This window comes from Garra rufa, chromosome 11 (genome assembly GCF_049309525.1).
Source record: "Garra rufa chromosome 11, GarRuf1.0, whole genome shotgun sequence".
In the NCBI taxonomy this organism is placed as follows: Eukaryota; Metazoa; Chordata; class Actinopteri; order Cypriniformes; family Cyprinidae; genus Garra; species Garra rufa.
This window is the reverse complement of record NC_133371.1, coordinates 6,857,305-7,001,483: the sequence shown is the minus strand read 5'-3', so window position 1 is coordinate 7,001,483 and position 144,179 is coordinate 6,857,305. Positions and strand designations below refer to the sequence as shown.

Sequence of the window (144,179 nt, the reverse complement as noted above, 5' to 3'; positions counted from 1 at the left end):
CAGATTATTATTTTTTTGGGGATAGAAACATTTCATAAGAACTAAACACATCTTACCTCTATATATTTCTTATTACAAAAGTACATTAATTTTCACTTGCATTGCTGTAATGGAAAAATAATGTGTTTATGCATCATGGTGTCATTTCCTCAATCTAAACACAGCTTTGTCAATTAATTTTGAGCAAATACTGTGTAAAATGGGTGTTGATTAGAGATTAACCGATATATCGCTTTACCGATATTGTGTCCGATATTTAAGCATTTTACCATAATCGGTTATCGGTTTTGTATTACTTTGTTTCCTTTGTATTTTGTCATAACTTTCACTTGCATTGCTGTAATGTAAAAATAATGTGTTTATGCATCATGGAATTATTTGCAAACTTCAATTGGTTTACGCTGAATAATTTTCTTCTTTTTTTGTGTTAAATATGACCTGGCCATGATTCACCCGTCTAGACGGTAACAGTCTGCCTCTAATGAATGTGTTTTGAATATAAACAATATACTAGTTTATCACAGATTTCCAGCATGTTTACTAGCAGTACGGGATGGTATACTAGTGTCATTTCCTAAATCTAAACACAGCTAAATATTGTGTAAAATGGGTGTTGATTAGAGATTGTATATTATATTATATTAGATTATATCGCTTTACCGATATTGTTCCCGATATTTAAGTATTTTACCATAATCGGTTATCGGTTTTGTAATATTGGATTCACTGATAAACCTTAAATTATATTAAAATATGACCATATAGCCATTATTTCGCTAAGACACATATAAATAAATACAAATCTATGAAATTATTTATTATCTCAGCAAGCGATCGCAGTTTCAGTCTAGTTGTGTAAATGCATAGATAAATAGCATTTTGTCAGAATCTAGAATGACAAAAACATTAGTAATTCTGATATAACATACCAGTTGAGAAATGCAATAAAATACAATGTTTTGTTTGTTATATTCCAGTATTCCAGAGAGTATTCAGTGAATTAACATTATCCAGTGAAATTTTATTTATTCTTTATAAAAAACAGCTTATAAACCCACTAAAACTGTAGTTTAAAATGTTGATACGACTCCCTATTTTTTCCATTTGAAAACATTACACATTCTACATTTATTTAGCTTGTTAGTGTTGCAGCTGATGCTTTTTATGAATAAAATGTTTTTACAGTTGTAATATGAAGATTCAATTTAACATGAAACACTGCTATTTTTAACACTTTTGAAGGTGACGTAAAAGGAGGAAAAATCAAAGTGAAGTATGGACTTCACCTAAGTGTAATCTGTGTTCTGAAGGATCTTTAGGCACGCTTTTGCTTTTTTTGGGAGAGTAAATTAATATCGGTTCTGCATATCGGTTATCGGGCACATAAACATGCAAATAATCAATATCGTATCGGTTCTAAAAAAATAAATAAATCAATATCGGTCGATCACTAGTGTTGATGCTCTTTCTTCTTGAGCATTCATACAAACCTTTATCTATAACAACCGTTTGGGATAACAGTCTTAATGAGGATGTGCGTGTTTTATTTTCCGATCAGGTCTGGCGTGTTTAAATTGTCTTTTAAACGCCCCAATCATCAAATGATTCATGGCAAATTGCAGCATACTTGACTCCAATGAAACATTTTTATATGAATCTGTCATCTTCACCTAAGCGTAATCGCTGTTCTAAAGGATCTTTAGGCACGTTTTTGCATTTTTTTTGGGAGTGCCCCTTTCTTTCACCGCTTCGGATCGTTTCATATTTGTTGGGATATGTTTGAAAAAAGGGTGCTGATTTATGTGTAGGTCTACATATAATCTTTCTACTGTATTATGCAAAAGCTGCACGCCAATATTACACTAATTCAACCACTAATTAGCATGTAGAAATTGATTTCTGCTCTAATGCCGTTTAATTGAAATAACATTACAAACAAAACCACATCAAAATAAAAGGCACAGCACATATCCTGCTAGCTTCAATCAGGATTAAATTAAGAGAAAGCAGAGCACATACTTCAGTTCATTTCAGCAGCTGTTTAATAACAGAGCTGTGACTGAAAGGAAAAGTGTTTGTAATATTAATGTTTCATGAACATTTACCTTCTTTGTTGCTTTCCTTGTTGTGTTTTTTCAGCCATTCAATGTTCTTTCTGATCGCCTCCAGATAACTCTCAGACTTCCCAGGATGACCTGACAGACAGATATGTATTATTATTAGTATTACAATTATTGGGCTCCAGCATCTATCTCCATGATCCTACAGCACAATTAATTGGAGAATGGACAGATGGATTATTATACTATATTTTAGTTTCCACACATTTCTACATATTATTTCTTCTTCTTAATAAATAGAATCATGGATAAATGGATTTGTTATTTGTTTAAATATACTTCTATATATTTTTCTTCTTATTATATTTTAAATTTATTATTTTTGTTTAAATAATAATAATTATTATTACATAGATATATAGATGGATTATTTTTACTTTAATGAGAATAAACATTTCTATATATTTTTATTTTTTATTGTTAATGTATTTTAAAATATATTTTAAATATAATTTTTTATATATTTAATAAATAGTATTAATAAATAGATTGACAATATGGATAGATTATTATGTTAATAGTTTGCTTTTACTAACATTTATTTATGTATATTTTTATATATTCATGTATATTATTAATATTTTTATTTATTTTAAAATATATATTTATTATTACTCTTATTATTAGTAGTACTATTTAATTTAAAAAATCTTGTAAGAGTAAATTTTATGGGTCTGACTTCCAGTCTCATCCATCTCCAGCTATTTTTATCTGTTCAAAACAGTTTGTTTTGCAGCTTGATTTAGCAAATTGCTGTGTTTTACCATATTATTTTAATGTATTATCTTAATTATGAGCACACTGGTTTGAAATGCAAACAGTTTTACCATTTACTGACCGTTGTTGTTCTTCTCCTTATTTCCCTACAGTGGATAATGAACCGGAAGTCTTGCACATTCACAGAAAAAGGCATACTTCCACAAGGTAAGGTGAATAATATATATACATTATGTTTATACATCATCTGCCATGTTCATTTTGTTGTACGAGAATAAAAAGCTGGATTATTAGTGGTTTTAATGAGCATCTTTCAGTCATCAAACAAAGCTGTGCACAGTCAATTTCGTCATTATGAGCGTTTCTTTAGTAACAAATAATTTCCGTAAGTGCCTAAGTTCTGAGCTGTCATCTCATAATTGTGGCAATTCAAACATGAAAGCAGCATTAATGTTCAACGGGTGTGTTCTAAATGCTTCTTGGGTAATAAACGTTGGTGATTATCACAGCTTTTAACAATAATGTACAGTACATTTAAAAAAAAAATCAATAAAAGTCTCCCTGAACAGGGCCTCATAACTGTATTCATTACAGTTAGCCGACTGTGAGCGTGTTACAGCGATGCCCTCAATCCGCCGGCCTGCTGCAGAGTCTCCCGGGTTAGTGTTCAATTCTTCATACAGGCTTTGAGAGTCCTGTTAAACCGCTCTATTACACTAGCTTTCATATCATCCCAAACCAGAAACACGTGAGGGTGACACAGGATCCTTGTGCATACTCACTGATCTCTGCAGCAGTCTGGACATCTTTGGTTGAGTCTTTCAGAGACTCATACTCCTTCTGCATTTTGGCAGCTTCCATTTTGGTGTTGTCATCATCATCCAATGCTTTTCCTGGAACGAGTGTGTGATGAAGGAGAAAAAACGGTACAGTGATGCCAAAGTCTTCCTGAGCAGAATCTGCAGTGATGACTTGCAGTTTGCAGTGTTATGATATGCTTTACCTGTAGGGGGCGTAATGCTGAGAGGAACCAGAGATTTGCCCAGCTTGTTCTTGGTCTGCAGGGCAATCATTGCATCCAGATTTTCTGTGTGAAAAAACATATTTATAAATACAGTGATGTGTTGTAAGCATTACAAACATTTTGGAGACCATATTTAACACTTTGCAGTAAAGCTGCAAAACGATTAGTCACAATGAATCAATTCAAAATAAACGTTTATGCTTACATGTTATATGTGTGTGTGTACTGTGGATATTTATAATTTGTATATATAAATACACACGCATTGAAAAATATTTGTGTCTTGTATGTAAACACTTGTATATAATTTATATTATATACAGTATATTATATATACACGAAAGTGTGTGTATTTATATATGGGTCAAAGATGTAAAACAAGTTGTTTGTTGCCCCTCCCCCCCAAAAAAAAATTACAAATCTGTTTAATTTCATTGCATTTTTGTTTTTGTTTTTCTGAGCAAAAAATAAATATCATACATTTTTCCTAATTTACAGAAGACACCCACTAAAATGTCATTCAGTGTAATAATCTTGTCAGGCATATTTACAACGAAAATAAATGTATTACATATTAAAAGATTAATTTCTTTCATGCCAAATACTAATTAGTTGTAATTCTTCATTTTTAAAATTTGCCACTATCCTAGGTTTTGCCTATTTATCAGTAAGATTTATTTACTCATTTAAAACACAATAAAATTTAATATGCTCACTTATTCATTTATATATTGTAATATGCGCAAGTCAGAATAAGCATGTTGTTTGAATTTTTACATAAATATTGTGTCACACTGAGTGACAATATAACATTAATTCAACTATGTTTGAAATTAATATTAACATTACATAAGATTAATAAATGTTTTTGCCATTGTTAGTTCATATTATCTAATGTTAACACATGAAACCTTAATGTAAAGTGTTGCTATTTTTCATAGCTGTATAATATTAATTTACAATATTTAGCCTTTTCAGATCAGTCTGTGGCTGTAATGGACTGATAAAAATGCATATTTAGCCACAGTAGGCAATGATTAATAAAACAGAGCACAATTTTATTCTACACAAATACTATCAGCGTAACAGACGAATAAAGACAAACTTTAGGTTGGCTTGAGAAAGCCTAGCTTGAAAGTTTAAGCTGTAGTAAGCATGATTCTAACATTTTTCTAGCATGTTTAGTATGTTTTTAGCATGATTACCTAGTTACTAACTGTTATGACCCTGTTTTCCCCCTTCTCTGATTCTTGGTGGCAGTATAACTTCTATGTGTGACATTGCTGCCAATTGAAATACTATGGGCAGAGAGTATAAAAGAAGTGGCTGATTGTTTCCACGTCACTCCTTCTGGTGGAACTTTGGCTCAAGTCTTTTGCACAACTCTCTTTTGTCGTTTATTCGTTTTTCAATATTCTTTACCCCATTGGAATTTTTTGTGTTTATTTCAATCCCTAGACATTTGTGTTTTTGTTTCTGTAATCAATAACGTTTTCCTAATAAATCATTTTTGCAATTTAAATATTCTTCTGTATGTGTGATCCTCTTTATGTTACGGTCGGGAACGAGCTGGCCGTGACATAACATGTTGCTAGCATGATTAACATGTTACTAGCATGATTAGAAAGTTACTTGCATGATTCTAGTTGTTAGGCTTGGCTAGATAGTTAAATAGATGATAAATATGAGATAGAACGGAAATTTGAATGGATTAGAAACAGTACATAGAAGGGAAGGCTTCTAGCTTAAAAGCTCTAGGTGGAGTAGTGTTCAGAAATTTAGTCTAAGAAGAATAATAATAAAAAGCTTAAGTAGCAGATCAGTAGGTTGGCTTTCTCAAACCAACCTAATCATAAAAACTGAGTAAATATTAACTAAATAGCGTAAAAAATGACAATGCAAAATAAGAAAAATTCTGGGAATTTATTTTTCTAGTGAATTTCTAGTAATGTCTATTTCATCAGATTCTGAGGTCATTTTAACTGGTCAGAATGATCTGTGGCAACAGAGTTTTATCCAGCACTCTGTATGCAGATGTGGATGTAGGCTGTACTCATTAAGCGTTGTGCACACACTTTTGTGTCTTGGAGCTGTTTGCCGACGACAAACACACATATTAGTGCAGAATGATAAGAGCCTCATCTCATGTTTAAACCACAGCAGATCAATAACCGGCCGTATCCTGGCAACACACCCTGACACTCCATTTGATCTTTAGAGCGCTGTCATCATGTGGCGCAGGTTGCCAGAGTAACCCCATTATTACGCAATGGAGAATTCCAGATTGTTATCTGTGTTCTATCATAACGACCGCGACCATCTCGTTAGAGAATTAATTACATGGAATGAAAGACAGAGAGAACAAAGAGAAAACACTGGATGAATGAAACAGGATGCTGTTTGCTTGAGCAGATGTCTTGAACATATATGGGCATCAGACGGACATGGCTTTAAATTTATTAGTGACAAAATGTTAAAATGTTTTAAAATCATTGCAATCACAAATTCATTCAAATAAAATGCTGTGAACAATGTCCTACTTTTTTGTGAAAATCTTTTTTTTTTTTTTTACTAAACACCTGCAATCCAGTTTTTTTATTTTAAAGCATTTTTGTGTCTAATTAGTAGCATTGGGCTTGTTACTTTAAAGTAATTAGTAATAGTTACTAGTTACTTCTCACAAATAGTAAATGAGTTAGTAACTGAGTTACATCATTATAAAAGAAACTAATTACAAGGGTGAGTAAATTTTGTGTTACTTTTCAAATATGTCAAATAACTTGGATGTCTCCAATATCGAATAAGTTAAATGGGCACTAAATAGAATAAATTATTATTGTAAAACATTGTACACTAATCTACACTTTTTAAAATAATTTTTCTTTTTTCTTTCAAATTCAATAAATTATTGTAAAAATGATTTGTTGAGTCAGCTTAACATAATTTGTTACTTGGCTGCCTTAAAATTTTAAATTGAGTCAACTCAAAGTTTAGTCAACTTAAAATATTAAGTTGCACTATTTGACGACTTAGATATTTTAGTTGATTCCGCTTAAAATTTTAAGGCAGCTGGGTAACATACCCAGCTCTTAAGTTTAACAAACCAAATTTAACATTGTGCTTCTAAGTAAATGTTTGCTGAGTGGTCCTGATGGTTGGAAACTATAGCAAACAATATACATGAGTGAACACTTCACCTTTACATCATGTCATAAATGGCTCACGTAACAAACACACACCACTGCCCCACTACGTTTTTAAACAGAGTGACATCTGTGCTGTTGTAAGATTTGTGAGAATGTTTTCATATAGAAGTTTTACATTAGAAGCATATAAAAGTACAACTGCTCTCTCTCTCTCTCTATCTGTCTCTTTTTCAGGCTGGACAGAACTTTATTTCAGGAAGCAAATGCACACAAAAGCCTTCAGTCACACAAAGGGTATCTTAGGGATTGCCCACGCACACATACATCATGTCCTTCTAACAAGCATAACAAACTACCAGTTACAAGTATTCATCTCTGTCTTCACTAAAAGAGAAAACCCCATCTGTGACACAATAACAGTCACTCAGAGCATATTTGAAGCAGACAAAATGTTCTCTGGTTTCTGTCAGAGAGACAGCTTATGTGACACATTGTGCTGCTTAGGACGCAAAACTGAGGGGACAAACTCAAAAAAAAAAAATGAACAGAGAAATCTCATGCTAAAAGGCTTTCAGGGGTAAAAAAAGTATTTTTGCTCACACACACACAGATCAACATAAAATGTTTTTACCCTGATTTGATCCAACAAAGGTTAAATTAGAGACTAAACCTGTTATTATATGGCTATTTCTAATTAATGTGTTAGAATTTTCATTAGTTTCTGCTTAACGAAAAAAACTAGGTCTGTATTATAATAAATAAAAATATGATAAGAAATGCTATTTAGCATCAAGACACCAGAAGGCTTCAATATTAATGATCGACCAATATTGATTTTTTTTTAAACGATAACGATAGCAATTATTTGCATGTTTATGTGCCCGATAACCGATATTTCTTTATAAGTCCTTTCCAGTCTTTTATGTTAAATTTAATCTTCATATTACAACAACAACAAAAAAACATTTTATTTATAAAAAGCATCAGCTGCAACACTAACAAACAAATAAATGTAGAATGTCTAATGTTTTCAAATGGAGAAAATAAGGATTCATGTCAACATTTTAAACTACCGTTTCAGTAGGTTTATAAACGGTTTAATATAAAGAGTGAAGAATAATAATAATAATTGACTGGATAATGTTAATTAATTCATTGAATAATAATTTCTGAAATGTTGGAATATAACAAACAAAATGTCATATTTTATTGCATTTCTAAACTGGTCAGAATTACTAATGTTTTTGTCATTCTAGATTCTGACAAAGTACTGTTTATCTATGCATTTACACAGAACTATACTCAAACTGTGATTGCTCACAGATAATAAATAATTAATTTCCATAGAGTTATATTTATTTACATGTGTATTAGCGAAATAATGGTTATATAGTAAATGTTAATTTAATTTAGTGTGTTTTAAACGAGTAATTCTTGTTAAAAGTCACTTGCGGTGAAAAGCAATATGAACGTGACTTCACAAGACTAATAGAGATAGAATTAAATTTAGCGCTTTTATTTCCAACACACGCTTATCCGTGGCTGTACTGTTTAATTCATGCTAAGTTACGTCTTGGGACAAGACTTGAGGGATTATTTTAGCCGAATCCGACTTCATGAGACTAATGATGAGCATATAGACAGAGAGAATTAAATTCTGCTCACTCATGGCTGTATATTATTTAATTCAAGCTAATGTATGTCTTTATTGTGGCAGAACTTGACAGAATATTTTGTGGCTATTTCTTAGAGCCAAGCTGCATAAACTAGCTACATATCAGACATTCATATAACACCAATATGTGCATTAATGGCTGTTATGTTAAATAAAGTTTACTAATTACAGCAAAGCAAGTTCTTTACCTATGCACACCATTGTTGTTGTCTCGTCTTCACTCAGATGTGCAGCAATGGCGATTTTATCGGTGAATCCGATATTACAAAACCGATATCAATAACCGATATCGATATTCAATATTTAAATAAAAAATGGCCCAGCCTTACTCATTGTCAAAAATAATGTGAACCAATGACTTTGCTCTTACCCAGGTAAGACACTCCTTCTTCAGGTGTGATGGTTCCATATTTGACCATCATCTTCACAAAGTCGATCAGTGTCTTCATGATAGTTATCAGGGTTTCTCTCTCCTCCTTATCTTGCTCTGTAAAGTGAGAGCAGAAGGATGTGAAAGATTAAGCGATGAAACCAGGCTTTAATCTGGATTAAAGTGGTGTTTGCTGCAGAAGAGGAAATGTGTTTAACAGATGGTGATGTTTCTATAGACCTTATAGCTGCTGATTTACTGAATGAGCTGTGTCGTGTTGTGGGACAGCGTTATTTACTTGGCATTCAATGGGACTGTCACAAAGATGAGGGGATGAACTCAGAAAAAATGAACCGAGAAATCTCATGCTTAATATGGAGGCTTTAAAAAAGGCTTTCAGGTAAAAAAAAAAAGCCTTGTTGGTGTTTTTGCTCACACGCAGATCAACGTGAAATATTTTCACTCTGATTTAAATTACTGACTAACCCTGTTATTACATGGCTATTTCCTGTAAATGTGAGACACCACTATTAGTGATCATACTGGTGACAATATTGATTTTTTTAAATCATTATTTGATTATTTTTGTGCCCGATAACCGATATGCAGAACCGATATTTATTTACTGTTATAAAGTGAAGTCCATACTTCACTTTGATTTTTCCTCCTTTAAGTCGTCTTAAAAAAAGTGTTGGAAATTAGCAGTCTTTAATGTTAAATTTAATCTTTTTGGTTTTAATCAAAAATATCTTAAACTGTGTTCCAAAGACAAACAAAGCTTTTTTATGGGTTTGGAATGACATGGGGGTAAGTGATTAATGACAAAATTATTTTTTTCAGTAAAGTGAAGTGAAGCATTTCTGAACAGTTAATTTAAGTAACATAAATTAATTTAATTTGTGGTGAAATGTGTGTCATATTGTTAAATATATTTGTAATTACACATTTATAAAGATGATGAAGATCATTATTATTTCAGTGCACTTAAAATGACACACAATTGGGGAATACAAAAAGCGATTCATCCTAAGGAGGCAGATCGACAAAGGAAGTGCCCAAATAGCTTGTATCAGGCATTGTTAGATGAGTACAGGCTAGAAAGGGAAGATCAAGAAAGAAAGAAGAACAACATTTTTTTTTTTTTAATTGAGTCAAATAGTGTCGAAAGAAGAATTAAAGATAATTTATTACCCCTTGTCATCCACGATGTTTATGTATTTCGTTCTTCAGGAGTAAATAGTTTGTTAAGGAAAACATTCTAGGAATTTTCTCCATATAGTGGACTTCTATGGTGCCCCTGAGTTTGAACTTCCAAAATGCAGTTTAAATGCAGCTTTAAAGGACTCTAAATGATCCCAGCTGAGGAAGAAGGGTCTTATCTCTCTTATCTTATCATTTTAACCTCAAACGCTCGTCTTGCTCTGCCTGAACTCCTTTTTCCTGTTCGAGACATTTAAGGAATGTCAAAAAACTCCCATCTTATTTTCTCCCTCAACTTAAAAAATCATTTCAAAATCATCCTACATCGCTGCAGAAGTACCGACCCAGTGTTTACAAAGTGAACATGCAAAGAAGGTCAAACACCTTAACAAAAAAGGTAAAACACTGATGTAGGATGATTGAGATGGGAGTTTTTCGACTTACCCAAACTGGAAAAAACAGAGTTCAGGCAGAGGAAGGTGACGTTAGAAAGTATATAAATTGTATTTTTTCATTTTTTTACAAAATAGCCGATCATTTCGCTAGATAAGACCCTTCTTCCTCAGCTGGGATCGTTTAGAGCCATTTGAAGCTGCATTTAAACTGCATTTTGGAAGTTCAAACTCGGGGCACCATAGAGGTCCACTATATGGAGAACACTCCTGAAACATTTTCCTGTAAAAACATAATTTCTTTATGACTGAAGTGAGTGACAGAGTGTGTTGTATCTTGCTATATTCTGTCATGTTTTGTAATTTTTTATGTTGTGTTGTACTGTGTTGTGTCATCTACCTGAGTCGAGGCTCTTGAGGAGTCTGTAGAAGTTGGGGAAGAACTGAAGGTCCTGCAGTCCGTCTTCAGGGTTCAGTTCGTTTCTGTCATTGCCGTCGCTCACAGCGTCCCACGAGTCTTCAGCCCTCACTGTGTCATCTTTGCTCTCCTCCTCCTGTTCTTCATCAGCATTAGCATTATCACCACCATCATTATCATCTTCATCACCACCTTCATCCTCCTCATCATATCGTCGGCTGGGCCTGTCTTCCTCATCCTGAAGAGAAGAATCCAAGCAAATATTTGTGGGAAATCATCACAAACATGCATCTGGTAGAAACAGTCAGACACTCGTACCATATTGTTCTGAGTATCTTTCGGTGCATTAACAGAGTAGTCCATACTGAGGTCTCCAATCATGTTATCTTTGGCGTTTTTGGTGATCAGATCCTGCAGGGCTTCGGCAACCTCATACTCCAGCGTCTCCGCCTGACTGTCTGTGATCTGAAGGCCAGACAAAAGCACACAACACCTGCTAGAACAATCCATTCACAATGGGATTATTGTATGACAATCTATTTTCCATGCTATCTATGCTGGTTAAACTGGAATATGTTTCCCTAGAGGAATTAATACATTATGTATGATGTTTATTGTATGGCTCATCAAAGCGGTAGCTATCCGAATCACTGCGCACACCACACTTTGAATCTCTTACCAGACCCAGCTTGAGCAGTTTAGACACAATCCTGTCAAACACTCCTCGGTCGTCTTCTTCATAGATTTTGTTGGCGATTTTCTGGACGATATCGTGAGCTGTCAGAGGTGTCCCGTCCAGCTGCCGAAAACTTTCAGGATCATCTGAAACAGAACACATGAAATACTTCACATCACTTCAGTAACACAAATTTATCAAAACTAACTTATGCTTATAATAAACAGAATATTATCATCTGTTTGATGTGGACACGTTATTGTTCTGTTTTCTTACGTAACTCTACTGTATCCTCTATTTTGTTTCAGAAAATAAATCCGTTCAAAATAAATCAATATTTCATGTCCATTTATTTATATACTGCTATGGACACAACTTGACCATCTGGGCCTCAATGTATTTTATATATATATCACAAAAGTGATTTTATGTCCATAGAAAGCACATTAAATGTAAGTAAAGTGTACTTTAAGGTTTCAAATAAGTTTTTGGAGAATAAAATGTCACAATTTGGCTTGAAATAATGTTACATTGTCATTTAGTATAACACAATATTTATGTGAAAATTTAATGTTCAAAAATTCAATGTTTATTCTGACTTGTGCATATTAAAATATATAAAAGAATAAGAATATTAAATTTTACTGTGTTTTAAATTACTAAATTCTTACTGACAAATGGGCAAAACCTCGGATAGTGGCAAATTTTTAAAAATTTAAAATTAACTAATTAGTATTTGTGGTGAAATTAATTTGTCTTTTAATATGTCATAAATGGTTTTTTGTTGTAAATATACCTGACAAGATTACACCAGATTACATTTTAGTGGGTGTCTTCTGTAAATTAGGGAAAAATGTATGACATAAATTTTTTGCTCAGAAAAACAAAAACAAAAATACAATTAAATTAAACAGAAAACTTTTTTATTTCTGAAAAAACAATTTAAAGCAGCATAACACTTATTGTTTTTATGCTTAAACCTTTTTTGGTCTTTGACCCATATACTGTTATGGACATAAATATATATAATTTATTCAAATTAATTTAACTCTGAGTCTATTTATTTTTGGGTCACACTTGGTGGTGAACCTTTAACCTTGGTGGTCAAAAGTGACAGAAGCTTTGAAACGTAAAAAACAAAAACAAAAAAAAAAAACTTTTTTTTAATTTTTTGACCTTTTAATCATGTCCAGGATGATTCACATACACTCTTAAAAATAAAGGTGCTTTAAAAGGTTCTTCACAGCGATGCCACAGAAGAACCATTTTTGGTTCCACAAAGAACCATTCAGTCAAAGGTTCTTCAAAGAACCATCTCTTTCTTACCTTTTCATAATCTGAAGAACCTTCTTTCGCCACAAAGAAACTTTTGTGAAACAGAAAGGTTCTTCAGATGTTAAAGGCTCTTTATGGGACCATTTAGACAAAAAAAGGCTCTTCTATAGCACTGTGAAGCACCTTTATTTTTAAGAGTGTAGCTAATGCGACAAAATTTACCAAGTGTCATCCCATTACGATAAAGCAAAAAACAAGCAAATTTCAAAAGGTAACGTTTTTCATTTTTCCCATAAATTAATTGCTGATAAACAGCAGATAAGTTTATTTACCAGTGCGCCGTATTTGAAACTTTAAAATGACTTTATCAGAAGCCTACAAGCTCAAAACTCAAAAAACAAGTAGGAGGAGAAGGTGTGAAACAGATCTGAAAGCCGGAGCTGAAACCTGCCAGCAATTCTTGTCTGTCTGTTGTATTTTCTGAAATCACACCAAAACACCTCCCACTCTGTTATCTGCCATTATCTACCACAGAGATCGACTTACACTGCCTTAACCGCTTCCAGTAAACTCACCATCTGCCTGAAACATGACACCGATCAAACGTCTGACGCTCGCTCGGACAGAAACACAGTCGGAGGTCTTTGGTGGTCTGAGTGCCTTTATTTCACGACAGGGTCATAACTTCGGTGAGGTAATAAATAGGAACAGATATTTTTATTCCTAACATCATGAGAGCTAATAAGAGTGAATGTAATTGTGACTATGCAAAGAGATTGTTATTGAAGAAAGACAACCTATATCTGACCCTGGAACCCTATATGCATTAGCAGTCATTATGCAAATACTTTAGGTTAACCAATCATAAAAGAGGGCATTTGAATAAAATCTACCAAAACGGCATATTTAATTGTAATACCATGTGCCCACCAAAGCATTTTTTTTTTCCTGAGGCTAGAGTATATTTTCAAGCGTTTCCAAGCACTGTGTAAAAAGCATTTTAGTCAGGCGTCCAATCACAGTGGAGAAGGGGCGGGGCAAATGCCATTCTGACCAATGGTCAAACATTCTGCTTGTACTATGACTGAACAACAATGGAGGAAATGTTAAAGGAGTAGTTCACTTCAAGAACAAAAATGTACAGATAATGTACTCACCCCCTTGTCTTCCAAGATGTTCATGTCTTTCTTTCTTCATTCGTAAAGAAATTATGTTCCATTATGTTTCCTCTCCATATAGTGGACTTCAATGGTGCCCCCGAGTTTGAACTTTCAAAATGCAGTTTAAATGCAGCTTTAAATGACTCTAAACGATCCCAGCCGAGGAAGAAGGGTCTTATCTAGTGTAATGATTGGTTATTTTCTAAACAAATTGACAATTTATATAATTTTTAACCTCAAATGCTCATCTTGTCTGAGTGATCCGGGTCAATGCAGTTAGGGTATGTAGAAAAACTACCATCTCATTTTCTTCTTCAGCTTCAAAATCATTCTACATTACTTTTTTACATTTTTGGGTAGAGGCCGTTTGATCTTCTTTGTATGTTCACTTTGTAAACACTGGGTCGGTACTTCTGCAGCGATGTAGGGTGATTTTGAAGTTGACATGGGAGTTTTTCGACATTCCCTAACTGTCATGAACCGGAAAAAACAAGAGTTCACGCAGACCTATACAAAATGAGCATTTGAGGTTAAAAGTATAAAAATTTTACTTTTTTTTAAACTGATCAATCGTTTCACTAGATAAGACCCTTCTTCCTCGGCTGGGATCATTTAGAGTCGTTTGAAGCTGCATTTAAACTGCTTTTTGGAAGTTCAAACACAGGGCACCATAGAAGTCCACTATATGGAGAGAAACCCTGAAATGTTTACCTCAAGAAACAATTTCTTATCGACTGAAGAAAGAAAGACATGAACATCTTGGATGACAAGGGGGTGAATGCATTATCTGTAAATTATTGTTCTGGAAGTGAACTACTCTGTTAATACCAATGTTTTGTGCTTTTCACGATACAAATCGTTGCAAAGCAGCTTTACAGAAAAGTTTCTACATTATATTTAGGAGTAGTTTATCAGTGGTAACGCAGTCACGCAAATCACGCAGATAACGCTGAACACTGTTAACTGCAATGGTTATATGTGTTGAGATCAAACATACAGAAATAAATACATAAAAATATTTCCAAAAAACGCACTGTCAATGGCATTTTCAGCTGGCTTTGGTGGACACTGCCTTAGTGTCACAAAGTAGAAAATGAATATGAAAAAAAAATAAATACGTCACAGATGTTTTTGTTAGTTTGAGTAACATCGTAGGGTGGTCAAAAAATGTTAAAAGGAATTATGACAATGACATGACCTCTTTTTGAGTCATTGTGCTATTATTGGGTTAGAAGGGTTTCTAATGGGTGTATGTTTAGTCTGACTGCCCTGTTGTAGGAGACTGTGGGGTTTAATGCTCTAAAACACTGCGTACAGAAGCCCATGAAGGGATAATCCTCTGCCTCTCTCTCTCTCTCTCTCTCTCTCTCTGTCTCTTTATCTCTACAAAATACCTCCTGACTGACCTATGGTGTCTGCCACCTGTTCCTGTATTTAGGATCGCACACAGTCACAGCGATGGATTAGCACCTTCAAAGTAGGAAGTAATTTGGCTTTTGACAGGTCACGACTAAAATATTGTTCAATGATCTTTTGCTTTTCACATTTAGAATCCATAATGTCTGTTTCAATGTCTTGAAATAGTTAAGAGTATGAGACCAACGCTCAACTCAACATGTAATAATAACACACGGCATACATACACTCCTAAGAAAATAAAGGTGCTTCCAGATGCTATAGAAGAGCCTTTTTTGTTTAAATGGTTCTATAAAAAAACCTTTAACATCTGAAGAACCTTTCTGTTTCACAAAAGGTTACTTTTAATTGACCATAAAATATCTGAGTTACTTTTCCTCCCATTTATTGACTAAAAGCTCTCCTGTCCCCATGTTGAGAGAAATTGTGAGTAAGATGTCACTTTAGTTCTAGAATAAATGTGAACATGCATTAATTCATCTCACTCACTAAAAAAACAGATACAGTATTCCTCAAAATGAATAATAACAGTAAAATTAAATGCAAATTTTATATGTTTAAAATATTTTAAATAATACAAATATCCTTTATGTATTTAATCCCATTTTATTAACCGATGTCTTTGCTGCCGACCTTCAATGATCACATTCATCCATAGTAATAAGCAAAAATTACTCAAGATAATCTAACATTTGTTTTCCTTTTTTTACTGCTGTAGAGTTGACATTTGTTCTTCTGCGGTCTACTGTACAGACGTCAATTTACTTTTCTCTAAGCCTGAGGCTTTTGCTGTGAAAAGGCTTTTACATTTGACAAAAATTGAATTTTTTATATTACAAATAAAACAAGCAAACCCTGGTCAGATTTAAAAAGTAACGCAAAAGTAACGTAACGCATTACTTTCCATAAAAAGTAACATAATTAGTTACTTTTTTAGGGAGTAACTCAATATTGTAATGCATTACTTTTAAAAGTAACTTTCCCCAACAGTGTTCTTCAGATTATAAAAAGGTAAGAAAGAGATGGTTCTTTAAAGAACCTTTGGCTGAATGGCTCTTTGTGGAACCAAAAATGGTTCTTCTATGGCACTGCTATGAAGAAGCAACTTTATTTTTAGGAATGTACTAAATGATAAGTGAAACTGCATGCAATTATAAATGGACGTCAAAATGGGTATAAACAAAACACAGCTGCTAAAATGGCAATGGTGTTCCATGCAGTGTGCTCTTTGGCAAATTTTGTAGGTCACCCAAGCATCCATGCATACAGAAAATGTATGTGCAAACAGCACTATCTAGTACACTCTTCTAAACAAGCATGGTAATTGCAATTTTTACCTTGGTATTTGTAGTCCATCCCATTCTTCGTAGAGTCGTAGTCATCAGCCAGTCTTCTGTTTTTGGTCGAGTCGGCCTCATCAGTACCGAGACGCTCATCCAGAGAATCTGAGATGGGAGTCTCGTTGTTTGACTCTTTGGACTTCTCAGCCAGAGATTTAAGGAAAGTGATGTCATCGTCCTCTGAGTTGGACTCTGCCTCAGCTGGAGCCGTCGGCTTGGGTTCTGCGTGGATGAACAGCAAACACTCGTCAGCTATCCATCAATGTGAAGCACTATGCATGCATTAGATTATATCTCACCTGTCTTCCTGATGCTGTCAGCTTCTGCAATCTGTCGGGGAAAAAAATACAAAAATACAAAAACGTCATCTATTTGTTGCCAAAGCGGTACAAAAGTGGTCACTGGGGTGGTACCCTTTCAAAATGTACACATTCGTACCTTATTTACTCCTAAAGGTTGCATATAAGTGCCTCAAACACTGGAAAAATGCTTTTCTTACTTATTTTTTGTCTTGTTTCTGGCCAAAATATCTACAAATTTTTAAATCAAAAAGGTTTTCAAAGACAATTAAAAAAAAATAGTTTTCAGAAAAAAAAAACAAGTCAAAATGAAGTGAGTTTTTGCTTAGAACAAGCTAAATAATCTGCCAGTGGGGTAAAACAAAAAATCTTATTTCAAACGGAAAACAAGATTATTTTTCTCACTCCATTGGCAGATTATTTTGCTCGTTTCAAGCAAAAATGCACTTACTTTTGGATTGTTTTTTCTGAAAGCAAGACCATTTTTACTCATCTAGAACATCCTTCTTGATTTAAGAATTTGTAGATATTTTGTCTGGAAACAAGACAAAAAAATCTAAGAAAAGCATTTTTTGCATTGAAGATTTAAGTACCCTTCGAAAAGGCACTGGCCCAGTGACAGCTGGGTCTGTTTTCTAGTACACTTTTCCAGTATAAAGTATATTAATCTGTCTTTTACAGAACATGGAGAGTAAAAATAATTTAATCTTTCTGAAATCGCACCTGCTGTTCTAATGGCTTCTCCTCGGTCAGCTCTCGGTTGTACATGCTCTTATCTGAATCAGGAAAGAAACACACACACACACACACACACACACACACACACACACACACACACACACACACACACACACACACACACACACACACACACACACACTCAATAAAGACAAATATCAATCATTGCTGACTTTAAAGGGACGCTTCACCCAAAAACTGAATTTATGAAACATGCAGTTTGGAACTACACTCTTAAAAATAAAGGTGTTTCACGATGCCATAGAAGAACATTTTTGTCTAAATGGTTGCATAAAGAACCTTTAACATCTGAAGAACCTTCCTGTTTCACAAAAGGTTCTTTGTGATGAAAGAAGGTTCTTCAGATTATAAAAAGGTAAGAATGAGATGGTTCTTTAATGAACCTTTGACTGAATGCTTCTTCTATGGCATCGCTGTGAAGAACCTTTTGAAGCACCTTTATTTTTAAGAGTAAATGCCTTACAGAATTTATGTTTTCCTGGGTGAACCATCCCTTCAGTGCATGCACATTACTAAATAAAAAAAAAAAACAGCATGATCAGGAAGACGATGAGATGAGAAAATCTGCAGGATCACTACAGTATCATGTATCAGAATGTTACATTGTAACTATAAAGTAAAGGCATGATTGCAACATTAAAGAGTTTTGAAAACAAAATGATTTTGAAAAAAATGATTCAGTGGTTGCAATCAATTTATTTTAGCTGTTTCAATAAAAAAGTAGAACTTTTGTTTATTTAAATGTAGCTAAAACAAATTGATTGCAAGCACTTACACTCTTAAAAATAAAGGTTCTTTAAATGTTTTTCACAGCGATGCCATAGAAGAACCATTTTTTGTTCCACAAAGAACCATTCAGTCAAAGGTTCTTTAAAGAATCATCTCTTTCTTACTTTTTTTATAATCTAAAGAACCTTCTTTCACCACAAAAACCTTTTGTGAAACAGAAAGGTTCTTCAGATGTTAAAGGTTCTTTATGTCATCGTGAAGCAACTTTATTTTTAAGAGTGTAAATTCAATATGATGAATCGACTATGATTCTGAATTAATCATGAAAAATAAAAATAGATATTAATATGCAGATTCTTCACTCTGTCTGTGGTTGTTGAGATCTTTGATGCATTCAGTTGCAGTCCAAACAGTCTAAGAGAAGCTGCCACCGAATAATCGGATTACAGGGCAAAAGATTAAAGGCCTTTGAAAACACAGAGTCTAAAGCTTCCTATACAATAAATGAAAACAACAACTAAACAAACCATCCAGTTCATTAACCGTCTTCCCACATTTACACGAAGTGGTCTATCAATGTGTTTTTTTTAGAGGCTAATATCTAGAGCATGGTGGATAAAATAATCCATACACTGCAAAAAATGCTTTTCTCACTTAGATTTTCTTGCTTAGTCTTGTTTCCAGTTATCAAGAAGGATTTTCTAGACAAGTAAAAACTATTGTCTTATTTTCAGAGGTAACAAGTCAAAATTAAGTGAGTTTTTGCTAAATAATCTGCCAAAGGGGAAAGAAAAAATATCTTATTTCAAACAGAAAACAAGATTATTTTTCTCACCCCATTGGTAGATTATTTTGCTGCTTTTAAGCGAAAAATCACTTAATTTTGACTTTTTTTTTTTTTTTTTTTTTCTGAAAACAAGACCATTTTTACTCACTTGATTTAAGAATCTTTAGATATTTTGTCTGGAAGCAAGACCAAAATTCTAAGTAAGAAAAGCATGTTTTGCAGTGTATTAACACAAAAACAATGTATTTATTGAAATGAAAGAAAATTCCATTTGAGAATTTCCAGACATGTGGACAAAACAGCATAAATAATTGATTAATAGTCAGGTACATCGTCTAAATTAAATATTTCATATTTTGTCATATATGGGACTGATGTATTGGACTATTTAGGCTTTAACTCACCGTCAGGTCCGGCAGGTGTGGGAAACGCGCTGATCTGCGATATTACAGCAAGGACAAGCACAAACCCAACGCGTTTTGACGCCATCCTTCAGCTCGTGTCCAAACTGTCGTCTACTTTCGAGATTGTTTTCTCTTTTTGTCTCTCTGTGGAGATGAGCGCGCCGCTGGTCTGGTTTGGTTTGGTGGAGCGCGCTGCTGTTGGCCGGATGCCGTGCGCGCTCTCAGCGCCTCTCCTCTGTACGCGCAAAGGCTTTAGTTCTGCGGGAGCTGTTGAGTCCCTGCAGTGCTGAAACCAGGTCGCTGGCTATAATTAACAGCGGATAAGCTGATGGGAGCTCCTCGTGTATAACGGGCCCTGACTCCAGCAGCTCATGGATGGAGGAGGAGGAGGACGGCACGGTCACATCCGCCCATGTGCGTCAGTCTGGAGCACCTGCGTCACGCGCATCTCGCGTTCATTCATGCTGCGGGGCAGTAAACCAGCGATGAGCGCAATGTAGAGCTGATAAGAGACGAGAGCGCTCGGAAAATAGCCAATTCATGACAGTGCAGATTGAAATGCAAACCTGTCTTGCTAATTCACTCTCTTGTTTTGAGATGCACATGTGTTGGGTGGGATGGATAGATAGATAGACAGATGCATGGATAGATAAAAGACTATTAGACTCAATATATGTTTTATAGACGGTAAAACCACATGCAAATGGTTATGTTTTTATAGGCAAGCTGGGGCTAGTCGTCACACTTTTTAATCCAGTTTATTTTGAATGTTAGTTTCTGTATAGACACAATAAGAAGTTATTGAAAATATGTTGCCAAGGGGAAAAAAGACCTGACCTTTTATGACATTTATGATCAAAAATGTCTCCATGGGAAGTATAGGCCTATAATAGACACTTTATAGGCGTTTTGGCAAAAAGTAAGCAATTCTGAAACACAAAATCAATAATGAATATGCAAAAGTGTACACATATTTTCAACTTAAGAACAAAACATTCTATAGGATAGGACAAAAACACCCTGGACCTGCAAAACAGTTTATAGTTTATTAGGCTCTGTTGTTTACCAAAAGCTATTATAAATTGGATGAGAATAAAAAGTTTTGAACGACAGAATTGATGGAAATTATTCTATTCAAGGAGGTTAAATTAATAGAGACCAGTAATGAACCTTGTGACAATGAACCCATGTAACACAATAGGAGCAACATTGTAAAAAGAGACACATTTCATTTTCTATTTGGCAAAAAATAAACAATTATGAAACACAAAGTCAAAAATGAATCTGCAAAAGTGTACACATATATTCAATTTAAGTACAAAAGTACAAAACATTCTAAATATTAGGTTAACCCCACATTTTTAAACTTAGACATGAAGGTGCACATCTAAATTGACATTGTTATATCTCATGAACACTTTGGAATACAGATCTATGTTTGGATTCTTTTTTTTTTTTAAGAAAACAATCTGCAGATTGCTGCAGAAGTGGAATCTTTTCAAAATATTACAGTATGTGTTGTACAATTTTCTTAAATATAAAATAAACATTTGACAAAATATTTGTAAATACAAATATATATATATATATACATACAGTGCCTTGCAAAAGTATTCACACCCCTTCATTTTTCCTCACATTTTATTTTGTTGCAGCATTAAGTTAAACTGCTTTAAATTATTTTTCCCCACATTACATTACACTCCATACACCATAATAATGACAAATCAAAAACCAGATTTGCAAATTTTACTAATTTAGTAAAAATAAAACAAATAAAAAAAAGTGATAGCATTGATTTACATTGTTAGTAAAGATTTATATTTTGAATTACTTCTTGTTCATCAAAGATAATTCTAATAATAAATCAGATTATTAGAATGATTTCTGAAGGATCATGTGACACTGAAGACTGCAGTAACAGCTGATGAAAATTAATGCATATTAAAATAAAAACCATTATTTTATATAGTAATAACATTTTGCAGAATTATTGTTTTTTCCCCCAGTATTTTGATAAGAGACTTCTTTAAAAAAACATTTCAGCTGATCTCAAACTATTGAACAGCAGCGTATACCTATTAAAGAAGTTGATGTATATTCTTATATAGCTTTATGATGAAAATCTAAAGATGTATCAAATTATCGCAGTTGTTATTATTTGACATGACTTAACTTTTTATTATTTATTTTCTGTGGAAAGTGTCTTTTGCTTTCGAACAAAAATAAACCAAAGACACTTTTTGTTTTCTTTTGCACATTTGTAATTTTTACTTAAGCTGATCAATGCATGACCTTTCAGTGTGCATGAGTTGATATGCTTCTGTTTGTGTGTATGTTCGTAGCAGACAGCTTTGTGTCTGTGAAAGTGGGACAGAGGTCAGTCGGCTCTTGTCTGTGAGTCTGAACACAACAGGCTCTTTGTTGAGAATCTTCATTAGCGCTGCTCCACATGTTCTGCGCTGCATCAGTCTCTGTGACTCTCCTGCATCAGTTTCCACATCATTAGGAAGATCAGGCTTTTCTTGGTGAATTCATGCAGCTTCAAATCTTTACAAGCAGCAAGTTGAGAATGCAATGAGGCAGCACCGATCAAACAAAAGACAAAACAATTAAGGTTACTCACAGAAATGTCAACACAATAGCTTTGCATTTAAATATTCTATATTTACTGAAAAGAGACACCTTGTGTAAAAACTAATTTCACAAAGAAATGTCAGGTAACACACTGAATTAAAAATGAAATAATATTTTCTTGTAAAATGTACTCCGATTCTTTGATTTATTTAAATCTTTTTTTAGAAAACGTAAAATAGACTGAAAATTAAAATAAATCATTTTAACAAATATTTAAAAAAAAAAGCAATTCAATTGACAGGAACATCAAGGGATTTTTTTTTAAATGTTTATTATTAGTGTCCAGTAGAGGTCACTGATGTCCTTTTTCTCTAGCATTATTCAAAGAATTTTATTTATTTATTTATTTTTGCATCTATGAATCCATGTTGTAATATTATCTGCAAGTGCTATGGAGGACGAGAAATTACTTAAGTATAAATAAATAAATAAATAAGTAAATAAATAAATAAATAAGTAAATATAGAAATACATAAATAAGTGAATTACTTAATAAACAAAGAATTAAATGCTGAAATAAATAAATTAATATAGAAATGCATAAATGAATGAATGTATGAATAAATAATTAAATACTGAAATAAATAAATGCAGATATGCATAAATAAATAAATAAATAATTTTGCAAAAAGTGTAATTTTTAATTGTGCAATTTTTGTACCATTTGCGTTATATTACATTTATTTCTACATTTATTTATGTATTGCTACATTTATTTATTTTTACATTTATTTTAGAAATATAGAAATTCATGAATAAATAAATGTATAAAAAAATTAAATTCTGAAATAGTTAAATGCAGATATGCAAAAAAATTGTCGAAATATAATTTTTAATTGTGCTATTTTTGTACATTTATTTATGTATTTCTACATGTATTTACTTTTACATTAATTTATGCATTTCCACATTTATTTTAAAAATACATAAATCAATAAATAAATGTAGAAATACATTAATTAATTAATAAACAAATAAATAATTAAATGCTGAAATAAACACATAAATAAATAAATATAGAAATGCATACATAAATAAATGAATAAATAAATAATTAAATAAATGCTGAAATAAATAAATGCAGATATGCATAAAAATAAATTGTTTGTCAAAAGTGTCACTTTAATTGTGCAATTTTTGTACCATTTGTGTTATATTACATTTATTTCTACATTTATTTATGTATTTCTACATTTATTTATTTTTTACATTAGTTTATGTATTTCCACATTTATTTTAGAAATACATAAGTAAATAAATAAATGTAAAAGTACATAAATTAATTAATAAACAAATAAATAATTAAATGCTGAAATAAATAAATATAGAAATGCATGAATAAATAAATGTATAAATAAATAATTAAATGCTGAAATAAATAAATGCAGATATGCATAAAAAATAAATTGTTTGTCAAAAGTGTCATTTTTAATTGTGCAATTTTTGTACCATTAGTTATACATTTGTCTCTACATTTATTTACGTATTTCTACATTTATTTATTTTTACATTAGTTTACGTATGTCAACATGTATTTAATAAATAAATAAATAATGTAGAAATACATAAATTAGTACACAAATAAATAATTAAATGCTGAAATAAATAAATATAGAAATGCATAGATAAATAAATGTATAAATAAATAATTAAATGCTGAAATTTTTTTTTAGTCAAAAGTGTCATTTTTAATTGTGATATTTTTGTACATTTCTGTTATACTACATTTATTTATGCATTTTTACATTTATTTATATCTGTATATGTATGTTAATAAGGTAGAAAGTCCTAACCTCTTTCAACGCAGGTATTCTACTAGTACACTGATATTTGTATACTTACTACATGAAGTACGCTTGAAAAAATATACTTGAACCTTACCGAAGTATACTTAATAAAATAAACTTGAAGTATACAGTAAGCAAACATTAAAAATGCGTCTTTCCAGAAGCTGAAACACAACATAGGTTGTACAAATTGAATATCCAGGATTAGAAGAAAGGACTACTAAATTAAACAGTTAGCCTAACGTTACTTCAACATAATTTTACCATCGTAGAATTTTTAGAATATTTAGTTGTTTTTCATCATCATGTCATCTTACTGACCGTTAGCGTGAAAAGACTCTTATTTTGAAATATCGTCTTTATGCCTTCAGACGGAAGTGTCTTGGCTTTTATTCTGTTATTAGAGTAAAGTTCACGGACGGTTTTCTGACCTGTCAAATAAATATTGAGTCTCCTCGTTTGAGTTGATCAACATGTTTGCAATAAAGGCAGTAAGGAGTTTTTCTCCTGTGACAAAAAATGTTTATTTGCGGAGCAAACAGGCGTTTAGCGTGACTATGTCAAGGTAAGAGTCATTTGTGCTGTTTTCTTTCATATTTCATAATTCACATAAATAGTTTTGCACTTTCACTTTTTTTTTTTATCTCTCTGACGCATGAATTAACAATTCACAAAGGGAAAAACTATATATTTTCACTTAGAAACATGGCTTCTATTTTTATTGCTAATCATAATAATAAAACTGGCAGGTGTTGTTACCAAAACCAACTTAAATAGGTCGACCAAATAACAGGTTAAGCTAAATTTGTTCCTGTTAATCTTTTACAGTAAAGGATCTAATAATGTCAAATCCCTTTCCCTCTAAATTATGTATTTTCAACAGAATATCGTTTTCAATATTGGCAATTTAATCAGAAATGTTCAATTTACATGATCAGCTATATAACGTTACATACAGTTATTTCATGGTGTTTTGGTTGTAACGGTTTAACGGTTTTTTTTTCGAATCTGAAAGCTTGAAAGCTGAATAAATAAGCTTAAATAAATAAGCTCCCCTGTTATATGGTTTGTTAGGATAGGACAATATTTGGTTGAGATACAACTATTTGACCATCTGCAATCTGAGGGTGTAAAAAAAAAAAAAAAAAAAAAATATATATATATATATATATATATATATATATATATAGAGAGAGAGAGAGAGAGAGAGAGAGAGAAAATCACCTTTAAAGTTGTTCAAATGAGGTTCTTAGCAATGCATATTACTAATCAAAAATTAAGTTTTAATATTTTTACGTTAGTTAATTTACAAAATATCTTATATCTTAAATGTCCTAATGATTTTTTGCATAAAAGTAAAATTGATCATTTTGACCCATGCAATGTGTTTTTGACTATTGCTACAAATGACTGAAAGACATTTGCTCCAGGGTCACACTTAATATGTTCATTTTCAAATGACACTGGATTTTCTTACATGTTTTTAAAGTGAGTGTTTTTCAGAATGAAAATATTTTTTTTGAAATATTACGCAAACAAAAAAGTACAATAGTATTAAGCTTTTCTGTTTTAGTGGTTTTCTTTCGTGGTATATTGGAGTACCACTGTTTGTGAATATGGTTGAATATATTATGAAACGAGGAGGATATGTATTAATGGTAATAATGTATTTATAATATTTAAAGAATTATAGCAAAGACTGTTTTAATGTGTTAAAGGAGTAGTTCACTTCCAGAACAAAAATGTACAGATAATGTACTCACCCCTTTGTCATCCAAAATGTTCATGTCTTTCTTTCTTCAGTCGTAAAGAATTTTTTTTTTTTTTGAGGAGAACATTTGAGGATTTTCCTCCATATAGTGGACTTCTATGGTGCCCCCGAGTTTGAACTTTTAAAATACAGTTTAAATGCAGCTTCAAAGGGCTCTAAGAGGAAGAAGGTTCTTATCTAGCAAAACAAACAGTTATTTGCATAAAATAATACAATTTAAATAATTTTTAACCTTAAACGCTCATCTTGTCTTGCTCTCCATGAACTATGTTGTATTCTGGGTTAAGACAGTTGTCTAAAAAGTGCCATCGTATTTTCTCCCTCAACTTCAAAAATCATTTCAAAATCGTCCTACAAAATACCAACTCAGTGTTTGCAAAGTGAACTTGCAAAGAAGATCAAACACCATTAACGAAAAAGGTAATATAGCGATGTAGGATGATTTTGAAGTAGAGAAAGAGCATGAGATGGGAGTTTTTCGACATAACCTAACTGTCTGAAACTGGAAAAAAAAACAGTTCAGGAAGAGCAAGACAAGACAAGCATTTGACAATAAAAAGTATATATATTGTTTTATGAAAATAACTGATCGTTTCGCTAGACAAGACTCTTCTTCCTCGGCTGGGATCGTTTAGAGTCCTTTAAAGCTGCATTTAAACTGCATTTTGGAAGTTCAAACTCAGGGGCACCATAGAAGTCCACTATATGGAGAGAAATCCTGAAATTTCTTCCTCAAAAAACATAATTTCTTCACGACTGAAGAAAGAAAGTAATGAACTACTTGGATGACAAGGAGGTGAGAACATTATCTGTACTTTTTTGTTCTAGAAGTGAACTTCTCCTTTAATTTAATTCCCAGAATGCAGCACGCAGAGGTCAAGGATGGGGAAGCGGCAGCACCTTTCCGACCTGAGACGCCCATGGCCAAGACACTGATGGACATCGGCACCAGACGGATCTTCTCAGAGGAACATGACCTGTTTCGTCAAAATGTGCGGCGGTTCTTTCAGGAGGAAGTTGTTCCGTATCACGCTCAGTAAGTCAGCAGGGTCGGTCATTCCCAGTTATGTAATAGCTAATGTGGTCTCACATATATACACATGTGCTTATAGGTGGGAGAAGGCTGGTGAGGTCAGCAGAGAGCTTTGGGAAAAGGCAGGAGAGCATGGATTACTTGGAGTATATACACCTGAGGAGCATGGAGGAATCGGAGGAGACCTCCTGTCTGCTGCTATAGTGTGGGAGGAGCAGTGAGTAGCCACGCCCCCATCTGTCTGTCTCAGTAGCTCCTCCCTTTTCTGTCTGATTCAAATCTTGACCCAACAAATTAGCCTTTTCCACAAAACTCTGAAGTTACGTCAATGCAGTGTAAAGTTAGATCTGCTACAGGTCTGTGCCTATGCCCTTGTCTCAAATAATGCTGCTTACCTTTTCTTTTTTGTCTGTTTTCCAAATTGTTGACTCCTCAAGATAATATGCTCAACAAAGCACTGGCTGGTTTCTGTTCTCCAACTCTGGTATATTTGAGCATATTTACTCAGTCATTTCCCTCAATTCACTACATCATAATAAATTATGACAGCATTTGACAGCATTTATATCCAAATGTACATTTTCCCAAGAATAAATTAAACAATTCTGAGTTCGGTTAATGCATAAACTCAAACATCTCAAACAACAATGTAATCCCGATCTAATTGGAATAAAGCCATTAATCAGAGTCATCTTTTGTTTAGTATTATATTATTTTATTATGTATATCCCTGGGCACATTATACAACATACTTTTACATCGTCATGTTAATAGTGCAAAGGAGAGCAAGTAGAAAATACAGTAACATTTTAATAATAATAATAATCACAAAAAAAATTCACATGACGAGGCGTAATGCACAGCCAGCACCAAGGTTAATTTCGTAAACGAAAACTAAAACTAAGACGAAAACGACTGATCAGAAAACTAAATATATCAAAATAAATGGAAAACTAAAACGAAATGAAACTAACAACTTTTATTGAAAAACGAACTGAAATAAAATAATAATGATCAAAAATAAATAATTTTTGTAATCATTGCATTCTCGCCCCATGGCAGAAAAATAATAAAGACAGTGACCTGAACAGCACCCGCATTAAATCTAGGCTACTGCATCAGTTTTAGGCAAAATTATAATTTTTTTTATTGTACAACAAGCAATCGAACCAATATACTAGTGTTGATTAATCGTTAAAAGGTCAGGATACAAACACCAACATGCAATCTCATTTCTAATTGACAATGATTCCCCATGTCTATTAAACCTTTGAAAAAGTCCTCAAATGTGTATTTGCACCGCCGCTGACACAGAGAGAGCAGTCACCGTGTTTAGGTAAGAAATAGCTTCACAAACAGTCTTTTCAAACACTCAGTCATTCATATTATCACAGCAATACTGGATTAAAGGTCATAGTTTGGATATGAACATTGATGTCAATGGTAGAGATCAAAACAGAGCATGTCATCTTTTGAAAGTATTTGGCACTTCAAATAACGTTTGTGTCACATTGTATTGTTTCACCACTAAATGGACACAAGTAACTGTTAAAAAATGCATTTGTCAGTGAATAGAGATACATTCAAAAACGCTGATTCATCCAGCAATGCTTTTATGAGTGAGTCATTTATTCATTCAAACCACTTTTTCATAAATTTAATATTAAAAATTGGTGTATTGAATATATTATATTTTAAATACAAATATTTTGTATTAAATGTTTAAACATTCATTCAAATGAATTAAACACTTTTAAATAGACTGCAGCAATTCATATTTTGTCTTACGTTATTTTGCTTAGTTTAGAATTGTGAGGAAATCATGATCTAAAACTAAAACTGAAACTATGTAAAAACAAAATAGAAATGTGTTCACAAAATAAAAACTAAACTAAAACTAACAAAACTGTTAATGAAGCTAATAAAAACGAAACTAAAATGTATTGCAAATTTGAAAACTATATTAAAATAAAACTAATTTAAAAAAGCAAAACTATAATAACGTTGGCCAGCACCAAATGGACAGAACGGCAAAGCTCAAAAATGTATTGAATTATAAGTGCCAACATTCAGAATTAAATAAACATAGTAGTTGTGATGAGCCGAAGCTGACACAAAGTTTCTGAAAAAATGTTTGCTCTTTGTAGAATAAAACACCGGTATATATCATATAGTTTCATAGTATCTATTTTGTCACCTGAAAAACTGTTACCCTGCAAGCGCCAATCCGGAAACAAGAAACACTGAAGTGTGAAAAAGACTAATTGGCTTTCCTTTCTAAATCATGAGTGTGAAATCCAATTCTGTCTTCTGCTGGCTGCATCAGTTCAAATTTAGGATTGAATTGGAATTATTCACATCCTTGATTGTGTAGGATTTAGTTTTTTCCTTTGTGTGTGTGTGTGTGTGTGTGTGTGTGTGTGTGTTGTAAAGTAGCTGGTGTTCTGTCTCTGTTTGTGTTGTAGAATGTACTCTAACTGCACTGGTCCTGGCTTCTCTCTGCACTCTGAGATTGTAATGCCTTATATCAGTCACTATGGCTCTAAGGCTCAGATCGAGAAATATATTCCACAGATGACTGCTGGAAAATGCATCGGAGCCATCGCTATGACAGAACCTGGAGCCGGCAGGTGGGTTTCAGTGCAAGCATGACATTAATCATAAATTGTACAAAAAACTATAAAAGAAAATGAAAATATACAAAGGGTGCATCACATTTTGATGCTTGTGGAGTCATATTGTGATGCATTCATTCGTTCCCTGTGTCGTCCTGGTTCACATCTTCAATTTTCTCTCTGAAGTGATCTTCAAGGAGTGAAGACGTTTGCAAAAAAAGATGGAACTGACTGGATTCTTAATGGAAGCAAGGTATGAACAATGGCTGCTCGATTATGGCAGAAATCATAGTCACGATTATTTTGGTCAATATTGTAATCACGATTATTTAACACCATTATGACTGGGTCCGGAACTTTATATGAGTGATTAATTTAAAGATAACACTGCCAAAAATGCTTTTCTTACTTAGATTTTTTTGTCTTGTTTCCAGTCAAAACATCTAAAAATTCTTAAATCCAGAAGAATTTTCTAGACAAGTAAAAACTATTTTCTTGTTTTCAGAAAAAAGAAGTCAAAATTAAGCATGTTTTTGCTTGAAACAAGCAAAATAACCTGCCAATGGGGTAAGAAAAATAATCTTAGTTCAAGCAGACAACTAGATTATTTTTCTTACCCCATTGGCAGATTATTTAGCTTGTTTCAAGCAAAAACTCACTTAATTTTAATTTATCTTTTCTGAAAACAAGACGATATTTTTTTCCTTGTATAGAAAATCCTTCCTGATTTAAGAATTTTTAGATGTTTTGACTGGAAACAAGACAAAAATTTAGTAAAAGTTTGAAAAGCATTTTTTGCAGTGTAGCAATACAATAGAATTTTTTTTTTTTTTTTTTTTTTAAATTGAATGTAATTAATTGATGTAAAATTAAACGGCATGGTCTTCACTGTAAGAATTAAACATGGTTTGTTTCTTATAAAAACTACAAAAGTCCTCCGTCAAGAGCAGTGAGTGATATTGTCTTTGTCTTTTGTTGTTTGATGAACATTAAGCACAGAGACGGCAGAAGGAATATTACTCGTGGCTGCTTTAAGAGCCGCACGGATCCAATATACTGTTACACACAGATTTTAATTCTCAACTGTTTATGTTCATTTCAGACATAAGTTGAAGGTTTACACGAATAATCACTAAACGCCACATTTTGACATATATTTGCATGTATTTGACATTCAGGTACGCATTTTAATCTAACCGTTGAGTTTACTGGTCCGTATTCTGCTTTGTCTCTGAACACATACACAGAACAGCGCAAATTCTCTTTTGTGCTTCTAAAAACACCACATCACAAAAAAATGTATAAATCAAGCATGTCCCATTTTATGCAAGTCACGTTATATGATTTTACTGATGTGAAATCGTGTGTGAAATTGGGCTTTTATAGAATACATACATTTTGTGTGAATCTTCAGCCGATTATACCATTAAAAAAAAAGGTGCTTCACGATGCCATAGAAGAACCTTTTTTGTTTAAATGGTTCCATTAAGAACCTTAAACATCTGAAGAACCTTTCTGTTTCACAAATGGTTCTTTGTGGTGAAAGAAGGTCTCTTCAGATTATAAAAAGGTAGGAAAGAGCTGGTTTGACTGAATGGTACTTTGTGGAACCAAAAATGGTTCTTCTATGGCATTTTTTAAGAGTGTAGTTAGATTTTCCATCAAGTTTTGTTAAAGCACTGTCTTCCTCTTCTGTCTTTCAGGTGTTCATCACTAACGGCTGGATGAGCGATGTGGTGATTGTCGTTGCTGTGACTAACCGTGAAGCAAAGACAGCAGCTCATGGAATCAGTCTGTTCCTGGTTGACAACGGCACTAAGGGCTTCCAAAAGGGCCGCAAACTGGAGAAGCTCGGACTCAAAGCTCAGGTCCTCCTTAAAACTTTCAACATACAGAACCTCTGTTTAAGAAGACTTTACTTAAAATGTATTGAAACACGTAAAAATTAAATTTACATTATAGTTTAATATAGATTAATCAAGAGGTCTACCCTTACCAAAAAGAAGTATACTTCAAATTTATTTTATTAAGTATACTTAAGTAAAGCTCAAGTATATTTTAAAGGATACCTTATGTAGCAAGTATACAATTACCAGTGTACTAGTAGTATATTTTTTAAGTGTACTATTTCAATACTCCTTGGGACTAAATTGTATACGTTTAAAGTATAGTTTAAGTATAACAGTAGTAAACGTTGAGTACACAACTAGTTTACATCTATGTTTTCAGTTTGTACTGCAAGTATACTAAAAGTGAACTTATAGGTATACTGATAGTTTACTAATTAAATACTTTTATACATTTTTAGTACACTATGAAGTATAGTCTCAGTAAACTACTAGTTTAGTAGATTTATACTGCAAGTATACTCATAGGTTTTCTTTAAGTGAACTTTACATCATACTTTAAGTATACTACTATGTCCCTATTTAGGTATTAATTTGTATATATTTTGTTATATGAATATCTGAACATACAAAACATCAAAAGAAAGAACAGGGTATCTGATTTTTAAACAAAAACATTTCATGCTTTCTTTTTTTATAAACACTTGAAAGTGGGTAAGTTTTTTAAACAAAAAAATAAATAAACAACATTTTGAACAAAAAGACTATTGATGATAATCCAAACGTAGATGGAGTTGATCAACAGCCCAAAGCTTGACAGTCATTATTTCCTCTTCATGGGTGGACATTTTATTCCATAACGTTACACAGTTTTCCATATCTATGGTTTTGATGCTGTTTTATGTCTGATGATTGTGTTAGATTACATGTGGAAGCATCTGTTGTTTCGGTTTCTTCTTCACTTGTGTTTTGGAAATTCTGTTCAGAAGATGTTCAATAGATCTCCTCGAGTATAACAATGAAAACACAGATTCTCAGAGCACAAGTAGAGCTCAAATATATTTAGACTTTTTCTAAATATGAGTCAATTATACTTAAATATCATTTTAAGTATATTTCTGGGAAGTATATAAGTAGACCGATATTATACTTTACTGTTTTTTCAGTTTAAAAGAAGTATACTAATAGCATACTTATAAAGAATAAACTTTTTTTTTCGTGAGTGTAATTATAAATGTATTGGGTCTTTGTTTTCTGTGCAGGATACAGCTGAACTGTTCTTTGAGGATGTGCGTTTGCCCGCTGAAGCTTTGTTGGGTCAGGCCAATAAAGGATTTTATTATCTGATGAACGAGCTGCCGCAGGTATAAGACTAACAGCAGACATCTGCTGCTGTCTTTACTGATAATACTACAACAGATTTAATAGCTTCTCTTTGTTTGTTTGAGATAACTTTACTGCTGTCTTCAGTACCTCCTTGTAATGAGTAATAAAGTTTTTTTAGAAGGATTCACAGAGCGTAAATGAGTATTATTTGTATTATTGAGTTAATCTCCCCATCTTTCTAACAACCTGCCGTAGGACCCATTCAATTCCCCCTCACATATTTGCACTGTGAAGATCTTTTGTACATGGATTGCATTGTCTGTTAAAGATATCAGAATATGAAGGGATTAGGATTCTGGGAATTTGAAAAGCTTTACAAATAGTCTGACACCCCATTATAATGAACTATAATAGGAATAGAGAGAGATTTCAGTTTGTTTCTTTCGTTCTGTGTTATTCTGCAGGAGCGCCTTCTTATAGCAGTCATGGGTCTCGCCAGCTGTGAGTTCATGTTTGAAGAGACAAGAAACTACGTGATGCAGCGGAAGGCGTTCGGGAAGACCATCGCTGACCTGCAGGTAAATATAAAGGAGTCAAGTTAAATCTTTTATTTATTTGATATTGAAGGTAAGTGAGCAAACATTTCTAACACAGTATTCCTTGTATACGGCTGCACAATTAATCGAATTTCTAATCACAGTCACGATTACATAGTTGTTTAAAGCCACGATTGCAAAATTTATTATTCTGCATGCTTAAAGGAGTAGTTCACTTAGAACAAAAATTTAAAGATAATGTCATCCAAGATGTTCATGTCTTTCTTTCTTCAGTCGATGACAAATTATGTTTCTTGAGGAAAACATTTGAGGATTTCTCTCCATATTTTGCCCCGAGTTTGAACTTCCAAAATGCAGATTAAACGCTGCTTCAAAGGGCTATAAACGATCCCAGCCGAGGAAGAAGTCTTATCTAGCGAAACAATTGGAAACGTCTAGGTTACGAAGGTAACCCTCGTTCCCCGAAGGAGGGAACGGAGACGTTACATTGGGATCTCGCTTGAGAGACCGATCACCTCTGAGCCTTATTAAAAAGGCCAATTGAAAATTGGCGAGTGGACGTGCGCGCCGGCCACGCCCCCGTACATACGGGTATATAAGATGGCTGCGCGCACCACTCAGTCAGGCTTTTGCTGAAGAGCCGGGAGAGCCCAGCGTCAGCGCGACGCCAGGGGCGTGGCAGGGGAATGTAACGTCTCCGTTCCCTCCTTCGGGGAACGAGGGTTACCTTCGTAACCTAGACGTTACCCCTTCAGTCGAATCACTTCGACGTTACATTGGGAACTAGACCCATGGAAAAGGCCACGACCCTGACGCCGCGTTACGCACAACGCCACGTGCCGGCAGGTCTTCCCAGACGTGTCCGCAGGCGGTCATTGAACGTAACCTTCCCAACGCCCCGAGGCCCCCTTTTTATAAGGGGGCCTGCAGGGATGCCAGATGTACTGAAGCATGGGTTGGGGGGGGGGAGCACATGCAATTTGTGCATGTGGAAATGAGAATAATTCAATATATCCATAAGATTTCTTAGGGATACACGAGGGAAACAGCGGTCTCCTCCGCTGGAAAATATTGAAAAGTATAGCCACAACCTGCGGGGCGAAGGAGACCCAGGCAGGATCACAGCCAAGGACTACTCCGCATCTAGCCCTGACTGCGGGGCATGGAGGACCCCAGGTTCACCGGAGGGAACATTCTGGGAGATAGCGCACGGATCCACGTGGGAATGGCGCAGCAAGCCGACACCAGCCGTCCCCCCGCTCGCCTGAAGTCTTATGTTAAGACACGGGAGGAACGGCCTCTGCGCGGAGGTTGAAGAACCTAGCGAAGGTATTAGGTGTCGCCCAGCCCGCAGCTCTATAGATATCTGCTAGTGAGGCGCCATGAGCCAACGCATAGGATGAAGCAGCACTCTTAATGGAGTGGGCATGAACACCTAAGGGGCATGGCTCTCCCAGATATAGATAAGAGAGGGAGAGGCATCTACCACCCAATGAGCCACCTCAGTTTGGGGACAGCATTCCCTTTCTGCTGAACCCCAAGCAGATAAGCTGCTAGGTGCGTGAAGTGCCGAGCGAATTCATTTTCACATAGACACAACATCGCAAGGCTGGGTCTGCCTCCTCCAGGGCAGAGCTTGCAGGTTCACCACCTGACCGCGGAAAAGCGTGGTGGGGAACCTTGGGCACAATAGCCGGGCCGGGGTCTCAGGTAGTAACGTGAGAGTCGCCGGGCCCGAACTTCTTGACACACTTTGCTGGCAAGGAAAGCTTGTAGGTCTCCAACCCTCTTAATAGGAGCCGGGGCAGTCAGGAGCGCTGTCTTAATGACAGGACTCGACTGAGGCCCACTGAGCACCTCTGGGGAACCTTTGCTCGTTCAATGGGAGCCAGGGCAGTCAGGAGCGTTTTTCTCGCTCGACTGAGGCCCGAGGCTCCAAGGGAGCGCCCCGCGGCCTGAGAAGGCGACGGGGAAGCTTCCCTACAGAGAAGTTTGTAGGTCTCCTTACCCTCTTGATGGAGGCCAGGGCAATCAGGAGCGCTGTCTAAATGACAGGAATTCTAGCTCGACTGAGGCCAGGGGCTCAAATGAAGCGCCCCGCGGGCCCGAAGGGCGACGGGGGGGTCCCAAGAGGGTATGAGGCGCGGTCTGGCACCTCTGAGGGACCTCACGACCAGTGGGTGCTTACCTATTTTGCTTCATCTACTGCATGTGATATGCGGCTAAGCGGCGGCATATATTCCGAGAGTCGAGGGGACAGCCTGCGCTCCAACTCTCCTGCAGGAAAGGAAGCACTACTGCAATCGTGTATCTCTGTGCCTCTCAGCGAGAGGAATGCCAGCGATAGACCTCATCTCAGTGCGTGAGCCAGCCTTTGCCAAGGGAGCCCAGTACCGAGTGATAGTTTGTATCACGGCCTGTGGAAGGCCGGAGAGATCTAAGGTGTCAAGCCGTGCCCTTACAGGGAGGGACTGCCGCGAGGGGAAGGTTACTAAGACCTAAGTCCGGGTGGGCCGTCCTTGCAGCGCAACCTCCAGACTTACTCCTCGTCCTCCCTGGACTCGCACAGAGTCTGTGCAAGGAGGCTCACTGGGGAAGGGCGTACTTGGGCCCCGGAGGTCAGCTATGTGCCAGAGTTACTCTGGCAATGGGAGGAATCGGGAGGGCGAGCGGATGTGGCTGGGCCTGCCGATATAACTCCAACTAGCTGCGTCACGGGGTGGAGTCGCCATTCTGCAGGTGGGTGGACTGCCGTGGGAACCGGGGGGCTGCACGGTTGAGTTTCCCTGCTTTAAATGAATGGCAAGTAGCAAAATCTGCCACGTTGGACTCCATGGGAGCAGATGGGAGGAGCTGTAAGCCTCTGTTGTACATGGCAACCCAACCCGTGGTAAGCCACGGGCTGACTTGTCGGCAATACTGCGGGAAAACGCCAGTCCGGAGAGAGCCGAGATGCCATGCCCATCATAGGACTCGATCGTGCTGCAGCGGTCTCACATGAAACAGCTTAACGGCAAGCGGCTAGAGCTGACATGTGCCCCAGGAGCCTCTGATTTGAGGGGACCGCTGAATAGTTCCTGATTAGCTCAGAGACTACAGCACCAACTGCGCGCTCTTGGTAGCAAGGCGGGCCGTCTTGTGGACCGAGTCGGGCTCCCGACCGAGGAAAGGGATTCCCTCGGTTGGCCTGAAGGACCAGATGGCGGGGGTGCCGAGGCACCAGGTCCCTGTATTCGCACAACGGAACTCACGAGTGGGCTGGTAAGCACCAGTCGAAGAGACGGTTGAAGACGCGAGTACCTGTCTGCCGAAGAGGGGACAGGGGAGCTCCTATGGCCTAAAGAAGGCAGGAAGGAGAGGGACTAGCCAAGTGGAAGCACCTCGCGCTGAGCGCTCGACCCCCGGGGCAGACCGCCGGAGGGGTGTGCACCGGGGAAAGATCGAGACGCGACAGCGGGTGCCCTTCAGGCAGATGGCTGCAACCCAGCCCTGGAGACGGAAACATACTTGTATGTGCGTCGTCGTGAGCATGTGTGCCGACAGCCTAAGAAGGGATCGGAACAGAGCTCCATCCAGGGCGGATGTTAACCCACCACTCTAACTGGACACGTGAAGTCAGGACTCTTATCAAACCCCGACCTCGTCCCGGCCGGAGAGACAGGCTGGATCGCGTCCTTCGCCAGTAGGAACGCGACCTCCGCAGGCAGAACAGAGGCACGCCTGTTTCCGAATAAAGAATGTAAGGGGTACCTGTGAGTCTGGGCGGACGCCTGGAGCCGGGCCGTACCGTCCGTATCAACCAGTGTAGTGGTATCAAGGGAACGTTGACCGGCGTGACCGTGGTGGGGCAGCCTGGGGAAAGACAGGGAAGGAGACAAAACCCAGAAGGATAAACGTCCTGGAGAAGTGTCTAACTGCGCTAAGCAGTGCTTACCTACTTCCCTGGTTCCCGCGCTGGCGACATCCGGTCCCGAGTCTGGTTCCGAGGAGTGGAAGTGCTGCTCAGGAAGGAAACTCGGGGCCGGGGCCCCAGAGGTGAGAAAGCTGGGTCTTTCTGTGATTTCAAATGACCGGCTAAGTCCCGCTTCCAGCGGGAGTGCCGACAGAGTAGCTCTCTCCACCTCCGGGGGTGCTCGCATCAGGGACGCTTCGAAGCTCGCCTGCGAGGGTCTTCCGTCGCAGGACCCTGAGAGGCGAGCGGCGTCCCTCTCCCACGGGCGGCTCGACGTCGGCCGCGAGCCTGGATCGTGTGGCTCAGCAGGGGACGGAGCTGCGGGGGGACGCCCTCGGCGACGGGCAGGCGGAGGCGGGGGCCCAGGCGGCGGAATGGTAACTTCGCGGCGGGGCAGGATATGTTGGACGGCCTCCGTCTGCCTCTGGACCGTTGGAGCGCCAGAGGAGACGCCCAGCCCGAACGACGGGGAGGCGTACTGCTCTGGCAACTCGATGGGGTATGCTGATGGGCGGAGGATCGCAGGCTTTTGGGGGCCGGCGATACGTTCGACGCCGCTGAGCAAAAACCCTTCACGGTGTCGCCGAATAGGCCGCTCTGGGGAATGGGAGAGTCGAGAAAGCGAACTTTGTCGGCCTCTGCCATCCGGGCCAGAGTCAGCCAAGGTGGCGTTCCTGGACCACGCAGGTGGACATCACCTGACCAAGGGGACACGCCGCGACCTAGTGGCCCGAAGGGCGAAGTCAGTGGCGGCGCGGAGTTCTTCAAGTACCCCCTGGTCAGGACCACTCTCGTGCAGGCCTTAAGGTGCCTGCACCTGGCACTTTTGCAGTGTTGCAATGGCCTGCAGGGCGGGGCAGCGTGTCGGGGGGCGCAGAAAAGGCCCAGCCGATGAGGGCGGAAGAAATTTCACATGCCCTAAAAGGGAGACGCGGAGGGCCCCACCAGGCGGCCGCGCCCGCGGGCAAAGGTGCACCGCGATGGCGCGCCCGACCTGGGGGACCGCCACGTACCCCTTGGCTGCCCCGCCATGGAGAGTGGCGAGGGGAGAGGAGCTGGAGTGCGCTTCAAATTAATAGGGCGCCATCGATTTTGTCAGCTCCTCATGCACATCCGGTCAGAACGGGACCGGGGGGGAGCGCGGCGCTGCCGCCGGTGCCCCCCCCAGGAACCAGTCGTCCAGCCTAGAAGGATCGGCCGGAGGCCCCTGAGGAACCCTCAAACCGATCCCCCCCGGCTGCCCGGAAAAGCATAGCCGACAGTTCGACATCAACCTCCGGGGGGGCAGCGACCACGGGTGGGCGCCGCGCCGTGGGAAGAGATGTGTCACCGTCTGACTCTCCCTCTGATGCTGTGACAGACATCTCATCCTCTGCAGGAGCACCGAAGGAGACGCTCAGCCCGCCAGGCGGGGAAGCGTCTGCTGCGGAAACTCAACGGGACCGCGCTGAGATAGAGAGGTCCGCAGGGCTTTTTGAGCCGGCGGAACGCTGTCTATCGTAAATTGAATGTCCCCCCCCGCGCCCCACCGCGGTGGCCGAAGAGCATAGGCGGCTCAACGGCTGACCACGGGAGGGAGGCGGGGGGAGCCAGCTCGCGAACGAGCGGCAGGACTTCAGCGTGGTCATGGTCATGCTTTCACCGCATGGACCATTCATGAGCACCACCCCAGCGTGCTCAAAGCCTAAACACGTGAGGCAGCGCTCATGTCCGTTCGCTGAGGAGAGGAAACTACCACATCCAGAGACGCACGGCCGAAAAGACATCCTGAAAAGGACGTCTAAAACGGCCGCTAGAAATTGCTCTTTTGTGATCCCGGTTTGCCCAGGGAGGGGCCGCGGGGCAATGCACTCGCCGGGGCTGCTCGCTGGAATGCAAAAAGGCTTTATATGGCCGTGAAAACGGCCGCCCGCGGGACCGCGCTGACGGCTGCCAAACAATGCTCTTTCTGTGAAACACTCTTTTAGTTATGGCAGCGCAGCAGCAGGAGGGAGCATGAACTCTGAAGAACTCTTCTCGGCTGTTTAGAGGCTCGACACATCGGCTCTGAAAGCAAAAGTCTGACTGAGTGGTGCGCGCAGCCATCTTATATACCCGTATGTACGGGGGCGTGGCCGGCGCGCACGTCCACTCGCCAATTTTCAATTGGCCTTTTTAATAAGGCTCAGAGGTGATCGGTCTCTCAAGCGAGATCCCAATGTAACGTCGAAGTGATTCGACTGAAGGGGTAACAATTATTTTCTAAAAATATTTACAATGTATGATGCAGCCATTACCCAGAAACCCCAGTAAACAAAACAGCTTTCAGTTTCTGAAAAGTTTTAAAATCATTTAAAACGTCATTCAGATTTGTGTATTTGCTCTGGTGTTCATCACAGCGACAAATACTTCAATATTTAGACTTAATAAGCTAAACACATAACATAAACCTCCATTGAAAAATTCTTCTAAACATTTATTAATCTTAGGTCATTCCAGTATTTAATAACAAATTGCTAAAATCAAAATTTGCAACTGTGTTATTGAATGAGCTAAGAGTTGTATTTTTTTAACAATGATTAATAACTTATGTAGCTTTTGCTCATTGTAAATATTTATTAATTAACTAATGCCGAGAACACACTACACGATTTTCATGCCGATTATGAATGGAATTTGGTCTTGATCACAGATCGTGCCTAGTCGGGCATAGTCTGTTCCAGTCGGGCTCAGTCGCTGTTTATAGTCGTCACAAAAAATCGCATAGTGTGTGGTGTCTAAAGATAATAATCTTAGAATTCAAGAGCCAGTCGTTTTCACTAAGATTTTTTTAAACATGTTTAATATTTGCGACTGACACCAGCGATTTTATGCAGCTATGCGGTGGAGATGCGTTCACTGTCAAACATAATTCTGCATTAATTAGGTAATTTTGTCCAAAAAAATGTTCTTGATTACAAGAAAAATACAGATTGGTCTTGATGTGATTTATTTCGCCTTTCTTTTAATTCATAACTTAAGGCTACACAGATTTAAATAGTTTCGTTTTCAAAAGGGGAGCGCATAACACTTTTTGAATTTCATGGTTTGTATAGCCTAGTCTGCGAGGGGATCGGAGTACAATTTTTGTCCACATTGTTTTCACACTTGTCTAGTACAAATATGTGGCTTTGTTTCATATTTACAGTGAATATGTTTTTCGTTATTTACCTCAAAAGAAAGGTAGTGAAATGTGACAACATGCCCCGTAGGTGGGGTACATTATAACACGACCATATGGCTTAAAATGCTATCTGATCGAATGAAAAACATTTACACAACAAACTAAAATATTTTGTCAATAAAATGCATGCATTCACTTTTTCAAATAAAGTAATGACGTTTAAAAATAATAATAATAAAAAGAATCCAATTTTGGAGTTTGACAATGAACACATTGCCACATGGTTAGAACGGCCCTGATCGCAACACAGCTGTACAGTAGTTCAAAACAATGTGGACACACATTGTCCACACACAGCTCGCAAAGAACACGACACACATAAACAACACACATAAACGAGCCAAAATGCTTTACATTTCTCAATAAAATCCATGAAAGTCAATAGTGTAAATTGCATCGAATATCATAGTTTAATAACACAGTGTTACAACGTTCTCTGCACCACTGGAATATAATACAGGTTACTGTCTTGCTGGTTTGAGAACCATTAATAAACTTTCTAACTGATAAACAACAGATTGGAGAATAAAATATAATAGCCTATTTGTCTCATTTTAAATGAATACCAAAAGCTGAAATGAAAAAATTATTTCAGCCAGAAATGTACGTTTACTATGGTAAACAAAATATTCTGCGATATCTTCAAAAGGCTTTTGCATTTTGGCGCACTTTTTTCTCTGCATAGTGTTGCTACGCCAACTAGTAAATACTGAAAATTTGGTTATGCTTGCATGTGTGGAAATATTTAAACCACGCGTTACAACTAACCCCGCGTTCGTTTGTGCCCCGCGCTCTGATTCTCAGTGATTCTCCTATTTTAAAGAAGAATGATTTTATTTCGATCTGCAGTGTAAGAAAAGTCAAGAAAAAAGATTAGCCTATTGCCCTAAATATATATAAACTACAGGCTTAATCCTATTTTTTTCTTAACTTTTAACTTCTTCTAAAACAATATTAAATCAACTTTAAAGGCTAGGTTAACGAATTTTCTTCATAATAAATATACAAACAAAACGAATAGCTTACACTTCAAATCGAAGTTTTTATATATAATTTCATAAATCACGAATATGACGAAGTACAATTATTCTATATAAATTAATTGTATAGCTATAACAGTTGTATCAAATGGATAAGAAAATTATAGTGCCTTGAATTTATTAAGTAGGCTAATATTTAATTTCGTTCGTTTCATTCTCTGTAAATGTAAAGAAAAAAAATACCATTTTACCTGGAACCAATTCGTTTCTAATCCCTGATTTTAGACAAGCATGCATGATATCATTTATATATTATTGCTTGAATAAACCTTTTAAAAGTAGTGCTAGAAATGTTATAATTAAGGAAATTAAACAGACCTAGGCATTTGAAAAGACATATTATAATAAAAATGCGTTACAACGTTTCAATAGGTAAAACGGGTGTCAAATAAAGTACCGCAGTGTTGTATTTTGGTGCGGCTGAGGGAGCGCGGGTAGATGCTGCGGTTGGAGTAGCCTACACTGTATTTTTTATTTTAATTTTTTTGGGTTTGGCAGAATTTGTCCAGTCGTGACTCACCAATCGTTAAGTGTGTTGTGGAGTGGAGTGACTCAGTCATTAGGTTTGTGCTCCTTTCCGATTGTCAAAGACTAAAATCGGTTCCAGTCGGTGGAAACAATCGTTAAGTGTGTTCAGGTCAGTCTTAGAATGCTTCTGCTAGTCGTGTAGTGTGTCCCTAGCATAAGAGATCTTACTGTAAAGTGATACCTACTGGTGTTTATAATTCTTTTGCACTGTAATCTGTGTTAAGTTTTTTTAACTTTATACATTTTTTGTCTATTGCTTTATTGTATTTAAATGTTCAGTTATTTTTGTCATAAGAAAATAGTACCATGTTTTTGCAAGTAAATTTCAATATCGTGATAATACTGTATAACGTGATAAAAGCATTATCAATTAATCGCAACATGAAAATTGATACCGCCATATCCCTATGCATATTGCATTTTTACTTTTTTATTTAAAAAACAAACAAACCAATTTATCATTGACATTTGTGACAATGAGAAAAACAATAAAAGTATTTCAGGAAGAGTGTTTTCAGCTCGTTTTTTTATTTTTATATAAAGTTATGGCATGCAGTTGCTTCAAACAATGGTATACAACTCTTTAAAACATAAATCAATGTAAATTGTGATAATCGTAATTAATAATTGCAATTACAATTTCATTGACAATTATGATTTTTTTTTTATAATCGTGCAGCCCTATTGGTAATTATTATAATTTTACATTCTATTGGGAAAGTAAATAAAAACTACAGAAAATTATGTTCTTTTGACCATTTTCAAAGATAATTAAAAAGTAAATGATCAGTTTGAATGATCAGGGAACAACCTACACATCAACTTCAGAGGGAATAGCAGCAAACACATAAACAACAAAAGATTTGGTGAACTCTGACACATTTCACTCTTATCGTTAGTTCTTCTGGAGGATCAGTATCTGTCCTACTTCTGCTTTATTACCTTGTTTTGTGACCGGTTGGACCACGTTTCTAAACACTATCCTGGCATTGTTGGCATGTAAATGGTTATGGTTTTTGATGAAACCTAGGAATTTCAAAACAAGCAACAGCTTGCTTTCAATTTAGAAAATCAGAAAATTTGATTTCTCATGGCATGACCCCTTTAAAAAACCTTTTCAGTTGTATTAAGTTTCTCTGTCAGATCCTCACTATTAGTTTCCTCATTTGTTTAGTGTGCTTTTAACCTCACGTAAGGTCATGGCCACACACTCAATATGTAATTGTATCCCTCTATTCTTCCTGCGGTTTGAGACTGATGCTCAGAGTAATTGAATAAGCTCCATGACACTGTTCATTTGTACATACAGATGAGTAGAATCAGTGAGGTCCAAATCAGGTTTGTATCAATGACTCCTCCTCATTATCAGGACTATAACTGATCATCTTTCTGTCTTTCAGGTGGTGCAGCACAAACTGGCTGAGTTGAAGACAGACATCTGTGTAGGTCGAGCTTTTGTTGACAGCTGCCTTCAGCTCCACAGTGAGAAGAAGCTGGACTCAAGCACAGCATCCATGGCCAAATACTGGTGGGTGCTTTCGAAACTCCGCTTCATGAAGCTTTGAAGCGTTTAGTTTCAAATCAATGGACTGGAGCATGCATCAAACTCCCCAAGTAAAAGCTAGAATCCTTTTATTCTAAAATAAAGTGGCTACAGAGCTAAATCTGCACTCACACTGCAAAAAATGCCTTGTCTTGTTTCCAGCCAAAATGTCTAAAAGTTCTTAAATCAAGATGGATTTTCTAGGTCAAGGAAAAATTGTCTTGTTTTCAGTTCAAATTAAGTGAGTTTTTGCTTGAAACAAGCTAAATAATCTGCCAATGTGGTAAGCAAACTAATCTAGTTTTCTTACCCCAAGATGATTTTTCTTATTGTCTGTAAAAAACAAGACAATATTTTTTACTCATCTAGAAAATCCTTCTTGATTTGAGAATTTGTAGATATTATGGCTGGAAACAAGACAAAAAATTTAATTAAGAAAAGCATTTTTTGCAGTGTGGTACTTTTGTGGGAATATTTTGTGGAATATGGTTTGCTGATATGAAAAGTTCACTGTATGTCGTAGTAATAAGTATAATTTATGACAGCGATAGAAATGAAGTTTTCTTTTTACATTAAACACATTAAATATTACATGTATGTAATATAATGTGTATTTTCATGACAGGTGTAGGTCTTAAACTTTATATAGGGTGGTATTAAAAAGGTCTTCCATTTCACTTGTGTGATGTTTTTTTCCAATTTGAGTCTGAAAGAATCATCATCCAGATCTCCCCATCGTGTGTATTCTTATTCGAAAAATCATTTTGCTCTCAAATGCGTCATAGCATGCTCATCTATGTCAGTCGTAACTTTTCTATTTCATGCTGACTGATTGTGACAGTAATGGCAAATAACATTTGGATTGGTTTCTTGTTTAGCTTTGCATGCCTGATGAAGTCTATAGAAAGCACCACCTTTCTTGCATCTTTTTGCACACTAGTGACATCAGCTTTTTTTCCTCCCTAGGGCCTCAGATTTGCAGAACAGAGTTGCTACTCAGTGCCTTCAGCTTCACGGTGGATGGGGCTACATGTGGGAGTATCCGATAGCCAAGTGAGTACCAGTCTCTGAGTCAGCACTGATGGACAGTCACCTTTGCACTTGTGTTTGCTCTGTGACAGTGGCTGCAGACAGAGATGTTTCAGAGTAAAACATGGCACTGTGTTCTTTTACATGCCAGCAACTCATCTTCTCATATTTAATAGTTTATACTGTAAGTGTGTTGTCAACAAAAAAAGACACTCTAAAGTTCTCCAAGCAGTTTTCCACCAAAATAAAAGCTCGCAACATGCAAGTCTATTATTATTATAGTCATATTATTATATATCATATTTTTTGTCCTTAGTTGTTCACATGTCTAAAGCTGTCCATACAAAAAATAAAATAAAAGTGGATGGGGACTGATTATTGTGAAGACAAAAAATAGTCATACAAGTGGTCCAATTAACTTTCAAACTTTCAAAGTCATTTTATATCATAATTGTGTGAAAATATGTTTAAAATTACAGCATTCACTGACAATCATATGTGACCCTGGACCACGAAACCAATCATAAGTAGAACAGGTATATTTGTAGCAATAGCCAAAAATACATTGTATGGGTCAAAATGATAAGTTTTTCAATATTAATTAAAGATCATCCTCCATGAAGATATTTTGTAAATTTCCTAATATAAACACTGTTGGGGAAAGTTACGTTTAAAAGTAATGCATTACAATATTGAGTTACTCCCTAAAAAAGTAAGTAATTACGTTACTTAGTTACTTTTTATGGAAAGTAATGCGTTACGTTACTTTTGCGTTACTTTTTAAATCTGGGCAGGGCTTGCTTGTTTCTTTTTAATATAAAAAGTTCTATTTTGGTCAAATGTAAAAGCCTTTTTACACCAAAAGCCTCAGGCTTAGAGAAAAATAAATTCACGTCTGTACAGTAGACCGCAGAAGACTCTTCAGCAATATAAAAAAAGGAAAACAAATGTTAGATTATCTTGAGTCATTTGTGCTTATTAGTATGGATGAATTGGATCATCGAAGGTCGGCAGCAAAGACATCGGTTAATAAAATGTGATTAAATACATAAAAGATATTTATATTATTTAACATTTAATTATTGCAGGTTTGCATTGAATTTCACAGTTTTTATTCATTTTGAAGAACACTGTATCTGTTTTTTAGTGAGCGAGATGAATTAATGCATGTTCACATTTATTCTAGAACTAAAGTAACATCTTGCTCACAATTTCTCTCAACATGGGGACAGGAGAGCTTTTAGTCAATAAATGGGGGAAAAGTAACTGGCGTTACTTATTTGGAAAAGTAGCTAATTTTCTTGTCAATTAAAAAGTAATGCGTTACTTTATATCAAAAATTGATTTTTGATTAGTAATATGCATTGCTAAGAACTAAATTTGAACAACTTTAAAAGGCCATTTTCTCAATATTTTGATATTTTTTGCACCCTAAGATTGCAGATTTTCAAATAGTTGTTTCTCGGACAAAAAGTGTCCTGTCTTAACAAACCGTACATCGATGGAAAGCTTATCAGAATCAGAATCAGAAAGAGCTTTATTGCCAAGTGTGTTCACACACACAAAGAATTTGTCTTGGTGTTAGGAGCTTCCAGTACAAAAAGTACAAACATAGTGGAGACATACATAAAGGTAAGGTAATAAAACACTAATATTAAAGAGAATATACAATAAATTATAAATAACAGTAGTAATAGAAATATACAGAAAAAAATGTCCTTAGACAAAACTATGAATGTGCATATGTGCTATATATTTATATATTTATCTATTATTATTTATTTATTCAGCTTTCAGATGACATATAAATCTCAATTTCGAAAAATTTACACTTGTTTTTTCCCCCCGTTTTTTCTTGACTGTTATTCTGTTGTCCAGCAGAGGGCGAGTTTCTCTCAGCTCTGCAAAATCACCCCACCACAATATCTCTCACACTCTTAAAATAGAGCTAAAACTGGGTTCATTTTAATTGTCATTTATAGAAATGCCTTTGTGTTTACTGAAATACGTTTAAATGTTCCTTTTTTCCACGAAGCTACAGTTTGACTGATTTCTGATGAGTCACTGTTGATCACTGCATTCTGTGATATATTTGTGTATTTTGTTGGCAGCAGATGTACCCTGTGTAGGTGTAAAATGTCTCTTTCAGAACCTCTTGGAATATTCATACATGACTAGAGTCTTTAAAAAATCTGCTGGTGTTCAGTGCAATATAAATATAGCTTTAAGAGATGATCTCACACTAAAACAATCAAAAACTGTAATATATATGTTCCACACAAAAAATAAGCCTATTTTTGGACCATTAAGAGTCTTGCTTTCATGACAGCGAAGCACATTTTCTCCCCAAATCAGATTACTTTTTTCAAGTAACTAGTACAGTAACACATTACTTTTTAAATGACAAAAAATAATTGAGTTACTTTTTCAAATAAGTGACACCAGTTAGAAATCAAGAGTAATCGGATTACTTTTTTTTTCAAGTAACTATTACAGTAACACATGCTTTTTAATTTACATAAAAATATCCGAGTGACTTTTCGATACTAAAACAATCAAAAATGTAATAAATGTTCCACACAAAAAATAAGCCTATTTTTGGACCATTAAGAGTCTTTTACTTTCATGACAGTGAAGCACGTTTTGCCAAAATCTTATTTGTATATTGAAAGTTGAGTAGATTCCTTCAGTGTTGGGGTAATGCATTACAAGTAACCAGAGTTACGTAATCAGTTTACTTCAAGTAACACATTATTTTTTAATTTACAAAAAAATATCCAAATAAGTAACGCCAGTTACTTATTTCCCTATAAATGTGAACATGCATTAATCTCATCACTAAAAACAGATTCAGTATTCCTCAAAATAAATAAAAACAGTAAAATGCAATTTATACAAATATCTTTTATGTATTTAATCCAATTTTATTAACCAGTGCCTTTGCTTCTGCTCTTTGATCCAATGCAATCATGCTAATAATAAGCAAAAAAATAAAATAAAATAATACTCTAAATAAAACTAACATTTGTTGTTCTTGCTGAAGAGTGTTGAACTTTCTTCTTCTGCGGTCTACTGTACAGACGTCAATTTACTTTTCTCTAAGCCTGAGCCTTTTGGTGTAAAAGGCTTTTACATTTGACAAAAATAGAACTTTTTATATTAAAAACAAACAAGCAAGCCCTGCACAGATTTAAAAAGTGACGCAAAAGTAACGTAACACATTACTTTCCATAAAAAGTAACTAAGTAACATAATTAGTTACTTTTTTAGGGAGTAACTCAATATTGTAATGCATTACTTTAAAAAGTAACTTTCTTCAACTTTGGATTTCCTGTCCTCGTGACTTTAATGTAAGAGAAATGATATGTTATTTAAATGAAGTATTTGTAGATGTGTTACAGTAATGAGAATGAATATTTTCATTAACGCTAATAAGAATTTTAAGGGGAAATGTGCTCGCCATTAAAATGTCACCATGTAAAAAATCGTAATGGTCCTAAAAATAGGCTTCAATTAATATAATTAAGGTTAAATATGACCGCAACATTTTTGAGATTCGCCCAGCCAGATTTTCAATCTCGACTCATAAATAAAACGCATTAGAAACATCCTAATGATCGTCTCGTGTGCTCTTTTTCAGGGCTTTTGCAGACTCCAGAGTCCAGCCCATCTACGGAGGAACCAACGAGATCATGAAGGAGCTCATCTCACGCAACATTGTTAGTCGAAAATAAATGGAAAAAGAAGAGGGTTTGATTCAGTGCCTCTAATGTCTGTAGCAGGAGTTTCAGTTCAGTTCAGTAGAAAAGAGTGTTCTCAGATAAGTTATTCAACACAGAGAAAATGTTCATGTCATGTGAAAGTCATATGCTTATATCATATGATGTCTGTAGAGAGAACATCTCTCCTGTTTGTGACTACAGTATGGATGTTTTTAACAACATCGTCCTCAGTTAGACAAATTGCACCACTAAATTCAGGAGTGTAAAAGATCAAATCCTTGTGAAGTGATTTGACTGTTTGATTTATGAATACAAACTTTGTACTAATAAGTCTTTATAAAGACATTTCTAAAGATGTTCTGTTCTTTTATCTAACAATGTGATTGTTTTTTTTTTCTCCAAAAGACACCTTCGGGATATTAAAAACAATTTTGTGAATTTGAATCATGCCCTGTCATGATTGGTGTAAACAAAGAGTGTGTGTGTGTAAGTTTATGAGTCTCTGGCTGCTTGTTGATGTGAGTCATGGAGCAGAGGTGGGTGGTCTGTGAGAGTTAGTTGGTGGGTGTTATAAAGAGATTAAACCCAGAGTGTTCAACTCTCTCTCCATCCCGCCCGCTTTCTGTCATGGGTATAATTATAGAGCACTTTTCCTTTTATTCAAAGATATTCAAATATAGAGGCGCGCTATGAAAGTTCAGAGTAACTATAGATTAGAACAGAGGAGAGAAAATGGTCTTTCAGAAGCAAGTTTGACTGCGGGTCAGACAAATGAATCATTCTTTTGAGCCGATACTTTTTAATGATTCTATTGATATGTTTCCAAAAGCGTTCGTAAATCACATTTTGTTAGGAGGGGGAACAAAACAAAACAACTACTGGAACAATAGCCACATCAAAAGAACATTTTTATCAAGCATGATAAAGACAAAATGTTAGAACAATTCAGAAAACAATGTGATTACACCATTAAAGGGGTCCAATGCTGTTTTATACATGTTATTTACACTGTTAAAGAGTTGGATTCTCATGCTAAACACGAACAAAGTTTTCAAACAACGATTTGGACGTATTTCTGTGCCAAATAGACACTTCCAGGTTTCTTAAGTTTTTTTTTTTTTTTTTTTTTTTTTTATATATGCAAATGTTTAACAAACAAAAAGTACAGAACAGACCAAACCTTTACAGGAAAAAATAATAAGACAAAAAACATCACATCGTGTAAAGTTTCACATATATAAAGATAAATACATACAGACACATAACTAAATAAATAATAATAAGTTAAAATAAATAAGATAATAATAATAACAAACACATACAGAGGAAAAACCTTATGCATTCGTGGTATTACCAAAACAATCCTCATAATATTGAAAAATTCTATCACTTTTCTTGTTTTTAATAAATCTAAGAGATTTATTGAAAACATCGATTTCAATTAAGAAATGAGAAAAAGAAGGCTGCGATTAAAATAATTTTTGTTTATGAATAAAAACTTTCCCAAACAAAATAAAAATAACTATGTAATTAACTGATATACTAGTTTTACCTTTATAGTAACAAATTATATATTTTAACTGAAAGGAGCTGGAAGAATCAAGGTGCTTACCTATATACTATTCCAAAAGTCTTTACACATTGAAAAAATAAATTAATTAGTGTTTCATCCTTCATCCCACAAACTGAGCATAAACTGTTAGTTTCGGAAAGTTGTTATTTTTTGTGATCATGGCTCTTCATGACGTCCTGAGGGGTGGAACTCCTTGTATGGGCATTACTCCCGGAAAAGCGCGCCCGCGCACACATTGACCAGAGCGAGCGCAAGAGCGCGCTTCATTCGGCTGCACTGCTGCACGGGGCGACGCTGGATTTGCACATCGTTTGATACTGGAAGATGGAGCGGTCCCAGCTATACAAGATCCCGCTCATGATTCAGAACTGCAGCTGGTAAGTGAAACGGCATCAAATGTATGTTTTGTTGGCAATCGGCGAGCACTCGCTCGTCATACTTTAGCTCCGCCCACGGCGCGCCTCCAGAAGCTCGGCTGTTTTCGGAGAGAATCGTAAAGCTGTATCTTTTTTTTGTAAATATGTTCAAACTAAATACTTTTTGGAGTAAAATAGGATGCAGTACTACTCTATAGATACTCAAGATTAATATGAGATTGTGTGTGTTATATGCCTCCTTTAGGCAATAATTTATTTAGCCAATGTACTCATTTATTACGCTTTCCTCACAGCGAGCGAAAACACCTTAAAGGGTTACTCCACCCCAAAATGAAATTTTTATCATTAGTCACATGGGGGGTAAGTGGTTACTTACAAATCTTGCAATTTGGGGTGGATTAAACCTTTATAGAAGTTCACTTGCAGAACAAAAAAAATGTACAGATAATTTACTCACCCCCTTCCAATATGTTCATGTCTTTCTTTCTTCAGTCGTAAAGAAATTATGTTTTTTTTGAGGAAAACATTAGGATTTCTCTCCATATAGTGGACTTCTGTGGTGCCCCGAGTTTGAACTTCCAAAAAAATTGAGTTTAAATGCAGCTTCAAAGGGCTCTAAATGATCCCAGCCGAGGAAGAAGGGTCTTATCTAGCGAAACGTTATCATTTTCTAGGAAAACATTTTAAATTTATATACTTTTTAACCTCAAATGCTCATCTTGTCTAGCTCTGCGTGAACTCTGTGCCCTCCGGTTCAAGACAGTTAGGGTATGTCTAAAAACTCCCATCTCATTTTCTCCTCCAACTTTAAAATCATCCTACATCACTGCAGAAGTACCGACCCGGTGTTTACAAAGTGAATGTGCAAAGAAGGTCAAACACCTTTAACAAAAAAAGGTAAAACAGCGATGTAGGACGATTTTAAAGTTGGAGGAGAAAATGAGATGGGAGTTTTTCGACATACCCTAACTGTCTTGAACCGAAGGGCACAGAGTTCACGCAGAGCTAGACAAGTTGGGCATTTGAGGTTAAAAAGTATATAAATTGCCTGTTTTTAAAAAAAAATAACAGACCGTTTCGCTAGATAAGACGCTTCTTCCTCGGCTGGCATCATTTAGAGTTCTTTGAAGCTGCATTTAAACTCCATTTTGGAAGTTAAAACTCAGGGCACCATAGAAGTCCACTATATGGAGAGAAATCCTCAAATGTTTTCCTCAAAAAGCATTTTTTTTATGACTGAAAAGAGAAAGACATAAACATCTTGAATGACAAGGTGGTGAGTAAATTAACTTTAAAAAAAAATTCTGGAAGTGAAGTTCTCTTTTAAGTGACGAATCAAACCATCAGTTTCTAATCAGTTGAATCATTTAAACCAGGGGTTTTCAAACCTGTCCTGGAGCCTCCCCTGCCCTGCACATTTTGCTTGTCTCTCTCATCTAATACACCTGATTCAAATCATCAGCTCATTAGTAGAGACTGCAAGACCTGAATTGGGTGTGCCTAATAAGGGAGACATACAAAATGTGCAGGGCAGGGGAGGCTCCAGGACAGGTTTGAAAACCCCTGGTTTAAACAAATTGATTCATGAAACGAGTCTAGCTCTATGCTATTTCACAAAAAACGCTTCTCAAGTGTTGACACAACAGTCGTTGTTAAAGGTTTGAGATATTGCATAAATTGCATTTGACTAAAATACATGTATTCAACATATAAAAACAGCGTGATGTTAAGATGTTAAGTTTGGTGAAGGAGTGTAGAGCTCTCTACCTAGCATAGAGCTAGGAGTAGTGTTTATGATTGATCACTGCAATAGAGTGGTAGTTTTAATTATGGAAGTTACTTTCTTTGTATTTGGGATATGATCATTGGGCTAATTTTGAATGGCCATATTTGGGCTATTTTTATTCAGCCATTGTACTCGTTTTGTCATGCAGTCCTGGCAACCCTGCGCTTCCCCACCGCTTTGATATGCGCTCTGTCGTTCATCTTACGGAGGTTCCCCTGTTAGTGCACACTGTGAGGGGGTGTTTGAGTGTGTGGGCTGATTTGTAGCCCGTTGATGCCTAACAGCCTGTCATGTCTTTCTGTTCTTTAATACCACAAATATTTCATTTCTGGGCGACCAGACCCAATGCTGTCTGCCGCAGCAGCTAAATTTGGGCTCTCAGTCACACAATCTTGATCTGTGAAGCCACTGTGTGGGAGATCCTGAGCTGTTAGAAGAATTTGTGCCATTCCTCATTAGCAAGCAGAATGTGCTTATGTCCTATCTTTCTTTTTCTGTGCTAATTTTTTTAGAGGATAATTTGATCCCCCCCAAAACATTAAATGAGGGCCATAAAAGTCACATGGGCTCAAAACAACACTGGAACCCATTGAATTTCATTTTATCCACACAAAAAAAACACTTTGTTTGTGTGTATGTGTGCTGGTATTTACTACATGAGGACCAAAATGTTTTCCCAACAAGTATAGTAATACCAGTACATTTTGACCATAGGGATATTTATTGGTCCCCATGAGGAAACGAGCTGAACAATCACACAGAATGAAGTGTTTTGAGAATCTAGAAATGCCTGTAGTTTTGTGTGAGGGATAGGTTTAGGTCTACCCTTACCAAAAAGAAGTATACTTCAAGTTTATTTTATTAAGTATACTTAAGTTCAAGTATATTTTAAGTATACTTTATGTAGCAAGTATAAAATATCAGTGTGCTAGTAGTAAACTTTTAAGTGTACTATTTCAATACTCCTTGGACTAAGACTAAGTATTCTTTTAAGTATAACAGTAGTAAACTTTGAGTACACAACTAGTTTACATCTATGTTTTCAGTTTGTACTTCAAGTATACTAAAAGTGAACTTATAGGTATAGGTGATAGTTTACTTTTTATGCATTTTTAGTGCTTTTTTAAGTACACTTTGAAGTATAGCCTCAGTAAACTACTAGTTTTGTAGTTTTATACTGCAAGTATACTCGTAAGTTGTCTTTAAGTGAAACTACTATACTACTATGTCCCTATTTAGGTATTAATTTCTATATATTTTGTTATATAAATATCTGAACAAAACATCAAAAGAAAAAAAAAGGGTATCTGCTTGTAAACAAAAATTCTAGCTTCATGCATTATTTTTTTTTTATAAACACTTGAATGTGGGTAAGTTTCATGAATAATAAATAAATAAATAAACAACATTTTGAACAGAAAGGCTATTGATGATAATCAAACGTAGATGGAGTTGATCAACAGCCCAAAGCTTGACAGTCATTATTTCCTCTTCATGGGTGGACATTTTATTCCATAACGTTACACAGTTTTCCATATCTATGGTTTTGATGCTGTTTTATGTCTGATGATTGTGTTAGATTACATGTGAAAGCATCTGTTGTTTCGGTTTTTTCTTCACTTGTGTTTTGGAAATTCTGTACAGAAGATGTTCAGTTTAAATATATTTAGACTTATAAGTCAAGTATACTTAAATGTCATTTTAAGTATATTTCTAAAAAATATATAAAGCACATTTCTGTGAAAAAAGTACATATTTTCCTATTTTAAGGTTTAAAACAAGTACTAATAGCACACTTGAATAAACTGCTTTTTCGTAAGGGTATGGGAATGAGCCTATTATGACAGGAATACTAGTGTGTGTGTGTTTTTGACAAAAGAAGGAAACTTACACAGGTATGGAAAGACATGTGGGTGAGTAATGGTAGAAAAAAAGACTATAATCTCTTGAATCTCTTTCATTTCCCAGAAACTAGTCACTGGCAAAACATCTGCTTTATTATAGAGTACAACACTTGGCTTTGAGAAGTAATATCTCCACTCATTTATCCGTAGAGAAATTGATTTTTAACGATAACTTATAAAGCTTTAAAGACAGAGTTCCGAGGTTATTAATCAGTGCTATTATGCTTTTATTAAAAGCCACCCATTTACATTATTAATTTTTAAAAAGCTGTATTTGATAGCTGGGAAACTAAATAACCCATGACGCTGTCTGGAAAATTCAAATTAATAGTTTTATGTTTCTCTGCCATTTTTAATTTGATTGTTATTTGCAATGTTAATTGCATTTCCGACTGTTTGTCAAGATATATTCCTAATCAAATGTTACGATCCTCTAGTGCTGGACTTTTAACATATTACACAGTAAATCTCAAGCGATCTGGTGGCAAAATATGCTCCAAAAATTTGGAAATGTCTTCCAAATGAAATGAGAGAGTCCACTAGTATTCATGTCTTTAAAAAGCGTGTTAAAACATATTTAAAGTTGTTTATGAGCATAATAGTTTGTGAAGTGTGTGTAATTTTGACTTCTTTTTAATGCATTTTCTTATACTTGTACTTATGTTTTTATTTTTCACATTTTTCTTTTGGTTTACTTATACTTGTTAAATCATTTTAAGTCTTGATTATCTTATATTGATGTTTTTTTTTTCTGTGAAGCACTTTGAGTTGCATTTATGTTTGAAAAGTGCTATACAAATAAATAATTATTAATAACGGGATTGTAGTTCCTCTCTCACTAGAGGGGTTAAATACAGTGTCAATGTGATTCACGTCAGCTGGTTGACTTGATTTATGGCGTATAATGCTTTAACAAAGACTTTTTGGGAAAAAATCCCTATGGGAAAAATGGACGGAAAAAACAACAATGCTGCTGAAAAAGTAGGGCACTAATGCATTAAATAATAGAAGAAAGCCATCAGAATAAATGCTTCTCACAACATGTGGCTAATGTTGAATGGCTGTCAATGGAAAAGGAAGCGTTTGCTCAACATATTGCAATTCTGTATATAGTTACAACATCTAGAGGCCGTTAACTGGACCAAGCTAACCAGCCAAACCTTGACCCTTGGCTCATACAGCACTGAGTGGGAATTTGGACCAATGAGCCCTTGAGTCACTTTTAAGTGAATGAATGTGAAGTAGTGGAGTAATACAGGAAATCTTCACCAGATGTTTTTCATTTAAGCATCTTTATCTTGCTTTTCATTTCTGCCCTAATGCTTTTAAAATCCGGTCTTTCAAATAAATAGAAATGTCAGTGTGTTGAAGTCTTTTGTGTTCAGAAAAGAGGAATTGCAACTCTTTATGTTAATAGAAACGGAAGTTTTAAAGCTTCAACAGACATGGTTAGTAAATGGTGAGCCCTCTTCTCTAATTTAAAAGGATCTGCTTCATATTTTCAAGAACTTCTTTGTGTTGCATGAAATGTGCCTGTAGTTGTGGTTGAATAGAGGGATTATCTGAACTCCCATTAGTCACATCATCTAACGCTGCATTCAAGTCATGTCACGATCGCATTTACAAGTCGAGCGCGTGAGTTATAATTACCAGCGGGAGACAGGGCTTGTCAATTAGAGAATTATGGCAGAAGCAGATTGTTATTGATCACAATACATCGTACTTCTGAATGTTGATGATACAATTCAGTTTGTACACATTTTGTAAAAAGCTTGCCAGAAAACACTCATTTAGTGGGTTTGCACGAAACCAAATGTTTCCCTTTTTTAACATTTCACATCATTTTTTTTTTTTTGCAGCACAAGAATAAGATAATGTACATTAAAGCATCATTTGCACATCAAATGTGACTCCTTTGGTTTTCAACATGTAACGCTAGTGCTTAAAAGCTTCCTGTCATTGTCGCCAAGTGAAATAAAGACAGCAAAATATGGGCCATTCCACCGAATAATGGGTGCAATTTATATCCCCAGTACAAATATGCATAAGAATTAACTGTAAAATGCTTTTTATTATTAAGCAAAGCATCCTGTACATTAATCTGACTGCAAATTTAAAATATTAAAAATAGAGCATTTATGCATGTCCCCAGTGTTTAACGCTACATTTTAACATGAAATATGTTTAAAATCCTGCAGAAATCATTTTTATTTTGCTTTTTGTGCACCTCCATATGTGATTTAAATACATGTATTTCAAAATATATTTATAATAGTTTAGATATAATACACATTTTAGTCGTGTCCCAAGGTTTCAACTCCTGTTACCCTAACACATCCCCCCCTCTAAAAAACTGGGAGAATTTCACAAGACACATTTTCAACATAATATCACAACATCTGGATCTTCTGAAGGCAATGAAATGACCAAAAGCATGTGGTCTTATTTTCTTTTCTGTGTATTTGATGATATTGTAATAAATATAAATATTCAGTCCTGTTACCTAAATTCTTTCTTAGATGTTACTTGTTTATTTAAAAAATACAAATCTTTGATGAATCACAATAATTAGCTGAGTATCCTCATAATATTAGTATGTACTTTATGTTATTGTATTTTATGTATTTGCTAATTTTATCCTAAAATCTCAGTCCTGTTACTCATATATCCTATGCTCATATAGTAACAGGAATGAGTGTTTTATTAATAGAAATATTAGGCTACATCCATGTTAATCTAGATCAATTTGAAAATGCATCCTTTTCTCAACGTTTTGGCCTTTTATCCACACTGAGACACTAAGACGATGTTCCTGCACTGTTGTTTTATATTATGACAGAAAATGTACTTGCAATTTCTGTCCTGTGGCAATTATGTATTAAACCCAAACATGGAATGGTGTTTGAGTGTGACCTGCGCTGTAAGAAAACATTAACAGCAGAAAAACTGAAAAAGCATTAAGCATTAAGTTTATTATTTTTAATTTAATATTTTATATGTATTTTTTTGTTTTTGTTATTCATATCTTATCTCATAACCCATCTTCTACCCCTAAACATAACCCTAAGCAAAACCAGTTCACTAGTCAGTGTTTAACACTCTTCACTATTTCAGTGCAAGCAGTAATACCTCACAGGTGCAGTCAAACCTATATAGTAATATAATGGATATTCATTCCTGTTACCATTCCTTTTTTCTTAAAAAAAAAAAAAAAAGTTAAACCACACTTGAATTAAGTTTGGTCCATCATTTGTCCCATTGTTTAATAAACTGCATCAATTAAACATGAGGTTAGAGTCACTTTTAAAATAAAACACCAAATTGTGATTTTTTTAAAATAATAAATATTGTTATGTTTTACCATGGAAAAACACTTGCCTGAGGGGAAATAAAGAAATCTGTTGAGATATTTTTAGACAAGCTTTTTAAAAGACAAGAGATTTGGTAACAGGACTAAGAAAAATCCATCCATCTTCCACTTACCATTTTACTAAAACTCTGTAAAACAACAACAACAAAAAATTAAAGTTAAGATGGACCAATTTTGAATAGTTAAATATGTGTATTACTAAATTCCACCTGAAAAAAAAAAAGCTAGAAAATAAAAATATTTTGCAAGAGTTTTGGAAGCAAATGGCACTCATTCGGTGGAATGGCCCATATAAAGCTGTGCCAGGACTCAAGTTTCATCAGAATGATGTTATAATACAATTTCCAAAGTTGACTGGAGGACATTGCAGCTTAATATCCACACACAAGATAAACTGGACCATTTGCTGAAACCTGAAGTGATAGTATATGCGCTGTCAAATGCAATAAGACTTTGCAGTTTCGGATATCGCCATATTTGATATTTACTTTAGTCACTGCTTTGGTTACAGGAATAATCACGAATAGAAAGACTTGACTTCATTTGCACATTCATACAGACAGTATTCAATCCTCTATTGTAAGTGGCTGTGTGAACAGGACATTCTGAGCCGTTTATCTAGTAAGCGTGGTTGACGTTGACTGTGTGAATGTAGCCAAGGTCATCAAAGACGTCCATGTAGTTATTCAAGTTAACCAAACGTTGAGTAGAGAAATGCTGCATTCGTCTATCCAACTTTCTTGGAAGATTGCAATAAATGTACTTTCTATAACAGAATAAAGGACAGATACTGAAGTAAAAATACACCACATCTGTCTTTTTTGGGGAATGCAGCATACTTGAGATCTGCCTAAATAGTTTGTCCAATCAAACAGAGATCAATCACAGTTGCTGAAATGACAAAAGGACACTACAGGAAGTTCATATGGATCGTTTAATGACAGATAATAGTGCTACACTCTGGGGTTACTGAACAGGCTTAGGAATAGTCACATTTCTCTTCTGCATGTACGTTTACACACATTTACATGCTCTGGAAACATCAGGATGTGGAAAAACCAAGTACAGGATCATGGCAGCCGCTGTGACACTGAGTCATTACAAAGGCAAAAGACAGAAGACCAAAACCCCAAAGTTTATTTACAATCTTTCTGCTGCACTTTAGTTGTTTTTATTTTTGGCGAATGCTCTGTTCAACAAAGGTCTGCGCCAATTTTCTCTCAATGCTTTTGAAATCTTAAAGGGATAGTTCAGCCAAAAATACATACATCAGCATCATTTACTTGCCCTTGTTTTGTTCAAAACCTGTATGGCTGTGTTTCTTCTAAAGAATCCAGGAAGTGAATGGGGACAGACTCTGTTAAGCTTTAAAAATGGCAACGATATTTAACCCTTGTATGGTGTTTGGTCTGTGGGACCCATTTTCACTTTTTTTCAAAAGAAAAAATATTTTTTCAAACTTAGACTTATTGGCCTTTCTGTGAAGAACATTTATCAGAATACATTTCACCACATAGGGGTCAAAGAGGTCAAAAAAATTGCCTTTAATAATACCAAATAGCTTTGTTTTTGCGTCTAATTGATTACGATGGAGAATTTGTTTGAAATGGCAGAAAGGTGAAAGTATCATTACATTTTTTTTATTCCCATTAATTCTTTTTTTTTGTTGTTTTTACGGAAAATGCCTCTATCTTCAGACAGTCCATGCATTTTCTTTTAACAGTAATTCCTCTGGTATTTATGCATCTTTCACTCCCTTTAATTGATAGGACATGTATGTGTGTTGTTTTATTCAGTGTATGTTATCATTGTTGATGAACTCACAGAGTAAGATTCCAAACAGCTAGGTTGTTACGGAAAGACATAATTAAAAAATAACTCCTTGATAGATTATGCAAAACATTAATCTTCAGGCACTTCATGATCTAATTCCATTTCAGGGATTCCAAAATAATTCTTGATCTATATTTTTCCCCCAATTAATTCTTCTGCTGTGCAAATACATCTTTATAACATTTTCACAAAATGTAAAATTGCTGTTTCTATGCTTTTTGTTTATAGTTGAATCTCTGTAAGTCTGTGCTGCCATCTTAAAAGTAGGTGTGTGAATCTTCACAATCTTCTTAATTACGATTTTCATTATCAACTAAATATCACGATGTGTCACATTCTTAATTTTCAATATTACTGCATTTCATTCATTTTATATCAAATTTATTTTGTGCAAAATACACTTTATTTTTTATTATATGAGCAGGCTACTTTTTAAAACAATTACTTATTAAAAATAAGTGTTTTTGTAAGTATCCAAAGGTTTCCAGATAATAGTTATAGTTTTTTTTTCCTCAGCATTATTGCCGTTTGATTATTACTGATGAGATTATAGACAGAGGCAGCTTTAACAGGCTTCATTCAAACTAATGCACAGATCTATTTCCATATATCAGATGTTTTGTCCTGCTCTGAAAACATAACTGACTGTGTGTACATCAGTTTTCTATAAAAGTATTCGAAAATGCAAGTGCATATCTAGCTTTAGGACGAACAAACACAAAGCGCATGTGAAAGTCTGTCAGTGCGTGAGTTTCGTGCATCTAATAGTACATTGTAAAACTTTTCTCCAGATTCAACTTAAAAACCTAAGTTCAGCAGCTGCCTTAATACTTTAAGTTAAATCAACTTAAAACTACAAGTCATTTTAACTTATTACACTAAAAATGAGTTGATTTAACTTAAGAGTTGAAATGACTTAAGTTGACTTAACTTAATTTTAAGGCAGCTGCTAAACTTAAGTTTTTAAGTTGAAACTGGTGTAAACTTTTTACACTGTACTGCATTTCAAACGATACAAATGAAAGCGTTTCTGAAGTAAAACACGGCGGTTGGAAGCACACACTGTCAAGTGCAAATTCTGTCCGCTGTGTCTCTAGCATGCACATGTACCATATGTAATATATTCAGAATCGATTCAGAATTGTTAAAGAGAAAATTGCAATTTTCCAATTTTGTGTTCCTCAAGAAAAATGAAGCCATACAGGTTTGGAACATGATCAGGTTGACTAAATGATGACAGAACGCTTATTTTGGAATGAACGATATCCCTTTAACTTTTGAGTAGATTAACTGGACATCTTAACTGGTTCTTACGGACGTACAGAAGAAAGCTAGGGTTGCATTGCTAGGCCATTCCTAAAGGATAGGTAGGTCAAATGTCATACAGTGCATATAAAGGAGCTGGTAATTTAAAACGTTCCTGCAATTGCACACAAAGGACAGGTTTTCGGGACACCGATTCATTCAGGTTCTCCACTTAAATGGACTTTCCTCAAACAATCATCTGGTACGTTGACAATACAGACCAGGATTCGACTTTAATCTGCGTTTGGTTGACCATCCCTACAGGTTGGGTTACAATCACATCATCAAGTAATCATGACAGCCTATATTTCAAACAAATAACCAAAGAACACACGTTGCGTAAAATCCCGTAGCTCAAATCCCAGTAGCCTGACGGAGTCTCACACGACCGACCGTGAACTGGAGGTTAAAGCGTGCCCTCGTCGAGGAGTTTGTTTATCCCGTCGCAGATCTTCCTCAGGTTAAGTCTGTACTCTTCAGACGGGCCGTACAGCTCGGTCAGGAAATCCACATCTGCGAAATGGTTGAAAACGTGGTCGATCCGCGCGTGGGAGCGTGCGGTCAAGTGGTGCTCCACCAGCTCGTGGAGAAGGTCCCTACATTCCATCAGCAGCTCGGAAAGAATGCCGCGGTCGAACGTGTACTCCACCTCGTAAAAGCTCACCACCGTCATGGCCGCCTGGTTCATCTTCTTTTTGAAGCGTTCGACGGTCTCCATCTCGTCAGGGCTGAACTGGTGGTTTCGGTAGAGAATGCCGATCTTCAGGGCGATCTTGATGACGTCTTTGATGATCTTGTGGGCTTCCTTCTTGCTCTTGGTGTATTCACGACTGGCCCTGTAGAGTTCGTCCAGGATCTCGCTGCTGGTATCGTCCGTGAGGAGGTTTGCCACCGCCATGGTGGCCATTTTACTCAAGATTTTCTTTTGGGCCTGAAGGGCCAAACTCTTGGAGTTGAAGCTCTCTTGCCCTGTAGGAACAAAGAGGAAAGTAAAGTTAGCCACTTTAAAGAGAGAATCTCCTCTCTCTCACATACATTCTCACATATGTTTATTTTAGTAAGTATACTTAAGAAAGTTCAATTATAATTTTAAGTATACTTTATGTAGTAAGTATACACATATCAGTGTACTAGTAGTATACTTTTAAGTGTACTATTTCAATACTCATTGGAACTAAATTGGCCCACTTTCTAGTATATAAAGATATAACAGCAGTAAAAATTGAGGACACAACTAGTTTACATCTATGTTTTCAGTTTGTACTGCAAGTATACTAAAAGTGAACTTATAGGTATACTGATAGTTTACTAATTAAATGCATTTTTAGTTCACTTTAAAGTATAGTCTCAGTATACTACTAGTTTAGTAGTTTTATCCTGCAAGTATACTCTTAGGTTTTCTCTAAGTGCATTTACATCTTACTTTAAGTATACTACTATGTCCCTATTTAGGTATTAATTTGTATATATTTTGTTATATGAATATCTGAACACACAAAACATAAAAAAAGAACAGGGTATCTGCTTGTAAACAAAAATTCTAGCTTCATGTATTCTTTTTATTATAAACACTTGAATGTGGGAAGTTTCATAAATAAATAAATAAACAACATTTTGAACAAAAAGACATAGATCAAAACGTAGATGGAGTTGATCAACAGCCCAAAGCTTGACAGTCATTATTTCCTCTTCATGGGTGGACATTTTATTCCATAACGTTACACAGTTTTCCATATCTATGGTTTTGATGCTGTTTTATGTCTGATGATTGTGTTAGATTACATGTGGAAGCATCTGTTGTTTCGGTTTCTTCTTCACTTGTGTTTTGGAAATTATGTTTAGTAGATGTACAATAGCACCCCTAGCGTATAACAATGAAAACACAGATTCTCAGAGCACAAGTAGAGCTCAAATAGACTTTTTCTTTTGCACACCTAAATGTCATTTTAAGCATATTTCTGAGAAGAACATATAGCAGACCAAAAGTATACCATCCTATTTAAAGTTTAAAAGAATTATACTAATAGCACACTTCTTTTTTGTAAGGGTTGGTTTGAATGTCAATAATGCTCAGTTTTCTACAGAACTTTTTTCTGTAAATGCTTGCAGTGTTTTGAGTATCCAGGTCAAGGGCGGTCTAACAGACATCTCTGTCAATAAAATGCCATCCTGAAAGGTTTAACATATAAAACATTCCATCTGTCTTTCAGCATATTTTGCTCAAAGAAGTTTTTTTCTGAACCTCTATTCAAGCTGTTGTCAAATTCAATGAAACATGAACCCTTCTTTTGATGTTAAATTCCATTTTCATTCTTTTAATTTCAGCTATTAATGAAATGATAGAAGAGAAGGTTTTTATTAACATTATTGATGTATTTATTTCAATACTGTGAAATAACGGAGAAAGGAGAATGGGGAAATAAATGTTATTTTCAGGGTCATTTCATGATGAAAAATTAGAAATGTTTGTGCATTACAAAAGTTCATTAGAAAAAGTATGGCATCATTTGCCACTGCGACTGATTTTATGTAACAATGGCGTTTATATATGTATATATATTTTTAGGAGGGCATTTATTGAACTACTGTAGGTGTGCCACCAAAACTGTTTTGTGTGCAAATGCATGCCAGCAAAGCTGTTGATTTACTAATGATTTATATAGTGTCTAATGGACTGTGATAATATTAGCACAAGCTCTCTGGTCAGACTGGAGAGACTGATGTTTGACACACTGTGGGTGAGTCCCTCTGGGTGTGTGAGAGTTCTCAGCTTGTTCACTCTGCTGAGGTTTGCTGTCTGTCTGATCTGCTGTTGTAGAGGTGGAAACTGCACGTTCAATAACTCAATAACAAGATTTAGGCCAAAAATAGGAGAACGGGAAAAAAAGGATTGCATTTAGGAAGGGGTGAGGGTTTATGAATCTCCTGCAGGATTCTGTGACTTGAGAAAAAGATTGATGGTATAGTTTTGGCAAGCTTTTCCCATGAATCTTGATTTATTTATTTATTTTTCATGAAATGTATGGAAGCCACTAAATAAAGAAACCGAAACAAAAAATTCTGACCTTTCTTTTTTAAGTCAGAATTGTGAGAACTCAGAATTAGGGATGGAACAAAATAAATATTCTTGGCCGAAGCTGAACAAAATTACACACTGGGCCGCTTACCAAACACGGTTTTTACACATGTATTTTGCCAATTTTTTCACCATTCAGCCAAAATGAGCTTTTTACAGTTTTGTCTTGCTTTTCAAACAAAAAAAATCAATTACAAAACAACATTTAATCACATGTTTAACATTAACAACAAAGCACAGTTTAACTTCAAATGAATAAGTTAGTAAAATAATATTCTGTGGCCATTTTAAAGGCCCTTTCTTGAATCAGGCATGTGTTCTTAATGGTCAGATGAATGCAGCCTTGCTGAGCAATGGAGAATGTTATAATAAATGTATTAATAGAGCTGTTGGAATGATTGATATCATTATTTTTGTGGTACTTATCTATTTTATTTTACAAAACAACAGTAAAATTATAATACTAACATTTATGAATGTTGACTTTTATTTTGGCAGAAACCCGCCAGAAGACCTTGTTAGGACTTTTAGCTGACAGCAGCAGATTTATGAATAATTCTCATCTGCATTAGTGTGCGCCTCTGTTTGCGTCACATCATTTTTCTGTATAATTTATTTCGCTTATTCGGCTGAACACCTAAAGAGCCCTTTTTGCTATTTTTGGCCAAATAATTTCGGTTGCCGGACATTCGGTGCACCCCTACTCAGAATCAGTGAGTTCAATTAGTGAATGATTTCTCTGACTGATTCAAACCATTTTATTAAAAGAACCAGCTCATTTGAGTCATTTGTTGGTGAATCAGACTACGCTGTTCAGGCTGTGTGTTACTTTTTGCATGCAGCCCCTAAGAATAACTCAATAAAAAGATGTGTTTCCTTGCCAATAAATTGTCTTTGTTTTTTATTTATTTGGATGCACATCACTCTACAAGCTCAAAACTCTGGGACATTCTTAAAGTGGCACTGCAGATCCAGCCAGGGGTGAAATTTTAGGGTAAAAAACAGCAGCTGTATTTGCTGGAAATTTACTGTAAAAAATATGGTTTATGGTTTTAGACTTCTATATGTAAATGACCTCCACTTATGAAGTTGCTGAACACTGAATAAGCATAGATGTGTAAACATGGGCATGGTTATGAATGTTGATTTATGAACAAGCCATTGCAATTTAGTTTCAGTAAATGAACCGTGGGAAAGCTTCACGTTGTGAATGTTACACCATGTCCTGACAAGGTGCCATGTGATTAAGCAAAGCAATACAAGCAATCGCTTCCATGTAAATTGAAGCAACACAACATTTGGTCTGCGTTCTATTTCTGGTGCATTTGGTAGCCTTGTCCAAAGAGAAATCTCATTTGCCCAAAAGCCTGCTCCATTCAGTTGTACAATAAGCATCAAATATGCTCTGATCAGCTGTGCTTCAGGTCGCACACTATCTTTGCTTTCAGTGTGGACGGATAAATTAATAATGTATTGTGTCACACCTGGTTAGGACATGTATTTAAGTATGTTGACCCAGAGCATCATACCCTTCAATTTCAAAAGGAACATCCATTTTTTTTTTATAATTTATAATTATAAATTAAACCCTTTGCCATCTGAGATCTCTTTGCTGGAAACCAAATGCCAGCACAGCAACATGAAACTTTCATTATTATGCCATCTTTTTTCATTATGTAATATTTTTTTCCCCCATTTTCAAGACTTTCATGACCGTTGCTTAGAGGGTTAGTTCACCCAAAAATAATAATTAGCCCATGATTCACTCACCCTATGCATTTGGCATCCTAGGTGTATTTTATTTCCTTCTTTCAGACAAATCCAATCAGAGTTATATTAAAAATTATCTTATAAACTTCCAAGCTTTACAATGGCATAGGTGGGTGTTTCTCTTTATCAGTCCAAAACAAGTCCAATAAAGTGCATCCATCCAAAGTGCTTCACACAGTTCCAGGGGGTGAATAAAGATGCATTTTGGTAAGAAAAATATCCATATTTAAAACACAATAATCACTTTAATCTAGCTTCCACCAACTGGTCGTACCCAGAAGCAGCTCCAGGCGGGTGACGCAATACATTGCACATGTGCCGCGCTAAAAAGTGACAAATGCGAACGCGCCATGGAGAGATCAAAACAAAACAAAGGTCACGAATTAGAAGAGTCCAAAACAAGGATTTGTAAAGAGAAGTGTCGGAGGATTTTAATATAAACCAAGTGGAGACTGGTTTTCCTGCGCTAAAGTAATGAAAGCTTCCTTTGCTCCTGTAAACAAACGCTGGTTTTCACCAGACTCACAGGCGCATGTGCAATGCAAACTTCCTGGATATTTTCTTACAAAACCGCATCTAATCGCTACAGGTCTTTATTCACCATTGGACTTGTTTTGGACTGATGACGAGAAACACCTAGGGCTCTGCAAGTTCTTTTTCGATTTCGGCTTCAAACGATCATGAAAATACAGTAATGGAGATGAAACGATTATTGCGCCCCGTTCCGCCTCTTTCCAGTGGTGCGCTTTCGCTTCTCCATAAAAGCCTAATTTTTACATGCAAATCAACAAAATCAAGTAACGTGACTTTCATAAAACGGGACGTGCTTAATTTATTAATTTATTAATAATTTCTTTGATGTGTGTTTTTAAAAGCAAGAATGAAACTTGTTCTGTGCATGCGCTCAGAGATGGAGCAAAACACGGACATGTAAAGTCATCTTTTAGCTCAAGGTGCGCCTAAACGGTCAAATACACGCCAAAATATTTCAAAATGAGGCGCTTGGTGATTACTCATGTAAACCCTTGTCAGTTCTGTCTTAAGTGATCAGAAACAGTTGAGAATGAAACTCGTGTGTAACAGTATATTGGATCAAATAATATTCCTTCTGCCGTCTCTGTGCTTAATATTAATAAAGCATAAAAATACAGAGAAAAATCACTCACTGCTCTTGAATGAAGGACTTTTGTAGTTTTAATAAGAAACAAAGCATGTTTAATTATTACAGTGAAGACAGTGTTTTATTTTACATTCAAATAATTACATTCAATTTCTGTAGTATTGTAAGACTATTTTAGACTTGCAGAAATGTATTCAGTATTTTTTATTTTTTATAAAAGCACTTTTTTTCAATTGTATCTCTTTTTTTTTCTGTTGTATTGCTATCTTTAAATTAATCACTATTATAAAGTTTTGGACCCAGTCATAATCGTGTTAAATAATCGTGATTACAAAATTGACCAAAATAATCATGATTATGATTTTTGCCAAAATCGAGCAGCCCTAGAAACACCCGCCTATGCCGTTGTAAAGCTTGGAAGTGTCAGGATAATTTTAACATAACTCTGATTAGATTCATCTGAAAGAAGAAAGCCATATACACTAAGGATGCTTTAAGGGTGAGTAAATCATGGGCTAATTTTCATTTTTGAGTGAACTAACCCTTTCATAAATGTTTAAAATGTGCAGCATACTAGAGAATCAAACCCATGACCTCAGTTCTGCCGGTGTCATGCTCTACCAGCTGAGCTCTAGAAGCAGCGATTGCATAAACCTCTTTGTCATTCAGAGTGAACATCATCCTTGCTGTCAGAGACATTAGTGAAAGGTCATGCCTCCATGGTCAGACCGAGGTCACACCGTCTCACCTGGCAGCCAGACATGTGTGTGTGTAGAGGTTAACTTCACTCTGGCTCTCTTTACATGACATAAGAGAGACTGGAGCCCTGGTCGGGCACTAGTGTGGCATTCACGTGCCATTCTGTGGCATTCAGTGGCATTCTCCAATGACGGATTTCCCAGACCGTCCTGCTGACATATAACAGTGATTTGTGTGAGGCAGTAAACGAGAGTGACGGTTGGATCTTTGCAGGCGAGTTCAGGAAGGAATAGATTTTCCGCATTTGTGTCTATGTTAATCACGTCTGTAGTGTGTAATTTGAACTAGGAGGTATCTAAATAAAATTTGCTCTCAGATTGCCCACGTCTCCTACAGATAAACACGACAAAACAATACCCTCCCTCCAGTGCTCCAGTGCCATCGCAACAATTCAGCCCAAGATAAACCCTCACACATCTCACAAAACACTGAGAAATCACATCATCAAGGACGTATACGGTCACCAAAGCTCTGTTCCCAAACCTAGCGAGCTGCCTTGTTATTTACTGTCTACTTCGGCAGCTGCCTTCTAAGACAGCATCCTAACTGAAATAAGCTTGCGATGCCTTTTGGGAATATTTGGGATTCTGCATTTGGTTATAGGGCTGTGCAATTAATCGAAATTCAGTTTCGATTTTAGCTTCAAACGATCATGAGAATACAGAAATCGAGATAATCTCAGAGTAATCGCTCCTCCATAAAAGCCTAATTTCACATGCAAATCAGCAAAATCATAAAACGGGACGTGCTTGATTTATTAATGTTTCTTTGATGTTGTGTTTTTAAAAGCGTGAAGGAAAATTTGCGAATTTCTGTGTATGCACTCAGAGACCGAGCAGAACACGGACATGTACGGTTATCTTTTAGCTCAAGGTGTGCCTAAACTGTCAAATACACACATAAAATATAATACAAATATACAAATATAAAAGTGTTTCAAAATGAGGCACTTGGCGATTATTCACGGAAACCCTTCTCAGTTACGTCTTAAATGATAAGAGAATGAAAATATTTGTTTAAGAGTATTTTGCATCCTTGTGGCTCTTAAATAATATTTCTTCTGCAGTCTCTGTGCTTAATATTCATGAAATGTAAAAAATACAAACACCATGACTAAAATAATAACACATTTTGTTCAAACACATATGTAAACATCTATTATAGATAATGCAAAAATTCAAACACAAACGTACAAAATAAGGAACACGACTGGACAGAAAACATTTCTGCTACCAAGAGTGCTCTTAAAAAGCACTTCTGTGAGGCATTTGAGTGTGTACTTCCTCAGAAATTATTGTATGACACGGTGTTTCCTGTACACTGTAAAAATGACCATAAATGTAATGGTAAAAACCTGTTAATGGTAAATTCCCATACTATATACGGTAAAAACCTGTATTGGATTGGATATTAGTAATACACCATTTTTGAAAGTGAAAAAGAATGTAAAATTTATAGTGAAGAACCGTAAACTGACATTCCCAGAATTTCCCTGCATTACATTTTTTTTTTTTTTGACTGTTGAAATAACAGTTTGTTCTTTGTTTTTCTTATTTGGGGTTGTATGTTTCATCTAATGTTGTTAAATGGATATTTATTGCATTATTTAAGTTTCATGTGTGTTGCCATGATGGTGTTTAGTGTTTGTGTGAATGACACTGTACACCTTCTTTATATGTTAGTATTTAAAAGCGGCTTGTGATGGGCTTTGGTTCATCGTGTGACTTTCTCATCACCACCTGCTTTTGGTGGTTATCAGTGTATTAAAAAGGTACAAAACTGATTTCAGTACTTCAAAAGGTTGGTACATTAACATTTTATCCATTAATGAAATTACGATATTTAAATCATCCATTTTGTGTATGTCCGAGAAATCAGAGTCAGCTGTGTTACTTCCAAAGCAGCAACCTCCCGCGCTCTCTATTAAAACCAACACGGAAGTGACTTAAACTGCAATTCCTCGACTGGCCGCTAGAAACTGGCTCCAAAAGGGAGTCAATCCCATAGAATCCCCATGTTAAATTGCCCAACTTTACAGCAGAAAAAAATGTGTTTACACCCTGTTACAAAAAGTGTTTTTGGTCAATATTTTATAACTCATCCGTTTACATTTGTTACAAACGGGATGACTGAGAGTGGGGATCCAAATGCAAGGCTTTATTTAGACGAGGTCAGAACAGACAGGGTCGATCACCAGCAAACATCAACAGCAAAGATAATCCAATAGCGTAATCCAAAGAACAAGCGTGGGTCAAAATCCAGGTGAGCAGTCCAAAGGAAACAGGGAAATGAAAACCAGAAACTAGAAAACTACGACTAAGACTAGGGATAAACTGACTATGACTATGACTAGGAAAACAGGGAAAACAAACAGGGAAAAATGCTCAGTAATGTCCACAAATGTAAATCAATACTTCGCAATGAGTGTGTGTGTGAAGCTGGCTTTTATGGTAGACAAACAGGAAGTAACCATAGAGGCAGCAGAGGGAGCAGCAACAGTCAGTGGGGGTAAGGGCTCCCTCTGCTGGCCTGGCGTAACATAGCCCCCCCCCAAGGAGCGGCTTCCAGACGCTCCAAAAAACAACAGGAGGAAACAGTCCAGGGGAGCGGTGGGGGGGCCAGGAGACTTAGGCAGAACAGGTGGGGCAAAGGCCCTCCAGAGCAGGGCAGGAGATTCAGGAGCCCTCCAGGGCAGGGCTGGAGGCAGAGCAGTCCTTTGAGGTGGAGCAAGAGTCTTAGGAGCCCTCCAGGGCGGAGCAGGAGGCTTAGCGACCCTCTGGGGCAGAGCAGGAAGCGTAGAAGCCCTCCGGGGCGAAGCCGAAGGCGGAGCAAGGGGTTTAGGAGCCCTCCAGGGCGGAGCAGGAGGCGGAGCGGCCCTCCAGGGCAGAGCAGGAGGCGCAGGAGCCCTCCAGGGCGGAGCAGGAGGCGCAGGAACCCTCCAGGGCGGACCAGGAGGCGCAGGAGCCCTCCAGGGCGGAGCAGGAGGCGCAGGAGCCCTCCAGGGCGGAGCAGGAGGCGCAGGAGCCCTCCAGGACGGAACAGGAGGCGCAGGAGCCCTCCAGGGCGGAACAGGAGGCGCAGGAGTCCTCCAGGGCGGAACAGGAGGCGTAGAAGCCCTCCAGGGCGGAACAGGAGGCGCAGGGGCCCTCCAGGGCGGAACAGGAGGCGTAGAAGCCCTCCAGGGCGGAACAGGTGGCCGCATCATGGACTGGGACCTGGGGAGAACAGGGATAGAGGAGGCAGACAGAGCAAGGAGAGAAGTAGAGAGTTCATGGGAGAACGTGGCCTCCATAGCCGTGACCAGGCAGACGAGAACTTCAGGACCGACTTTCGGGGCAGTTCCAGGGCAGACAGAGACTTCTGGAACGGCCCCAAACGCCAAGACAGAGATGACAGGGAACCTAGGCGGTGCAGGCAGAGCAGGGAGTCTTGGCGGGGCAGACAGAGCAAGGAACCTTGGCGGAGCAGACAGGGCAGGGAATTTTGGCGGTGCTGGCAGAGCAGGGAGCACTGGCGATGCGGGCAGAGCGTGAAGCCTTGGCTGAGCGGGCAGAGCGTGAAGCCTTGGCGGAGCGGGCAGAGCGTGAAGCCTTGGCGGAGCGGGCAGAGCGTGAAGCCTTGGCGGAGCGGGCAGAGCGTGAAGCCTTGGCGGAGCGGGCAGAGCGTGAAGCCTTGGCGGTGCTGGCAGAGCGTGAAGCCTTGGCGGAGCGGGCAGGGCGTGAAGCCTTGGCGGAGCGGGCAGAGCGAGAAGCCTTGGCGGTGCTGGCAGAGCGTGAAGCCTTGGCTGAGCGGGCAGAGCGTGAAGTTCCGCTATGGACGCCACCTCCGAAGGAGGTATAGGCGCAGCGGACATGCGTGCAGAAGAGCTCTCCAGAACAAACTTGTGGGCAGACTCATGGGCAGAAGAGGCCACTGGGGCACAGTGTGCGGCCCACACACTCAAAATGGCGATAGCCATAACAGGTAGCACAGTTGGCGGAGGAATGCCCTCCGGGTCATTTGGCGTGGGGCTTGGGAGCGTTGGCTCTGTGGGACTTGGGAGCGTTGGCTCTGCATGGCTTGGCAGCGTTGGCTCTGCATGGCTTGGGAGCGTTGGCTCTGCATGGCTTGGGAGCATTGGCTCTGCATGGCTTGGGAGCGTTGGCTCTGCATGGCTTGGGAGCGTTGGCTCTGCGTGGCTTGGGAGCGTTGGCTCTGCATGGCTTAGGTGCGTTGGCTCTGCATGGCTTGGGAGCGTTGGCTCTGTATGGCTTGGGAGCGTTGGCTCTGTATGGCTTGAGAGTGAAGGCTCTGGATGCTCAGGGGAGATGTGACTTGACAGTGAAGGAGTAGCTATGACCTGACTCTTCATGACAGGAGCAGCAGTGACTTGATTTGGCGTGAGAGGGACAGCTGTGGCTTGGCTTGGCTCGGAGGGAACAGCTGCTTGACTTGGCCTGACAGGAACAGCAGCTGTATCTTGACTTGTCCTGGCAGGAACAGTGACTGTGACGTGACTCGACTCGGCAGGGACAGCAGCTGTAACTTGATTTGGCGTGACAGGGACAGCTGTGGTTTGGCCTGGCTCGGAGGGAACAGCTGCTTGACTTGGCTCTGAAGAAACGACTGCTGCGACATGATTTGGCCTGACAGGAACAGCAGCTGTATCTTGACTTGTCCTGGCAGGGACAGTGATTGTGACGTGACTTGACTTGGTAGGAACGGCAGCTGGTGCAGGTTCGAGAGAAGCAGATATGACGTTCACAGGCAATGGCTTGGTTGACGTGGCGTGAGCAGACGCTGGCTTGGTTGACGTGGCGCTAGCAGATGCTGGCTCGGCTGACAGTAAGGGACCAGCTGAACGAGCCGACCGCAGTGGTGGGTCCTCCAAGCTAGACATTAGTCTCTGATACGTCCTGGAAGGGTGTGAGTCTGGCGCTGTAGCCACCCTGTTAATAACAGACTCAGGTATGGCGGCCATCTTGCGTACAGGTTCAGGCGTGGCGGCCATTTTGTGTGCAAGCACGGGCGTGGCGGTCATCTTGGGTGCAGGCTCTGGCGTGGCGGCCATCTTTGCAGCAGGCTCTGGCGTGGCGGCCATCTTTGCAGCAGGCTCTGGTGTGGCGGCCATCTTTGCAGCAGGCTCTGGCGTGGCGGCCATCTTTGCAGCAGGCTCTGGCGTGGCGGCCATCTTAGCAGCAGGCTCTGGCGTGGCGGGCATCTTCGCAGCAGGCTCTGGCGTGGTGGCCATTCTGACCGGGAACTCAGGAACGGGAGCCATCTTATGAACGTGCTTTGGAACGGCGGCCATCTTGTGAGCAGGGTCTGGAAGAGCGGCCATTTTGCGAACAGGATCAGGAAGGGCGGCCATCTTGGGTGCAGACTCAGGAAAGGCGGCCATCTTATGAGCTGACTCGGGAAGGACAGCCATCTTGGAAACAGGCTTTGGGACAGCGGCCATCTTGTGAACTGGCTTGGGGGTGGCAGCCATCTTGTGAACCGGCTTGGGAATGGCGGCCATCTTGTGATCGGGTCTTGGGGTGGCAGCCATCTTGTGAGATAAGTCAGACGTGGTAGATTTCTTGTGAGCTGGGTCCAATCGGGTGACCATCTTGAATGCGGACTCAGGAAGGATGGTCATTCCGAAAGCTGATTCGGGAAAGGCGGCCATTTTGTGAACGGGCTCCTGAAAGGCAGACATCTTGTGCTTGGGCTCGAAGCTAGCAGACCTCTTGTGCTGTGGCTCGAAGCTAGCAGACATCTTGTGCTGTGGCTCGAAGCTAGCTGACATCTTGTGCTGTGGCTCGAAGCTAGCAGACATCTTGCGCTGTGGCTTTGGGCTAGCAGACATCTTGTGCTGTGGTTCTGAGCTAACAGACATCCTGTGCTGAGGCCCTTCTAGTACTCCCACAGTGAACGGAGATCCACAATGCGACAACACAAAGTCAATAAACTGTGCGAGGGTCCAACTAGGGTCCTCATCGGGTAAATTGTAACCGATATCTGTGTCCAACCCACTCCAAAAACACTCCTTCATTAAGGTCTCATCGTAAGGTGCCAGATAACAATAAGCAATGAAATCCCTCACATAATGCTCGATGGGACGGCCATTTTGAAAGATGGAGCAGAGCAGACTTACGGGGTTGGACAAACTTCCTGTTGAATCCATTCTTGATGGTTGTTCTGCTGGTGGTGAATAAAGCCGCTGGATCCGGGTGTGGCGAAGTATTCTGTTACAAACGGGATGACTGAGAGTGGGGATCCAAATGCAAGGCTTTATTTAGACGAGGTCAGAACAGACAGGGTCGATCACCAGCAAACATCAACAGCAAAGATAATCCAATAGCGTAATCCAAAGAACAAGCGTGGGTCAAAATCCAGGTGAGCAGTCCAAAGGAAACAGGGAAATGAAAACCAGAAACTAGAAAACTACGACTAAGACTAGGGATAAACTGACTATGACTATGACTAGGAAAACAGGGAAAACAAACAGGGAAAAATGCTCAGTAATGTCCACAAATGTAAATCAATACTTCGCAATGAGTGTGTGTGTGAAGCTGGCTTTTATGGTAGACAAACAGGAAGTAACCATAGAGGCAGCAGAGGGAGCAGCAACAGTCAGTGGGGGTAAGGGCTCCCTCTGCTGGCCTGGCGTAACATAATACTAAGCCACAAAGTTCTGCATAATAAAGGGCGTGGCCACTTGAGTGACAGGTGGGTTGCTGCTGCTGTAACCACTGTTGCACTTGGTGGGCGTGGTTTCAGCAACCAGCTCCACCCACGTCCCGCCTCTTTGCCCATTTTCGATACCATATTATTAAAATGGAGACGGCGTACTCCCGCCCACTATGAGCTTCAAAAATGCTCTTTAGACACTTCTGGGTGACGTCACGGACACTACGTCCATATTTTTTTACTATCTATGGTTACATCCTATAAAACCCCCTATAAAACAGCAATGGTTTCATGATGAAGACAGTGCTCTATATTATTGTCTGCACATAGAGTAGATTAATTGACTGTCTGCTGTGTTATCAACATGTTCTGGTGAACTTGAGTCACATGTTATATTTATAAATATGTAGAGAAAGAATATAAAAACATAAGGTAATCAAGGTCATGTACTAACTCGTCCACGATCAGCAGTTTGCACAAGGCCCTAAAATGGACAAAATGTCAACTGTGTTACCCATCAACTGACAATGTTGGCAATTTAGTGTCAATTGTTGTTGATAAAAAATATTCACAAATTATTGTCATTGCACAGAAATGACAGGAGTTGCCTAAAATCATGATTTGCATCACAATTGATAAACCTAACTGATCTAATCACGACGACACTTTCTATGAACTCAGTATCCATAATAAAAGCATTCAGAATTCCTCATGTTTGACTAAAACCTATATAATATTACAGATTTGACACATACAGTATCTATTTCCGATTGGTCACGGCTGATGAAAAACAACTGAAAAAGTTGAAATACACATTTTTCTCTTTTTCTTCTAACGTGTTACTCTAACTGTGTTATGTGAGGTCATAAATCTTTTAAATGTGAAATTTAAATGTAAATAACACTACATTTCGCATACTGTGGATTTATGTTAAAGAAAAGGTCCATCCTTTATGATAGTATCCCACAGAACGGCCATTATGAAGCCCCAAATTCACATTTTAAATCATTCAGGGTTCAGACAGATAACCTCAAAGACTCTGGTGAATAGACTCAAAAACATGTGGTACTTCATTCATGTTTGATTTGACACAGCATTCGTCCGTAACACAGTTGACAAAATAATGAATTAAATGTTCAAAGCTTAAGCTTGCCAAATAATTCATTTAGCACTTTAAGGGGTATTTTATTCAACCACCTAGTTTATATATCAAAAAAAGATTAGAGACTTTTTGGCTGACATGAAATGTACCCCTAAATATAGAAACAATCTATTATGAAAAATAATGTCTCTACCCATTAATTGTACTATTGCTATTCGTCTTTTGATTATTTGATTATTCTTATATTTATTCTGATTTCACTTTACAGTTTTACAATACCATATGTTATATTTTGTTTAGATATATTATAAACGAAAATACTAAACTAGATAATAGTAGTTTTGGTAACATGCTTTACGACAAAAATTATTTGCTACAGTAATTATTGTTTGTTTAACCACATGTTATTCTCCTATTATTCAGTAATTGAAAATTTAAACATAATTCAATTTAGTTTCATGGATCATTTTACTGTGAGTCAGAAAGTAATGGCTTGTGGTCTGAGGCGAATGTTAATTCCTCAGCTATTTAGTTCGTGGCTCATATGTGAGTTGTTTGAATGATTTATTTCAAAGAATCAACTCGTATAATTTTGTAATTTAAACTACAATGAAGGCATTGAGTGTTTGATGTTGCGTGCAACCAGGCTCCACAAAACATGTTTTGTCTTTTCATATTTTCCACTTTATTACCCTGCCAGAATATTCAGCTTAACCAACAGTGAGTTTTTAAAAGCCAGTTCTTAAACTCTTAAGAATTGGCTCTGACACCTCTGGCGCACAGGCGTTTGACTGTTTCTGCATCTGTGTCAGCGCCGTCGTTTGTTGTTGTTGTGAATCGAGGCTTTGTTTAGCATCTCTCTCTGTGATGATGTTAAGTCAGTGACAGACACGACCTGTGGCATGCATCAACACACACCAGACCAACCTGACACTGGCACTGTAAAGTTGCCATAGGCTTTAAAGGGCCATGCAGATGCAAACAAAACCACAAAATAATGCTGTCTTAAAGTGTGCAAGAATAATGTTGTCACACTTTAATGTTTCAGATCATCAAACTAACTTAAATATTAATCAAAGATAGCACAAGTAAACACAACATACATTTTTGAATGATTTTTTTTATTATGAAGGGAAAACAAAATCCAAACCCACATGGCCCTGTGTGAAAAAGTGTTTGCCCCCTAAACTTAATAACAGGTTGGGCCACCCTTAGCAGCAACAACTGCAATCAAGCGTTTGCGATAACTTGCAATCAGTCTGTTACAGCGCTGTGCAGGAATTTTGGACCACTCATCTTGGCAGAATTGTTGTAATTCAGCCACATTGGAGGGTTTGAGCATGAACCACCTTTTTAAAGTCATGCCACAGCATCTCAATAGGATTCAGGTCAGGACTTTGACTAGGCCACTCCAAAGTCTTCATTTTGTTTTTCTTCAGCCATTCAGAGGTGGATTTGCTGGTGTGTTTTGGATCATTGTCCTGCTGCAGAACCCAAGTTCGCTTCAGCTTGAGGTCACCAACAGATGGCCGGACATTGTCCTCCAGGATTTTTTGGTAGGATTCATGGTTTCATTTATCACAGCAAGTCTTCCAGGTCCAGAAGCTGCAAAACAGCCCCAGACCATCACACTACCACCACCATATTTTACTGTTGGTATGATGTTCTTTTTCTGAAATGCTGTGTTACTTTTACGCCAGATGTAATGGGATGCACACCTTCTGAAAAGTTCAACTTTTGTCTCATCAGTCCATTTTCCCAAAAGTCTTGGGGATCATCAAGATGTGTTCTGGCAAAACTGAGACGAGCCTTTATGTTCTTTTTGCTCAGCAGCGGTTTTCATCTTGAAACTCTGCCATGCAGGCCATTTTTGCCCAGTCTCTTTCTTATGGTGGAGTCATGAACACTGACCTTAACTGAGGCAAGAGAGGCCTGTAGTTCTTTAGATGTTGTTGTGGGGTCTTTTGTGACCTCTTTTTAAATCATCACTGCGCTCTTGGGCTAATTTTGGTCGGCTGGCCACTCCTGGGAAGGTTCACCATTGTTCCATGTTTTCACCACTTTTTCACACAGGGTTTGGATTTTGTTTTGCCTTCATAAAAAACCCTTCATTTAAAACTGCATGTTGTGTTTACTTAAGTTATCTTTGATTAATATTTAAATTTGTTTGATGATCTGAAACATTAAAGTGTGACAAACATGCAAAAAAATTAAAAATCAGGAAGGGGGCCAACACTTTTCCTGTATTTCACTGTATTTCAGTGGTTATGTGCATTAACCGTCTGTGTTGTTTTAGCATAGATTCACTGAAGCAACTATGCAAATCAGTTAAAGGCATAAACAATTCCAAATAAATGTGCACAGAAGAGCGCAGTTCACTGTCTCACAGGCCAAATCTGAGTGCTAAATTGGAGAGGATGCTGCTGTCTATAAAGATATGGCATATGACACCCTTCTCCATTATCTGATGAATATCGGCTTTTGAATTATTGATCAAGTTATAATGTACACAAACTATTCAACATTTGCTTTCCATTGATAACACAAAATTAATTGCACCATGAAATATTGCTGACTTGTGAAAAGTGAGAAAATGTAACTACAGCACTTACTGTGATTATAAAGCATGATTTGTATAAACACACTCAGTGAGGTTCAACCAGGGGTGCGTTGTAATTGTAACTCGCTGCTTAACTACTATAGTATGATACATCACTGGAGAAACTAATCAACTAGTCACTACACGGATTCTCAGAGCACAAGTATAGCTTAAATATATTTTGACTTTTTCTAATTGTAAGTCAAGTATACTTAAATGTAATTTTAAGTATATTTCTGAGAAGTAAATAAAAAGTAGACTGAAAGTATACTTTCCCATTTTAGTTTAAAATAATTATACTAATAGCACACTTGAATAAACATCTTTTTCATAAGGGAATGCACTTCCTTGTTGAAAAAAAAAAAAAAACAGCGTATGCTTAGGTAGGTTTTGAAGCATGGATGCTGGTTTTAGCTGGTTTAAGCTGGTTAAGTGCTTTTGTGCCAGTATAAACCAGCATGAACCAGCTAAAACCATGCATCAAAACCTACCTAACCAGCATATGCAGTTTTTTTTTTCAACGGGGAAAATATCTTGTAAGTGAGAACAAGCAGGTCATTGTGACATCTTGTCATATACAGGCCGAAGCAGGCCTCAAAGGCCCTGTGCTCAAACACTCCTATAGTTGTTCATTTTAATATCAAAATATTGTAGTGTAAATATAGAGTAAATACTGGAGTAAATATGAATAGTATTGAATAATAAAAATTCCTTACACACATAATCAAACGAAGACAGAAACTAGGTCAAACAGAGCACATGGGGGGAAAAACACAACAAACAGTCCTTAGGTCTGACAGTCTAACAGATCTCTGTTAAAGACTGCATGATTTGGAAAGCATCTGCTGCAGGGTTATCACAAGTCAAAATTGAAGTGAGTTTTTGCTTAGAACAAACAAAATAATCTGCCAATGGGGGAAACAGAAAAAAACGTATTTCAAATAGAAAACAAGATTATTTTTCTTACCCCATTGGCAGATTTTTTTTTTAGCTTGTTTCAAGCAAAAACACACTTATTTTTGCCTTGTTTTTTGTCATAGTAATAAGAAACTACACTTCTAATCAGGGGATGCAAGCTGTAGTTGTAATCACACAGTGCTGTTTGCAAATTTTAGTTTAAACTATGGTTTTGGGAAAAGGCGAATCATTGGTCTACGTTGGTGATGATGGAACTTGTGACCATACAAAGCTTTTATGCAATGCATCCCTGGATTGTGGATGGGTAGTGAAAAAGACCATGCGGAAATACTCCACACAAGTGTTTTTCCCCTTAAAAGGGAACACACAAGAGATGGGGGTATATAGAACATATTAAATGACAGTAGTTCAAATTTTATGTACTGTTTTCCAAAACAAAGGTACCGGCCTGCACTGGTTTTTCCAGCAGATAAAGATATTACCGTTCAACAAGTGACATGTGTATTTTGCTGTCATAATAGTGTGCTGCTTTCCTGCTATCCTTATCTGGTGTTTGGAACACAAGAGCAAAACTTGAGGAGAAGAATGAGGATGAGGAATGCTTACATGACCTCCACACACTCACCAAGCAAAACCAACTTATGACTGATTTGTTTGCATCCAACCAGTTAAAACTAAAACTCAGACTCTCTGTCCCCGTCTTATTCTCCTCTGACCGCATTGTTTTCTTCTGTCTTCCCCAGACTGTGTTTACTGTGTTCTGGCTGTTGCTGTGGTGTGCAGAGATCAGATGTTGCACTGTGCATTCTGGTTGACGTTCACTGAAATCACTAATTCTGTCTGATTTTAACTAAAGCATCTGTAAAGTACTTGATTACTTGTTTGAAGTTTAATATGTAAGTTCAACACAGATGCTTGTGGTCAGTAGTTTCCCATATTCAGCAGTACACCTTTACAATATTTCAAAGACAACAAGAATATAAAATATAGCTGCTATTAAATATTTCTGACTAACTGTTCAAAAGTTATAAGCAAAAATGTGCATTTTTGGTATCTCACGACCCATAGGTGGCACTGTTCCCAAGTTTGGCATGAACCCTCAGAGGATGGTGTTGATGAAGCATACCAAGTTTTATTTTAATTGATCAAAGTTTGGCCGAGATATAGCATCTGAACCAATTTTGGGTCAACCTCATTAACTTTGTGACATCTTAACTTTTGAACAAAGATGAATAAAAAAAATTGTTCAGTCATTTCTGTGCAGCTCAGTCCAAAGATCTAAGCCAATTTTGAGAAGAATTGGACCAATTTTCAAGGAGGAGTAGCAAAAAAACAGAATACTGTACTTTTCAAAATGGCCGCTTTTTTGAATTTTCAAACTAGTGGTGGCGCTATAGAGTTGGTCCTAGAGACTCCAAATTTGGTCAGATTACTATTCATGGCCGTTACTACAACTGTGCCAAATTTCATCATTTTCTTATGTTCCCTTCATAGGGCTGCCATGGACTCCCATTGGACGAAAATAAGAAAACATACAGATACAATAGGGGCTACAGCCCTAATAATTATTATGAAATTACATGTTAAGTGGGTCAAAAAGCATGGTGAAGTTCAGTTAATAACATTTTATTTTAGACTATAATACTATAATTTTAATTGCAGTTTTCATTAAGTTAAGTGACAAGAAAACATTATATTTTGTAGTAATTCCACAAGTACTTTTTGTGATAGTAATATCATACCTGCTTAGTTTTTGTTGTTGTTTTGTTTCTTTAGTTTTCAATTATAGCCATTGTTTTATCATTCCAAAAATCTGTTTATATGAAATGTTTTAAAGATGATCTTTTGTGTTTGCGTGTGTGTTTGCATATTGACCTTTGAATGGCTGTAGGAAAATGAGATGGACCCGTAGCTTTAAATACAGGACACACCTTTCATAGTTCGATAGACAGTTTATGTTTCACAAAAAAAGATTTATGTCTTTGCAATACTTTTTGGTTACTTACTGAATATGTCAGTTGTTTTAACTCTTTGACTGCAGACTTTGATTTGGAAGCTTGATGCACTCTTAAAATAAAGGTGCTTCACGATGCCATAGAAGAACCTTTTTTGTCTAAATGGTTCCATAAGGAACTTTTAACCTCTGTAGAACCTTTCTGTTTCTGTCTGGTGAAAGAAGATTCTTCAGATTATAAAAAGGTAAGAAAGAGATGGTTCTTTAAAAAACTTTGACTGAATGGTTCTTTGTGGAACCAAAAATGGTTCTTCTATGGCATCGCTGCTTTTAAGAGTGTAGCTTCTTACTGAACCAGACTTGTGTATAGTGTGTTTTGTAAACTTAAAGATTCTCTTTACCCAAAAGTACTATAGTATCACATATTAATACAATGGCACTTTTGATATACAGTACAGACCAAGAGTTTGGACACACCTTCTCATTCAGGTCTTTTGGTCTGTACTGTAGATATGAATTCAACTGAAAAAACTTGTGAAAAAATATCTTTCAGGTGGTCAAATAGCAAATAGTGGAGCTCTGCAGCCACCTATTGGTAAAAGTTATTTGTAGTTGTTTTTTTTTCTTTTACTTTTAAAACTGGATTTTCCAAAAGATCTTACACTAAACCACGTGTAAATTATCCATGTTATCCCCATGAATTAAAGTTAGAAATGTGGGTCTTTTATAAAGTGAATTTTACATAAAAAAGCAGTTTTTGTATATAAACCCATTTAAAAATATTTATTTATTAATTTATATATATTTTAAAAATATCACTAACCCACTGAAAACTGCACGAATGTAGAGTAAAAACTTTAATAAACAGAAAAATATACAGTACAGACCAAAAGTTTGAACACACCTTCTCATTCATTTGAATGAGACGGTGTGTCCAAACTTTTGGTCTGTACTGTATACAGTGGTGTCATGATACTTCAAAATATACCTTTTGAAAAAGAAGTGTGCTTAATTGTTTTGAAAGTGTACTTCAAAACCTCAAAAGTGCACTCTTAAAATACTGTAGCTGCAGATAATATAGTAAGCTCACTTAGTTGTACTTGAAGCTTCTTAACACGTAAGTGCACTTTGTAATATTTTCTGATGAGAAGTTTTACTTTAACAGTACTTTTGGTAACACTTCAGATTAGAAACCAGTTCTCACTATTAACTAGTTGCTTATTAGCATGCATATTGGCTGTTTATTAGTACTTATAAAGCACATATTAATGTCTTATTCTGCATGATCATATTTTAGATCCCTTAATCCACCCCAAATTTAACAACTACCTTACTAACTATTTATTATCAGCAAATTAGGAGTTTGTTAAGGCAAAAGTCATATTTAATAGTTAGTTAATAGTGAGAATTGGTCCCTAATGTGTGACTACCAATAGTCAGGATTTATAGAAGTACAGTACACTTGCATTTGCTAAAAGTATTGGGACACCACGTTCTAATGAACAGGCTTGACTACTTTAGTAATGAGTACAAATCTTAATGTTTAAGCATATAATGATATTCTAGGGGATTGTGTGCTTCTAATTTAATAGCAACAGCTTTGACAGGACCCTTTTCTATTCTAACACGACATTGCCTCTGTGTATAAGGCAAGGTTCATGAACACCTCTGGAGTGACTTTAAATGCAGACCTTGAGCCAAAAACTCATCACCAAACACCAATGACTTGCACATATGGCTACAGTTATTTTAGACACTTCCAAAACGGTTGGAACAGATATGGAAATACAATTTATAAATACATGAATTGTTTCCATCTTTGTTACTTTTGTTCTAAAGAAGGGTGTGTCCCAATACCTTTGACAGTATGGTGTTTGTACAAGTCATTGGTGTTTGGTGATGAGTTTTTGGCTCAAGGTCTGCATTTAAAGTCACTCCAGAGGTGTTCAACTGAGATTAGGACTTTGCTTTCTGCAGACCAGTCAAGTTCTTCCACACTGACTGAATCAATCATTTCCTTTTGAACACAAAAGCATAGTCATGTTAGAATTGAAGAGGGTTCAGTCAAAACTGTTGCTGTAAAATTAGAAGCACACAATCCTCTTGAATATCATTATATTCTTAAACATTAAGATTTGTACTCATGGAACTTACTAAAGTAGCCAAACCTGTTCATTAGAAGGGGCTGTCCCAATACTTTTGGCAATATAGTGTATTGTGATGAAAAAGTGTCTGCTTTTTTTTAACATGGACATTTCATTCCTGTCCCATACCAAAAATATTGCAGTACACTCCTAAAAACAAAGGTGCTTTAAAAGGGAACTCACAGAGATGCCATAGAGGAACCATTTTTGGTTCCTCAAAGAAGCATTCAGTCAAAGGTTCATTAAAGAACCATCTCTTTCTTACCTTTTTATAATCTGAGGAACCTTCTTTCGCCACAAAGAACCTTTTGTGAAACAGTAAGGTTCTTCAGATGTTAAAGGTTGTTTGTGGAACCATTTAAACAAAAAAAAAAAGGTTCTTCTATGCATCGTGGAGCACCTTTGTTTTTAAGAGTTGTACTGTGGTGCCATGTGGAAACCCAACTCCACGGTACATTTTAATGCTTTTTGTGTCATATCTGCAGTGGGTATGAGTTCAGACTGATAATCTGGATAATAATGACTGCAGTGTTTCTCAGTGGGCGAGCGATGAGCCTGGGGCGTTCCGCTACCCATAATCCTCCTGTCATACCAGTCATTTATGACGGTGACACAGAGAGAGAGCTGCTAATGACTACTGTGGTGTCACAACATCACACTTAAATTCACCTGACAAGCTCGCAGCTTCAGATTGGAGAAGTGGTACAAGTGGCCGCAGGGGAAGTGTGTGTGTGTGTGTGTGTGTTTGTGTGTGATTGACACAAGCTTGTCACAGTGTGTGTGCACCACAAATAGACATTATTAGGGGTTATTTTCGGTCCTTCAGCAGTGTTTGTGTGTCTCTAAAGGGCTTGCTCTAGAATCATTGTAAATTCAATCAGCATTGTCAGTTTGGCCAGTTTAAATGACGGACTGATGAAGGAAACATGCAAAAGAAAACAAAATATTGCATTGTAAATGTAATTTAGTTATCTTTACAGGCATAAACAAACTAGTGCATGGAGTATGTTTGTGTACATATTTTATTTGTGAGGGAAAATGTCTTTAAATATAATACACAACATTCTAAAGTGTTCCGCATTATTTGAAAGGCTTGTTTTGAGTGTGAGTTTTGCTTTGAAATTATAGTTCATCCAAAACCAGAAATTCTCTGTGAGTGTCTTGTTTATCTTTGAGGTTTGTACAGATTTTGCTTTTTAAATGGGTGGAAAAGGGTAAAAAAGACATTTGGGTAAAAAAAAAGGGAACTGAGCTTGTTTATCTTGGCCATGGAGCAGAAAAACCAAAGGATTTAATGATCAGTGAACTTCCCTGTTCATCGAGCTGGCTTTGTGTTTACCCATGAGACCAAACCCCAAATACTCTCATGTCAGAGTATGCTGAAACCGTTTTGGATAACATCAGAGCTTTGGAAGAATGCATGTATAAAGTTTTATTTATTGTTATTTTCATTATTTTTTTCTTGTTAGGGTGAGGTTACAGTATTTATAAAAGCAATAGAAGTCTATGCAATGTAATAAATGTGTGTTTGTGCAGAGGGATCGTTCTTCAGATGCAGCATCTTGCTGTGTTCAGTTTAATGTTGGTGTGGAAAGTATCGTCTGCCAGTGATTAAGTTTATTACAGTTTACATTTGCAAGTGTTTATGTAATCCCACTCTACTGAATTCAGTTATAAATAAGCACTTAAATATACTCAACATGATGTTTTACAGCTGTTGATAGGCTTAAAATAGAATAAACAGTGGTTCACTCCATTCTGGTTGAATACACTGCCATTCCCTTGTGAAAAAGAAGTTTATTCAAGTGTGCTATTAGTAAACTTTCTTTTAAAATAAATACTTTTTATGTACTTCTCAGAAATGTGTTTTATATACTTCTCAGATATATACTTAAAATGACAAAACACAAGTGAAGAAGTAACCGAAACGACAGATGCTTCCACATGTAATCTAACACAATCATCAGACATAAAACAGCATCAAAACTATAGATATGGAAAACTGTGTAACGTTATGGAATAAAATGTCCACCCATGAAGAGGAAATAATGACTGTCAAGCTTTGGGCTCCATCTATGTTTTGATTATAATTAATATTCTTTTTTTTTTAGCTTTTTGTTCAAAATGTTGCTTATTATTGCCAACGCTCCCCATTGACTTTTAATTGCAGGAAGCTGCCACCATGTCATTTCCGATTTATAACAAAAAACAGAACAGTGTTTAAAATCTGCTGTGCCAAGGTGTACAGTAAACAAGCTAAAAACCCAGAACTGCATTTTTATAAGCCGTCGACCCAAAAAACGAGCTTTTAAGCACATAAAAGTAGAGCAATGTGTCATATTGCTCTGAGAACTACACCCACTGGAGAGAAATTTAATCAGCGGCAGGAAACATTCATTATTTTTAAGCATTTCAAAGAATTATTTCACCACCCTATGCCATCCTGAGAGGAGAAGATATATTGAGAAACTAAATTTCATTGGTATACACTCTTAAAAATAACAAACCATACATCAAATGATGTACAATCTCAAAAAAATTGACACTTAAATGTCAAAATTGACACTTATGGCTGGTTTTGTGGTCCAGGAAACAGGCAGAAGCTAAGCTCATCACTTTATTGCTGTTTCTACACACAAAATAAAGGTGCTTCACGATGCCATAGAAGAACCTTTATTGTCTGCATGGTTCCATAAAGAACCTTTAACATCTGAAGAACCTTTCTGTTACACAAAATGTTCTTTGTGCCAAAAGAAGGTTCTTCAGATTATAAAAAGGCATAAAAAAGATGGTTCTTTAAAGAACCTTTGACTGAATGGTTCTTTGTGGAGCCAAAAATGATTCTTCTATGGGTGTGTCACTTTCTTTTCTTTTCCTTACCTTCCTTTTGTTAGAGAAATAATCCAGCTGAATGGCCCAATGTGAAAAACCCTGACATCTACAACTATTTGTGTTGATAGCTTATAAAAATGTAGTTCTGTTTTTTTTTTAGCTTGTTTACTGTACACCTTGTCACATAGAAGCTTTTAGACACTGTTCTGTTTGTGTTATAAGTCAGAAATGACAAGGAGGCATGTAGACGTGGCCTAAATGTCAATGACCGAATTTAAATTTTTGAATGAGCTATTTTTGTAAGATTCTTGTTTCTTGTACCATAACACTACAAAGGCCAAAACACAGTTTTGAAGTGTCTGCATCTGACAGGGCGACTGCACGGTTGTACTTGAGTTTGATTCCAGGTCTGTGATCAGAGAGATCTGGTGGGATCTGACAGAGGTGCGTCGCTGAGTTCAACTCTGATCAGTCAGAGAACCGTTCCTCTTCCGATTAGCCTTTTTCACACATCTGTGTTTCTGGCTTCCGGATTGGCGCTCGCAGGGTAAAAGTTTTTCCGGTGACAGCAGCGGCCGTACTTAACACGCGTAAATTCAGGAATTTAAATCTATTTTTACAAAATAGATACTATGATACTATGATATATACCAGGGTTTTACTCTAAAAATAGCAAACATTTTTTCTAAAATTTTGTGTCAGCTTCTGGTCATCACAAATACTATGTTTATTTATTTATGCACTTACAATACAGTGCAGTTTTGAGTTTTGCCGTTCTGTCTATTTAGTGCTGGCTGTGCATTATGAGTCTTCACGTCATTTTTTTTCGCGATTATTAATGTTGTTATTATTATTATTAAAGTAATATTGTATTTTCTACTTGCTCTCCTTTGCATTATTCATTTTACGGTGTAAATGTACGTTGCATGTGCCCAGGGATATACATAATAAAATAATATAATACTAAACAAGACAAGACTCCGATTAAAGGCTTTATTCCATTTGGATCTGGATTACGTTGCTGTATTGAGTTTATGCATCATCCAGACTCAGAATTGTTTAATTTAATCTTGGGAAAATGTGCATTTGGATATAAATGCTGTCAAATGCTGTCATAATTTACCATGATGTAGTGATTCGAGGGAAATGACTGAGTAAATTGAGAAAATACTCTTAAATTTACCGGAGATTGAGAACAGAAACTATAGCTGGCGCTATGTTGCGCATATTATATTGAGGAGTCAGCGGTCCGAGTGCCCATATAAATCACAAACAAGTAAAAATGTTGTTTCTTTGTTGATTATATAACAACAACTTGGAAAACAGACAAAACAGAAAATGTAAAAGGCATTATTTGAGACAAGAGCATATTAATATAATAGGAGCAGACCTGTAGCGGAACTGACTTTACCCTGCGCTGACGTAATTTCCGATTTTTGTGAAAAAGGCTTATTGGACGCAGCGGTTGGAAAGAACTTGTCAGATATTATCACTATATAGTGTGGAACTTTTTTCACATTTTATGTGTTTACAGATCAGCGCAAAACCAATGAATGGTTCTGACAGCTCAAAGCAACATGCAAAGACAACACTCCGGAGGCTTGCTTGTGTGTGTTTTGCGTATGTGTGTTTATTCTAATCCATCATTTAATGTCACGCATCAAGCTTCCCGATCTCATTTATATACTTATATTCATCTCTAACCATATCAAAATGTCAGAACCGAAGTTCAGGGTGTAACAATCAATCACTACATGCGCCTGATGTTTATTACCCCATACTAAACAAGCAGAAGACAGGGAGAAATATAATAGACAGTTTTCCCTGGTTGTATGAGTATGAGTCCTTATAAGGCATTAAAGAGAAGGATATTATTAGCTGTGTCTCCTAAGTCAAACATTACTATTAATATTGCTCAAACACAGGGAACGTAAGCATGAAATGATGCCTTAACCTGTGCAGAACTGTTTTGATTGGTCTTAAGATTAAGATGGATGATAAAAGTGGTCAAAAAAGATCCCTTAGACTTACACTGAAGGAGGGATATGAGTCATATAGAGCTTAAAATATCAGAGCAGCGTCTCTTGGATTTTTCAAGCTAAGTGCCACCTTTGATTGTTTGATTAAATCGATGTCATAACTTGATTTAGTTGGTGCTCGGAACTTTTCTCTTTGATTAGCAATAAAACATGGATTGCAGAATGCAGCGTTTCTGAGTCAGCGGCAGCGTCTTGCCTTTTGTAGATCACCTCAGGTTTTTTGCTGCTTTCTTTTTTAGTACAGGAATAAAACTCTAATGTGCATACATCACAGTCCTGAACCGCTGTCACAAACTTGGAGGTGAGCTATTTTGACTCGAGCTAATAAGAAACCACCTAGTAAAGCATGTCCTAGCAACCCCTCACAACACAAGAGCAAAAGTGCAAACTGAATTAATTATATTAGTGCACTCGTTCACAGTATTGTTCTGTATTTTACATGGGATGACCTTTTCCATTGTTTTTCTATGTAAATATACACTAGATGGACATTTGTGACCATTGCATAGCATTTTGTGCATGACATCCCATACGAAAAAGAAGTTTATTCAAGTGTGCTATTAGAATAGTTCTTTTAAACTAAAATAGGAAAGTATACTTTTAGTCTACTTTTTATGTACTTCTCCTTAAACGACATTTAAGTGTACTTGACTTATACTTATAAGTCTAAGTATATTTGAGCTCTACTAGTGCTCTGAGAATCTGTGTTTTCATTGTTATACTCTAGGGGCGCTATTGCACATCTTCTGAACAGAATTTCCAAAACACAAGTGAAGAAGAAACAGAAACAACAGATGCTTCCACATGTAATCTAACACAATCATCAGACATAAAACAGCATCAAAACCATAGATATGGAAAACTGTGTAACGTTATGGAATAAAATGTCCACCCATGAAGAGGAAATAATGACTGTCAAGCTTTTATTTAGTCTTTTATTTTAAGCTTTTTATTCAAAATGTTATTTATTTATTTTTTATTTATGAAACTTACCCACATTCAAGTGTTTATAAAAAAGAATGCATGAAGCTAGAATAAAATGTTTTTGTTTACAAACAGATACTCTGTTATTTCTTTTGATGTTTTGTTCATATAATAAAATATACAAATGAATACCTAAATAGGGACATAGTAGTATACTTAAAGGATGATGTAAAATTCACTTAAAGAAAACTTATGAGTATACTTGCAGTATAAAACCACTAAACTAGTAGTTTACTGAGACTATACTTCAAAGTGTACTAAAAAATGCATTAAAAAATATTTAATTAGTAAACTATCAGTATACCTATAAATTCACTTTTAGTATACTTGTAGTACAACCTGAAAACATAAACTAGTTGTGTACTCAAAGTTTACTACTGTTAGACTTAAAAAATACCTAAAAGTATACTTTTATATACTAGAAAGTGGGCCAATTTAGTTCCAAGGAGTATTGAAATGGTACACTTCATAGTATACTACTAGTACACTGATATTTGTATACTTACTACATAAAGTATACTTAAACTTAACTTTTTCTGGAAATTGATGGATTCTAAAAGTAAGAAAGTTCACCTTAAAAAAATTCTTTATAGACCTTAAACCACATAATGAAATAAAAGGCCAGTTAAGTTTAAGCACTTTTAAGTAATGTCAAATTAAACTTTTTTTAAATCAATATTTATTTTTAATTATGTTTTAATGATCTTTAGTCATGTTGTATATAACTATTTGATTATAATTTTTACCTTGAATAGTTTCAATAGAAATTACATTAAAATATATTTACATTTTAAAGACAATGCAAATAATGATGAAATTACATATACAAATGTACTTAATTCTTAACTTAAGAACTAAGTTTAATATACATTTAAACTATCAAACATTTTCATTTAACTGTAAATAACATGCAAGTGTTCAAAAACGTTTTAAAAGTATGTATTAAAAAAGTATTTGTCTGTTTTTCACACACTGTCTGTTGCATAAGATGCAGCACAAATATATTTAAGTGTGATTTCTTCAGTTCTATTTTTTTCCTTTCTGTGTGTGTGTGTGAATGTGTGAAGCTGTCAGCTGAGATTTTGTTCAAACACTAAAGAATTAATTAAAAAGGTGTTGAAAACACATGACTCTAGACACAACACAGACCCCTGCTCTCCTCTCACACCCCCTCCACCCTCCCTTCTCTAGAACTCTGCTATCTCATCTGTAACACCAAAACAAATATGTTATTTTACATAAACAAATAATGTGGAGTGTGTGCGTGCCGATTGTTTGAACATGAATATATTAGAGACATGAATGTGGAATGTGGGGGTCAGAAATGAAGAGGACACGCATATGTCCCATAAGACCCATGGGGTCGCTGCATGGCATTCTGGGTGATGAAATCTATTTTTTCCATTAACAACACTGAGAGAGACAAAGAGATAAATATAATGCGTGAGAGCTTAAAATTCAATGGGGAAATAACAGAATCGCAATAACTATTTGCCAAGCTCATATTTCTAAAATAAACAATGCAATATAAATAAATGTTTTGATCCCACTTTACATTAGGTGGCCTTAACTACTATGTACTTACATTTAAATTAATAATTTGGTACAATGTACTTATTGTGTACATACATGTTTTTACATTGTAGTTATCTTTTTTTAAAAACCTATATGTAATTACATTTGTAATTAATTTCTATAATTACCACTGTTGACCATCCCTTATAACCTAACCCACCCTTAAACCTACCCATACCACCAAACCTGTCCCTAAACTTACCCATATCCCACCTTAATAGAAGAAAAAAGTGTTTTGCAATGCAATATGACCAAGTTAAGTACATCATACTTATTTTTTGTTGTAAGTACATGTAGTTAATGCCACCTAATATAAAGTGTGACCAATGTTTTTCTTAAAAATTATATGTGACTCTGGACGCTATATGTGCACGGGTGTATTTGTAGTAATAGTCAAAAATACATTGCATGGGTCAAAATTATTGATTTTTCTTTTATGGCAAAAATCATTAAGATAGTAAGTAAAGATCATGTTCCTTGAAGATATTTTGTAAATTTCCTGCCGTAAATGATTAGTAATATGCATTGCTAAGAACTTCATTTGGAAAAATTGAAAGGCAATTTTCTCGATATGTTGATTTTTTTGCACCATCAGATTCTAGATTTTCAAATAGTTGTATATCAGCCAAATATTGTCCTATTCTAACAAACCATACACCAAATGATGCATAATCTCAATTTGACACTTATATCAAAAATTGGTACCTTTCTGTTTCACAAAAGGCTCTTTGTGGCAAAAGAAGGTTCTTCAGATTATAAAATTATAAAAATCTTTGTAGAACCAAAATTGGTTTTTCTATGGCATCTCTGTAAAGAACCTTTTAAAGCACCTTTATTTTTAAGAGTGTGTGGTATATGGACTGCTGTAAAACTCAAGTGATGATTAAGAATTTGGTTATTTGTTGTCATTCACTGAATTTCCAATATTCCAAAAATCCAATCCAAAAGTGCAATGTTGTTTTAAAGTGCCCCTATTATGCCTTTTCAAATATGATATTTCATGTAGTGTGTCATGTAGCTGTATGTGAACATAAACTATCTGCAAAGTTGTGACGCCGACAGTGCACTATAAATAAAGTTTTTGTCTATCAAAAAAAAGAGTCGGCTCACATTCGCCTAAACGAGTCGTCAGCAATTCGAATCTTTTTTCTGTAACGGCCACACGTCACGAGCTACACATTTGCGTAATGTCCGCCCACATTCAATTTCGCGAACAACTTGCCCGCCCACAAACAGCAGGCCTACCATTTTCACGTGGATTACATCATGTCAAGAAGACGCCCTGCGCTGTGACAGCCTGTGAGAGTGAATTTGTTTTATATGCCCTTCCAAAAGATGAAACTATCAGTGGTTAACATTAATTTTTTCAACACCTCAGCAGTCCAATTCCAATCTTGTGTTGTGTTCGCGTCATTTTACTGATGACTGCTTTTCTAATCTTGGGGAGTAACGTTACAACGCGAGATTCACCAAACGCTTGGTTTTAAAAAATGGATCAGTGCCCAGTTTATTTGGACCGGCTTGCTCCTCTGAACTTCTACCTGTAAGTATGATTAATAATTGTATTTTCTAGCGATCGTTCAAAATACGTCTTTGTGTACGTTATGGTGTGTAACAACCCCGCACATGTCTTGGTAACCGGCTAACTTGCGTTTCTGTAGTTCTGTTGTTCAGCTGTGAGTGCAATGTAGTCTAAAAAGTCTTGTGATTGATGCAGCTTGACTGTCTGTCTGCCTTATTAGTTTAAGTAATGATAATGATAAACGATGGCTTAACGCAGTGTTATGGATTGTACAGTGTTGAAGTTCACAACGTAGAGGTGTGCCCGGTTCGCTTACAAAAGCAAATTGCAAGCACTTTCCACAGTTAACATATGACACCCACTGAGAAACGTCCTGCTCCGGTCGTGCTTGCAAAACAGTTTCTTGTCGATGTGCCACTTCAACCGTTTCATCGTCAGACTCCGGCTTGAATTGATAGGGTAAAATCGAGGCTATCTTTTCTATGCATTAACAGGTCTCCGCAGCTGTCATTCAGTTATGCCAATGGGCGTTTCGTTTTGCGCTGTAGCGGTAGACCAATCCAAAAGGACTGCACCATCTGACCAATCACAGCAGTGAGGGCTCACTGAAAGGAGGGGTTTAGAGAGACTGATTCTTCGAACTGCTTCAAACGAGTCGTTTACGAATCATTTAGAAACGGGGTAAAAATAAATCTAATTTTGGTGAAAACTAAAGTGTTTTTTGAACTTGCATACATGTAAACCTGTTTTAAGAGACTATTACAACAATATTAACTACCTTTAAAATGGCATAATAGGGGCACTTTAAGAAGCTCTAGTTCGGTGGAAATCTTTTGTGGAAATATTTATATTGCTAATGTTAATTGTTTTAAAATGCCAAAGATTATAAGAAATGCTCTTTGTTTTCTCAATTTTTTGGTAAAATCTGCTGGAACTAAGCGTAGAAAATGCAAAACAAATGTATTAGTAACAAAATTAAAGACATGTTCTACAAAAAAACTACTAGGATGTGTCCAGTTAAGCATATTTTGGGAAATATTAAAGATTCCCAGATAGCAAAATCATCTGGCCCAGACCTATCGGAATCCGCGCAACGGACTAGGCACAATGGGCCAATCCCGGCACAGATCCGTTTTTCCGCACCTGAACCAGAACTGGGCCAGCTCTGGGCCAGATGCAGATTTATTTTTTGATAATTTGGCTCAGGCTGAATCAAGTGTTAGAGCACTGGAACAGATGTTGTGATATATTTAATATATGTGTGATATTTGAAATATACATTTATTTATTTTATCCTTGTCTCTACCTATCTATCTATCTATCTAGTGATGACTTTGCTTATTAGCTGTTTTGTTTGGAAGGCAAGAGTGGATCGACCATACTCAGCATTCCACTTCAAAATAAAAGTAGAAGCTTTATTAAAATCTGTTGTGTAAGAATGAATTGTTTTATAGGAGCGGGTGCTTCTGGTTATGCATTATCCCATAAAAACAGAGTAGGCAGTGCTTTACAGTAAGGTACATCAGGTCCTTTCCTGGTATCCTCATGCAGATATAAAAAAGTAATCAGGTTTATTTTTCTAGCCGGTCACGAGTTACAAGCAGTTAGCTGACTATTTAAAATGTTTATTTGCCGTGCTTCACCTCTGCTGGATTTCCATTATAAGTGTATCTGAGTAAACATTAAGTTATTGTCTGGGTGATCAACAGCAGTTCTTTACGTGTTCTTTTATAAACATCTCTTTATAAATCTCATACACTTGTAAATTAATGAGCTGCAATAAAGATGTGTTAAGAACACATGAAAGCTCTCTTTGCTTCTGAGAACAGATTTGTACTAAGGGAATCCCTGTTTCTGAAAAAGAGAAGACTCATCTTTACTTTTCTACCTCAAACCTAATGCTGCCATAGGCTACCTCTCTCCTTCCCACTCGTTTTGCTCTCTTTGTCTCTCTATTTCCCTCTCCCTCTTTTGTCTTCCTCTGAGGAGAACACTCTGATTTCTGAAAGCTTCTCCAGCGAAGTCCCTGAGGGACAGACTCAACATGAAAACAGCTTCTTGAGCTCTTATATCTCTCCTAAACCAGCAGCTATCACCACATGAACGATAAACGACAAACACAGACAGCGAGTGATGATCTGACTTCTGGAACTGGATTCCTGTGTAGAATGTGACGGTTATAATTTGGAAGTCCAATTGCATTCACAATTATGGGGTGCCAAAGAATACAGTGCAAGTTCATCTGTTGTTCATCAATCTATCTGTTTGTTTTTTGGAACACAAAAGAAGATATTTTGAAGAAAATAATTATTTGATCCCCTGCTGATTTTGTATGTTTGCCCATTGACAAAGAAATGATTTGGCTATTATTTTTAAGGTGTTTTTTTTTTTTTTAACAGTGAGAGACAGAATGACAAAACAATCCAGAAAAACACATTTCAAAATGTTTGGATTTTATTGAGTGAAATAAGTGTTTACCCTTTGCAAAACATGACTTAGCTAAACCCTTGTTGGCAATCACAGAGCTCAGATGTTTCTTGTAGTTGTCCAACAGGCTTGAACACATCTCAGGAGGGATTTTGTCCCACTCCTCTTTGCAGATCCTCTCCGAGTCATTAAGGTTTGGTAACTCCAACCTTCAGCTCCCTCCACAGATGTTCTATGGGATTAAGGTCTGGAGACTGGCTAGACCACTCCAGGACCTTCATGTGTTTCTTCTTGAGACACTCTTTTGTTGTCTTGGCCGTGTGTTTTGGGTCATTGTCATGCTGGAATACCCATCCACAACCCATTTTCAACAGTTCTCACCCAAGATTTGATGGTACATGTCCCCGTCCATCGTCCCTTTGATGCGGTGCAGATGTTCTGTCCCCTTAGCAGAAAAAACACACCCAAAGCATAATGTTTCCAGTGCCATGTTTTACGGTGAGGATGGTGTTCTTGGGCTCATAGGCAGCATTCCTCCTCCTCCAAACATGGCGAGATGAGTTGATGCCAAAGAGCTAAATTTTGGTCTGATCTGAACACTTTCACCCAGTTCTCCTCTGAATCATTCAGATGTTGATTGGCAAACTTCAGACGGCTGTACATGTGCTTTCTTGAGCAGGATTTCAGTTCTTCACGGCGTAGTGTGTTACCAATTGTTTTCTTGGTGACTATGGTCCCAGCTGCCTTGAGATCATTGACGAGATCCTCTCGTGTAGTTCTGGGCTGATTCCTCATCGTTCTCATGATCATTGAAACTCCACGAGGTGAGATCTCACATGGAGCTCCAGACCGAGGGAGATGGACAGTTATTTAGTGTTTCTTCCATTTGTGAATAATCTTGTCCTTGACATATTTGGACAGCTCTTTGGTCTTGGCCATGATGGAGAGTTTGGAATCTGATTGATTGATTGCTTCTGTGGACAGGTGTCTTTTATACAGGTAACAAGCTGTGATTACGAGCACTCCCTTTAAGATTTACCTGCATAAAAGACACCTGGGAGCCAAAAATCTTGCTGATTGAATGGGGATGAAATACTTATTTCACTCATTAAAATGCAAATCAATTTATAACTTTTTTTTGTAAATGCGTTTCTCTGACTTACATCACCAAGGAGCACGGTTTCAGCAAAAAAAAATTCTTTACTGTGCAACTGAAGAAAAAAGTCATTCATCTTGGATGCCTTGAGGGTCAGTAAATTAACATTTTGGGTGAACTACACTCTAAAAAAAGGTGCTTTAAAAGGTTGATGCCAAATAAGAACCATTTTTGGTTCCACAAAGAGCCATTCAGTCAAAGGTTCATTAAAGAACCATCTCTTTCTTACCTTTTTATAATCTGAAGAACCTTCTTTCATCACAAAGAACTTTTTGTGAAACAGAAAGGTTTTTCAGATGTTAAAGGTTCTTTATGGAACCATTTAGACAAAAAGTTTCTATGGCATTGTGAAGCACCTTTATTTTTTAAAGTGTATTAAGGTACATTAAGGGATGAGCTACAAAGGGAAGTTTGAATGGAGTTTAAGTGGCTTAACAAATTTAATAATCAAGAGTAGGGCATAAGAAAAAACCCTAAGATGAATATCATCATACTGCGGTCTTGCAAGCACTGAAATAAAGTTGGTGGTGTGGTGGCAAAGCCGTGGGCCTCCTCGTCTGGGATCAGCACCAAACTCTGGAGTGACGTTTGCTCCTGTGAGGAGCTGTCAGCTTTTAAAAGACACGCAGCAGAGATGGCTCACTGTGAGTGAATGCTTGGCACAGCATTGTGAGCCTTCACTATTTCCATACTGGAAAAATAGAGAGAGGAAACACGCATGGAACAAAAATGGGTAAAATGAAAAAAAGAGGAAAAGAAAAAAAAGAGACAGAGAGGGAAAGTGTGAGCAATGATGGAGGGTGAAATTCATTGGAAAGACTGATCTATTCTGCTTGGCTTTCAATTTGATGTAAAGGTCAGAGCTTCTTATACAATACTGAAGAAACAAAATAGAGATCACAAAAGAAAAGTGCAAAAGAAAAACAAATATCTCTTTTTTTCTAAGCTGTGTTCTACAGGAAATATAGCTATTATCTTAAATATTAGTGATATTTTTTCTTTTGTTCAAAGAAGAATCATTTAAAACAAACATTCAGTTAGACTCAAAATGTCTAATGCAAGCATTAAATAATCTATTTACATTTAAACAACTTTTCCAGCAATGTTTTTTGCTAGTTAAGTCTTTATAATCTTAATATTGTCGCACTTGTGAGTCAGGAAACAAGGAACTAGTTTAATGAAACAACCTCAATGGCCAAATAAAATATAAATTACACCTCCTTTAGAGCTTCAGAAGAGATTAGTTTTAGGTAACACTATCTCAGACTATTTGTAGTGCTGTTCAAATCTTAAAAGTGTATTAAAAAAATAAATAACCAAAAACAACAGCAGCAGCAGCAGTTTTAGATAGCATATTATTAATTAAATAAAAGGCTAAATAAGTTTACTTAAATAGAGTACTGCTTCTGAACACACTCAAGTACACTTAAAAAAAGTGTGCATTGGAAAAAAATCTTATAAGTTTTAATATTGCAAAACATCATATAATTGCAACATTGATGCTTGTTAGTACATCTGCCAGAGCACTTTATCTTTATATCAAAGATGAAATTACATATATTATTATATTATTGCATATAAATTATGACAATTATGAAAGGACATGTTGAAATGAAATGAGGTACATATGCATATATGTGACCCTGGACCACAAAACCAGTCTTAAGTCGCTGGGGTATATTTGTAGCAATAGCCAAAAATACATTGCATGGGTCAAAATTTTTGATTTTTCTTTTATGCCAAAAATCATTAAGAAATTAAGTAAAGTTCATGTTCCATGAAGATTTTTTGTAAAATTCCTAGTGTAAACATATCAAAATGTAATTTTTGATTTGTAATATGCATTGATAAGAACCTAATTTGGACAGCTTTTCTCAGTCTTTTTGATTTTTTTGCATCCTCAGATTTCTGATTTTCTGATCTCAGTCAAATATTGTCCTATCCTAACAAACCATACATTAATAGAAAGCTTATTTATTGAGCTTTCATATGATGTATAAATCTCAGTTGTCAAATTTAACCTTATGACTGGTTTTGTGGTCCAGGGTCACATATTTGAGTCCTGCCTGCAGTGAGTGGGTGAAAAACACTCTTAAGATTGACTGCAATTAATATAAAATTTCAATTATGAACTTCAGTGAATATGCAGCTAAGTGTCCGAAAACATTGCATTCAGTTAACACTTGAGGATATTCTTTCAAAGAACATTGCATATAAAATAGGTGCTCTTTTTTTTTTTTTTTAAAGAAAGCTATATTATATTTCGTTTCCACCGTGGCAATGACTAAACAATAGAAAACATTCCTCTGGGCATAAAGCATCTGATCTCTGGCAGCGTAACCACTAAAATTAGCTCGAAACAAGAGAAATCTCTCCAGGTTTTGTTTTTCTGTGTGGGACATATGGATTACTTTCATTGTTTCTCATCATCCGCAGCCCAAATACACACTAACAGGAAACACTGATTCTGAATCAATACCCTCCTCTCTGAGGACACAGTTCAAATTTAGCAGCCTGAACTCATTAGCTGTGTTCCAAACCCTTGCATCCAGCTACAAACACACTGTTAAAGCAAAGACTGATTCAAACAAGCTGGAAGCATGTTTTGCTCTTTTAACAGATACCTTATTTTGTCCTTCTTGAAGAAGCCAGTCCTAGAATGCACTTCAGTGAACTCTAAATGAATAAATTAATGAAAGAACGAACAAACAAAGAAACAAATAAATAATATTACTCAGCTTGCGGTACTTCTTACAGCAAGACCCATATCCAGTATCTTTTGATAAACATTACTTTTTTAAGTAGTTTTAAGAGGTTTTCTGTTTAGAATGTACTTGTTTATAGTTAAAATATGCAGTCTGTTAATAAAGATAACGTCTATCTGAAAATTTACATTGTCGTTTTCAGACATGTGAGCTCCAGATTGTCAGTGGTGCTCATGAATTTGCCTGAAAGCGCCTCGCCTCGGCCAGATCTTCTAGAATTTACAGCTGGCTCTGATGTCTCTATAATGGTTAAACATGAGATTTAATTTGTTTTGAGTAAATCTAAAGGGCAGACTTTGGACATTAGTCTTTGGTTAAACTATTATTTGTTCCAGAGCAAATCATTTTGGCAAAATATCATCATGTATATCAGAGCGCTGCCTTTGTACGTTTGACTAAATTGCCTAGCAACTTTTATGATGGCTGTTGTTTATTAAATAATTATTATTTAATAAATAAAATTTTATATAAATGATAGTAGCATTTAAAAGTGTTTCATATTAAGAAATGGTGCGTTAGTTTGTGATGGTAATTTTTGTTACATTGTTCCGCCATTAGTTGGCGACAAGAGACAAGAGGCTTTTAAACTGAGAAATTTGAAACGGAAGTTATTTTTAGTTTCAACAACAGTTTGAAACCGCTAACAAATGCACTGAGCAACGCTGTCATCAGCAATCACCTGTTTATATTATAAATATAGGATATTAATGTTATGACAAAGATATTGCTGTCCTTTTTGGACATTCAAAGAAATGTTTCGTTGTGAATATGAATAATGACTGCTGTATCAGATGCAGGAAATCACGATCATCTCTCTCATAATACTACACATAAACAGCGAGCTTTTAATGCAGTAATACAACAAGTTTTCAATGAAGCAACTCAACGTTGAAGAAAATGACGTTTTGGAATTAGTAACAGAGGCTTGTGCTCCGCTGTTCAACTGTCAAACTGAGATCTGAATCCGTGGCAGAAGGAAGTAGTTTTGCACAAAAGAGTGTTTTCAAAGACACTCCATTGTTGTTTCTTATTCACACATCTGTGATTCGGTCATAGGCATGAGGCTGCAGTACTCTTTAAATCTAGCAAAGTGGCTGGATTTCATTTTATTTCTATATTAAGTTAATTTTGAAATATGTTTAGCAATAAGTTATGCATGTTTGATTAATTTAGCCTTCTCAAATCAACACAGCTTAAAACAAATCTATAGACATACAACACTTGATGCATTTTACAAAAAATATTCAAACATTTAACGTAGTTAACTGTGCATAGTAGCTAAAGCTCGCTTTACGTTATGCACTTTTTTTTCAGAATAACAGTGGACATTTGGCCTCGCCGACATCAAAAATATATATTCTGAGGTAGGCTAAATGTTGTTACTATTATTATGACTTATTCACAAGATGTTTTATTGACATTTTTTTTTAACTCTGATTGATTGATTTCATGAGACATCGTTTTTCTTAAATTTGTTAACATGCATTTAAATATTTTTTTTATTTCGTGCTGCAAATATTAAAGAGGAAAAGATCATTGATTCACAAATGTAGTTATCTCACTACAAATTAAAGAGCCTAAAACATGTATTGTTTGTATTTTATCATGAAATTTACTGAATTTATAGGCTGAGATTTGCGTGCCGCAAATAATGAATGGACTTGAAAATGTTAAATATTATTTCAAAGCATTTATACCATAAATAAAATGCTACCTTATGTACTTATGAAAAATCAACAAGTTAACTGAGTTGGAGCCCATAATGAATGGGGGGCCCGTACAAATCTTTTACATATGGGCCGGGGTCTGATTTGCTGCGCCACTGATCAGACAGATATTTTTAAGCATCTCGCAACATGAACGCTGTTTTTTTTGTTTTTTTTAAATATCCTGATCCTTGCATTCGGTTCCGTTCTAATTCACTCCATTGTGCTGTTTATGACAGAAAGTACACGTTCTGTGTGAACTTCCCTTTAGTGGCCTGTGCAGACAGTAGCCAGTGAGGCGGCTCACTAGGGTTTGGAACAGAGCCAGCATCAACACACATCTATGTGATCTGATCTGATATCAGTCCAGACTGACTCACACTGACCTTTGTCTGAATCTGAATGTGCAGAAGTTATATATGGGTTATTCTCAGTGTGTGTGTTTGCACTAGCCTGTGTATCTCTAATGTGTGATTAAACATAAAGGTCAGCTGTCAACACTGAGAGGTTGGATTTTGCCCCTTGGTAATTTTTTTAAATCAATTTATAGCATGGCAATAGAGATATCTGTGACTGACTGACTGAATGTAGGTCATGCGATAACACTGGTACATTAAAGGTCTTGATATGAGGCTTTTTAAATGTGTTTTGTTTGAGAAAGAGACAACTGTGTGACGATTTTACAAGAGTCTTTGGTGAAGTATTGACTGAGAGGCGTGCCTTGTATTATAAAGTGTTCTTTAAACCCCATAAAGTGCGCCTCAGGATTAAGTCCTAAAACCCACAAATCAGTATTTTGAAGTCTGTTTACAGCCTCCCTTTAGATTTTACTTCTGCTGATTGTATGTGTACCTCAGAATTCATAAAATGTTAATTTGTGAAGATGGAAAAATGGAAAAATCTGCTTGGCTTTTGTCAAGGGAACCAGAGCAGTACTAATTTTCGAACAGTCCTACAAAAATACTCATAAGCTTTCATATTAAAATAATGCTTTACAGCAAAATTGTGGTCACATACAGTATATATTATGTGCAGTGTTGGGGAAAGTTATTTTTAAAAATAATGCATTACAATATTGAGTTACTCCATGAAAAATGTACTAATTACATTACTTAGTTACTTTTGTGTTACTTTTTAAATCTGGGTAGTGTTTGTTTGTTCATTTTTAGTATAAAAAGTTCTATTTTTGGCAAAAGTAAAAGCCCTTCCACACCAAAAGCCTCAGGCTGAAAGGAAAAATAAATGCATGTCTATAAAGTAGACCACAGAAGAAAAAAGGTTCAACACTCTTCAGCAATAAAAACAAAAACAAAACAAAAGTATGTTAGTTTTATTTTGAGTAAATTTTGCTTAATAGTATGGCTGCATTGGATCATTAAAGTTAGAAGTAAAGACACTGGGCAATAAAATGGGATTAAATACATTAAAATATATATGTATTACTTAACATATTTAATTATTGCTGGTTCGCAGAGTTGCATTTCACTGTTTTTATTCATTTTGAGGAATACTGAATCAGTTTATTTGTGAGATGAGAAGCAAATTATAAAAAATATTAATATATACATGCACAAATAGTTTTTAGTTTAAAAAAATGAACTGAATACAATGACTCTTTGCTGTTTAAATATTTCTTTGAGTGTGTGTTACAGTGTATTATACTCTATTAATTCATCAAAGGACGGCACCATACGCCTCCACAGATGTCTGGACTAAGCCCAGAAAATCGACTGACCCTAGAAACGTCCCACTGCGGAGCTGTTCAGTGTCATATTTGATATCACAGTGAGTTTTAAAATTACATTTGCTATAATTGTAGTTCCTAACGATTTAATAGCTTGCATATAATCGGCAGTTTTAAAAGACCATTTTAGTTATGGGCTCGACTAATAATGACTGAAAAAGAGAAGCTAATCAGACACTTAGCATGAAATCTGATCTAATAATGGCTCAGCTCTCCAGACATAATGACAGATATATAGAGTTAAATGTTCATCTGCTGTTTGTGATAGCACTGCCGCTGCGAGCAGCTGCTCTGTGATTATTTAGACTTTGGTGAGTCTAAAAAAGGACAACAAAGGAAGAAAACCATGAGTAGAAAGATGACTGGCCAACCGACGTCAAATATAAGTGTCCTCCTCCAGAAGAGAAGCCAGAACAGCCTGGGGTGATTATACGGATTTAAGGAAGCCTTTGAGGGCAGAGTTACGCTCCCTCTCGTCTGGCACGCACGTGCCTTTTCCAGACTCAGCAGAAACCGCAAGAGGTTTGCACCCGGCAGCTGATTTTTAAATGGAAGCTAACGGTTTTAAAGTCGCTCCCAGTAGATTTTGAAATGTCAGACAAACCCAGATACCTTTACCGTTGTGTCTCCTAAACTCGTTGTCGCAACCTATTCAAGGTTTTCCTTCTTTTGCTTTACTGCTGATGGACCCAGACGAGATGCTTAGATGAGAAAAGCAAGTTTGTTACGAACTGATGCGCCACAAATCACACTGTAGGGTCAACATGTTATTTTATTTCTTTCTGCTTCATTCAATTAGTTGTGCTGTTTCAACTGTTTTTCCTAAGTAAGGAAACAAATACTGACACATTTTTTCATATCTTCTTTTGTGTTACACAGAATTCATACAGGAGTTTACATTTTTGGGTGAACTACTCTCATGAAAAAGAAGTGCGCTTAATTGTATTAAATGTGCACTTGTACTTAATTAAAAGGCTACTTATGTGTGCTTAAGTGGTAAAGAGTAAACACTCGTAAGTACACTTTAAGAAGTGCATATTGTAATGTCAAACTAAAGGCACTTATGCATGCTTAATTATTATTATTTTTTTTAAATAATCTTTTGTCATGCTTCAAAGAATTGTGATGTGTTGACTTACATCACAATTCTTTGAAGCATGACAAAAGATTAAATCACAGGTAAAGTACTTGATTTATGAGCTAAATACGCTTAATTATTTTTTAAAATAATCTTTTGACATATCAAAAGAATTACACCTATTGTGATGTGTTGACTAACATACTAAATCACAGGCAAAGTACTTGATTGATGAGCTGCACTGTAAAAAAACTGTTCAGTCAACTCAAAAAAGTTTAGTCAACTTAAAACGTTAAGTTGTACTAAGTGACAACTTAGATATTTGAGTTGATTCAACTTAAAACTTTAAAGGCAGCTGCACTGTAAAAAAAAAAAAACAATTTGTTGAATCAACTTAAAATAATTTGCTACCTGGCTGCCTTTTCATTTTAAGTTCAGTCAACTTAAAATGTTAAGTTGTACTAAATGACAACTTAGATATTTGAGTTGATTCAACTTAAAAAAAAAATAAAGGCAGCCAGGTAACTTACCTAGCTTTTAAATTTAACAAACCAAATTTGTTGCTAAGTCAACTCAAATATCTAAGTTGTCTCTTAGTACAACGTTTTAAGTTGACTCAACTTATTTGCGCTGACTGAACTTAAAATTTTAAGGCAGCAGGGTAACATTATTTTAAGTTTACTCAACAAATAGTTTTTTTAGTGTATTTAATATTATATTAAAAGTAAATATATTTAAAATGGTTGAAATCAGAACCTCATCATTACAAATATGTAATTACAAATAAATTTAAATTATTAAAATACAAGTTGCAATAGCAATTACATTAAAGTAGCAAATTGTTTGAAGTTTACTCAACAAAAAGTTTTTTTTTTTTTAGTGTTTTTTTTTTTTTACATAACTCATTTTACTCAATATAAAAACAATATACTATAGGTCAATAGAACATTGATCGAAAAACCACCATGATCGAAAAAACAAGCATGTGTGTGTGTTTGTGTTCATTCCACAGGCTCAAAGCCAACAAATCTGTGGATGCACCAAGAATACCAATGTTGACTATCTGCATCTCTGAACAAACCCCTAACCCTAAGTATTACTCATTGGCTTGTTACTCATTCAGCACTTTTAGAGCTACAGACATGAATGCCACCTTTAACTGTACAGCTTGATGAGGAAAGCTGTGCTATTGTTTTCGTTAATGATCAAACTTACCATTTTGAAGTAGTGTATGATGAAATGGATGACAAATCTCATGAACACACAGACAAAGAGTAAGCATAAGTAAATGATGACAGCATTTTCATTTTTGGGTTAACTATTCTGTATGACCTCTTACACCCCAGCAACCATCCACTTTGCCCTCACATCAACTTTTGCAGGATGTTATTCACTTTTACTAACGAAAGATAAGCCCTAAGCCAAACCTAAAAACCTTTAGCATTTTTAAAAAAAGAATATACACATTATTATTTTTTTATTTGAGCTTGACAAAAAAAGGAGGTTTTTACCAGAGTTAGCTTCTGGGGGTAATTTTGTATGTTTTATAAAAGTATAGCTGGGCCAGGAGCGAATAAAACACACATCTAGGTACAGACGACTGGTGTCACCAGCATAGAAGCTGCCCACCCCCTCCTGACCACAGTCTCAGCGGGTGACTTCCTGTCCAGAAAAGCTCTCAGGCTGAATCACTCCTGCCAGCTCCCTCATAACCCTGATGTGTTTGTGTGAGGGTTACTGTCTCACTCTTGGCTCACATCTCTCCAAATGGATGCTTTTATAATTATAGAAGCTATTTATTCTATGAGTTATGCATATTAATTTTGAAAATGGAGCAGTCGGGAACAATTCTGTCTGTCACATCGATGCAGACTTGTTTGGCGGATGTATTTTGGATGCATAAAACATCTCAGAGGCTAAAGGATATAAAGACCTGCCCCAATACACACCCTAACTATAGATATAGATAACTATAGATCCCAAAGGAATAGAATAGAATACTGCAATATATTATGTACACTGCTCACTGTTTTTTGCCTATAGTGCATGCAATGTTTCACAAATGACATAAATGTCAGCAGATCGAGAAATATCATGCACCAGATGTTTGGAAACCAAAATTATTTGTCCAAAATAGTAAAAAAAATTAGCCAAATAAGCGAAAAAGGGCAAATAAATTATTGCGAACAATGACGTGACTTGATCAAATAGAGGTGTGCACTAATGCAGCAAACATGTGGTCAGCTACTGTTAATGTTACTGTATGATGACTGAAATCATCCATTAGTAAATCAACTCCAGAACGTTCTGTTGTCTAATACACCACCAGACACCAATTGTATTTATTCTGACAGCGCTGCAGCAGCTCCTTAGCCAGGGTTCAAAGACCAAAGATGACAATGATTCACAAATCTGCTGCAGGCAGCAAAAACTAGGACTGAGCTCCACTAAATAAAAGATTTAGTATTGTCATTTTACTGTTGTTCTGTAAAATAAAAATAATGATAATAATCATTCCAACAGCTCTATTAATAATTTATTACAACATTCTCCTTTGCTCAGCAAGGCTGTATTTATTTGTAGATTAAAAACACATGCCTGATTCAAGAAGGGGTTCTTAAAAATGGCCAAAGTTTAAAAATTAGTTTACTAACTTATTTTAAGTTTAGTTGTGGTTTGTTGGTAGGCTATAATGTCTACTAGAATGTTAAAAATGTTCAGTGTTAAGTAAATATTTTTAAATCATTGTTTTGTAATTTATATATATATATATATATATATATATATATATATATATATATAATATTCTGAAACCCTTCACCTTCCCCAGCTCCACCTGTATAGATCTGATATGGGTTATTTTATGCTATTTGTGCAGCAGCATATATATATAAATTTTTTTTTTTTTTTTTTTTTTTGAAAAGCAAGACAAAACTGGAAAAAACACATTTTGGCTATTTCATTTATGCAATGGTGAAAAAAATTGGTAAAATACATGGGGGAAAAAACTTTGTTCGGTAATCGGCCCTTGGCCCAGTGTTTAATTTTATTTGGCTTTGGCCAATAATTTTTTTATTTTGGTGCATCCCTAGAAATATCCAAGTCACTTCTCATATGAGCTTCAGAACATGCTTATGTCATGCTATACAAGATGCTGATGTTTATGATAAGCGTACGACAGATGGCTGGAAACGAGGGTTATAGATGAAATTATTATTTTTTTTTAAATAGTAGTATTTTTCTTACACACCTATTGTTTTGCTTCAGAAAACATTTATGCATCAATTATGGTTGTGTGGATTCCCGTTATGTTTGCTTTGTGTGGTTATTGAAGTGTCAAATTTAGTCGTTCTGTTCACTTGCATTATATAGACTCACAGAAATGTTTTTGTGAGTATCCCTTTAAAGTTATGCCTAAAAGTTAAAAAGCCAATTGCAACGCAGCTGCTGTTTCAGATACCATAGAAACAGTCATGAAATAGTTGATGTTGTAAAACATTTGCGGGGCAATCTGTCATTTAAATATAAGTTCTGTCATGACAACTCTTAGAAAAGTTATCATGGGAATGCATATGAAAATGTTAATGTGTTTGGTCTTGGCAGAATAGACCTGTTATGCTGCTGCTGCTAAATTGCTGCTGCTGTTGGTTATTTCTGTAGTTGTAGATTATTGCTGCTGCTGCAATATGCACATACATGTAAGCATATGGTGATACGGTGCTATGAGTATTTAAGACATACTGCTGCTGCACAAATAGCATAAAATAACCCATATCAGATCTATACAGGTGGAGCTGGGGAAGGTGAAGGGTTTCAGAAGAACTCTGAAAGCACGCTGCGAAATGCAAAAGTAAACACTACCAGCCATTAAAATAACTGAAAGCTGCAAGCTCATTGGTTGCATATGCAACATGAACCAATCAGCTTGTGCCAAGTCTTATAACTCTGTGATATCATCAGTTACGTTAACAACCCATCAGCCTGCATCATCTGGAGTTTCATGGCAGAATTTGGTATTTAATGCAATTCATCATAGCTTACATCACATTACATTTTAATTCCAGGTTTTTTATGAAAGTTACTTTTGTAACAGTCAAAAATAATTCAAGATGGAGATGTTAGAATTACTGTTGATTTTATTTCTAATGCATTCACTGCAATGTATATTTGAGCAAATGTGGGTCATCCATGTATTTCATTGTGTATTTAATACAGAATATTCACATTTTGTCTTGACTGTACACATAAATGATGAATAGTATGCTTTCAACTAAATATAAGATTCAAATTGCTATCGACTTACACTGATAGCAGGTTCAGCATTCAAAACATAACCATTGGCTATGACAATATTTGCATACTGAATTCTTCCTGCATGCATAGAACTTATGTAAAACTTTACCACTGTGCTTTAGCTGCCTTTCCTTCTGGAAATACTAATGTCGTTATTATTATGGTCATCATCTGAATACTCAGGCCACACTGTAAACACAGAGGCTAATAAAGCCCTGACAGACCCCAGGCAGTTCAATTAACAGTGCTTTACTATAGCATTCCTCAGTTTAATAGGAGAGAGCAGTGGAAATGACTGTGGTGTGCCTCAGAGAGAGTTTATAGTCACTCATACTTTTGTCTGTTTTCACTGATGTGATTCTTGTTAAATGTGGATGAGAAATATTCCTCTGTTTCAGCACAATTTCTCTCTCCGTCTGTTTCTCACTCTCTCTTTCTGTCTTTAAGCTAAAATTATGACCCTCTTGCGGAATTAGGTACAGAGTGCCAAAAAGCTCAGAAGAGCGTTTAGAGGGTTATTTTTCTCATTTACGCACACTTTCTTTATGCTGAGGGAGGAAAATCTCTCTCACTCTCTTGTTTTCCTTTTATCTTTTTGGTAGGGCTGATTTTCCTCTGGCAGGACACGAAGCACAGACAGTGAGAGGTTTGCCTTCGATCCGGTCCACACGTGGTTTCGCTGTCTCTCTCTGCAGCGTGTCGGTTGTGTAATTATGAACTGCTGGTTGGTCGTGTGGTGCTACAGGTCAGATATCAACAGATCAAAAACAAGCTAAGAACAGCTGGATCTCATGTGGCTCAGAACTGGACTTCCCTTACCAAAAATAAGTATACTTCAAGTTTTATTAAGTATACTTAAGTAAAGGTCAAGTATATTTTTAAACTATACTTTATGTAGTAAGTATACAAATATCAGTGCACCAGTAGTATACTTTTAAGTGTGCTATTTCAATACTCCTTGCGACTAAATTGGCCCACTCTAGTATATATTAAATACTTTTTTTTACACATTTTTAGTACACTTTAAAGTATAGTCTCAGTAAACTACTAGTTTAGTAGTTTAATACTGTGAGTATACTCGTAAGTTTTCGTTAAGTGAACTTTTCCATCATAATTGAAGTAGTATACTACTATGTCTCTATGTAGGCAGGGGCGGATCTACCGGGGTGGCACGGGGTGGCAATTGCCACCCTCAGAAAAAGCCTTGCCACCCCATTTGCCACCCCAGCACTGTCCTAGTGTTCTAAAAATAAAAGAGTTTCCTCGACCGATTTACAGCAGCGACTCTGTATTTTGATGAGACAAAAATAGCGTGCGTCCCAATCATCTATCAGCGTCCAACCCGGTAGCGTCGCCCTGGAAACCAAGGACAGACAGCTGGAAGAGCTAGTCTGAAGCCAAGCGATCAAGCGAAAACATGCCGGGAGGTTGTCGCATCAGTCCGCGATGACTTGAAAACGACAAATACGAATTATGTTTAAAATTAGTAGTCGGGCTTGCACAATCGCCAGCCCGACGTCCCGGGGCTATTGTGTTTTCCTGTCGGGCTACCAAAATGTTTCACCGCTTTCCTGAGGGACTATCGTAAAGTAGAGGGCTCCTGCAGGTTCTAAACTCCTCAATTTAGTTGTATCAAATTTAAGGCCATAAAAAAGTTTTAAATACGTTAAATAGAATAAGAAAATGCTTAAATATAGTTTTACGAGGTCTCAGTTGGGGACGGAAAGACAAGAATCGCGATAGGGCTGGATAAAACTTCAAAAAGCAATGATGTCATTGAATAAATATGCGCGCTGCAAGTTTCAAAAAAGTCAAAACGCGGCACGGATGTCAATTTGCAAATTTTCAGCTGTTTATAGTCAGATTAGCCTATTGCAAATATCGACCAACGTTTTTATGCAACAAACACGTAGAGTTGTAAATGTGAAACAAATTAATGTGCTTTCTAAAAAATCGAAACAATTAAGACAGTAATATAATAATAGTTTTAAATAAATATAATCAATTATCTACTTGATTTATCCCTTTTAATGGTATAAAGGCTGAAATGCCATTGTATAAGACATTTTGTTTTTGTGAAAATCTGAATTATAAGTCATGTCATTTTATGGCTTAATACAGTATGTTACATTGTCCAACCCCACTCATACTGTGTTCATTTTACTTGTGCAGCTCTTAAAAAGAGTCATACATTGCCCTAAATTGATATTTAAAAATTCTGCAGATGCACTGTAAATAGTGAAAAAAATTAATTCCTTCATATCTGTTTGTTTGTGTATTGAAAATATTTTTGATTGCCATTTAGACTTCTATCTGATTTTCTATATTTAAAAATATTGTCTTTTTTATTCGGGCTAGTTAAATTAATGTTATAATTAATTTTATAGCTTCTTTTTGACTACCTTTTAGTACTTTTAGGCTAAAATGTGAAATGTATTTGTGAAAAACTTGTTTTTGAACTGCAAGTTTTAGAATTTTAGTTTAGTATCATGTTTTTTTAACAGTCATTTTATACCAGTCATTAATATGTTACCATAGACATTGGCCTACCCCACTCATACAGTATTACTTTTATTTGTGCAGGTCTTAAAAAATACAAAAATAAAAATACTGGAGATACTCTGTAAATTATATTAATTAAATATTTTAAATTATATAATTTGTATACTGTATGTTGGCTATTTATATTAGGCAATGTTATATGCAATCCAGACAGTTGTTTTTTAATAGCACAATAACATCTGTTTTAAAATGTAGAACTCGTGTATGTGAACATGTAATTTACCACAGTGCTGGAAACTCTTGAAAATGCACCTTGAAAGTGCTTGAATTTGACTTGTGAATGGTTAAATAAACTGTTGGTCATAACCTTGTTATTTAGTTTTCGGTCCATGCAAATTTTTGGGTTTGTTAAAAAAGAAGAGATACTTGGACTTAAAGGGACTTTTGTTGCTTTACTTGCACTAAAATTATTGAATTTGTTTTCATGTCTTCTCCAAGATATTTGAATACTTTAAAGGTCATTTTGTTGCTCTTGTTGCACTGAATACTGTGATTTATTTTATTCATTTTGAAGATATTTGTTGGTGATTTAAATGTGGTTTCTGTATATTTATTATGTGTTTTTTACTTTAGGAAACTTGATCCCCTGAGACTTTGTATCTATATGCAGTCTGCATTGTTTGTCATGCTTTGTAAATTAAACTTGGCATAGACTTAAACTTGCTACAGGTTTGCATAGAACTCAGTAAAGAGAAGTTAAATATACCATACCATCTAATTAAATCTGACTTTCCAATCCAGATATCAGGTTCAAGTCAATCACACAACAGCTTTTATTTAATTTTTATAGGACAATGTAAAAATGTGCACCCTGGTGTATACACCGAATAAGAATAGCGTTTCTTGAATCCACAAAAAAACATGCAAGGATGCTTGCTTCAGTGTTGCCACCCCTCATAATTTTCATGCCACCCCATTGCCACCCCATGAATAATTTTCTAGATCCGCCCCTGTATGTAGGTATTAATTTGTATATATTTTGTTATATGAATATCTGAACAAAACATCAAAAGAAAGAACAGGGTTTCTGCTTGTAATCAAAAACATTTTATTCTAGCTTCATGCATTCTTTTTTTTATAAACACCTGAATGTGGGTAAGTTTTATAAATAAAAACTTTTTGAAAATTTTGAACAAAAAGCTAAAAAAAAAGACTTGATGATAACCAAAGCGTAGATGGAGTTGATCAACAGTCCAAAGCTTGACAGTCATTATTACCTCTTCATTTTATTCCATAACGTTACACAGTTTTCCATATCTATGGTTTTGATGCTGTTTTATGTCTGATGATTGTGTTAGATTACATGTGGAAGCATCTGTTGTTTCGGTTTCTTCTTCACTTGTGTTTTGGAAATTCTGTTCAGAAGATGTGCAATAGCGCCCCTAGAGTATAACAATGAAAACACAGATTCTCAGAGCACAGGTATAGCTCAGATATACTTAGACTTTTTCTAAGTATGACTCAAGTATACTTAAATGTCATTTTAAGTAAGTGAGAAGTAAATAAAAAGAAGACTAAAAGTATAATTTCCTGTTTTTAGTTTAAAAGACGTATACTAATAGCACACTTGAATAAACTTCTTTTTTATAAGGGTTAACTCAGTTAAAAGTGAACTGTATAACTAGGCCTGTTGATTTGAAGCATTTATTTAGTGGAAGTAATAATTTGACAAAAACAGCCCCTTTGGCCCATATGTAAATTCCACAATAAGTAAGGTCAGTGATAGATGTATTTTCGATAATATGAAATAAAACCAACAATATGCAAAGTCAACAGGCTCCTGGAAAGATTACATTCCTACTATCGCACTACAGTATATTTATAGCACAGCTGTTTAGGTCATTTCTGATAAATGACATCACAGAATTTCTTTGCATTTATGATTTAAAAATGTGGTACATTCACTGGAAATGTATTTGGCCAACTTCTCTGCAGTTTAACAGTATGTGATGATGTTAGTGTGCCAGTTTGCTTTGGTTCAGACATTGAAGACTGACAAAGACTGAAGCCTGCTGACACAACAAACGCACACCCACGCTAACCCATCGCATTTCTCCAGAAAGACGGACACATGTCCAAGGAAGTAGATCAAGACCTTTGATTACTAAAACACACCCTGACACAAAGCAAAACATTTCAGCAGTATCCACTGAAAACTGCTGGGTTTTGGGAAAAACAGACGTTCCAAACAATTTCTGCAGTTTCAGATTCGCTACTGACTTGTCTCTTTACAAACAGAGTCAACACAAACTCAAGTAAATGAAAATGTGTTATAGTAATTTATTACTATTATTAAGTATAAAGTGATAAAGTAATGCATTCTAGTAACTGCTGACCCACTTAAGTGTATTATAAAGTGCATTTTTACATGCAATTAAGTCAATTAAATTAAGTAAATAAAAATGTATCATAGTAACGTATTACTATTATTAAGTATATAGTAATGTATTATAGAAACTGCTGACCCACTTAAGTACGACTTAAGTGTATTTTTAAGTAGGAAGTGCATTTTTAAATGCAATTAAGTTAATTAAATCAAGTAAAAAAATGTATCAGTAATTTATTACTATAATAATTTACTTGATTTATTTGACTATATTAATTAACTATGTTACTATATACTTAATAATAATAATACATTACTGATACATTTTAATTTACTTGATTTAATTGACTTAATTGCATTTAAAAACGCACTTCCTACTTAAAAATACAATTAAATCAAGTAAATTAAAATGTATCAGTAATTTATATTATTATTAAGTATATAGTAACATAGTTAATTAATATACTCAATTAAATCAAGTAAATAATAATAGCAATAAATTACTGATACATTTTTATTTACTTGATTTAATTGACTTAATTGCATTTAAAAATGCTCTTCATACTTAAGTAAATAAGTATACTTAATAATCGTAATAAATTATTGATACATTTTCTAAGTTTATAGTAATATAGTAATATATTATAGTAACTGCAGTCCCAATTAAGTACGACTTAAGTGTATTTATAAGTATGAGGTGCATTTTTAAATGCAATTAAGTCAATTAAATCAAGTAAATAAAAATGTATCATAATAACGTATTACTATGAAGTACATAGTAACATATTAATGTATTATAGTAACTGCTGATCAACTTAAGTGTGACTTAAATGTATTTTTAAATCTGAAGTGCATTTTAAATGCAATTAGGTCAATTAAATCAAGTAAATAAAAATGTATCATAATAACGTCTTACTATTATTAAGTATACAGTAATATAGTAATGTATTATAGTAACTGCTGTCCAACTTAAGTGTGACTTAAGTGTATTTTTAAGTCTGAAGTGCATTTTTAAAAGCAATTAAGTCAATTAAATCAAGTAAATAAAATGTATCATAGTAACTTATTACTATGAAGTATATAGTAATATAGTAATGTATTATAGTAACTGCTGACCAACTTAAGTGTGACTTAAGTGTATTTTTAAATCTGAAGTGCATTTTAAATGCAATTAGGTCAATTAAATCAAGTAAATTAAAATGTATCCGTAATTTATTACTATTGTTAAGTACATAGTAATATAGTAAAGTATTATAGTAACTGCTGACCCACTTAAGTGTGACTTTACTGTATTTTTAAGTGCAATTTTAAATGAAATTTCATAGTTACTTTCTTAACTTACAAAAACATGTATGAATAAAAATGTAGTACAAAATGTACGGACACACATTTATGGAAAAGTAAACTACATACTTGCAATAAAGTCACAATTTTGAATTATTTTGCTGTAGGCCTATATTTAGTTTATCTCCTCTGATATGAGAGAGGACAGCCCTACCATTAGAAAGATAACCATAGTTATGACCTCTCTGATTGAGATTCACACCATAAAGCAGCAGGCTAGCATGGTCTTTTTCTTAAACAGTACACTTCTGAGATCTCCTTTAAGAGTTATGAAATATCCTCTGAGCTGTAGATGTTTCATTTTCAGCCGTGAAGTCACATGTGGCTTTGGGTTGTAGTGTCTCTAAACAGCTCTGCAGTTACTCATCATGAGGAGAGCATGTGTATGTACAAAAGAATGTATGTGTGGGATGGAAACATCCGGACAATATTCCACAACTAAACATGCTCCTTATTCTCATCCTTATCAAACTAGTCTGCAGCGGACTACTGCTATCTGCCATACTTTACTTTAGGATCTCTGTGTGAGCCTTGTACATTAAAGGATTAGTTCATTTACAGAACTAAAATTTACAGATAATGTACTCACCCCCTTTTCATCCAAGATGTTCATGTCTTTTTTTCTTTAGTTGATATGGAATTGTTTTTTGAGGAAAACATTTTTTTAGGAATTATCTCCATATAGTGGACCTCTATGGTGCCCCCAAGTTTGAACCTTCAAAATACAGTTTTACGCAGCTTCAAAGTCCCAGCCAAGGTATAGGGGTCTTATTTAGCAAACTGATCAATTATTTTCTGAACAAATTGACAATTTATATACTTTTTATCCTCAGATGCTCATCTTGTCTCGTCAGTACAATACAGTTAGGGTATGTCGAAAAACTACCATCTTGTTTTCGTCTTCAACTTCAAAATCATTCTACATCACTGTTTTATTTTTTTTTCATATATAGGGCATTTGATCTTCTTTGTATGTTCACTTTGTAAACACTGGGTCGGTTCTTCTGCAGCGATGTAGGATGGAGTTGAGTTGAGGAAGAAAACAAGATGGGAGTTTTTCAACATACCCTAACTGTATTGTATTGACGAGACAAGATGAGCATTTGAAGTTAAAAAGTATGTAAATTGTCAATTTGTTTAGAAAATAACCGATCCTTTCGCTTGATAAGACCCTTCTTCCTGGGCTGGGATCGTTTAGAGTCATTTGAAGATGCGTTTAAACTGCATTTTGGAAGTTCAAACTTTGGGGCACCACTGAAGTCCACTATATGAAGACAATTCCTGAAATGCTTTCCTCAAAAAAACATAATTTCATATCGACTGAAGAAAGAAAGACTCATTTGTGAGCTCATCTTGTCTCGTCAATACAATACAGTTAGGGTATGTCGAAAAAGTACCATCTCGTTTTCGTCTTCAACTTCAAAATCATTCTACATCACTGTTTTAATTTTTTTTTCATATATAGGGCATTTGATCTTCTTTGTATGTTCACTTTGTAAACACTGGGTTGGTTCTTCTGCAGCGATGTAGGATGGAGTTGAGTTGGGGAAGAAAACAAGATGGGAGTTTTTCAACATACCCTAACTGTATTGTATTGACGAGACAAGATGAGCATTTGAAGTTAAAAAGTATGTAAATTGTCAATTTGTTTAGAAAATAACCAATCCTTTCGCTAGATAAGACCCTTCTTCCTCGGCTGGGATCGTTTAGAGTCCTTAAAAGCTAAAGCTGCGTTTAAACTGCATTTTGGAAGTTCAAACTTTGGGGCACCATAGAAGTCCACTTTATGAAGACCATTCCTGAAATGCTTTCCTCAAAAAAACAACAACATAATTTCATATCGACTGAAAAAAGAAAGACTTGAACATCTTGGATGACAAGGGGGTGAGTACATTATCTGTCCATTTTTGTTCTGGTAGTGAACTAATCCTCTAAATGGTGTTTTTAAACAAGGAGTAGCCCATCTAATCTTCTAATTAATCACTGGGGCATATAAGCAGTCATTTACATTTCACTGTCAGTTGTTCCTGCATCTCGCCACCTGCTCAACTCCACCTCTAGAACTGTGTCTTGCCTTACATAATCATCTCCATGCATTAGTAGTCCCATAGGAGGTATATAAGTGCTTGAATTGAGTCTCTTCCATTGCAGATAGAAATGTAAACTCATTTAACCATCCATTCATTTTCCAAACCACATGCTGTATATAGGGGCACAGAGAGCCCATCTCATCACCTCTGGCCACAGGCAAGCAAACACCTTGGATGGATGAATGGCTAGTCCATCACAGGGATAAAAACGTGTTTAACCTTTACAGCCTTGCTGTCAGAATTAATGAAACTAAAATTCACTCTAGACATCTGGGTATGTAGCTGGTTAAAACAATCTTCTCCATCGTTTGGCAAATTACTGCTGCTGGTTTCCAACCCAAGTGCTTGTGCTTCAACGAAATTGTGTTGACCAGCCAATCAGACTTAAACTGGGCAATTTCCTCAGAACTTGCCATTTTTTGCCAAAGGATTTGGGTGGTCTGTGGCCATGTCTACTGAGGCTGAAACTGTAGGCAAACTGGCCAATGGAAGAGCAAAACCCCAGAGATCTTTACAGTGAGACGTTCAGCCAAACCTCACAGTAGCTGAAGAACTCAAGCTTTCCCTCAGAGGGCCACAGAGCAGCTCTCAGAGCACAAACATACAGAACTGAGACAGTCTGTCAGACGCCCCAGCAACGTAATGACTTACACACACAACTTACATTACCACATTTACGCTTCATCAGCAACGGAGTCCTGCAGTTAAAGCAATAGTTCTGCCATACGCTCTTAAAAATAAAGGTGCTTCACGATGCCATAGAAGAACCATTTTTTGTCTAAATGGTTTCATAAATAGCCTTAAACATCTGAAGAACCTTTCTGTTTCACAAAAGATTCTTTATATTCTCCAGATTATAAAAAGGTAAGACATGATTCTTTAAAAAACATTTGACTGAATGTTAGTAAATGATGATAGAATGTGGTTAGTTATTCTTGGATTGCTCACATCAAGTTTGGAGTTCAACTAGAATCAGATTGCAATTTTACTCAGGCCATGACTAAACATTTAACCACAGAAACCTTAAAACCAGTTTTAGGCTCGCTCTATGTGAAAATAAATAAATAACCAGCGTTCACAGATCAGTTTCACTTATGTTCCAGCTTCAGATACATTCTTTAAAATCAAGAGATTTGTAGGATTTTGTATTTGACTCTCTAAGCTAAATATTTTTGGGAGTTGATTGTAAGAATACCAGCATGTTCTCAGCTTTAAGAGTTTGTATCCCTATTATATGAACATACATGATGTTGCAAACAAAAAGATAGCTCATATGTGACCCTGGAGCACAAAACCAGTCTTAAGTATCTTGGGTATTTGTGTAGCAATAACCAAAAATACATTAAGTGGGTCAAAAGTATGGATTTTTCTTTTATGCCAAAAATGATTAGGATATTAAGTAAAGATCATGTTCCGTGAAGATATTCTGTAAATTACCTACTGTAAATATATCAAAACGTAATTTTTGATTAGTAATATGGATTACTAAGAACTTCATTTGGACAACTTTAAAGGAACTTTTCTCAATATTTTGATTGTTTTGCACCCTTTCATTCCAGATTTTTTAATATTGCCCTATCCTTACAATACATCAATGGAAAGCTTATTTATTTAACTTTAAGATGATGTATGAATCACATTTTATGACTGGTTTTGTGGTCAATGGTCATATATATCTTTGTGCATATCACAGCTAAGATTGTTTGGTCTCGAAAGGACTCAATGAGTTCATATGAGATATCTGACTTTTGATGCCAACTGTTGGCTTCTTGTCAAATCTGAGCACAGTTTGCTGAAATCTCTTTTGATACTCACACTTCTTCTTTATCATGACCACAAGGTTGTTTTAAGTTTGTCTGCCGGTTTGTATCGTAAGCAGTTCAAGTCATGAACCTTGCCAGCCATAAACCAAAGTGCTGGCGTTCAGTTTTCCACCGCCCTTACGTTCAGCCAGCTCAAATATCACAGATTAACTTCTCAACCACCGATACAAAGCTCTGAAGAGATGCCTCAAGCACTTGGCGGATGGACGCCCCGTCACAGGCTGTCACGCCGGGCGAGGAAGATGAGTACGATGATGAATGTTAAACGTGTTAATGAGAAAAGTATCAGCACGTGCCTGTGCTCGCCTGCGCCGCCAGACAGCTGCTCGAACAGAGTTGGAGAACCAGAAGACGAGAAAGACTTACCTGGAGAGAGCTCTCCTTCACTCTGATCCCCAGAATCTGAGTCCATCTCTCCACGAAGAACCTCTCCTCTCCTCTCCTCTTCTCTGTTCACTCCACTTCCTCTGTTTCTGCCCGTCTCTGTGCCGTCTCCCTGCACTGAAAACTGTTTTCTCGAGCTCAAATGCACCAGCTCTCCGTGTTCAGAATTTAACTGACTCAATGAGTGCGCGCTGTTTGCCGAGCGCCTTTTCTGTGCAGTCAGACTGCCTTCTTTCACTGACACTCTCTTGCTTCCACTTTCTCCTCTCGTTTGCTTCCTTCCCCTCCCTCTCTCTTTCTCTTTCTCTCTCTCGCTCTCTTTTCTGTGTCCCTCCTCCCCCTTCTCCCCTCGCTCCACATTGTGATGCCTAGAAAAACATTAAGAGGAGGAAAACTCTCTCTCGCCCTGAGCTGATCTCTTGTCTGTGAGAAATGTTTTGTATGTTGGAGAGGTGTTTTTATTCAGACTTTGCTGGGTGCTATTTTAGGGCCAACTTTTGTTTATAATGTTAGAAAATGCTGTTTGGATGGACAAGTGGATGACAAACGACAGCAGCGATGAAGGTGCTGCTGTATTAGATTAGCGTTTCCACATCATCCATCTCAAAAATGAATAGTCTGACAGAGGTGCCATCAACAGGTCAAGGCTGGTTTGGCAAGTTAGTGTGGTTCAGTTAGCCCCTGCTGGTAGAGGATGTAACTACACCATTGTAGGGGCAAAAAGCTTTTGTCTCTTTGATGCTCATTTGAAGTCGCTGTGATGAAAGAATTCTTTTTTGTTCATTATATGAAGTAGATATTGGATTGTTTTCCCCAGTCTCCTGCCTTTGACATACAGTTCTGTGTAGATTGGAACTGTGTGCGTTTTTTCTCTGCCATTAGTCTTAAAAATAAATGTGCTTCGCAATGCCATAGAAGAACCTTTTTTGTCTAAATGGTTCCATAAATAACCTTAAACATCTTTCTGTTTCACAAAAGGTTCTTTGTGGCGAAAGAAGGATCTTCAGATTATAAAAAGGTAAGAAAGAATGGTTCTTTGTGGAAGCAAAAATGGTTCTTCTATGGCATCGCTTGAAGAACCTTTTAAAGCACTGTTATTTTTAAGAGTGTATGTGAAAATTTGGTGATCAAAATTTGCTCTCATGTCTTTTCAAAAGTTGGCAAATGATGATAGAATGTGGTTAGTTATTCTTGGATTGAAAACATCAAGTTTGGAGTTCAACTAGAATCAGTGAGATTGCAATTTTGCTAAACATTTAACCACAGAAACCCTAAAACCAGTTTTATAGAGACTCACTCTGGAAATAATAATAAATAAATACAAAGATAAAAATCCGGCTGTCACAGGTCAGTGTCAGTTAAGTTTCAGCCTCAGATAAATTCTTTAAAATAAAGAGATTTATGGAGGTTTTTTTGTATGTGAGGACTCTTACGCTTTTTATCCCTATTATATGAACATGCATGATGTTGCATACAGAAAGATAACTCATATGTGACACTGGACCACAAAACCAGTCTTAAGTAGCTTGGGTATATTTGTAGCAATAACCAAAAATACATTGGATGGGTCAAAATTATGCATTTTTTTTTTTAATGCCAAAAAAAAAAAAAAAAAGATTATGTTCCCTTGAAGATATTTTGTAAATTTCCCTACCATAAATATATCAAAACTTAATTTTTGATTAGTAATATGCATTGCTAAGAACTTTATTTGGACAACTTTAAAGGTGATTTTCTCTCTCTCTATTTTTTTTTTTTTTTTTGCACACTCAGATTCCAGATTTTTAAATATTGTTACATCAGTGTCTTGATGTCATTTTCCTGCAGATTTAAATCATAACCCTGAATTTAGATTGATTTCTGTCCCTCCAACAGTAATAAGTTTATTTCACAAGTATAACCAATACGTCTTAACAGCTGCATTCATACAAGTACAGCTCATCTGCTTGAAATGGAAAGACCAAAATTATTTGTCTGAATTATATCTCAGTTAAATATTTCAAGTCAAGTATAAAATCTGACACCAACCACTGTTCGATTCAAGTGGATTATATGCTCCGTGTTGGAAAAAAAATGCCAAAATGCATCCACTCTGTAAAACCACCATCCCTTTTAGATCAGTCTTTTATAATAAGTGGCCTTAACTGCTATGTAAAAAATAATTACAATATGCATATTGTGTTCACATTGTATTGCAAAACGATTTTGCTGCTATTGAGGTTAGAAATTAATTACATATGTAATTACATGCAACTATTTTTTAAAATACATGTACACCATACAAACATGTACACAATAAGTGCACTGTATCAAATTATTATTTTAAATGTAAGTACATAGTAGTTAAGGACATCTTCTATAAAGTAGGACCTTGCAAATGAAATATTACAATACTTAACATATAATAACTTATGAGATTTAAATAATGGCTATTGGCCAATCAGATCTCAGTATTCCAACAAGCAGTGCACAAGGTCACGTCTGACCCTTATAGCACAGGTATATTTGTAGAAATAACCAAAAATACATTGCATGGGTCAAAATGATCAATTTTTGTTTAATGTCAAAAAGCATTAGGATATTAGGTAAAGATCATGTTTCATGAAAATATTTTGTAAATTTCCTACTGTAAATATATCAAAACATTTTTAATTAGTTATATGCATTGCTTAACTTTAAAGGCAATTTTCTCAATATTTAGATGTTTTTGCACACTCTGATTCCAAATTTTCAAATAGTAATTATAATTTTATTTATTCAGCTTCCAGTTGATGTCCAAATCTCAATAAAAAAATAAAATAAAAAAGTGACCCTATATTACTGGTTTTGTGGTCCAGGGTCACATATAAGTATTCGTCAGATTTGCACTCTTTAAAAAAAGGCCACGATGATGGTGCAAGGACATCTTTGAATGTTTTATAAAAAATGAAACAGGATAGAATGTAAGTTGTCTGCTTTAAAGGACTTTAAACTGCTGTAACATTGCAAAGAAACATATATGTATGTAACAACATAAAATTCACTGATTTAATAAGATACTCAAGGTCTCTCACTGTCGCTGCTTGCAATGATTTTTGTGTCTTTCTTGGACAGTTTTAATTGCTTCCACGATGTTCCTGAATTAGTGCGCACCTCCATTTGATCGCGTCACGTCATTGTTCGGTATAATTTATTCAGCCTTTTCGCTGTTTAGAAGCGCATCGCATGTCTTCATGAGAAGAGAAAGGTTACTGTATGATGACTGAAATCATCCATTAGTCAATCAACTCCAGAACGTTCTGTTGTCTAATACACCAGACACCAATTGTATTTATTTTGACAGCAGCTCCTTAGCCAGGGTTCAAAGACCAAAGATGACAATCATTCACAAATCTGCTGCTGCCAGCAAAAACTAGGACTGAGCTCTTCTTGTGGGTTTACCACTAAATAAAAGACAACATTCAGAAATGTTAGTATTGTCATTTTACTGTTGTCTGGAAAATAAAATAAAGTAAGACAAAAATCATTCCAACAGCTCTATTAATACATTTATTCTAACATTCTCCTTTGCTCAGCAAGGCTGCATTTATTTGTTCATTAAAAACACATGCCTGATTCAAGAAGGGGCTCTTAAAAATGGCCAAAAAATATTATTTTACTAACTTGTTAATTGTAAGTTAAATTGTTTTGTTGTTTTGTTGGTAGACTATGTCTACTAAAATGTTACAAATGTTAAGTAAATATTTTTAAATCTTTGTTTTGTAATAGATTTTTTCTTTGAAAAAATCACAACTGTAAAAAGCAAATATTGGCTATTTAATTTTTGCAATGGTGAAAAAAATGGGCAAAATACATGGGGGAAACAATCGGTAGTCGGCCTTCAGCTCAGTGTGTAATTTTGTTCAGCTTCGGCTTTGGCCAACAATTTTCATTTCAGCGCATCCCTAATTAATACTATCTGCAAGTACAGTTTTTTTTTAAACATACTTTTAAGATTTGAAGTGCATTACAAAGGCATATTCATCACAATACTCACTTCATTTCGACAAGGGTATGACAAATTGCTTGTGATGTTTTTCACTTGTAAGTTGCATTAGATAAAAAGCATCTGCCAAGTAAATAAATGTAATAGAAAATCTGTTCAATCTCAATTTCTCATGTGCAAACAGAAGTTTGGCCCTTTTAACTGTAACTATACTATAACTATAACTTCCACATATAGCTTTACACTTCTCTTTACACTCTCTCATTAAAGGGTTTCCATGTTGTTTAAACATTAATGTGTGTTGGCAGTTTGTGAACACAACCACCCTGCAATGATCAAAATCCACCCAGCGGTGTTTGTTTAATCTTTAAAAGTAATATCCTCTTTTTAAAATCAGGTCATTCTCAGCTTCTTGTGGGTGTGACGAAACACAGTTGATTGACATGAGCGCCTTACCTTAGCCCCGCCCTCACCGAGCTGAAACAGTCCGACTCTGATCGCCATTGTGTGGCTCAGGTGCAGAGGAAGACTCTAATTGAGCGATTGAGGTGTTCTGTTGCCGGATGTAATAATGAACATAGCAGTCGTCATTTACTAACGACATCTGAGCAGCTTAAGAGTCAAAGGACAACGTTACTTTCGTTTTTAAAATGAAAACACCGATCCCGATCTACATATGCGTCTATGTTCGTGTGAATCATTTGTGATGCAGTTTCGCCCACATCTTTGCAAATGGCCTTTCTTAATAATGTGCTTGTTGGCAAGTTTCGCCAATAAACGCAGCTAAAGTAAACATTACAGCTCGTAATCCCTCTGCAGATAGGGACATTTAAAAGGACGCATGCAATAAAATGAGCTGGTTTTGACAAGGTAAAAGGGTGTTTTCTTACACTACAATTGACAATTTTTAACCAAAGTATATTAGAGACTTTTCATTAAGACCCTAAAGCAGGGGTTTTCAAACCTGTCCTGGAGCCTCCCCTGCCCTGCACATTTTGTATGTCTCCCTTATTAGGCACACCCAATTCAGGTCTTGCAGTCTCTACTAATGAGCTGATGATTTGAATCAGGTGTATTAGATGAGAGAGACAAGCAAAATGTGCAGGGCAGGGGAGGCTCCAGGACAGGTTTGAAAACCCCTGCCCTAAAGGATCATATGAACTTGTGGAAAATGGGCATCCGATGACCCCTTTAATACATCTACAAGTGGACCACCTTTTGGTCTCTACTAACACACTCCACACTCATTGGTCCAACATCCTGTTCCACATGGCTGTCAATTCAAATATGGCCATGAAACTTGCAGAATTGAGTTTTCTTGAGGAGCTTCTGTCTGTCTGTCTGTCTGTCTGTCTGTCTGTGTGTGCAGCTGTCCTTGTGTCTGTCTCGTGATCTGTTTGTCCTTCAGGAGTGTCTGATCGCTCGTGGCTCTCAGCAGGGTCAGTGTGGTGGCAGATGGTGTGGAGGTGCCTCAGGCTGAGGGTGTGTGTGGTCAGCTGTCACATCTTAATAGACAGATGGTCATGACTTTCTCTCTTTGAGTCCAATTTATGTCCCAGTTCAGTCCAGTGAAGCAGTCAATCAGCTTGACCCACTCACGGCAAAGTGCAGGTTAAGACTGATGGTAAAACGTTTATAGGCGAAGGTCTTGTAGTCTTTGTCCAATCAAAACTGACTATTCGTCATTCATGGCCTTTTCTTTTATTTGGTGGAACAACTTTTGGCCCCTGTTGGGTTTTCAAAGCTACAAATGTGTTGATATTTATCCCTTTGTGCTCTTTTGTGTTGGTAAAAGGTTATTCTGTTTTTTTCTACCTTCCTCGCAGAGGAAAAGTACATTTATGGCCATGCAAACCTCCATTATTAATATCAGTTCTTGCAATTAAAACCCTGCCACCTGCAGCCCTGGAGTGATATAGTCTGCAAAAGCATACTTGCATACTTGTTTATTAAAGGATTAGTTCACTTCCGAAGCGAAAAAATACAGATAATGTACTCACCCCCTTGTCATCCAAAATGTTAATGTCTTTGCTCAGTCGTAAATAAATAGTTTTTTGAAGAAAACATTTGAGGATTTCTCTCCATATAGTGGACTTCTATGGTGCCCCCAAGTTTGAACTTCCAAAATACAGTTTAAATGCAGCTTCAAAAAGCTCTAAACCAGTGGTTCTCAACAGGGGGAGCGGAGAGATCGGAAGGGGGGCGCAAATTGTTTTCAAGAAAAAAACAGACAAGGCATTATTTGGGTACTGGGTGTATTTTATTGCGTTTCACATTTCATGTAGAACAGATATTCTAAACCGGTGGGGCTCCAGGGTGCCGCGAGATAAATATCACTTAAATATTATCCTAAAATTGTTTAATTTCATTATTAATGTGTTAAATGAAAATGATCAAAGCACGGTCTCTCTCGTGTTCTGTGATTGATTGTTATGGACTTGACGCAGCAAATTTCATTGCACTGTTAAATACAGACTGAACGACAGCACAAAACTTCATTTTAGAGACCTGCAAGAGACAATATTTTTTAGTCCCGCTCCCGCAAGTTTCTGTCCCGCAGAAATATCATCCCGCTCCTAATGTAATATATGTTATTTCGTCCTGCTCCCGCCCGCGACATTCATGTTTTGTCCCACTTCCACCCGCAAAAGTAACCTATACCCCCCAGGGAGTGCAGGTCATTACTTCATCTCTTCACTGCATGAAAGAAACCGTCGCGCTAATGTAGAGTTAAAGACGATCAGAGTTATAGTAACAAACTTGCACGTGCCTATATATATTTATATATATGTATATGTGTGTGTGTGTGTGTGTGTGTGTGTGTGTGTGTGTTAAAATGTTAGAACAGAGCAGAGGGTTTTCTTTTAAATTCAAAAGCATAGTTTAATTTAAAGTTAGTTTGAATTTAGATTTTTTTTATAACATGCAGTACAAAAATAAAAAGCAAAACAAATGTTTTGGTTAATAAAACGGTTTTAAAAGTAAACATCTTTAGAGGAAATGTCAGGTATGGGGGGCCTTGCAAAATTGACCGAAGCAGGAGGGGGGCCCCGCCTAAAAAAGGTTGAGAACCCCTGCTCTAAACGATCCCAGCTGAAGAAGAAGGGTCTTATCTAGTGAAATGATTGGTTATTTTCAACACAAATTGACAATTTATATACTTTTTAACCTCTAATGCTCGTCTTGTCTGTGTGATCCAGGTCAATGCAGTTAAGGTAACTCCCATCTTGTTTTCATTTTATAAAGTATAAAAAATTAACCAATCGTTTTGCTAGATAAAACCCTTCTCCTCAGCTGGGATCATTTAGAGTCCTTTGAAGCTTCATTTAAACTGCATTTTGGAAGTTCAAACTTGGGGGCACCATAGAAGTCCACTCAGTCAGTAGAAATCAGATGAAAAATTACACATGATATGTAAAGAAAACCAAGTAAAAACCATTTTTTTAAAAAACATACATTTTTGCAGTGTAAAAATTATGCTGTCAAAAATTAAGATGCATATTGACAGAATCCATTTTCACAGGTTTATTCAACTACTTCTGTATGCATCTTTTTAAGGCGAGACACTGCAGGTGAATAGGGTAAAAAAATAAATAAACTAAGAGTTATTGCCTTACTAACCAAGTTAATTGATTACATAAATAATTGCAAACTTTTTTTTGTATTACAAGTTTTCTAAAATGTTAGGTTTAAATATTCAAATGAGCCATTATTTATTGAAATATGCATAATTTGCATACATTTCTAGTACAAAAATCTAAACACTGGATGAAGTCATTTTCAAAATTCTTGTTTATTTATTTTTGACATATTAGAGGGGATTTTGGGTATCTCAGTTTTGTCCGTGACGAATATATTTTCACAATTCTGGGGGAATAAATTGTTGTATGTAGTAAAGCCAATTATATCTGAACAAATCCGTCTGTAAAAACCTTCAGGATATAGACAGGAATAAAAATGTAAAGTGTGGTGTGTGTAAGTGTTACTGAAGTGGAGATTTATGGCTCAGTCTAGGAGAAAAAACTCATTTTGAGAAATGGCCTTTAAAAATATGTATTGTAATTGAAATCTATTGACACAAATAGATAAAGTGCTATGAAAAAAACACTTAACAGTGTCTTTTGGATGATTTATTTCCTCTAGTCTGAAAAAACAATAAGCGGAAATCTCAAGATGCATGTCTTTTGGCTTGCAGTGTCTCCCCTTAATGTAAAGATTAAGATGGCAAGACATCCTGCATTTTAAAATTTACAGCACGTCCAACTTTTTCCTGCTTGGTGAGATGTTGTTATAGGTGCGTGTGTGCAGAACGAGACGAGACGAAAGACGATATAAACAAATAACAATATATTTAATATAATTCTCCAAGATGAACAAGGCAGGAACACAAGAGGGCTTTCACACACATTAAATTACGTTAAACGTCAACGCAGACCGACAGGGAACTGAACTCAAAGACAGACTCTTAAAGACAAACTAATTATCAAACACAGGTGACGGTGATACACAAACGAGGACTAAACCAAATGATCACAAAATGACAGGAGGAAGACAAATGTGAAAAACCAATGGCAAAACAGTCAGAACTGTGACAGATGTGCTTCCTATGGTAATTTAAAGCAGGTCGGTCAGATTCTCTGGAAAGGACTGTCATTATTTTATCCTGTCAGGCCTTCTTACATTAGTCAGAATGCAAAATGTCAGTAAACTCTCTCCATAGAGTTGCACCAAGAAGTTCCACAACCATGTGCTTCCTTTGTCTATATAAACTATGGAAAGTATGATCTATTTTTAGGATTTGTTGATCATTTCTAATTTCTAGTAGACAAATAAAATCATGTTTTCAATTACTAGTTCTAGAACGGCATTCTACCCTTCTCTATTATTCCATTACAACACAGCCAGCCAGGGTCACTGTCTTACGTGACACCGCTAACAACATGCATTAATTACCAATAATCCTGTACACTTAAATATAGTCTGCTATAGAGACACAGACACACACTTACGCAGCTGCCAGTGAGACAGAAAGAGATAAAACCACACTTTAATGGGAGTTAATTGCTGTCTAATTCACTCTGAGATTAAACCCTGGAGGGAACAGCATGGCCCAAGAAGTTACTGCCAAATACATTCCCTGAAACCCTAACATGAAAAACAATCCACAATCTGCAATGCCAGGACAATCCTGAGTCCAGGCGAAACCACAAACTGCCTCTAAAAGCCTCTGATTTTCTGGTAAATGGCGAATGAAGGAGCATGCGGGTGTACGGCTGTTATTATATCTAATAGATTATTCATAGGTTATTCATAGAACTGCTTTTACTGGTCGTTTGGTTTAGGAAGCTTGTGGCTCACTTTTCTTTTCCTGTGTGCGATTTTCACAGCATGGTTGTTTTCCTCATTGAAGATAAATAGATAATAATGGAGAGTACAAAAATAAAACTATTTTATGACATCTGTTAAATTTTTCACTCAAGTGGTGTCTGAATGCATGAGAGAACAGCACAATAAATGTGTTAAAGCGATAGTTCACCCAAAAATAAAAACGTGATGTTTATCTGCTTACCCCCAGGTCATCCAAGATGAAGGAGAATGTTAGCATTCAGAAATGTTAGTTTTCTAATTTTACTGTTGTTCTGTAAATTAAGATAAAAAAGTGAGACAAAAATAATGTTAACAATCATTCCAACAGCTCTATTGATACATTTATTCTAACATTCTCCTTTGCTCAGCAAGGCTGCATTTATTTGTGCATTAAAAACACATGCCTGATTCAAGAAGGGGGACTTAAAAATGGCCAAAAAATATTATTTTACTAACTCATTAATTTTAAGATAAATTGTGCTTTGTTGGTAGGCTAGAATGTTAAAAATGTTCAGAGTTAAGTAAATATTTTTAAATAGTTGTTTTGTAATTGATTTTTTTTTTCTTTGAAAAGCAAGACAGAACTGTAAAAAGCAAATATTGGCTATTTAATTTATGCAATTGTAAAAAAAAAAAAAAAAAAAAAAACTCTCAAAATACATGAAAAAACGAGTTCGGTAATTGGCCTTCGGCCCAGAGTTTAGTTTTGTTCGACTTCGGCCAAGAATTTTCATTTTAGTGCATCCCTAGTATTTATACAATGGCTGACTGTCCTGAGCACGTTCACAATATCTGGCTTAGTAGAAGCATGCACAGAAGTACTCTGTTGCATGTATACGTCACTCATTGTTTACACAGTGCAGAGAGATTGTGGGGACGGCGGCTACTCAAAATGGTAATTATTTGCGCCTATACTGATTGTTGCAGCCAAATATAAACTAAAAGATTATATTTGCTTGCACAAACTCATCCGGGACTGCTGACTTTTCACTGGCTCCCAACTTTTTAACCTGATCGACTGAAGTTATGGTTCTTTCTCTTCGTCACGGGTTGATGTCTGTTGTAAACGTGCTCAGGACAGATGGATGCTGCGGTGGATGATGTAAAATTATGTAAAAAATAATATATATACTGTTCAGTTTCTTGCACAGACTGATTGTTTCATGTGTTAAGACCTCAGTGTATCATCACAAGCCCCAGGGTTTAGTTTGGTTTTGTCTTTGTGTGTTTTTTTGACTCTCAAAGCCGTGGATCCCATTGACTGCCATTATATGACTGACAGACTGCAACAGTTTGAGTTAAAAATCTTTGTTTGTGTTCTACTGAAGAAACAAAGTCACCTACATCTAGATGCCCTGGGGGTAAGCAGATAAACATACAATTTTAAATTTTTGGGTGAACTATTGCTTTAAGTCACACGAGAGGAGGCAGTGACTCATTGTATGTATGGAAATCAGAATTGAAGTGAAACGGAAATGACAATCTGTTCATATCTCCATATTATTCTAATGACTCAGGTAAGATTTATTTTTCAGTGTAGAAAGCAACATTGTGGATAGAGGACTTGTAAACACACAACTTGTTGATTACTTACATTACATGTGGATTATTGTGACGTGTTAATCATCCGTTCTGACGGCACCCATTCACTGCAGAGGATCCATTGGTGATGTAATTCCACTTTTCTGTAAATCTCTTCCAACGAATACACTCAGCTGCATCTTGCATGGCCTGAGGGTGAGAACATTTTCAGCATTTTTTTTTTTTTTTTTTGGTCGAGATAGTCCTTTAATAAAAGGATTTGCCTGTAAAATGCAGATTGTACTTGTTAATTAAGTCTGAAAAGTAGATAATCAAATAACAGCAAGTATTGAAAATTAAAAAGCTACATGAATTACCTGTTACTGTAATTTTAAGTTTTTATTTTTTGCCATGTAAAAATTTAATTAAAAAGCATAAACCTGTTGAGATTTGACATGTCTTGGCTTTAATAAATTATGTATTGGGTAGGCTTACAGAAATGCTATTTCATATGCCTTTAAGCTAGAGACATCAAATGGAACTGAATGTGATTTTTTAATTTTTATTTTTTTGACTATGTAGAGAGTGGATGTCCTCATTTCAGAAGATCACACCACTGGATCCCAATATATAGAGAGAGTTAATTAGAAGGCAAATTGCCTTTAAAGCAGGGGTCCCCAAACTTTTTTCTGAGCGGGCCACATCATTTTCTTTTCTTTAATGGAGGGCCAGATCGGTTTATAAAATAAAATTCCATGGGCCGGACTGACTACTATTATTATTATTATTTTATTATGATTTTACCTGTATTTATTATACCTTTTAATGCTAGAATAGTTTATTATTTTTTATGTACCAGACAGACAAATGATAATTTCTTTTCAGAAGATATACAGGTGCTTCTCAGTAAATTAGAATGCCATGGAAAAGTTCATTTATTTCGGTAATTCAACTCAAATTGTGAAACTTGTGTATTAAATAAATGTAATGCACACAGAGTGAAGTAGTTTAAGTCTTTGGTTCTTTTAATTTTGATGATTTGGCTCAAATTTAACAAAAACCCACCAATTCGCTATCTCAACATAATATAATGACATGCCAATCAACTAATCAACTCAAAACAACTGCAAAGGTTTCCTGAACCGTCAAAATGGTCTCTCAGTTTGGTTCACTAGGATACACAATTATGGGGAAGACTGCTGATCTGACAGGTGTCCAGAAGACACAAACATTGATTGCCAAAGAAGCTGGCTTTTCACAGAGTGCTGCATCCAAGCATGTTAACAGTAAGTTGAGTTGAAGAAAAAAAGCGTGGAAGAATAAGATGCACAACCAACCATGAAAAGCTTTGGGTAACTGGGAGATGATCCAAATGCGGGGCGGCCCCCGGGCCTTAGTTTGAGGACCCCTGCTCTAAAGGATTGTAATTCTAATCTCATAAATGAAAAAATATCAATAATAATAGTAACATGAAGGAAGTTGGCTCTGGGTTTGTTTGACACAGTAACAGAGGGCTCTGTGCTCATAAGAGCCTTTCTAAAACCACAGAGTGTCTTGAAGATTTGATCTGTCTGACGCCAAAGCCAGATCTGAAGTGAGATGTAACTTTGATGTGATCTCTGAGCTGGAAAAGTGCCCACGCCGAATGAAAGAGCTGATGGTTTTCTATTTCTCTCTGAGCCACGCTGACTTTAATAAGAGGAAAGCTATTCTCTTTGCTTTGATTAAATATAAAGTATCCTTGTTTGCCTTAGCCACAGAGCTGAAAATGAAGTTGCTTTGATAGTGCTTGTACATTATTTTCTCATTCAGTTTCATTTGGTCATAAAGAGCAACCTGCACCTTTTGACTAAAACTCTACTTTCGTGTTCCAAAGAAGAAACAACGAAACAAGTTTGTCATTGTTGGGTGAACTATTTCCCAGTCCAAACTTCTGTTTTACAAGAAACAACTGTAATGCTAAGAAGGGAGTCAGGATTACAGCAAACATCCTTCTTTCATTTCTCTGTTTTCATAATGAAACCAGAGGCAGAGATATTTCAAGGATTTGTGATATTCAGTGATGCTGATGATCTCCATGGTAACCAGTGCTAACAGTGCTGAAATCTGTACAGCATTGTATTTAATATGAGGAAGAGTCAAGGGACAGGGCAGAGCTCAGTGTGTGTGTACTATAGATGAGGGCTTTGCAATAATCCTAATGATTGCTCAGCATCGAAATTCAGAGTGTGCTTGAATATGTGCGTGTTATAAAACAATCAAACGAGCACACACACATACCTTCTCTTCTGTATCTGCAACATTTCTTGAAATATGATTGTTTAAAGCAGTGATTTGCAACCCTGCCCTTATGAAAAATAAAGTTTATTCAAGTGTGCTATTAGTATACTTCCTTCAAAATAAAAAATAGGGAAGTATACTTTCAGTCGACTTTGTATGTATTTTCCAGAAATGTGCTTTATATACTTCTCAGAAATATACTTAATGACATTTAAGTATACTTGACTTATACTTAGGAAAAAGTCTAAGTATATTTGAGCTCTGAGAATCTGTGTTTTCATTGTTATACTCCAGGGGCGCTATTGCACATCTTCTGAACAGAATTTCCAAAACACAAGTGAAGATAAACCGAAACAACGGATGCTTCCACATGTAATCTATAAAATATATTTGAACTAATCTTAAGTATACTTAATAAAACAAACTTGAAGGTATACTTCTTGTTGATGATGTTAGAGACTCCAAAACCTAAAATGAATGGGTCAGATCCAAAATGAAGGATATTTTTTAGGCTGTCGCGATCTGTCGATTCTAATCGACTATTCGATTGTTAAAAATTAATTTTGCCCATGTCAAATAACCAGCAAAATACCGGAAGTACCGCATTTCACAGACGAGAATCCATAAAATGCATTATTAGACTGTTTTTCAAGGATAACAGTCTTATAATGCATTATATATTAAGCATGCAACATGCAGCACTTCATCTGATTTGTAATGTAAATCAGTTATAAACCTATGCAAACTCAGGAGAAGTGTTAGTCGCGATTTCAAAATAAAAGTTTAAACCCTCACGTTTTGGTGTCCACATATTCATTAAATTACTGTGGCTATAACATTTCTGTGGTAAGCCTATGACCAGATATTAAAGATTGAGGGGACGTTTGAGTTAAATGTTTAGTCGATATTAAACAAGGATAAGATCGCAGCGAAGTGTAAAAACAATGATCAGGCCATTGGCGCCCTCTGCAGGCCTTTTTTTGTAACGCATAATGTACATTAGCTCCATTGTTTATAATACATTATGTATTTCAACAGTTTTGTGCAATAAAAACAGATGATTTCTTGCTTTTGATTCTTTATGAAATCAAATATGAAATATGTTTTATTTCAAAATTCTTTTTTTTCTCCATTTTGATTGTTCTATTTTCTGTTGTAATGGTTAAATATTTTTTTTTACTATTACTATCTGCTATTACTAAGCCACCATCCCAAAACAAAAAACATTTTCTTAATAAAGTGTAAAAATATAGTCATTACTATAACCTGACATATACGTCTCCTTGTGTTTTTAGTTGTTTTTCTGCTTATCTGAGTGTTTCTTCCTGTTATGTTATGTTTCTTCCTTAATGTTAAAATCTGTTTGCTGTGTGATTGTGAATCTGATCTGGTCTGGTAAAGCTGATCTGAGAGAGCAGTGGTCTATAGATGGACATCTAGATTTATCTCAGTGTGGGATTTAGTGCAGATAAACAGCTTTTTCAGGCTGCTTTAGACATCCTCTCTCTTATCACAGTTTACCTTGAATTTTTAAAGAAAGCTTTGGTTAGCCTATAGATATTTGACATGTGGGTCAATGACAAGTTAGAGTGTTCAAAATAATGAAAATCAAACTTTTGGCTTTAGATGCAGGAATTCTTAGAAATGTACTCTTCATGCTTTTTAAGTTTAAACATCAGAATGCAACAACCTTGTGGATTGAATATATGCGATGTCAGTGTATTATTTTCAAAAATAAATAAATAAATGCATACATTTTACATCCACATTTATGGAAAAGAGAAGGACACTGCAAAAATGCTTTTTTTACTTAGATTTGTTGTCTTGTTCCAGCCAAAATATCTACAAATTCTTAAATCAAGAAGTAAAAATTGTCTTGTTTTCAGAAAAAAATCAAGTCAAAATGAAGTGAGTTTTTGCTTAAAACAAGCAAAATAATCTGCCAATGTGGTAAGAAAAAAAATATTTCAAGCAGAAAACAAACGTTATTTTTCTTACCCCATTGGCAGATTATTGAGCTTGTTTCAAGAAAAAAACACGTCATTTTGACGTGTTTTTCCTGAAAACAAGACAATATGTAAGGTAAATCATTTATAAACCTATGCAAACTCATTTTTCAAATAAATAAATAAATGCATACATTTTAAAATAGTTAAAACTCTACATTTTCACGTCATGAACATTTTGCATATTTTGTCTTTCCTTTTCTGTTCCACTAAGGGACACTGTAAAAAAATGCTTTTCTTACTTAGATTTGTTGTCTTGTTTCCTGCCAAAATATCTAAAAATTATTAAATCAAGAAGGATTTTCTAGACGGAAAAAAATAAAATAAAAAAAGTCAAAATTAAGTGAGTTTTTCTCAATCAGGTCAATCTGTCAATAATTTAGTTTTTCAGTTTAAAATAAGATTTTTTTTCTTACCTCTTGCTTGCTTCTTGTTTCTTGATTTAAGAATTTTTAGATATTTTGGCTGGAAACAAGTCAAAATTAAGTGAGTTTTTGGGATAAGAAAACAATCTTATTTCAAGCAGAAAAACATTATTTTTCTTATCCCATTGGCAGATTATTTAGCTTGTTTCAAGCAAAAACGCACTTAATTTTGACTTAGTTTTTTTCTGAAAACAACAATATTTTTTATTTGTCTAGAAAATCCTTCTTGATTTAAGAATTTGTAGATATTTTGGCTAGAAACAAGACAAAAAAATCTAAGTATTTTTTTTATACATTTTTTGGGAGAGGACTGTTCATTTAACAGATGCTTCACTTATTCCTGTTAATAATGAGAGAATTGTTATGGAAGTGTCCAAATTACACTGCAAATAAAATTCAAATGCACAGATCCTTATTCAGTTGTAGCTCTTCTTCTTTTGTGTTTCTCAGAGCTCCGAAGCCATGAATATCTCAGTGTGTTTGGTGATAAACGTTTTCCTGTTTCCCGTTTAGAAAGCATTGACATGGAGATCTGTGGATCAGGCAGGTGTGTGTTTTGTTTGAGTTTAACAATGAGTGTTTGTCTCTAGTGTCGTCTGGTCACCACTAACGCAGCTGTCAGGTTTCCACGGCAATAACCAGACATGCGTCATATTCATTTCCGTCTTCATCTAAGGGTTGGCCACTGATTCTCACAGAAGACGATAAGCAATAGGTATCCGCTCTGTCTGAATGCTCCGCTTTAGACAGCCTGATTATGATAATAATACATCAAAACAACCAATGCAAATGTCATTTAATATGCATACCAAGTTAATCTTGACTGTTTACATCTGCTCGTGACCTATTGAATGGTCTCTCTCTCTCTGTGTGTGTGTGTGTGTGTGTGTGTGTGTGTGTGTGTGTGTGTGTGTGTGTGTGTGTGTGTGTGTGTGTGTTCATAGTCCCTATGTGTTGGCTGATGGCTTCATAGGCCCCATATGGAAGAAATGGCCCCTGAAAGCTAATAGACCCTGAGACCCTTATGCTGCCTGCCAGCTACACACAGGAGCTCGACAAATGGGGTCTGTGAACATCTGTGGAGTCCAACTAGTTTTGAGTTCACTGAACTCATTTAAAACTCGACAGCTCTGGATTTGCAGTCAATTAAAACAGTTGTGAATATCAGATGATTTATTCACACTGTCCTAACATAGTGTAACGGTGCCCTCTGCTGATGAAAATGACTGTGTCTTTGTTGTGTTCTAGCAGTGCAGTCTCAGAGTGACTGATCCGATTTGTCATATGTTACATATATGTGACCCTGGACCACAAAACCAGTCATAAGGTTAAATTTTACAAAACTGAGATATATACATCATATGAAAGCTCAATAAATAAGCTTTCTATTGATGATGTATGGTTTGTTAGGATAGGACAATATTTGGCCGAGATACATCTATTTGAAAATCTGGAATCTAAGGGTGCAAAAAAATCAAAATACTGAGAAAATCACCTTTAAAGTTGTCCAAATTAAGTTCTTAACAATGCATATTACTAATCAAAAATTACATTTTGATATATTTATAGTAGGAATTTTACACAAAATCTTCATGGAACATGATCTTTACTTAATTTCCTAATGATTTTTGGCATAAAAGAAAAATCAATAATTTTGACCCATACAATGTATTTTTGGCTATTGCTACAAATATACCCCAGCGACTTAAGACTGGTTTTGTGCTCCAGGGTCATATGTTTTATATACATCTTAAGGGGAGACACTGCAGTCAAAAATGTCAGATTTTTGGGCTTTTTGGTATTTCATAAAGTGTCAGACTAGTGGAAAGAAAGCATCCAAAAGACACTGTTAAGTGTTTCATTTGTAGCACTTTATCTATTTGTCAATAGGTTTCAAAATTCATATTTTTAAAGGCTGTTTTCTCAAAATTATTTTTACTCCTACACTGAGCCATAAATCTCCACTTCAGTAGCACTTACACACACCAAACTTTACATTTTTATTCCTGTCTATATTCTGAAGTTCTGTACAGAGGGATTTGTTCATTTATAATCAGCTTGATTTTTTACAACCTTTTTTTTCTCTCAAAAATGGTAAAAAAAAAAAATACATTTTCTGTTTTTAATTCTGAATTATGGAGTGACAATATGAGATACCCAAAATTCCCTCTGTCAAAACATTTGACTCTAATTAATAATAAAAAATTAAACAAGAGTTTTGAAATTGACTTCATCCAGTGCTTAGTTGTTTTTGCTAGAAATGTATGCAAATTAGCGCATATTTCATTAAATAATGGCTCATTTGCATATTCAAACGTAACATTTTAGAGAACTTGTAATACGCAAAATGTTTGCAATTATCAATGTAATCAATTAATTGGGTTAATTGATTGCATTGATGATTGTAAAAAAAATGTTTTACAAGTTTTCTAAAATGTTAGGTTTAAATATACAAATTAAATATGCATTAAATTTGCTTACATTTCTAGTACAAAAATCTAAACACTGGATGAAGTCAGTTTCAAAATTCTTGTTTAATTTCTTTGACATATTAGAGTCAAATGTTTTACAGAGGGGATTTTGGGTATCATATTGTCACTCCATAATTCAGGAAAAAATTTGAACAGACAATAAATGATTTTTTTTTTTTTTTTTTTTTTTTACAAATAATTGGGGAATAAATCCCTCTGTAGAAACCTTCAGGATATTGACAGGAATATAAAAAATGTAAAGTGTGGTGTGTGTAAGTGCTGCTGAAGTGGAGATTTATGGCTCAGTCTAGTAGAAAAAACTCATTTTGGAAAACAGCCTCTTTAAAAATCTGTATTGTAATTGAAATCTATTGACACAAATAGATAAAGTGCTATAAAAGAAACACTTAACAGTGTCTTTTGGATGCTTTTTGACCACTAGTCTGGAAAAAAAAAAAAAAAACACCAAAAAGCCATAAATCTTAAACTTGAGAGCGAGGTGCATGAAAAAACAGTTTTTGCCTGCAGTGTCTCCAAAAGAAAAATCTTTAGAATTTGTTTAGCTACTGTGGATTGTTTATTTGTGAAACAACAATTAAAAAACAAACAGTAAAGAAATTATTACCATATTGACCCGAATATAAGACAATGTTTTTGTTTTTTGTTTTCCTTTGGAAATACACTATATTGCCAAAAGTATTGGGACATCCCTTCTAATGAACAGGTTTGACTAATTTAGTAATTTCCATAAGTACAAATCTTAATGTTTAAGCATATAATGATAGTCTAGGAAATTGTGTTCTTCTAATTGTATAGACTTTGAAATGTCAATAATAAACCCACAACTATAGGTGGCGCCAAATACGCGTAAAACGAGTGCCAAGAAATATGCAATGTGTTTACAAAAAATCGTATATATGAAATAAGATTTCACTTCTACACTCTTAAAAATAAAGAGAAGAACCCATAGAAGAACGGTTTTTTTTCCTAAATGGTTCCATTAATACTCTTCAACATCTGAAGAACCTCTCTGTTTCACAAAAGGTTTTTCAGATTATAAAAGGTAAGAAAGAGATGGTTCTTTAAAGAACCTTTGACCGAATGGCTCTTCGTGGAACCAAAAATGGTTCTTCTATGGCATCGCTGTGAAGAACCTTTTAAAGCACCTTTATTTTTTAAGAGTGTACAGTACTGGCTACTATGAGATAGATATATAGCCTAATTGTTATATAATTTAGCGTTACCTGTTATTTTTATGATATATCAAAAAGTGTATATTTTTAAATGTGATTTTTTTTCTTAATAAAACATAAGACTTGGTTTTCTAAAAGCCTTTTTCTGAAAGATACATCTTGAAAAATAAGAAATCAGGGTCGGCTTATATTTGGGACAACACGGTATTGTATGTTATTTTAGTTTTACCAAACACGTTTTTTTTTTCTTACTTAGATTTTTTTTGTCTTGTTTCCTGCCAAAATATCTCAAAATTCCTAAATCAAGAAGTAAAAATGATTTTGTTTTCATAAAAAAAAAAACAAGTCAAAATTATGTGAGTTTTTGCTTAAAACAAGCTAAATAATCTGCCAATGGGGAAAGAAAAAATATCTTATTTCAAACAGAAAACAAGATTATTTTTCTTACCCCATTGAAGGATTTTTATTTTTATTTTTTTGCTTCTTTTCAATCAAAAAAAGCACTTACTTTTGACTTTTTTTTTTTTTAAATGTAAGAATTTTTAGATGTTTTGGCTGGAAACAAGACAAAAAAAAAAATCTAAGTAAGAAAAGCATTTTTTCAGTGCAGTTGCTCTACACCAAAAACGAAAAATTTGTGTTTATCTTCCATAATTTTAGCGTGTTAGCTTTTGCTTTTTTAATTATTTGTTTTTACATATTTATGGTAAACATTAAAAAGAGACAATTACATCATTTAAGAATACTTTTATTAACAGTAAAACAAACAAACAAACACTAGTAATCCACAGAAAGGCACAGTATTATACATCATAGATCCAAAGGACTGGCTACTAAAAGCAGTAGACAAACACATGTTAATAGTGACACAGACATGTTTGAGGTGAATCAGAGAGTGTTTCTGAGGATGAGCTGCACACTGAGGTTGGATGGTTCCTCCACCGGCTGCTGAGACAGGTTGTTGGTTTGTGGGATGCTGTCTACAGTACAGCCCTTCACAGGACACACAGAGAAACGAGACAACAGCGGCACGAGAATGGACTTCATCATCACCATTGCAATATGCTTCCCCACACACGAGCGCGGCCCCGATCCGAACGGCTGAAAGAAACGACTCGGCACCTTGATAGAAAGACAAAGACAGGGGTAACACTTCAAATTATCTTTCATTAAAGGAGTAGTTCACTTTAAGAACAAAAAAGTACAGATAATGTACTCACCCCCTTGTCATCCAAGACGTCTTTCTTTCTTCAGTCGTAAAGAAATGGTGTTTTTTGAGGTTAAAAAGTATATAAATTGTGATTTTTTTTATTTATTAATTTTTTTTTTTTAGAAAATAATCTGGGATCATTTAGAGTCCTTTGAAGCTGCATTTAAGCTGCATTTTGGAAGTTCAAACTCAGGGGCACCATAGAAGTCCATTATATGGAGAGAAATCCTGAAATGTTTTCCTCAAAAAACACCATTTCTTTGCAACTGTAGAAAGAAAGACATGAACATCTCGGAGTGGGTGAGAACATTATCTGTACATTTGTGTTCTCAAAGCGAACTAATCCTTTAATAATCATTAACAAACATTATGAGAAAGCCAACCTACTGACCTGACTTAAGCTTCACTGCAAAAAATGCTTTTCTAACTTAGAATTTTTGTCTTGTTTCCAGTCAAAACATCTAAAAATTCTTAAATCAGGAAGGATTTTCTATACAAGGAAAAATATTGTCTTGTTTTCAGAAAAAATAAGTTAAAATGAAGTGAGTTTTTGCTTGAAACAAGCTAAATAATCTGCCAATGGGGTAAGAAAAATAATCTAGTTGTCTGCTTGAAATAAGATTATTTTTCTTATCCCATTGGCAGATTATTTTGCTTGTTTCAAGCAAAAACTGGCTTAATTTTGACTTCTTTTTTCTGAAAACAAGAAAATTGTTTTTACTTGTCTATAAAATTCTTTGGATTTAAGAATTTTTAGATGTTTTGACTGGAAACAAGACAAAAAATCTAAGTAAGAAAAGCATTTTTTGCAGTGTTTTTCTTCTTCTTCTTCTTAGACTAAATATCTGACAGCTACTCCTCCTAGAGCTTTCGAGCTAGAACCATCAAACTCAGACTGATCTCACTTAGTGTGCTCTATCTTTTCAGACTAATTTGATTTATAGTTTTCATAAATTATGAAATGACATAAAAAGATGCACTTTTAGGTTCTGCATTTAATGTCAATCCCTACTATAATACATTTTCTTTTCATTGTAAATATCATGCACAGTTTGCACAAGTACGTTGTTTTCATAATAATAGTCTTTTGAAAAGTACGCTAAAGTGTAAATGTGTGCAAATTTTATAATGCAGACTCACATTCTTTTGGAAGTTGTCCAGACTGAACCGATTCGGTTTGGGGAAGAATTCGGATCTGTGCATCCGACCCACGTTCAGTATGATATTTGTTCCTTTCTTGACTTTGTAGCCCTCGATCACATCATCGTCCAGCGCCCGCCGCATGGTGAAGTCCACGACCGGATGGAAGCGGAGCGACTCGTTGATGAAACTCTCCAGAACATGTAACCTGGACAGATGTGAGTGCTGCAGACTCCCACCAGCTACAAAACACAAAACATGAGAAACAATCACAGCTGAATACCCTTATGAAAAAGAAGTGTGCTATTGGTATACCTCTTTTAAAAATAGGAACGCATACTTTCAGTCTACTTTTTATGTACTTAAAATGATATTTAAGTATACTTGACTTATTCTTAGAAAAATTCTAAGTATATTTGAGCTCTACTTGTGCTCTGAGAATCTGTGTTTTCAGTGTTATACTCGAGGAGATCTATTGAACATCTTCAGAACAGAATTTCCAAAACACAAGTGAAGAAGAAACCGAAACAACAGATGCTTCCACATGTAATCTAACACAATCATCAGACATAAAACAGCATCAAAACCATAGATATGGAAAACTATGTAACGTTATGGAATAAAATGTCCACCCATGAAGAGGAAATAATGACTGTCAAGCTTTGGGCTGTTGATCAACTCCATCTACGATTTCATGAATAGTCTTTTTGTTCAAAATGTTGTTTATTTATTTATTTTTTGTGTTCATAAAAAAAGAATGCATGAAACTAGAATAAAATGTTTTTGTTTACAAGCATGTTTTTGTTTTTTCTTTTGATTTTTTGTTCAGATATTCATATTACAAAATATATACAAATTAATACCTAAATAGGGACATAGTAGTATACTTAAAGTATGATGATAAAGTTCACTTAAAGGATACTTGCAGTATAAAACTACTAAACTAGTAGTTTACTGAGACTATACTTCAAAGTGTACTAAAAATGCATAAAAAAGTATTTAATTTGTAAATTATACATATACCTGTATACATATAAGTTCATTTTTAGTATACTTGCAGTACAAACTGAGAACATGGATGTAAACTAGTTGTGTGCTTAAAGTTTTCTACTGTTATGTGTGGGCCAATTTAGTCCCAAGGAGTTTTGAAATAGTACACTTAAAAATATACTACTAGTACACTGATATTTGTATACTTACTACATAAAGTATACTTAAAATATACTTGAACTTTACTTTACTATACTTAAATACTCAATAAACTTGAAGTATACTTCTTTTTGGTAAGGGTGATTAGTCTAAACATGACAATTCCGTTATTATTTGATCATTTTAATGACATTAAATCATCATGATCTACTTTCATTAAACTTCTTTAAAGGTCTGTCATTGAATGTGCAACAAAATAATCCTAGAACGCTGGCTTGAAATGACATGAGGATCATGAATAAATGATTCCATTAAAGAACAATGGATGAATGTTGTCTCAAACCTAAAACAGTGTCCATTTCCTGCAGGATCTTTAACTCGACGTCTGGATTCTGTTTGAGCAACAGCAACATGAAGAACAGACTGATAGAGAGAGTGTCCGGAGCCGCGATCACCATCTCCAACACACACTGCTGGACGTTTTCAGCACTCAGCTCCCCGTGGCTCTAAACACACACACACACACACACACACACACACACACACACACACACACACACACACACACACACACACACACACACACACACACACACACACACACACACACACACACACACACACACACACACACACACACACACACACACACACACACACACACACACACACACAGGTCAGTCATTCTCATTCATGTTTCTGAGGTGTGTTTGACGTACTGACATGCCACATTCACCTGAGCGAATATCAGTTGTGCTGTGAAGTCAAGCTGGTCCAGTTTTTGTGCACGCGTCAGCTGAACTCTCTTCTGCTCGATCAGAGCGGCGATGGCATCCTGCAACTCCTGACTGAAACACACATATATACACTATATTATAAACTATAAGTATTGGGAGACCCCTTTCTAATGAACTGGTTTGACTACTTTAGTAATTTCCATGAGTTCAAATCTTAATGTTTAAGCATTTAATGAAATTCTAGGGAATTGTGTGCTTCTAATTTTAGGCAACAGCTTTGACAGGACCCTCTTCAATTCTAACATGACAATGCCTCTGTGTATAAGGCAAGGTTCAAAAAGAAATGATTGATTCAGTCAGCGTGGAAGAACTTGACTGGTCTGGAGAAAGCAAAGTCCTAATCCCAGCTGAACACCTCTGGAGTGACTTTAAATGCAGACCTTGAGCCAAAAACTTATCACCAAACACCAATGACTTCTACATATGGGCTAAAATTGTGGCAACAGGAATTGAAACGTAATTCATGTATTTCAAGATTGCATTTCCATCTCTTGCAGCAGTTTTGGAAGTGTCTAAAATGACTGTATTCATATGTACAAGTCATTGGTGTTTGGTGATGAGTTTTTGGCTCAAGGTCTGCATTTAAAGTCACTCCAGAGGTGTTCAGCTGAGATTAGGAGTTTGCTTTCTGCAGACCGGTCAAGTTCTTCCATCCTGACTGAATAAATTTTTTTTTTTAACCTTGCCTTATACACAAAGGTATCGTCATGTTAGAATAGAAATGGGTTCTGTCCAAACTGTCGCTATTAAATTAGAAGCACACAATTCCTTTGAATAACTTTATATGCTTAAACATTAAGATTTGTACTCATGGAAATTACTAAAGTAGTCAAACATGTTCATTATAAGGGGTGTCCCATTACCCCTAATATATATATATATATATATACATACACACACACACACACACACACACACACACACACACACACACTAGGGCTGTCAGTCAATAATTTTTTTTAAATATAATTAATCACATATTAATTAAAAAATTAATTTGACTCTGAAAATACCCACAAAAGATTATTTTAAAGCTATTTTGTGTTAAATGAGAAAGTAGCAAGTAGACATTACAAATTGTAGATTTAGAAAGAAATACCAACAGTCTTCAAAATACTTTCTTTTATCTTCCACAAAAGAAAGGTTTGAAAGAACATGAGGGTGAGTAAATGATGTTTTTTTTTTGTTTTTTTGGTGAACTATCCCTTTAATTTTATTGTTATTATTATTATTTTTTTATGAAATACTCAAATTAAGAAACTAAATCTGCCAGCAGGTGGCCAGTAAATGTCTTAAGACGCACAGCAATTCTGCTACGGGTTCAAAGGTAATATGTTCTCTGCGAAATTGAACAAAAACACATAATATAATGTTTAAAATATAACACAATATCAACTTCGTATTTACTGAGCTGCTGTATAGAATCACATTTTTGCACCAAAATCTTGAATTTTAGGGCATAACTGCATTTATGGAGTTGTTGCCCTGTGTCATATTTGTCAACAGGCAACTGTATGAAATATAAGATTATGTAAAAGTCTGGGGGCGTGTTAACTGTGTTAAAATATTTTAATCGTGTTATTTTTTCAGAACTAATTATTTAAGTTAACGTGTTAAACTGACAGCCCCTAATACACTGCAAAAAATGCTTTTCTTACTTAGATTTTTTGTCTTGTTTCCAGCCAAAATATCTACAAATTCTTAAATCAAGAAGGATTTTCTAGCTCAGTAAAAAAAAATCTTGTTTTCAGAAAGAACAAGTGAAAATTAAGTGAGTTTTTGGTTAGAACAAGCAAAAAAATCTGCCAATGGGGTAAGAAAAAAAATCTTATTTCAAACAGAAAACAAGATTCTATTTCTTAACCCATTGGCAGATTATTTATCTTGTTTCAAAGCAAAACAAACTTAATTTTTGACTTGTTTTTTCTGGAAATAAGACTTAAGAATTGATTTAAGAATTTATATATATTTTGGTTGGAAACAAGACAAAAAACCTAAGTAAGAAAAGCATTTTTTTCTCAGTGCATATACTTTTCAAAGCCTTTACAAACATTCATACATGTCCAAATCAACATCTCACGAACTCACGCATCTCTCTTGTGCTTCCTGCACAGCCGCTCCAATCTGAAGTACACATCAGGTTTGATTAATACTGTCTGCCAGGTGTCAAAATATTTATGAATCTTCTGAAGCAGATCATGCTCTACAACACAGCATTTACAAATGCAATGAATATTCAGTGTATATTAGAAACTACAATTGCAATATTAAACATGATCACAAACAAAATAGAGAACATCAGCCATGCTCTTAAGCACATTATTTAGGAATGCATAATGCCAGTACGCATATTACGGTAAGATTTATTACATTAAACTGATTATTAAAGTGTCTATACTCTTTTAGTATGTGTTAATCTAAGTGTTTTTCAGAACTGACCATTGAAAGGGACTCCCAGAAACAGTCTGTTGGAAATGTCCACCACAATGGACCGCAGTAAGTTGAGGATGTCCAACTGTCCTCGAGCATCCGTCAGGTGAGACAGATCATCCAGGTGTGTGTTTGTGGAAGTGATGCAAACCTCCAAAGTTCTCTGAAGCCCTGGACCTGTCAGAGCTGATGCACACACACACACAGCCACATGCAGTTTGAATCAGCCTGTTCTCCTTCAATACATAACATGCATATTATAAAAAGCATGCCCACCTTTAGCATAAAAGGTGCGGATTTTCTTCCAGAGTGCCACATTTGAGTTGAATATGATGCCCTGTTCATGCATCCCGATGCACTGCAGACCTAGTTTGCTCCCAAAGCGTGAGGTGTACAGAGATCTCTTCAACACATGATACACAGCAGATGACCTGAGACACAAAGCATATTAAGAAACTCACGCCACGTTTGGATTCATTTATACAGGAACGTTATATGATATGATGATGCTGATGGATATGATGGTGCTGATATATTCTGCTGATATAACTTTTAGGAAAAAAGGCACCGTTAATTGTTTTTTTTTTTAATGATTGTAGCACACTTCAAATCTTAAAAGTATGTTAAGAAATAATAAATAAATAAATGTATTTGTAGAGCACTTTTCATACATAAATGCAACTCAAAGTGCTTCACAGGCATAAAACAAATATAAAAAAGCTGAAAAAAAAAACAGAAAAGTAAACAAGTATAGGCAAATGAAAATGAAGTCAAACATGCAAAATTGATAATAACAATAATTGTCAAGTAATAATACTCTTTTAAAAAGAATGCTA

General features: G+C 35.9%; 4 protein-coding genes across 4 annotated transcripts in view; 1 reads left to right on the top strand and 3 right to left on the bottom strand.

Moving 5' to 3' along the window:
• scg3 (secretogranin III) overlaps positions 1-20,294 on the bottom strand; it is a 25,974-nt gene extending 5,680 nt beyond the window's left edge. Inside the window, exons 1-11 of the mRNA XM_073850505.1 lie at positions 19,908-20,294; positions 17,952-18,004; positions 17,229-17,259; positions 16,927-17,151; positions 11,742-11,884; positions 11,381-11,527; positions 11,045-11,300; positions 9,053-9,169; positions 3,841-3,924; positions 3,620-3,730; positions 2,106-2,195 (exon numbers count right to left, since the gene is read on the bottom strand). Coding sequence (XP_073706606.1) covers positions 2,106-2,195; positions 3,620-3,730; positions 3,841-3,924; positions 9,053-9,169; positions 11,045-11,300; positions 11,381-11,527; positions 11,742-11,884; positions 16,927-17,151; positions 17,229-17,259; positions 17,952-18,004; positions 19,908-19,992 — 1,342 coding nt within the window. The 5' untranslated portion in view covers positions 19,993-20,294. The remainder of the gene's footprint in view (positions 1-2,105; positions 2,196-3,619; positions 3,731-3,840; positions 3,925-9,052; positions 9,170-11,044; positions 11,301-11,380; positions 11,528-11,741; positions 11,885-16,926; positions 17,152-17,228; positions 17,260-17,951; positions 18,005-19,907) is intronic.
• Positions 20,295-24,742: 4,448 nt separating this feature from the next.
• On the top strand, positions 24,743-48,940 carry acadl (acyl-CoA dehydrogenase long chain). The gene is made up of 11 exons (XM_073850803.1): positions 24,743-24,896; positions 26,962-27,138; positions 27,215-27,352; positions 29,601-29,765; positions 29,937-30,003; positions 31,454-31,618; positions 32,860-32,961; positions 33,388-33,501; positions 43,603-43,730; positions 44,712-44,798; positions 48,415-48,940. The coding sequence occupies exons 1-11, from the start codon at positions 24,805-24,807 to the stop codon at positions 48,506-48,508; spliced, it is 1,329 nt and encodes a 442-aa protein (XP_073706904.1). The 5' UTR covers positions 24,743-24,804; the 3' UTR covers positions 48,509-48,940.
• A 9,486-nt stretch (positions 48,941-58,426) lies between these two features.
• tnfaip8l3 (tumor necrosis factor, alpha-induced protein 8-like 3) lies at positions 58,427-117,651 on the bottom strand. The gene is made up of 2 exons (XM_073850411.1): positions 117,373-117,651; positions 58,427-61,613 (listed from the first exon to the last, which is right to left on the bottom strand). Exons 1-2 carry the CDS (start codon positions 117,416-117,418, stop codon positions 61,051-61,053), a joined length of 609 nt encoding a protein of 202 aa, XP_073706512.1. The 5' UTR covers positions 117,419-117,651; the 3' UTR covers positions 58,427-61,050.
• Positions 117,652-137,505: 19,854 nt separating this feature from the next.
• Positions 137,506-144,179, bottom strand: part of cyp19a1a (cytochrome P450, family 19, subfamily A, polypeptide 1a) — a 9,474-nt gene continuing 2,800 nt past the window's right edge. Inside the window, exons 3-9 of the mRNA XM_073850556.1 lie at positions 143,620-143,774; positions 143,353-143,529; positions 143,002-143,116; positions 140,853-140,964; positions 140,460-140,622; positions 138,968-139,209; positions 137,506-137,739 (exon numbers count right to left, since the gene is read on the bottom strand). Coding sequence (XP_073706657.1) covers positions 137,506-137,739; positions 138,968-139,209; positions 140,460-140,622; positions 140,853-140,964; positions 143,002-143,116; positions 143,353-143,529; positions 143,620-143,774 — 1,198 coding nt within the window. The remainder of the gene's footprint in view (positions 137,740-138,967; positions 139,210-140,459; positions 140,623-140,852; positions 140,965-143,001; positions 143,117-143,352; positions 143,530-143,619; positions 143,775-144,179) is intronic.

What these genes read in the sequence shown, in the direction of transcription:
- acadl (XM_073850803.1), top strand. Translation starts at nt 24,805, where the DNA reads ATGTTTGCAATAAAGGCAGTAAGGAGTTTTTCTCCTGTGACAAAAAAT. An exon ending in GCTATAGTGTGGGAGGAGCA is followed by an intron (nt 27,353 to 29,600) that starts GTGAGTAGCCAC and finishes TTTGTGTTGTAG; the next exon opens with AATGTACTCTAACTGCACTG. An exon ending in ACAGAACCTGGAGCCGGCAG is followed by an intron (nt 29,766 to 29,936) that starts GTGGGTTTCAGT and finishes TTCTCTCTGAAG; the next exon opens with TGATCTTCAAGGAGTGAAGA.
- tnfaip8l3 (XM_073850411.1), bottom strand. Translation starts at nt 117,418, where the DNA reads ATGGACTCAGATTCTGGGGATCAGAGTGAAGGAGAGCTCTCTCCAG. An exon ending in TGAAGGAGAGCTCTCTCCAG is followed by an intron (nt 61,614 to 117,372) that starts GTAAGTCTTTCT and finishes TTGTTCCTACAG; the next exon opens with GGCAAGAGAGCTTCAACTCC.